This window comes from Rhinoderma darwinii, chromosome 4 (assembly GCF_050947455.1).
Source record: "Rhinoderma darwinii isolate aRhiDar2 chromosome 4, aRhiDar2.hap1, whole genome shotgun sequence".
NCBI classification, from domain to species: domain Eukaryota; kingdom Metazoa; phylum Chordata; class Amphibia; order Anura; family Rhinodermatidae; genus Rhinoderma; species Rhinoderma darwinii.
The window spans coordinates 3,111,606-3,255,784 of NC_134690.1; the positions used below are offsets into that span (position 1 = coordinate 3,111,606).

The window sequence follows — 144,179 nt, forward strand, 5'->3', positions numbered from 1 at the left end:
TGCATTTACAGTAAATTCACAATTGTAACTGTTGTGACCGCGGGGAATGTGGACCCACTGGGCTACTCCATCTAATGAAGTAACCACTGGCCAGACAAGTGTATAAAAGTCACTGGTCAATGGTACCTTGATGGCTGGCTTGTGCAAGATTAACGGAAGCTGGCTTGTACCGGATTATCGGAAGTTGGCTTGTACCGCATTCTCGGAAGCTGAACTCGTCACAGACACTGGAGTGCTCACGGAAACTGGAGTGGTCACGGACACTGGAGTCGTCACGAATACTGGACACAAGACAGGGGACTGGACATGGATACTGGATAGCCACAAATACAGGTTTCATGGAAATGGATACAGAACCTTCGCAGACTATCTCTGGGTTATCACTAACATTGCTCAGGCACTGGGCTAGTGGGCAGGGTTCCTTAAATAGTGCAGGGTGTCCAGGGATAGGATGGGGACACATTTACTGGTGCAAGCGCTGGTTCTTTAAGAACAAGCACCAGCGTTCACGCACTACAGGCTCAGTCCGGGGGGGGGGGGTCAGAGAGCAGAGCGCAGCGGCGTCCCTGGGAAGGGAGATGGAGGCGGAGTTTCACAATCCTGCGGTTGCGGCTGCCGGTAAGAGGGGTACATCACAGTAACAAGAGAACCTGCTAGTGAGCCTTTGACACAAATTGTCCTTCCTTGTCTGTTAGAGTGTTGTGAGATGAAGGATACATGTCTAGCAAGTGTGATTATAACTCCACTTTTAGGTGTCTAGTTACATTTTAGATGGCTTTACTGTAGAGCTATGTCAACTTTTCCTTTTTTGTGATATTCTAATACTTGTGATCCTTTAACTGGGAAGTTGATGACCCTCATGTTGTAAGTGGCTTTGTCTAGGGTGGTTATAATTTAGCAATCAGAGGATTATAAATCTGTATTAGTATAATTTTAGTACTTCAGAGGCGTAGGTGGGAAGGTATTTTGGTATGGAATAACCGAGAGGTAGTGGGTGTCTAATGCAGTGGTGTGTTAGACAAACGGGAAAGTCCTGATGTGCGAGGGAACTTGCCATAAACACATTTTGCATTGATTCAACTGAGTATCGAACTCGCTGCCACAGGGTGTCGTGATGGTTGATTCAATGAAAAAGTTCAGGAGGGTCTTAATGCCTTTCTTGAAAAATATAATATTACAGGTTATAAGTATAGATTCTGGAGATGGGACGTTGATCCAGAGATTTATTCTGATTACATTATTTGTAGTTGGGGAGGGGTTTTTCCCCTAATGAGGAAATTGGCTTCAAAGTCTTGTTTTTTTTTTTTGCTTTCCTCCGGATCAACACGGTAGGATATACAGTAGGTTGGACTTGATGGACCCATGTTAAAGTGATTAAAATGTGTTTAAGTGATTCCATTTTGTAAATTGGTTATGTGACTCCGTCTTAGATGACTTTTCAAACACAAAATGGATTCTTTCATACGTTACTTTAAAATAAGTAAATTCATGCTGGGATTGTCTGAACAAATGACAAGATTTTCTCTTTCTTATCTGGGTCTGCTAGGAGAATGTACATGACGGCCTTGGAACAAGGTTGTTAAGACAAAATCTTGTCTTGCTCATTATTTTCCGTGAGAAGCTCTCGTCTTGTAGTAATTTTCCATAAGATGCCTTTCTTGCCTGCGATTGATTAACCTCAAGACTATTCCCCTTTTGAAAGATATTAATTTACTGAGATTTTTGCAATAAATCCAGAGAAGTATATTTGAGTATACAAGCATGGTTTTTGTGTCTTCCTTCTCGCCAATATATCGATATAACCTATGATTTGGATCTGGATACGTTTTCTGGGTGAGTATCGGTTGGCATACCCATTTAAAACTTCTGTCTAATATATTTTCCCATGATTGGGTGAACAGTTTTTGGTGCCGAAACCCGGCAGATTAATCGTATGATAGCTGTCACTGGGAAGTCAGGCATTGCAGTCAGTCAGTGAAATATCAATCCGGACGGTAAGTAAGAAGCTTATTCTTACACAAACCTTTTCACTCATGTATTTACGGGGCTGGAATTAGCTGCCATGAAGTCACAATCTGCTGGATGCAGGAAAACGTATCCTGAGGTATGAGGTATGTTGAAAACTTCTTGTGTGATGAATGATTGCAGATGCGTATGTCTATCTTGAATTAAAGATAACCTTTCACATGCCCATACATATGCAGCTGAGTGCAGCATGTAATGGGCAGGGCTACACATACCCTGGGGCACTTTACATTATTTTTTCTACCTTCCTCCGTTATTTAGATATCGGTGACATTATATTTTCCGCCCGATATTTAAATAACCCCATGAGCCATCAATGGGGCGTGTAATGACAAGGGGGCATCTAACATGGCTGTGACACTGTCCAATCAGCTACAGACAGTATCACAGCAAGGGCTGGAGAGAGGAGAGTGTGTGCGCGTGCACGCTCTCACTCTTCAGCTCTCGGCAGACAGGGACAAGACTGATTTCTTGCGAGAGATCATACAGTCTTGTACTTGCCTGCTGAACTGGCAAGGGGGCGTGTAATGGCAAGGGGGCGTATCACTGCTGTGGACTGCGCAAGAGCTGGAGAGAGAAGAGCACGCACTCGCGCTCTCCTCTTCAGATATTGCACTGTCCGCAGCAGAGACACGCCCCCTTGCCAGTTCACAAGAGATCACAGTCTTGTCCTTGTCTGCCGAGAGCTGAAGAGTGAGAGCGTGTGCACGCATGCATGCTCTCCTCTCTCTAGTTCTTGCAGAGGCCGCAGCAGTGACACATCCCCTTTCCATTACACGCCCCTTGCCAGTTCGGCAGACAAGTGCAAGACTATGTGATCTCTCGCGAGAGATCAGACTTGTCCTTGTCTGCCGAGAGTTGAAGAGTGAGAGCGTGCGCGCACAGGCTCTCCTCTCTCCAGCTCTTGCTGTGATACTGTTCGTACCTGATTGGACAGTGTGAAAGCCATGTTACCTGCCCCCTTGCCATTACACGTATCATTGACAATTTAGGGGGTTATTTAAATATCGGGCGCCAAATATAACGGCACTGATATCTAAATAACGGAGGGGTAACTGCACATTTATGGGCAGGTCAAAGGTTCTCTTTAATGTTGAAGATGTGTAAATCTATCTTGCGTTGTCGGCATGAGTGGCATGAGTCAGTTCATTGTATAGATGACATGAGAGTATGTTGCCGGCAGTGTAAGTGTTAAAGTTGTGAGAGGTGAGAGGTGTTTTAACTTAATTGTGAAAGTTTTGAAGTTAAAAGATTGCAGCTTGGACAGTTAAAAAGAAAACTTGTGCTGATAAAGAAACCTAAATTCAGAGATCCGGTAGTGTGTCCATTGTGTGTAGTCCAACTCTGTGTGGGACGGTGAGGAGGCTGGATGCTGTGGGAACCCCGTGGTGTACAGCCAAAAAATTGTGACAAACAGGGCAGGAAAAGACGCTATAACAAACTGTGGAAAAATGTTCAAAAAGGCAGGCTGTGTGGATGTTGATAAATGGTTGTTTGTGGAGAGATGAACCAGGGATAGTGAATGACAGGAGTTAACTGGGAAAGCGGAGTACTTGGTTTAAAGTGGCAGAGCAAGTGAATCCTGGGTGCGTGCCTGTAAGGAATTAATGATGATGATAAATAATATGGATTATTATGGGGGGGGGGGGGTGATGTAATATATGTGCAGTGTGGAGTCTGTAAAGCAGACTGGTACAAGCTTATAAATTGAGCAGGTATTGCTTGGCTGACGGATTGATGACACCAGTGGCCGCAGTATAGCATTCCTAACAGTGGTACTGTGTAAAATTTGTGTATCTATTGAACTAATTAAATTGTTAGTTATTTGAGAGTGTGTAAAAAAAAGAACACTCAATTTAAGTACAAGGTGTAAATGTTTCTGGCTTTTTGGTGTGCCTTGTATGTGGGGTTAAATAATTAGAGTTAACTGTATCTACCCCTCTAGAAGGAATGTGAAATGTCTTCTCTTTATGCATACGCTGCTCTGTCTTAGTGTGCAGAGAGACAAAAGACAAATGACAAAATATGGACGGCTGGAATGTGTGGCGCTATGTATGAAATCTCCCTCTTTTGCATATTCATGTGTTATGATCTGACCTGACGTTGTAGTGTCTTGAAGAGTATTAAAATTAATAAAAATACAGATATTGAAAAATCTGACCCACCCCATGATTGTTTAAAGATTAATAAAGTGTGAGATATGGGGTCTTGAAACAAGTATGTATTAGAACAGCGGCTGTTACAGCACTCCCTCTTATGCCCCCTCTACTTGGCTCCAGAGCGTGAGAGGAAATTTTAATAAGGGTAGGGGCATTAAGGTTCTCCTCTGGTTCCCAAACCTCTCCTCAGGACCAAACCTCTCCTCAGGACCAAACCCTCTCCATTCCACTAAATAGAAAGACCTTCCTACTACTCGCTTATAGTCCAGGATCTCCTTCACCTCAAACACATCAGTTCGCTGGGAGCAGCTGCAGAACTAGGAGCTTTACTGTAGCAGTTCAGAACCACAGGTTTCAAGAGAGACACACATGAAAGGAGATAGGAATTCTGAGTGTAGGAGGCAGCCGAAGTTTATAGGAGATAGTGTTTATCTGTTGCAGAATCTCAAAAGGTCCTAGGAACCTGGGAGCAAACTTGTATGAGAGCAAATTCAAAAGAACATTCCTCGAGGAAAGCAAGACTTTGTTCCCAGGAAGAAACTGAGGTGGCTCTCTTCTTCGTGTATCAGCCTTTTGTTGCATGCGATCGACTGCCAGTAGAATAGAGTCTGTTTCTAAATGTGTAGAAAGTCAATGAGTCACCTGAGATGTAGCAGGCACAGGAGGAGGAACTCGTGGATGTTGGCCGTAGACGATGTAGAATGGTGTGGAAGCAGTAGACTTACTTGTGTGGTTGTTATAGGAGAATTCGGCCCATGGAAGAAGCTGTACCAAGTCGTCATGCTGCATGGAGATAAAGTGATGAAGATAATTCTCCAAAATTTGGTTAATCCTTTCAACTTGACCATTAGACTGAGGATGGTAGGCAGAGGAAAAGTCCAATCTCACATCCAGGAGTTTACATAGGGCTCTCCACAATTTATGTGAACTGGACCCCCCGATCAGACACGATATGCAAAGGCAAGCCATGCAGGTGGAAGATATGTAGAATGAAGAGGTTCACCAGACGAGAAGCAGAATGTAGGCCGGTTAGCGGGATAAAATGTGTCATCTTAGAGAACGGGTCCACCACCACCCAGACAGTATTGCATCCTGCTAAGGGAGGAAGATCTGTGATAAAGTCCATTGCAATATGCTGCCAGGGAGCGTTGGGCACCAGTAAAGGTTGGTGCAGACCGGCAGGTCTGGAATGGGCAACTTTATTAGCAGAACAGACAGTGCTGGAAGAGACATAGTCCACAATATATTTGGGCAGCGTGGGCCACCAGAAATGATGAGATATCAAGTTTTGTGTTTTACGGACACGAGCGTGCCCAGCTAGTTTGGAGCTTTGTCCCCTGCGAAGAATTCTCCTCCTGTCTGCCAGCCGCACAAAAGTCCTCCCCGGAGGGTTGTCTCTAATTTGCAGGGGATTAGCAGCAATAATACAGGACGGGTCTATGATACATTGAGGCATCTCCACAATGTCCTCCGTTTCAAATGACCTGGATAGGGCATCGGCCCTCACATTTTTGTCAGCGGGACGGAAGTGGAGCACACACTGGAAACGTGTGATTAACAGCGAACACCTGCCTTGACGGGGTTTAACCGTTGAACCGACTGGAGATAGGTGACATTCCTGTGGTCTGTGAATATTAGGATATGGTGAACTGCGTCCTCTAGCAGATGTCTACACCTCCAGAGCCAGCTTGATGGCCAGTAGCTCCCGATCCCCAATAGAGTAGTTGCTCTCTGCGGAAGAAAAAAGTCTTGAATAATAGCCACACACTACTGCCTTTCCCTTGAAGCTTCTCTGGAACAGAAGTGCACCTGCACCAACAGAGGAAGCGTCAACCTCCAAATAGAATTGTTGAGATACATCTGGAGGATGGAGGATCGAGGCTGAATGGAAGGCACTCTTGAAGCTATTAAATGCTGACTCTGCCTCCGGAGTCCACACCTTTGTGTTCCTACCCTTCTTGGTAAGGGTACAGATGGGAGCCGTCAGCGACGAGAAATTTGGTTTGAACTGCAGATATAATTTAGTGAATCCCAGAAAACGCTGTACGGACCACAGACCCTGAAGGCGTGGCCACTCCAAGACGGACTTCACTTTCTCAGGATCCATCTTGAGGCCTTGATCAGAGATGAGTTATTCCAGGAAGGGCAGAGAAATTGTCTCAATGGTCTCAAAAATTCATTTCTCCAGCTTGGCATACAGGTGATTCTACCTTAATCGTAACAGGACTTGACGGACATGCCTTTGATGTGTTGTCGGGGTCTGGAGAGAAGATATCATCTAAATAGACCACCACACAGACATAGAGGAAATCTCAGAAGACATCGTTAACAAATTCATGGAAGACCGCGGGAGCGTTACACAGACCAAAGGACATCACCAGGTATTCGTTGTGCCCGTCTTGTGTGTTGAATGCCGTCTTCCACTCATCACCCTGACGGATTCGGATCAAGTTGTAATCCCCAAGCAAGTCTAGCTTAGAGAAAATCATGGCTCCTCGTATACGGTCAAATAACTCGGGGATCAGTGGCAATGGATATTTATTCTTGATTGTGATCTTGTTGGGACCACGGTAGTCGATGCAGGATCGTATGCATCCGCCTTTCTTTCTAACAAAGACCAACCCTGCTCTGGCCAGGGAGGAGGATCTTTATATAAACCCCCTCCCAAGATTCTCCTTGACATAGGCCGACATGGACTTGGTCTTGGAAAGGGGAGAGGATGTACCCATGCATGGGAAGTTGAGGCGTCTGTGACAAGCTCAATTGGACAGTCGTAAGTCAGATGAGGAGGAAGCATTTCAGCCTAATTCTTGCTGAAGATGTCTGCAAACTGTGCATAGTGAGTAGTGACATTAATGAACTGAGAACTTTAATAGATCTTGAAGAACTACAAAATGAAAATGAATCCAGAGTAGCTCCAGTCACAGGCCCCTTCTCTTCTTTATGACCCAAGTCATATATGACACCACCTTTTTCTCAATACGGTCATATTGACATTTTTGTCAAAATGGTCAGTGCAGATCTACGGAATCTCAAATATTCTAAATCCAAAGTTCATGATAACCTTAGTAAGATGGAGCAGGCAGCTTTAGATGAACTCTGTAAAAATGAAGCTATTATCTTAAAACCATCCGATAAGGGGGGCAATATCGTGATTATAGACCGCGATGATTACATATGCATGGTCCATAGGCTTTTGGACGATATTTCTACCTTAACCGCTCTTGACCATAACCCCACTGACTGATTTTTGTCAGACTTACGTCCCCTTCTCATGGAGGCTAAATCGCAAAATCTAATTACTCAAGATGAGTTTAAACGGATGTTCAATCCCAATCCAACCTTGTCAACGTTTTATGCCCTGCCTAAAATTCACAAAACATCTCGTCCTATACCCGGTAGACCTATCGTCTCCGGTAATTAAAACCTTACACAAGGCATCAGTTTGTATGTTGATGAAGTACTTTCACCATTTGTTACAGCCCTGCCCTCTTATCTAAGGGACACAAAGGACACTGTCACCAGGATCCAGGAGATTTCTGTTACATCTACTACATTATTAGCTAGCATTAATGTTGAATCTTTATAGACAAACATTAGACACGATCTTGGTTTAATCGCTGTACAATATTTTTTAAGCACCATGGGGATTCAGTCCCAAGCACATAATAGATTTATCTTATCACTATTACAATTTTTGTTAACTCACAATTACTTTACTTTTGATGGCAAATTTTACCATCAAATAAAAGTCACCGGCATGGGCATAGTTTGTGCACCTAACTATGCCAACCGTTTTTTTAGGATGGTGGGAAGACACTTATGTTTTCACAGAACATTTATTTTGTTTTACATGTCACATTTTGTTTTGGGGAAGGTACATTGATGATATTTAAATTTTTTGGGATGGGGACAAGACACTTTTTTTTGGATTTTATGCAAATTCTCAACATCAATGCTGTAGGGATGAAATTCACCCACGAGATACATGAGAAAAATCAACTTTCTCGATTTAAAAATCTCCTTGGACCCTGGTGGCGGTGTTCATACACTGACCCTTAAGAAAGGCATTCCTATTGGGCAGTTTCTCAGAGCTAAAAGAAACTGCTCTGATGAGCCATCTTTTCAATCTGAGTGCAATAATCTGTATACCAAATTTCGGGCACGAGGGTATCCTAAAAATACATTGCACAGAGCATATGCCAGAGCTAGGGCTGTCACTAGAGGAGATTTACTCGGCTCATATTAGATGCATAGGGAATTTCTACGTTTGCTCCCCTCAAATTTCCAATATTTTGCGTAAACATTGGCCCATTCTTCAAGGTGACCCTGACCTTAAAGACACCATATCCGTCACCCCTAGTGTGACTTACCGTAGGGGTAAAAACCTGAAAGAATTCCTTGTGCATAGTCACTACTCTAAACCATCTAGTTTGAGAAGCACTTGGCTCCCTTTTCCTGTCAAGGTGTCCCATCCCTGTGGTAGATGCTCATTTTGTCCTTTAATGCCAACTACCAAGACATTTGTTAACCCCGTTGATGGCAAGTCCTATAGTATTAAACATTTTATTAACTGCCAAAGCAGTGGAGTAGTGTATGCGGCCAGATGTCCTTGTCCAAAGTTATATATAGGAAAAACCATACAGCAACTCAGAAGAAGGATTTCAAAACCTATCAGCACCATCAACAATAAAGAAGACACCACCCTATCCAGGCATATTATAGCTATACATGATGGGAATTCTAAAATTCTTCAATTCTGGGGTATTACCCAAATTAAACTGGGACCCAGAGCTGGTAATCTTGACAAAAAACTTTTAGAGGAAGAAGCTCGGTGGATCCACAGGCTAAGTTCTTTGACCCCTAATGGCCTAAATGAGGGCTTTACTTTTGTAGCCTTCCCATTGATAAAGGAGGCCTGCCCTAATTAATCTGATACACTCATTATTATGTTTTAATTTTAACCTGTGGTAAGACCCCTCCTATTCTTATTCGCCTATTATCACTACTCACTCATGATCCAATATACAATATATAGGTTATTATTATCTTACTATACAATTAATCAAGTACATTTTCTAACATACCTAGGCTTTAAATTTGTTTCCATGCCCATTTTTTCTCTATGGCCTCCTTTGTAGTAGTGAATGATCTCATTCACATATCATTATCACTATTATTATTAAGATTCTTTGCTTATTTTTCTGATTTACCTCCTTACATGCTGTAGCAATTAATTGGTGTCCAGGACTAACAGCATTATATACCCTTATATATAAGTGAATTACTGTGACAGTAATCCTTATCAGAATAGGTACCTCACTAATTACATGTCAGAATCCTTTTATGATTCTGACGATTCGTCTTGTACTAACAGCATTATGCATCTTGATAGAACACTTGACATTACTGCATCAGCAACTTTGTATTCGTATTAGGTACTCACCTTCTACATGCTCGAATCTCTCTCTAATTCCTCTAAGTGTCTAGACATGCGCAGTAATAACTTTTTGACACTTCTCTCCTTCGGGAGATACCTATGCGCAGAGTACGCATGTGCGTCATTTCCGCTTATGATAGGTGGATGTCTCCAGTCCTTCTGATTGGCTGGACGTCCTTTCTGTCTTAGAGATTAGGGGCTTGTGTCTGTCTAGCCCTATCTCTATTGGTCTCTTATGTATCCACGCCCACTGTCATGGCATCCCAAGGTTATAAGAAGGGCTGGCTGGTAACACGCCGCTGGTAGCCCCATTTGAACCCCTGAGGACGCTACGTTCGTAGAGAAACATGTCGGGGGGGGGGCTTCATTTCATGTTTTAATTGAATGCTCCATTGGCAGTTAGCTACACTCTCTATCTAAATCATACAACCACAGCGTTCTGCAGGCGCTGTTTCTATTTGATAGTACCGCACTGACCGAGTGCTTCATAGCAACATGTCATGCAAATTCCTCACTGTCAGTGAGCATTGGCTAACTTTTAAAGTGTGTGTTTTTTTGTTCTGTCTATTCAATAATATCTAATAAAAGTTATATTTTAGCTCACACTATTGCAGCCAGCCATAAATTAGGCCTTTTATTTTTGCTTAACAGCAAATTAGTTTTTTACATTTTTTTGTAGTGAGTAGGTAGTCCCGCAAATAACTGGAGCATAGGAGGCTGTACAGGACAGACCTGTGACAGGCAGCGGTGGAGACACCTGGAGCCACATTGGAGAACTTCTCTGGAATTCCAGTCAAGAACAGCGGCATGCAGACGGAGCCAATGCAGGCCCAGCAAAACAGAATTGATGGCTTTAGGCAGGACAAGGAAAGCAAGCAGTTCAGTGTGAAGAACTCCAACTTATAGAAAAATTGTCGAGGCAATAGGAACCCTTTTTTTTCCCAACTACTTACTAACTAATAGAATAGGATAGTTCAATAAATGAAATACCTTTATTAAATTAGGGACAAACAACATGAAAATTTAAAACTACAATGTTTACTGGCACATTCAATTTGCAGACATAAATCTGTCTATAGAACATGAGAGATTTAACCCAATGCAAAGTTGACACTGAGTATAACTGCTGGCTATAGTCAATTATATGAAGGATCAGCTCCAGTTAACATTGCACTAAAAAACTAGTATAGCTCTCTAGCTCCCCAAACATGTTTCACCACAAATGCAGTGTTCTCAGGGGTTAAGGGGCATATGCTCCTTTTTATAGTCCAGGGTGATCTGGGGATAATTGTTAATAGTTTGCATGTGCGCCCTTTAAGGCCGGGAACACCTTAGAGGACACTATAGAGCAGAGCGGCCGTGTGTGCTGGCGTCTCCTGGAAGGAATATGCTGGCGAGAAGCCTGAGGCCCTCGCTCGCGGCCATTGAGTGGTAAGTGAATGTGGCGGTCCGCAGCTGTTACACTAATGAAATGTGGATGGATAAGAAAGTACAGGCTGGACCCGGCAGAATGCCATAGGGGGAGGCCACCATGATCAGGGATGTAGGAAGGGAAGGAGTTAAGGAGTTAGGGGTGTGGTTAGGAGGGGGCGTATGTGAGTGGGGCGAGGTCAGGTTACTTAAGGGTAGGAGAGAGGAAGGACGCCGCCATCTTTAGTTAACAGCACAGGGAAGCTTGTGATCTTTAGTTAACAGCACAGGTAAGCTTGTAGCAGCACAGAGAAGCTTGTGATCTTCAGTTAACAGCACAGGGAAGCTTGCAGCAGCACAGGGAAGTTTGTCCAGTACTTTATAATGGATGCACTACTTACCCAGCTCCGTGTTTGGATCTGGGGCGCAGGCGGTGCTGTCCTCTCCTCCCCGGCGGCGGTCACGTCGCACGAGGCCTCCGGAGAGGTTGAGCCCGGAAGTGATGCCGCGAGCCAGGCGCAGGGTAAGGAGCCCCACGAGGGACCCTCCAGGCTGGGCCCCTCGCTCGGCTGCCGTGAGCAGGACGGCCCGGTCTGAGAGGAATCCTGGAAGCCGGCCTGGCTCAGCGGAGGTGGTAGGGCAGGCGCCCGTGCAGCTGGGACCTCCCTCTGCCTCCAGACGACGTGACCCAGGACTTGCGGTGGGCTGTGCTGGCGATGCTCTAGTCGGGCAGCCCACCTGTACCCAGGATGATGCAACCAATTCCAGGCGTGTGCCACGGTCGGTGGTGACACGGCGGGCAGGAGGGCGGCTACCTGCGGGCCGTGGGGTGGACGAGGCCCCCAACAGACGGGCGGAGAGGCCCAGTTCATCGGCGCAGGTCCAGAGCGCTCCATCAGAAGGTCGGGGATGTCATGCGTGCGGCGCTTGTCCTGGGCCGTCTGGGCAGGATGAAGTGGACGACTGGGAGTTCGGTGACCAAGAGGGACGTCTGGATGGATCCTTCGCCCCGGCTGGTGGGGACACAGCACCTGCGCAGCCCGGTGAGTCGCTGTCTCCTACTTTTTCATTGCCTGCTGTATTTCGGTCCCCGGGGGTAGGGGGTGGGGGTTCACTTTCGCCTACGGGATTGCCGGGGTGTAGCGTGGGGATTACAGGAAGTACGGGTGGTGGGGGTGAGATTCAGGAATTGTTGTGTTGTGTGCGTGACCTTTTGGCGCGATGCGGAGGGGGGGCGATAGGTTCCCCGTCCCCGGTTGCAGCTTGGGTGGGGCCGTCGGGGCCTGCAGTGGTGGATAGAACGCTATGTGGAGCTGGGGTGGTGGCTATGGAAGCGTGTGTGGCAGTGTCGGTGCAGACAGAAAAGGATGGGGCAGTGGATGAGGTGCGGTTGGATAATAAGGCGAAGGGCGAGGTCTATGTTTGTTTTGAGGGCCCATTGGGGGCGCATCTGAAACCGGAAGGGAAAAAATATGGAGGGATGAATATGTGGACATTTTTTCATTGTTGCCGTTGGAGAAGTTCAATTTAGATAAAGGGAAGTGGTTGGAAAGCAAGAAGGAGAAGGATAAAAAACGTCGGTATCGGTTGATTCCCCAAACTTTTGTTAATTGGTTGCAGGCGTTTGCGATTTTGGCAAGCGTAATTGGACAGAAGACGCCGGAACATTGTTCCGGCCTCTTCTGTTATATGGATGCTATCGGAGAGGCTCATCGAGTTTACAGCGGGCAGACGTGGCTGCGCTATGATGAGCAGTTCCGGCAGCGGAAGGCAGTGAGACCTTACATTAGGTGGGATAACAAAGACATAGGGTTATGGTTGCGGGTCATGGCTCCAGTGCGTTTTGGCCAGTCCTTTCAAGGGGGGTGGGGCCAGGGTGGCCGGCCCCTCATTGCCTTCTGGGGGGGAGCAGGGGTGGCAGGAGGAAAATCCGGGTTCTGCTGGCAGTTTAATGAGGGCCAGTGTAAATTCGGACCGGGTTGTAAGTTCAAACATAGCTGCTTCTCCTGCGGGGGGATCTCTCACTGAGCGGTTAAATGTTTTCGGAAGGGAAAAGGACGAGGGGCCGGGGGCGCTAGTCAAGGGCCGGACACCGGTGAGGTGGGAAGACATGGAGCCCTTTCTAAATAGGTACCCTGATAGGTCCAGGGCAAGATTGGTGTTGGATGGTTTTCGGGTTGGTTTCCGTATCCCTGCCTCTGCTCACAAGGTGCCGTTTACCTTGCGTAGTTTGCGTTCAGCGTTGCAGTATCCAGGGGTAGTAGGGGATAAGTTGCGGAAGGAGGTGGAGTTGGGGCGCATGGCAGGTCCGTTGGAGAGTTGCCCTTTACCGGATCTGGTGGTGTCACCGCTGGGGGTGGTGCCTAAGAAGGAGCCGAATAAGTTTAGGCTCATACATCATTTATCTTACCCGAGGGGGCGATCGGTTAATGATGGGATTTCTCCGGAACTTTGCTCGGTTGCTTACACGTCGTTTGATGCAGCGGTTGCGTGGGTGCGCCGCTACGGTGTGGGTGCATTAATGGCAACGGATATTGAGTCGGCCTTTCGCCTCCTCCCTGTGCATCCTGAGAGCATACGGCTGTTAGGATGTTATTGGGACGGGGCTTATTTTGTGGATCACTGCCTCCCTATGGAGTGTTCTATTTCCTGTGCCTATTTTGAGGCTTTTAGTTCTTTCCTGGAGTGGGTGGTTTGCGATGTTGCGGGGGTCTCGTCTGACATACATTACTTGGATGATTTCCTGTGTGTTGGTCCCGGCGGGTCTTCGGTTTGTGCTACATTGTTGAGCACGATGGAGTGGGTGGCAAGGAGGGTCGGTGTGCCTTTGGCCCAGGACAAAACGGAGGGACCTAGCTCCTGTCAGGTCTTTTTAGGAATCACCATTGATTCTTTGAGGATGGAGTGTCGGCTCCCGGAAGATAAATGGGTAGCGTTACGGGCTGAGGTGGACCGGGCTAGGCATTTGCGTAAGATCACGTTACGTGCATTACAGTCATTGTTGGGTAGGCTTAACTTGGCTTGCAGGATTATGCCCATGGGCCGGATTTTCAGCAGGCGGCTGTCGGGAGCAACGGCTGGGGGACAGCCCCTCATCATTTTATTCGTCTGACACAGGCGCTGAGGGCGGATTTGGCAGTTTGGTTTGAGTTTTTACATCGTTATAATGGGAGGTCCTTGATCATGGCCCCGGTGGTTGACAGCGTGGATTGGGAGCTGTTTACAGATGCTGCGGGGGGCGTGGGATTTGGGGCTTACTGCAGGTGTCAGTGGTGCGCGGCGCGGTGGCCTGAGGAATGGGCGGAGTTGGGTTTGGTGAAGAACCTGGCATTCCTAGAGCTGTTTCCCATAGTAGTGGCGGTGGAAATTTGGAATGAGAGGTTTCGGGACAGTAAGGTACGGTTCCATTGTGACAACTTGGGCGTGGTGGGGGCTATTAACAACGTGTCAGCGTCATCCCCCCCGGTCGTCCGGCTGTTGAGGCACTTGGTTTTACGTTGCTTGTCTTTGAACGCCTGGGTTGTGGCGGTTCATGTGCCAGGGATCAAAAATGACATCGCAGATTCTCTTTCTCGCTTGCAGTGGGAGCGTTTCAGGATGGTGGCTCCGGACGCGGAGGAGGACGGGATCGCTTGCCCAGAATGGGTGTGGGGGCTGGGTTACGAGCCGCAGGAGGTTTGATTCAGGTTTCGCTTGCTCAGGGTACTTGGGCTGCTTATGATTCGGCATGGCGGGAGGGGGAGAGTTGGTTGGCAGTTCTGGAGGGTGTAGTGACGGATGATGATCGGGTGGTGGCGTTGTTCGTTTTCTGGGGCAAGTCTCGGGGGCTGGTCAGTGTCCAAGGTAAATCGTTTTGTGGCAGCCCTGGTTTTTGGTTGTAACGTCCGGGGGTACACGGATGTTACAAAACGTTTTTGGGTTGGCCAGGCCCTGAGGGGGTACAGGAGAGGGAGGACGTTGCCGGATCGGCGGCGCCCAGTGTCTTTTATGTTGCTGGAACAGTTGTGGGGGGTGTTGTGTGACATTTGTTTTTCCAGCTACGAGGTGATCCTGTATAGGTTGGCGTTCTCGTGGGCATTTTTGGGGCCCTGAGGGTCGGGGAGCTGGTGGCTCCCAGCACAAGGAGACCTGGGGGGTTGAGAATGGAAGATGTGTTGGTAACGGATTGGAGCGTGTGCGGCTGTTGGGATTGGAGGAGGCTTTGTTCCCCCCCATTATTTTCGGATTGGGGCAGCGACAGAGGCGGTGGCATGGGGATTGGGTGAGGAAGTGGTAAAGCGGATAGGTCGATGCAATTCCCGCCGTTTCCAGCTGTATGTGCGCCCTCAGTTTATATGATAGTCCAGTCGTAATCCCTCCTTCTCTACACTCCCTCCTGCCCCCCTCGTCGCTTTTTCTCTCCTCCTCCATGTTTCGCTTGCATCCTTACTCGTTTTGTTAATCAGTGGTTTTCTTTTTCAGGACCCGCGGGCCGATTGGTGTGGATAGTCGGGCATTCCTACGTTCATTGGGGGGCGGATGTTCGTCCGGACGGGCGGCAGTTGGGTTTTCGGCGGGAAGATGTAGTCGTGCGGTGGCTGGGGAGTAGGGGGATGCTGTGGAGTCGGGTGTTGCCGGACGTGCATCGGTTTGCGCTGATGGACAGGGCCCCGGATGTCTTGGTGTTACATGTCGGGGGTAACGATTTGGGTAGTCGTCCTTTTCGTGAGTTGATCAGGGATATAAAATACGATCTACTCAGGTTATGGTCCGTTTTCCCGGGTATTAAGGTGGTGTGGTCAGAGATTGTCCCGCGGAAGGTTTGGCGGCATGCAAGATCGGTGCCGCGGTTAAATAAAGCCAGGGTTAAGGTTAATCGGGCAGTTTCGTGGTGAGAAACGGGGGGGTCTTCGTGCGTCATTATGACTTCGAGGATGGCCAGGATAATTATTGGCTAGGTGATGGTGTGTACCTGACGGCCGTGGGGATTGACCTGTGGACTCTGCGCCTGCAGGAAGGTATCGAAAGGGCCCTCTTGTTGGGTGGGGGCTCGCATACTTAAAGGTGTCTAAGTATGTTCGTGTGGCGGATTGGGGGTCCTTGGAGTTGGTGGTAAATTACTGTGGGGGGGATTCATAGGGGGTATGGTCCCTCCCCAATTTATTATGGTTGGTAGTCTGGTCAATTTGGGCTCCTGCTGGGTGGTGTCCCGAGGAGTGGTCAATTTGGGCTCCCGCTGGGTGGAGTCCCGGGGAGTGGTTGCGGTTGAGGTCAGCCAACTACAGGTATAACGGTGCCCCTGAGCCAGTAGGGTGACGGCTGGGAGTAAAATACTATGCAGGTGGGCTGTTTCGTGACAGACTTTTGTAGCTCCAAGGACTCCCCTTCCATTGTTATTATTATTTGTAAATTGTTGTTCTTGATGTTTGTTTGTAAATAAAATGGCTGCTGTGGCCAAATTTATCCAACCCAAGTGTCTGAGTCTTATTAGAGGGACAGGGGGTTTGGGATAAGGTATGGCCATTAATGGGGAAGGTGAGTAGGTGAAGCCACTTCCCCCCGGTAGGAGTGTACGCACTCTACAGTCCCCTGATCAAGGTAAACCGGTAGTACCCAAGGCTCTCTTGATGGCAGGTGCAATGATGGTGTGTGGCCTCACATGTGCCTCCAAGACTGCAAGGATCGATTTGGTAAGATTCAATTGGTAGGTCCCAGGATTTACAGCTGTTGCCAGTAAATTCTATTAGAGCTTTTTGATTTGCCTACAGAACAGTCCTGGCAGACCGGTGCCAACCTTATTATCATACCCGCCTCCCATGGAGAGACCTTCCAGAAAATACAAACTGTTTTCATTCAGCTACCTAAGATATTTGGATATGTGGATAAGGGTGTTAATTTGTTCTCAGAAAAAATTGTTTTCATATAAAATATATGGTATCTGTGAATATTTCTGTAGGTAGGAGCTGTTACAGGTAATCAGCTCAGAACAAGGTACAAATCCTGCTGAAAAGTGTTAGACCAAGTGCAAACCAAAATGTACCCAGTAGCTACACCGTTTCTTGATACCCTGTCCAAGGGAACAGAGATACGTTTTTTTTATAAAGGTGTTTGACTTAGTCCAATGGCTTGCCACTTTTGTTGCAAGTACTTAGAACAGTTTTTATAGAGAATGTAGATGTTGTTGTTATCACCACGTGAACATGGATTGTAACAATTTATTTAGCAAGTGCCATCAAATTTGAACTAAAATACTTAAAAATAATGGACTCTATCACTGAGACGCGGCAGGTGCAGCCTGAGCCAATACAACGCACATGAACTGACGGCAGTGTCACAATTCTAAGCAGCCGTGCAGACAAGCAACTTGCCGGAGGAAGAGGATTTAGATGTGGAGGGTTTGTGGCAGTCACAATAAAACTCCACTAATCCCCCTACGAGGGAACTCACCCCAGGCTCACATTATACGATGCTGTGTACAGCCCGGGGACGTACACTAACAGGTGATGGTGACTGACAGATGAGAGGGACCAAACCAAGTCCTGCTGACATCAGCAATTGTCAAAGTAAGGCAAAGGCCAAAGACCTGAATGAACCAGTCGACAACATCCAAGTGTTTTACAGCAGAAGATAAGTGACCAGGAGGAGGGTAATAATAAATCCCCCAGTGGACACCACTGTACAGTCTGATTCCACAACTGTGTGGGTTACACTAAGGGTGACAGTCAGTGAAGAACAGAAGACATAAGGCAGATGAAAATGTACAGGACTTGTCAATGCACTGATGGGATCCAAACCTGAGGGGGAAGTATTGAGATTGGTGATAGCATTATTTTATTAGTTGAGACCCTATTGTTTATATTGTTTGAGGTTTATAATTATAAAGTACTAGCAGAGTTACCTGGCTTTGCACGGGTCTATTTGTTTGTTGTTTGTGTGTTTGGTTAAAAACTTTGTTTCCTATTCATATGCCTCAGTCTGCTGGGGAGTTTCAGCCGCTCGCTGTTTGCTGTGACGTATATTGTCAGCCTGGAGACGGGCTTGGGTCTGTTGAGAGGTTTTGGCATATCGGACAGCAGCCATGTGCTTTGCTGCAGGAGTCTGTTGTCCAAGTTCAGGGTTCCTTTTTGGAAAGGGGTTCAATTTATGAGAGTGCTGAAATCCAGTATAGGTCCAGTGTAGTATACGTACAGTCCATTCATGGCGAGTAAAGAAATATGGCTGGATTGTTATGGAAACCCGGTGTAAAACAAAAATGACTGGGTTGTTATGGGAACCTGGTGTACAACTGTGTGTATGTCAGTGAGGCTAAGAATGAAAAACCTGCAAGCTTCTATTGGCTAATACGGGTCATGTGATATGATATGGAGGAGGACCCTTGATGTGGAAGCCAGTGGTGCCATATTTTCTTTTGTGAATATGTCAAGAACGGTAGAGCCTACAGAGCTGAAACCATTGGAAGCCTGTGACTTACTTATGTGCCAAATTTGGTGCAGATTGGTCCAGTCATTTGGCTGTGCATATAGAACATACAACAGAAAAAAGTACCCAGCGCTGCCCGGGTATAACGTGTCCGTCTGTCTGTTTGTGTATTTATTGGATTTGTTCCAGGGGTGCGCAGGAGGCCAATCCATGCCATTGTATTTTCTTGGTTTACAGGGAAATCGCTAGTAGCTGTCACGGTGCGTGGTGTGGACCCACTGGGCCATACCGCGTAGCGGAACAGCAGCTGGCCAAACAGGTACAATACAAATTCAATAGTCCAGGAAGGGTAATTGAGGCAATGTAGACAGTAGCGGTGATTCAGGCTGAAGATAAGGCTCCGGCAGTAGACAGACACCCGGCGGGGTGTGACGCAGTAGAGGCAGCGGAAGACACAATTCGACTTCAACGCTAGATGGCAAAAGCAGAAGCGGCAAAAGCGAAAGCCAGCTTCGCAGAACAGGAAATACAAATAAAGCAAGATAAAGCGCGCCTTGAACCAACTCTAGAGAAACTCACTGTTGAGAAAGAGACAGTGGCAGCCTTAACAGAAGCAGAATTTCTACAAACCGTAGAACTTCCAGAAATCGACAATCTTTGCGGCGTTCTCCAGCCGGAACTTGAACACCAAGATCCAGAACAGCGTACCTTACAATACGTCTATCAACATTCCAAGTTAGAATACGATACTGACTTCAAGCTTAACACAAAGGGTTTTAATAACAAGCCAAACCACCCTGATTATTCGGACCGCCAGAAAATCGACTATCAGTCTCCTTACTGCAAACAAGAGAATACAACTTCTCTTCAGAGCAGAAGATCAAAAACCCGCTCCAGCTAAGAGAGACGCCCTTCACTTCAGAACGGTACTACACAGGTTGTGCTAGACCAGAGACTCCCAACAGGTATGGTCGCACACCACACATGCACTCTGGCAACACACCAGTAGTCGGATCTAATGTTAATCAAGCCACAATGGACTTTGCCAGGTTCCTTGTTCGACGTGAGCTGGTCACCAAGGGACTTGTAAAGTTCAGCGATCGCGCTGAAAACTACAGAGCTTGGAGAAGCTTCCTTCCAAAATGCCACCAGAGACTTAGATCTATCATGTAGTGAGGAACTGGATCTCCTAGTAAAGTGGTTCGGAAGTGAGTCCGCCGAACACGCTAAAAGAATCAGAGACATCAATGTAAATTATCCAGATGTCGGTCTTAAAAAGGTCTGGGACAGACTTGAAGAGTGCTATAGTTCAGCTGAAGTCATAGAAAGTGCCTTATTCAAGAGAATCAAGGACTTTCCTAAAATAGCGAACAAAGGCTATACAAAGCTTAGGGTGTTAAGTGATCTGTTAATGGAGTTGTGTGTCGCAAAGGCAGAAGGGGATCTGGTAGGATTGACATTCCTTGACACTGCAAGAGGTGTAAACCCTATAGTTCAGAAGCTCCCATACAACCTTCAAGAGAAATGGGTTATGCATGGTTCTAGATATAAACAGACTTACAATGTACCATTTCCTCCATTTAATGTGTTTGTAGATTTTGTCTCTGACCAAGCTAAAATTAGAAATGATCCTAGCTTTGATTTCACGCTGTCATGTGCCGCCACCCCTGTTAGTAAACCTCGTAGAGCAATGGTGGAGATCCACAAAATTAACGTTTCCTCCACAGGTTCAGTCCATAAAGAGTTCAGATCCCTTCAAGGAGACAAACCCAAAGATTCGAGCAGACAGTGTCCCTTACACAGGAAGCCACATTCCCTACTTAAGTGCAGAGCCTTCAGGGAAAAGTCATTAGAGGACCGCAAGGCCTTCCTTAAGGAAAACAACATCTGCTTGAAATGCTGTTCTTCAACATCACACATCGCCAGAGATTGTGAGGTTCGTGCAAAAATTGTATTGAATGTGACAGCACAGAACATAACACAGCTCGACACCCTGGAGCATCATCGTGGACTTCGCCCCAAGACCACGAGCATAGTGGGGAGCTAAAGGACACAAGTACTGACACTCCAGCGGTTACTTCTAAATGCACAGAGGTTTGTAGAGGTCTCATAGGAGGAAGGTCCTGCTCAAAAATCTCCCTAGTGAGAATTTACCCAGCAGACGACTGGGACAAAGCCATCAAAGTATATGCTATTCTAGACGATCAAAGTAACAAGTTGTTAGCCAAGTCTGCCTTCTTTGATAGCTTTAACGTCAGAGGCCCTGGCACCTCCTACTCTCTAAAAACTTGTGCCGGTACTGTAGAGACAGCCGGAAGGAGGGCAAGCGGCTATGTAGTCGAGTCTTTAAATGGCCAAGTGTGTCTGCCCTTACAAACCATACTGGAGTGTAACCAAATTCCCGATAACAGGTCTGAGATAGTCTTGCTCCTCAGAAGAGATATTCTATGAGTCCACAAGGTTAGGAAACAAATCAATGCCCTCACAATGCTCCATATGCACAGAGACTCGACCTAGGATGGGTCGTCGTAGGAGAGGTCTGTTTGGGAGGTGTACACAAACCGACAATAGTCAACAGCATGCTTACCAGTACACTTGAGAATGGACGTCCATCTCTCCTCCAACCATGTGAAAATCACTTCTTCATAAAGGAACTGCCACACAGCACTTCATCATCAAGTACCCTTGTAGGCTCTGCCTACGATGACTACATCGGGGATGGCAACCAAGGTCATCTAGGGTGCACAGTTTTCCGCCAGACGAATGAGGACAATCGTATGGCGATGTCATTCGAAGATAGACTGTTCCTAGACATAATGGAGCAGGGAATGGTGCAGAACGAAATGATGAGCTGGGCTGCACCTCTACCATTTAGGCCTCAAAGACAATGCGAACATAACAGAGAACAAGTTTAGAAACGATTAGTCTCTCTCAGACACAGCCTGCGAAGAAAACCAGAGATGAGAAACAACTTCTTTACCTTCATGGAAAAGATATTCCAGAACGGACATGCGGAGTTAGCACCTATACTTCCAGACTCTGAAGAGTGCTGGTACCTGTCCCTGTTTGGAGTGTATCACCCGAAGAAACCAGGTCAGATCAGAGTAGTATTTGACTCAAGTGCCAAGTATGAAGGTGTCTCGTTGAATGACGTCCTGATGTCAGGCCCGGATCAAAACAACAAGCTCTTGGGAGTACCTCTACGCTTTCGCAAAGACTCTGTTGCATTCATGGCTATGGCTTATATCCAACAGATGTTCCATTGCTTCCTCGTCAAAAAAGAACACAGACAGGATGTCAATCCCTCTAAAGATGTTACAGAGTATCGAATGAAGGTACACATCTTCGGTAATAGTCCTTCCCCTGCAGTCGCCATCTATGGGCTGAGGCGTGCGGCTCAAGAGGTCGAAACGAAGTACGGAATGGATGTCAGACTCTTCGTAGAAAAGGATGGCTATGTGGACGACTGTTTGAAATCAATGCCCACAAAAGAAACCACAATCTGTCTTCTGAAGAGCGCCCAGGAGATGCTCGCTCTATCTAACCTGAGGTTACACAAGATCGCTTCTAACAGACAGAAATTGAGGGAAGCCTTTCCTTCTCATGACCACTCAAAAGACTTAAATGATTAGATCTAGGCATCGACTCCCCTCCCATGCATTGGTGCCTTGGCCTACTCTGGGACCTAAAAGCTGATACGTTCACCTTCCAGGCCAGCAGAGAAGAAAAACCCTTCACTCGCAGAGGAGTACTGTTGGCCATAAGCAGTTTATACGACCCACCGGGATTTGCGGCTCCTGAACCATCGAAGGTAAAGCTATGTTGAGAGACTTCACCAGGGAAGTGTCGAACTGGGATGCTCCTCTTCCCATGAAGGAAAGAGCCATGTGGACGGCTTGGAGAAATTCCCCCACAGCCTTATCTGATTTTCACATAGCATGCCGGTACGCTTCTGTACCAACTGCCACGGTTGAGACACAAAGACTTTGTATTTTCTGTGACGCTTCAGTCAAAGCAATTGCTGCTGTAGCTTACTTAAGGATGATAGATACCAGCGGACAATGCCACGTAGGGTTCGTCATGAGCAGAGCAAAATTAGCGCCACTCCTTGAACACACAATACCACGCCTAGAACTTTGCACCCCTGTGTTAGCAGTGGCGTTAGCCAAACTCATCACTACGGAAATGAACATGGAGATTAAAGACGCCGAGTTTTACACTGACAGCAAGATAGTACTAGGATACATCTGTAACTTAACTAGACGTTTCTATGTCTATGTAAGCAACAGAGTGCTAAGGATTAGAAGATCTACCTCTCCCGAACAATGGCATTACGTACCTACGCATCTCAACCCTGCAGACCAAGCAACCAGATCCATTGCCGCTAACCGTCTCAAAGACAAAATCTGGTTTACAGGCCCTACGTTCTTGTATAGACCGATGCCCAGCACAGCAGAAACCGCCATGTTTGAACTAGTGGACCCACATACAGATGTTGAGATACGCCCTCTGGTATCTGCGTTGCATACGGAGACTGTGGACAGCCACCTGCTATCTCATCGATTCAGCAGATTCTCTACTTGGAGATCACTTGTCCGTGCAATCACCTGCTTGACTCACATGGCTCGGTCATACAAGGCAACCTCGTCAGCAAATAAAAGGGACTGTAAAGGCTGGCATCGTTGTAAACATGTTTACATGGCTCTCGATCTGGAACAGTCAAAAAATTTAATCATCCGAGCTGTACAGCATGAAAACTATGTCAAGGAAATCGACTGCGTAATCAGTCAGAGACCCGTACCCAAAGACAGTGTTCTGAGGAAACTTGACCCAGTCATCGATGAAGATGGGCTTTTAAGAATAGGAGGACGCATTATGGAAGCCAAGGTAGATTTTGTAGAGAAACATCCCTTTATAGTTCCCGGACAGCATCATAAAACTACTCTGGTTGTGCAACATCACCATGAGCAAACAAGGAACCAGCCTCGTCTGTTCACAGAAGGAGACTTACGATCAGCTGGACTGTGGATAGCTGGAGCAAAGAGATGTGTGTGCAGATTCATCTTTAAATGTGTTACTTGTCGGAAATTTCGTGGTATGTCACAGACCCCAAAGATGGCGAATCTCCCGTATGATCGACTTAGCACAGATACACCCTTCTCCAATGTCGGCCTAGATGTGTTCGGTCCTTGGTTTGTGGTTGTCTGGCAAACCAGTGGAAGCCGTGCGAACGGGAAACGTTGGGCAGTTATGTTCACTTGTATGTCCATCAGAGCTGTCCACATAGAAGTAATCGAATCTATGGATACTTCATGCTTCATAAACGCTGTCCGCCGTTTCATTGCCATCAGAGGACCTGTCAAACATATTCGTTCTGACCGAGGCACAAACTTTGTTGGAGCAGCAAGGGAACTACAACTCTCTTCTAACTTGGACGCTAAAAACGTAGGAAGATACCTTAGTGGACAAGGATGTACTTGGACCTTCAACCCACCACACTCTTCACACATGGGAGGTGCTTGGGAGAATGATAGGCATCGCACGTAGAATCCTCTACTCAATCTTCTTACAAGTAGGATCTACAAAGCTGACTCACGAAAGCTTGACCACCTTTATGGCGGAAGTATCAGCCATCATAAATGCCAGACCCTTGAATCCGATTTCCAGTGATCATGATGACCCAACAGTTCTCACCCCCGCCACGCTGCTTACTCAGAAGACTGACACTATTTGCACGCCACCTGGAGAATTTAATGCTAAAGACCTCTACAGAAGTCGATGGTAGGCAAGTACAGAGTCTCACCAACACTTTCTGGGACAAGTGGAAAAAGCAATACATTCCCACTCTACAACCAAGGAGAAAGTGGCAAATCAGCAAGCCTCACCTCCAGCCTGGCGATGTGGTGCTAATGAAAGATTGCCAGTCACGAAGAAATGAGTGGCCGTTAGGTCTTATTACCAAGACATTCCCGAGTAATGACGGAAATATACGTAAGGTCGAAGTAAAAGTACTGTTTTCATCCAACGAACACAATAGTGATGTCGGCTGACGTCAAACGGGGAGTATTCTGGCCTCGCCAGCTAGTCCAGTTACTTACATAATAATACCTCTTTTTTTTGTGTATGATTACCAGTACAGATATTGCAATTGCCTGTTCTTGTACCCCATCTATATTATATTGTATGGTTATAGCACCATCTCCTGGTGGTTTAGTGTATGCCTAGATTGTCGTTTTCTATGTATTATGGGAAAGCTCCTGAGGCATTGTGGATTATTTCCTGTTTGTGTATGAGTAGCAGCCATTATGCCCATCAGTGTGAGGGGCCACTCTCCATTTCTACCTCAAGTTCAGTGCCAACAGCCTGTTCTAAGCATAGTCGGTAAGATCAATATCTATATGTTATATCCTGTGGTTCACTGTATGTTTTGCTGTATCAGATAGCACTTTGTCAGCTTGTATTATTACCTCATGTTATATTGTGTGTGTAGCAGATTATTTGTATCCTATGCACTGTACAGTTGATATATTCTGAATACTGCTGTTATTTCATCCTATAGTTTCACCCTTTCCTGTCTACCAGCAATAAAGAGAAAGATTACAGTTTCACAGCCTTTTTCTTAAGAAGACAGGGGGTTTAGCTACATATCAGATTACACACCGTGCTAACGTGTATAAGGACAGAATATCGGCCGTCAGAGGGTAAGTCAGAACGATGGGCCGGGGCCATAGACGTTACAGTAGCCCTATATACCCCGGCAGTTACACGCTCTTTATTTCAATTTTAACTTCCTAAATACCTAACAGCTGAACTGGTAGGAAATGGAGTCATAAGACTGTGACAGAGCCTGTAGATTTTACAACATTGACAGTTTTATTACCAGTTGGCCATAGACTATGGTTGGATCAAAATTGAAAACAGCATCATGCATGAAAGCCGCTCATTAGCACGCTGAACTTGACGTGCTCTATCAGCTTGCTTTCTGGGATGGGTTCTGCGCTTCTGAGAGCCAAATGTCTGATCTGCTGCTGAGAAAGCCTGAGTTTGCTGAGGAGTTTCAGCAGCTCGAGCAGCAGTATGACACATTTGATCAGCTTGCCGTAGGGCAAGAGGAGTCCCTGCAGCTAGCAATGCAGCTTTCCTCCTAGCCATCAGTAATCTGATTGGTTGCTATGGGTAACCACTCCCATGTACCTTCCCATCTAGGATTATCTTGTAAAGTGCACTACATGCTACTGCCAGATAAAAAACACCTTTACTATAAAAGCTAATGTCTTTATTCGCTTTAATAGTATTATATCGTGATCATGTGATAATAGCTGATAACAGAGAACAACAACAAGGTCGGTAGGAGCGGTGTAGTATTTATATATTGCTGATCCGAGTGACTACTTACCAGTGGTTTCCCTTAAACTATTCCTCATTTCCTTGTCCCTTTCCCAGTTCCCTTTGTTCCTCCCTCCTTCCTTGCATTATAATAGTTATCGCTCACTGGTTGGCACAGTACGACTTGTACTGAGCTCTAGCATTCGATATGATCTAATTCTATATATAGTTTAAGAGCGGTATAGTATATGAGCGGTGTAGTATATGAGCGGTGTAGTATATCAGCGGTGTAGTATAGGAGCGGTGTAGTATAGGAGCGGTGTAGTATATCAGCGGTGTAGTATAGGAGCGGTGTAGTATATGAGCGGTGTAGTATATGAGCGGTGTAGTATATGAGCGGTATAGTATATGAGCGGTGTAGTATAGGTGCAGTGTTAGTATAGGTGCGGTATAGTATAGGAGCGGTATAGTATAGGAGCGGTGTAGTTTTGTGGTTTAGTATAGGTGTAGGGTAATATAGGAGCAGTGTAGTATAGGAGCGGTGTAGTATAGGAGTGATGTAGTATATGAGCCGTGTAGTATAGGAGCGGTATAGTATAGGAGCGGTGTAGTATATCAGCGGTCAAGTATATGTGCGGTTTAGTATAGGTGTAGGGTAATATAGGAGCGGTGTAGTATAGGAGCGGTAAAGTATAGCTGCGGTATAGTATATGAGCCGTTTAGTATATAAGCGGTGTAGAATAGGAGCGGTGTAGTATATGAGCGGTGTAGTATATGAGCGGTGTAGTATAGGAGCAGTGTAGTATAGGAGCGGTGTAGTATAGAAGCGGTGTAGTATAGAAGCGGTGTAGTATAGGAGTGGTGTAGTATAGGAGCGGTGTAGTATAGGAGCGGTGTAGTATAGGAGCGGTGTAGTATAGGAGCGGTGTAGTATAGGAACGGTGTAGTATAGGAGCGGTGTAGTATAGGAGCGGTGTAGTATAGAAGCGGTGTAGTATAGGAGCGGTGTAGTTTTTAGCGGTGTAGTATATGAGCGGTGTACTATAGGAGCGGTGCAGTAAGTCAGCGGTGTAGTATATGAGCGGTGTAGTATATGAGCGCTGTAGTATATCAGTGGTGTAGAATATGAGCGGTGTAGTATGGGTGCAGGGTAATATAGGAGCGGTGTAGTATTGGAGCGGTGTAGTATTGGAGCGGTGTAGTATATGAGCGGTGTAGTATATGAGCGGTATAGTATATGAGCGGTGTAGTATAGGTGCAGTGTTAGTATAGGTGCGGTTTAGTATTTGAGCGGTGTAGTATAGGTGTGGTATAGTATATGAGCGGTGTAGTATATGAGCGGTGTAGTATATGAGCGGTGTAGTATAGGAGCGGTGTAGTATAGGAGCGGTGTAGTATAGGTGCGGTATAGTATATGAGCCGTTTAGTATATAAGCGGTGTAGTATAGGAGCGGTGTAGTATATGAGCGGTGTAGTATATGAGTGGTGTAGTATATGAGCGGTGTAGTATATGAGCGGAGTAGTATATCAGTGGTGTAGTATGTCAGTGGTGTAGTATATGAACGGTGTAGTATATGAGCGGTGTAGTATATGAGCGGAGTAGTATATCAGTGGTGTAGAATATGAGCGGTGTAGTATATGAGCGGTGTAGTATATGAGCGGAGTAGTATATCAGTGGTGTAGAATATGAGTGGTGTAGAATATGAGCGGTGTAGTATATGAGCGGAGTAGTATATCAGTGGTGTAGAATATGAGCGGTGTAGTATGGGTGCAGGGTAATATAGGAGCGGTGTAGTATTGGAGCGGTGTAGTATAGGAGCGGTGTAGTATATGAGCGGTGTAGTATATGAGCGGTGTAGTATATCAGTGGTGTAGTATATCAGCGGTGTAGAATAGGTGTAGGGTAATATAGTAGCAGTGTAGTATATGAGCGGTGTAGTATAGATGCAGTGTGGTATATGAGCGGTGTAGTATATGAGCGGTGTAGTATATGAGCGGTGTAGTATATGAGCGATGTAGTATAGGAGCGGTATAGTATATGAGCGGTGTAGTATAGGAGCGGTGTAGTATAGAAGCGGTGTAGTATATGAGCGGTGTAGTATATGAGCGGTGTAGTATATGAGCGGTGTAGTATATGAGCGGTGTAGTATAGGTGCGGTATAGTATATGAGCGGTGTAGTATAGGAGCGGTGTAGTATAGAAGCGGTGTAGTATATGAGCGGTGTAGTATATGAGTATTGTAGTATAGGAGCGGTGTAGTATAGGAGCGGTGTAGTATAGGAGCGGTGTAGTATAGGAGCGGTGTAGTATAGGAGCGGTGTAGTTTTTAGCGGTGTAGTGTATATAAGCGGTGTACTATAGGAGCAGTGTAGTATGTCAGCGGTGTATTATATGAACGGTGTAGTATATGAGCGGTGTAGTATATGAGCGGTGTAGTATATGAGCGGTGTAGTATAGGAGCGGTGTAGTATATGAGCGGTGTAGTATATGAGCGGAGTAGTATATGAACGGTGTAGTATATGAGCGGTGTAGTATATGAGCGGAGTAGTATATCAGTGGTGTAGTATGTCAGCGGTGTAGTATATGAACGGTGTAGTATATGAGCGGTGTAGTATATGAGCGGAGTAGTATATCAGTGGTGTAGAATATGAGCGGTGTAGTATATGAGCGGAGTAGTATATCAGTGGTGTAGAATATGAGCGGTGTAGTACGGGTGCAGGGTAATATAGGAGCGGTGTAGTATTGGAGCGGTGTAGAATAGGAGCAGTGTAGTATATGAGCGGTGTAGTATATGAGCGGTGTAGTATATGAGCGGTGTAGTATATGAGCGGTGTAGTATATCAGCTGTGTAGTATATGATCGGTGTAGTATGAGCGGTGTAGTATAGGAGCGGTGTAGTATTGGAGCGGTGTAGTATATCAGTGGTGTAGAATATGAGCAGTGTACTATATGAGCGGTGTAGTATATGAGCGGTGTAGTATATGAGCGGTGTAGTATATTAACGGTGTAGTATATGAGCGGTGTAGTATATGAGCGGTGTAGTATATCAGCAGTGTAGAATAGGTGTAGGGTAATATAGTAGCAGTGTAGTATAGGAGCGGTGTAGTATATATGCAGTGTGGTATATGAGCGGTGTGGTATATGAGCAGTGTAGTATATGAGCGGTGTAGTATATGAGCGGTGTAGTATATGAGCGGTGTAGTATATGAGCGGTGTAGTATATGAGCAGTGTAGTATAGGAGCGTTGTAGTATAGGAGCGTTGTAGTATAGGAGCGTTGTAGTATAGGAGCGGTGTAGTATAGGAGCGGTGTAGTATATATGCAGTGTGGTATATGAGCGGTGTGGTATATGAGCGGTGTAGTATATGAGCGGTGTAGTATATGAGCGGTGTAGTATATGAGCGGTGTAGTATATGAGCGGTGTAGTATATGAGCAGTGTAGTATAGGAGCGTTGTAGTATAGGAGCGTTGTAGTATAGGAGCGTTGTAGTATAGGAGCGGTGTAGTATAGGAGCGGTGTAGTATAGGAGCGGTGTAGTTTTTAGCGGTGTAGTATATGAGCGGTGTACTATAGGAGCGGTGTAGTATGTCAGCGGTGTATTATATGAGCGGTGTAGTATATGAGCGGTGTAATATATGAGCGGAGTAGTATATCAGTGGTGTAGAATATGAGCGGTGTAGTATGGGTGCAGGGTAATATAGGAGCGGTGTAGTATATGAGCGGTGTAGTATATGAGCGGTGTAGTATATGAGCGGTGTAGTATATGAGCGGTGTAGTATATGAGCGGTGTAGTATATGAGCGGTGTAGTATATCAGCTGTGTAGTATATGAGCGGTGTAGTATGAGCGGTGTAGTATAGGAGCGGTGTAGTATTGGAGCGGTGTAGTATAGGAGCGGTGCAGTATAGGAGAGGTGTAAAATATGAGCAGTGTACTATATGAGCGGTGTAGTATATGAGCGGTGTAGTATATGAGCGGTGTAGTATATTAACGGTGTAGTATATGAGCGGTGTAGTATAGGAGCGGTGTAGTATATGAGCGGTGTAGTATAGATGCAGTGTGGTATATGAGTGGTGTGGTATATGAGCGGTGTAGTATATGAGCGGTGTAGTATATGAGCGGTGTAGTATAGGAGCGGTGTATTATAGGAGCGGTGTAGTATATGAGCGGTGTAGTATAGGAGCGTTGTAGTATAGGAGCGTTGTAGTATAGGAGCGTTGTAGTATAGGAGCGGTGTAGTATAGGAGCGGTGTAGTTTTTAGCGGTGTAGTATATGAGCGGTGTAGTATATGAGCGGTGTAGTATATTAACGGTGAAGTATATGAGCGGTGTACTATAGGAGCGGTGTAGTATGTCAGCGGTGTAGTATATGAGCGGTGTAGTATATGAGCGGTGTAGTATATTAACGGTGAAGTATATGAGCGGTGTAGTATATGAGCGGTGTAGTATAGGAGCGGTGTAGTATGTCAGCGGTGTATTATATGAGCGGTGTAGTATATGAGCGGTGTAATATATGAGCGGAGTAGTATATCAGTGGTGTAGAATATGAGCGGTGTAGTATATGAACGGTGTAGTATAGGTGCAGGGTAATTTAGGAGCGGTGTAGTATTGGAGCGGTGTTGTATATAAGCGGTGTAGTATATGAGCGGTGTAGTATATGAGCGGTGTAGTATATGAGCGGTGTAGTATATGAGCGGTGTAGTATATGAGCGGTGTAGTATGGGTGCAGGGTAATATAGGAGCGGTGTAGTATTGGAGCGGTGTAGTATATTAACGGTGAAGTATATGAGCGGTGTAGTATATGAACGGTGTAGTATATCAGCAATGTATTATAGGAGCGGTGTAGTATATCAGCGGTGTAGTTTATGAGCGGTCTAGTATATGAGCGGTGTAGTATATCAGCGGTGTAGTATATGAGCGGTGTAGTATATGAGCGGTGTAGTATATGAGCGGTGTAGTATATGAGCGGTGTAGTATATGAGCGGTGTAGTATATGAGCGGTGTAGTATAGGAGCGGTGTAGTATATCGGCGGTGTAATATATCGGTGGTGTAGAATATGAGCGGTGTAGTATATGAGCGGTGTAGTATATGAGCGGTGTAGTATATGAGCGGTGTAGTATATGAGCGGTGTAGTATATGAGCGGTGTAGTATATTAACGGTGACGTATATGAACGGTGTAGTATATGAGCGGTGTAGTATATGAGCGGTGTAGTATATGAGCGGTGTAGTATATTAACGGTGTAGTATATCAGCTGTGTAGTATATGAACGGTGTAGTATATCAGCTGTGTAGTATATGAACGGTGTAGTATATCAGCAATGTATTATAGGAGCGGTGTAGTATATCAGCGGTGTAGTTTATGAGCGGTGTAGTATATGAGCGGAGTAGTATATCAGCGGTGTAGTATATCAGCCGTGTAGTATATGAGCGGTGTAATATAGGAGCGGTGTAGTTTATGAGCGGTGTAGTATATGAGCGGAGAAGTATATCAGCAGTGTAGTATAGGAGCATTGTAGTATAGGAGCGGTGTAGTATAAAAGCGGTGTAGTATAGGAGCGGTGTAGTATAGGAGCGTTGTAGTATATGTGCTGTGTAGTATAGGAGCGGTGTAGTATACTTGCGGTATAGTATATGTGCTGTGTAGTATAGGAGCAGTGTAGTATATAAACGGTGTAGTATAGGTGCGGTTTAGTATTTGAGCGGTGTAGTATAGGTGTGGTATAGTATATGAGCGGTGTAGTATATGAGCGGTGTAGTATAGGTGCGGTATAGTATATGAGCCGTTTAGTATATGAGCGGTGTAGAATATGAGCGGTGTAGTATATGAGCGGTGTAGTATATGAGCGGTGTAGTATATCAGCTGTGTAGTATATGTGTGGTGTAGTATATGAGCGGTGTAGTATATGAGCGGTGTAGTATATCAGTGGTGTAGTATATCAGCGGTGTAGAATAGGTGTAGGGTAATATAGTAGCAGTGTAGTATAGGAGCGGTGTAGTATATGAGCGGTGTAGTATAGGAGCGGTGTAGTATAGGAGCGGTGTAGTATAGGAGCGGTGTAGTATAGGAGCGGTGTAGTATAGGAGCGGTGTAGTATATGAGCGGTGTAGTATATGAGCGTTATAGTATATGAGCGGTGTAGTATAGGAGCGGTGTAGTATAGGAGCGGTGTAGTATAGGAGCGGTGTAGTATAGGAGCGGTGTAGTATAGGAGCGGTGTAGTTTTTAGCGGTGTATTATATGAGCGGTGTAGTATAGGAGCGGTGTAGTATATGAGCGGTAAAGTATAGGAGCGGTGAAGTATAGGAGCGGTGTAGTATAGGAGCGGTGTAGTATAGGAGCGGTGTAGTATAGGAACGGTGTCGTTTTTAGCGGTGTAGTATAGGAGCAGTGTAGTATATGAGCGGTGAAGTATAGGAGCGGTGAAGTATAGGAGCGGTGTAGTATAGGAGCGGTGTAGTATAGGAGCGGTGTAGTATAGGAGCGGTGTAGTTTTTAGCGGTGTAGTATATGAGCGGTGTAGTATAGGAGCGGTGTAGTATATGAGCGGTGAAGTATAGGAGCGGTGAAGTATAGGAGCGGTGTAGTATAGGAGCGGTGTAGTATAGGAGCGGTGTAGTATAGGAGCGGTGTCGTTTTTAGCGGTGTAGTATATGAGCGGTGTAGTATGTCAGCGGTGTATTATATGAGCGGTGAAGTATATGAGCGGTGTAGTATATGAGCGGTGTAGTATATGAGCGGTGTAGTACAGGAGCCGTGTAGTATAGGAGCGGTGTATTATAGGAGCGGTGTAGTATAGGAGCGGTGTAGTATATGAGCGGTGTAGTATAGGAGCGTTGTAGTATAGGAGCGGTGTAGTATAGGAGCGGTGTAGTATATCAGCGGTGTAGTATATCAGTGGTTTAGTATAGGTGTATGGTAATATAGGAGCGGTGTAGTATAGGAGCGGTGTAGTATATGAGCGGTGTAGTATATCAGCGGTTTAGTATAGGTGTATGGTAATATAGGAGCGGTGTAGTATAGGAGCGGTGTAGTATATGAGCGGTGTAGTATATCAGCGGTTTAGTATAGGTGTATGGTAATATAGGAGCAGTGTAGTATATGAGCGGTGTAGTATAGGAGCGGTGTAGTATATGAGCGGTGTAGTATATCAGTGGTGTAGTATATCAGCGGTGTAGAATAGGTGTAGGGTAATATAGTAGCAGTGTAGTATAGGAGCGGTGTAGTATATGAGCGGTGTAGTATAGGAGCGGTGTAGTATAGGAGCGGTGTAGTATAGGAGCGGTGTAGTATAGGAGCGGTGTAGTATAGGAGCGGTGTAGTATATGAGCGGTGTAGTATATGAGCGTTATAGTATATGAGCGGTGTAGTATAGGAGCGGTGTAGTATAGGAGCGGTGTAGTATAGGAGCGGTGTCGTTTTTAGCGGTGTAGTATATGAGCGGTGTAGTATGTCAGCGGTGTATTATATGAGCGGTGAAGTATATGAGCGGTGTAGTATATGAGCGGTGTAGTATATGAGCGGTGTAGTACAGGAGCCGTGTAGTATAGGAGCGGTGTAGTATAGGAGCGGTGTAGTATAGGAGCGGTGTAGTATATGAGCGGTGTAGTATAGGAGCGTTGTAGTATAGGAGCGGTGTAGTATAGGAGCGTTGTAGTATAGGAGCGGTGTAGTATAGGAGCGGTGTAGTATATCAGCGGTGTAGTATATCAGTGGTTTAGTATAGGTGTATGGTAATATAGGAGCGGTGTAGTATAGGAGCGGTGTAGTATATGAGCGGTGTAGTATATCAGCGGTTTAGTATAGGTGTATGGTAATATAGGAGCGGTGTAGTATAGGAGCGGTGTAGTATATGAGCGGTGTAGTATATCAGCGGTTTAGTATAGGTGTATGGTAATATAGGAGCAGTGTAGTATATGAGCGGTGTAGCATAGGAGCGGTGTAGTATAGGAGCGGTGTAGTATATGAGAGGTGTAGTATATGAGCGGTGTAGTATAGGAGCGGTGTAGTATAGGTGCTGTATAGTATATGAGCAGTTTAGTATATGAGCATTTCGTTTTAAGTAAGGGACTAACCTTCTCCCCAAGTAACCCCTTTGACTTCTTCACAGCACTAAAAGATTTACATCTATTCGCACGCAAACTGATTTTAAAAAAACTATATAGCAGGGGTGAAAGAGATCTGGGACTAAATAGCGATGTGCAGCGTGAAGCATTACTGGCCCTTGAGGAGTTATTACTTGAACAGAGCCCAGAACAAGGTACGTTCCCACGATCTATACTACCACGTTCAACGAGGTTTCCCCCTTTGGCGATCTGTCCACAAGTGGAGATTTTCACTAAATTGGTAGTAAATGACTTTAAACTCATTTCAACCAATAGACATTATGACAACCTAACAATCTCCCAACGGACTGCCTTGAAGGAATTACAGGCATATGACGATGTCGTATACAAGGCAGCAGATAAAGGGGGAAATATCGTTATCTGGCCCGTCACATTGTATGAAAAAGAGGTCTTTAGGCAGCTTAGAGATAAACAGACATACTCTAGGATGACATACAATCCAGTAGGGGCCTTTTCCTCTGAATTGGGACAGATCCTGAACTTGACCTTTGAAAAGGGAATAATCTCTAAAAAAAATCCTTGAAGGTTTAATTGTGACCTACCCCAAAATCCCGACTTTCTACTTGCTGCCGAAGGTTCACAAAAATCTGACAAATCCGCCCGGAAGACCGATTGTGTCGGGAATTGGAGGGCTTTGTGAACCGATCTGTAAGTTCATCGACTATTACTTGAAACCATTGGTCGAATGCCTACCCTCATATGTAAGGTATACCACAGACGTACTTACCCATCTGGACGGGATCACTTTAGAACCGAACATGATCCTGGTGACGGCGGATGTGGAGTCCCTCTACACTTCCATCAGACACGAGGATGGAATTGAAGCTGTCCGCCTCTTCCTGGGGATGAGCAACTGGGACAGCCAAACTTGTGACTTGATTGTGGATTTACTAAAGTACATCCTGACTCACAATCTCTTTGTGTTTAGGGATGTATTTTACTTACAGAAACAGGGCACTGCCATGGGGGCGGCGTGCGCACCGTCATATGCTAACCTGTTTCTCGGAGCTTGGGAGAGGCAGGTTTTGCATGGTGGCGGGGCCCACGCCGTGGACCATGTGCAGTGCTGGTTGCGGTATATTGACGATATACTATTCATCTTGCAGGGGACGGAGGAATTGCTTCTCGGTTTCATGCAGGAACTGAATGTCAATGACCGCAATATCAAATTGACGTACGTGGCCGATGCACACAAAGTCAACTTTTTGGACATATCCATCGAGGCAGACACCAACGGGATGCTGCAGATGGATGTGTTCAGAAAGGAGACATCTACTAACTCTTTACTACATGCCACATCGGCACACGTGCATTCCACTTTTAAGGCTGTCCCGGTTGGTCAGTTCCTTAGGATGAGGCGGATTTGCTCTTCAGATGCCAGCTTTGAGAGGCAAGCTAGGGATTTAAAATCACGATTCCAGGAAAGAGGGTATAGTAATAGATGTATCAAGAACGGCTACAGACGGGCTAAAAATATTGATAGGATGACACTTTTACACCCTGCTAAGACTGGGACTAAGGACAAGAACGTGGTTAGATTTATTTCAACTTTTAATAACCAATGGGAAACAATGCAGTCAATATTAAAGAAACATTGGCCGGTTCTGCAGACTGAACACGCCTTTTCGACCTCGCTGCCAAAAAAACGCCAGATGACGGCCAGGAGGTCTAAAAACCTTAAAGATATCCTCATCAAAAGTCACTATGTGCCCAAACAAATACACCTTTTCTCAACCAGAGGCCCTATCCAGGGCTGTTACCCATGCGGTGACTGTGTGGCCTGTGTAAATGTAGTTAGATCGACCACGTTCACATCTACAGGTGGCGAACGAACTTTTAAAATTCTGGACTACATATGATGTAATACTAGCTACGTGGTTTACTATGCCACATGTGGTTGTCCTAAAGTTTACGTTGGCCTGACCACCAGACAACTGAAAATTTGCATCAGAGAACACGTTAGGGACATAATAGCGGCAAGGGAAATTGAGGATCTAACATCACTCAAAACCATCCCCAAACACTTTAAGCTCTGGCACGGGGGAGACCCTAAGAGCTTTAAGGTTAGGGGGATTGACCGGGTACACTGTGGTGTCAGAGGTGGAGATGCGAAGACTATGTTGGCCCAAAAAGAATGCAGATGGATTTCAGTTCTGAACACCATGACGCCTATAGGTTTAAATGAAAACTTGAGCTTTGCAGCCTTCCTGTGATATTTCTACCGGTTTTTATTCTTTTAACTTTTTAATATGATATTAAAGTGCTTTCTGTCTTATTTTAGATTGTGCCTAGATCTGAATACCTATTAAAGTCCGGTATCTCTGTCCTATATATATGCCACCAACGTGAAGTCCGGGATGAATCATGGATAGAAAAAGCGATTACTCTATCTTTACTCTCCTTAGTATTATTACTATATATTTGTCATCACTAATGTAATTTATTATAATTTATATGCATATATGTACTTATATTATTGAGTCTTTTATTCTTGACACCATTGTTTTTTGTTATTTTTTACATTATTTTATTTTTCACTTTTTATTATGTATATATTTTTTATATGTGCTTTAATATGCACTCGTACACTTTCTTTATTGCATACTCTGTATTGCCTTATTCACTGTTTGTTTTTTATATAATGTAATTTGAGTTTTATGGTTATCATTTAATTTATGAAATTTATGATTGTACTTCATTATAATATTCACTGTACACAACAAAAATTCTGTTAGATTATTCAATGTATATGCATTTGCAATATGTATTTATTTAATTATTTATTTGTATTGCTGACCATGTATAATAACACTTTTTTATTACATTTGAATACAATTTATGAAATTTATATTTTAATCCTACTCACAACGCACTGTCTTGAGATTTAGCCATTCTTTTTCTATTCTTAACTTTATCCACTAGATGGCACTGTTTCAGACCGACCATAAGAGTGAGTAACTGTGAATGTATAATAGATCCATATAGAGAGTTGTAGTTGGGTTTTTTCTTATTAATTACCTTTCATATATATATACACTCACTGTTCTGCTGGGATAGTCGGGACAGGACATAACAATTAGATGGGGCGCCGATTCCTGCCCGTGGGCTGTCTTTCTGGCTCTGCGCCTGCACTGTCTCCCTGGTGACGCGTCCCGGGATTCGCGCATGCGCAGTAGGATAGTGACGTTCATCGGCAGTGCATCCCTGTGCGTCATCCCTGTGCGTCACCACTGTCACAGATTGGCATACAACGATTAAAGGACTGTGAAGACTACTATTTAAACTGGGCACAATCAAAATACCGGCACCCCTTGAGAAAGCTATAAGCGAAACGCGCGTCGGGGCGCACTTCCATACTCTGGGTCACACGATTCTCCTCAAAACATGGGTAAGTGCATTTGCTGGACTCATATGGACACTATGTTATTTTCCTAAGGACACTAGTCTCTTTAGGCAAACGCGGGTCTATGTACTTTTCAATATTACTCAGTCTGGTCTGTTGTACTTTCTGTATTTGCATCTTATTTATGTAGATGTACCCTGTGTAGGAGTAATTTCGAATATTAATAAAATCTATACACTCTAATGTAATTTAATATACTCTGTTCAATATAGGTACGTGTGACTTAGTCAAGGATCCAATTTTAGATTCTCTGTTCTTGTAATTTTATGTATTTGATGTTACTAATAAAGATGTGTAATTTTTTCATATGTGGATATATATGGACTCTTTTTCTCTAGTTTATTATATATTGTTAGAGTCTTTATCTCTAATTGTGTTCATGGGTGGTTGAGATTTATCTCCCACCTTTATACTTATGTCCTGTGAGACTTCGCGTCTAATAGTATATGAGCGGTGTAGAATAGGGGCGGTGTAGTATATGAGCGGTGTAGTATAGGAGCAGTGTAGTATATCAGCGGTGTAGTATATCAGCGGTGTAGTATATGAGCGGTGTAGTATATGAGCGGTGTAGTATATGAGCGGTGTAGTATATGAGCGGTGTAGTATATGAGCGATGTAGGATAGGAGTGGTGTAGTATAGGAGCGGTTTAGTATAGGAAAAGTGTAGTATATCTGCGGTGTAGTATATCAGCGGTGTAGTATAGGAGCGGTGTAGTATAGGAGCGGTGTAGTATAGGAGCGGTGTAGTATAGGAGCGGTGTAGTATAGGAGCGGTGTAGTATATCAGCGGTTTAGTATAGGTGTAGGGTAATATAGGAGCAGTGTAGTATAGGAGCGGTGTAGTATAGGAGCAATGTAGTATAGGAGCGGTGTAGTATAGGAGCGGTGTAGGATAGGAGCGCTGTAGGATAGGAGCGGTGTAGTATAGGAGTGGTGTAGTATAGGAGCGGTGTAGTATATGAGCGGTTTAGTATAGGTGTATGGTAATATAGGAGCAGTGTAGTATAGGAGCAGTGTAGTATAGGAGCGGTGTAGTATATGAGCGGTTTAGTATAGGTGTATGGTAATATAGGAGCAGTGTAGTATAGGAGCAGTGTAGTATATGAGCGGTGTAGTATAGGAGCGGTGTAGTATAGGAGAGGTGTAGTATAGGAGCGGTGTAGTATATGAGCGGTGTAGTATATGAGCGGTGTAGTATAGGAGCAGTGTAGTATAGGAGCGGTGTAGTATATGAGCGGTGTAGTATATCAGCGGTTTAGTATAGGTGAAGGGTAATATAGGAGCGGTGTAGTATAGGAGCGTGTAATATAGGAGCGGTGTAGTATATGAGTGGTGTAGTATATGAGCGGTGTAGTATAGGAGCGGTGTAATATAGGAGCAGTCTAGTATAGGAGCGGTGTAGTATAGGAGCGGTGTAGTATAGGAGCGGTGTAGTATAGGTGCGGTATAGTATATGAGCAGTGTAGTATAGGAGCAGTGTAGTATAGGAGAGGTGTAGTATAGGAGTGGTGTAGTATAGGAGAGGTGTAGTATAGGAGTGGTGTAGTATATGAGCGGTGTAGTATATGAGCGGTGTAGTATAGGAGCAGTGTAGTATAGGAGCGGTGTAGTATATGAGCGGTGTAGTATATCAGCGGTTTAGTATAGGTGTAGGGTAATATAGGAGCGGTGTAGTATAGGAGCGTGTAATATAGGAGCGGTGTAGTATAGGAGCGGTGTAGTATATGAGCGGTGTAGTATATGAGCGGTGTAGTATAGGTGCAGGGTAATATAGGAGCGGTGTAGTATTGGAGCGGTGTAGTATAGGAGAGGTGTAGTATATGAGCGGTGTAGTATATCAGCGGTCAAGTATATGAGCGGTTTAGTATAGGTGCAGGGTAATATAGGAGCGGTGTAGTATAGGAGCGGTGTAGTATATGAGCGGAGTAGTATAGGAGCAGCGTAGTATATCAGCGGTGTAGTATATCAGCGGTGTAGCATATCAGCGGTGTAGTATAGGAGCGGTGCAGTATAGGAGAGGTGTAGTATATGAGCGGTGTAGTATATGAGCGGTGTAGTATATGAGCGGTGTAGTATATGAGCGGTGTATTATAGGAGCGGTATAGTATAGTAGCGGTGTAGTATAGGAGCGGTGTAGTATATGAGCGGTGTAGTATAGTAGCGGTGTAGTATTGGAGCGGTGTAGTATATGAGCGGTGTAGTATATGAGCGGTGTATTATAGGAGCGGTGTAGTATAGTAGCGGTGTAGTATAGGAGCGGTGTAGTATATCAGCGGTCAAGTATATGAGCGGTTTAGTATAGGTGCAGGGTAATATAGGAGCGGTGTAGTATAGGAGCGGTATAGTATAGGAGCGGTGTAGTATATCAGCGGTCAAGTATATGAGTGGTTTAGTATAGGTGCAGGGTAATATAGGAGCGGTGTAGTATAGGAGCGGTATAGTATAGGAGCGGTGTAGTATAGGAGCGGTGTAGTATATCAGCGGTCAAGTATATGAGTGGTTTAGTATAGGTGTATGGTAATATAGGAGCGGTGTAGTATAGGAGCGGTGTAGTATAGGAGCGGTGTAGTATATGAGCGCCAATGGGAATTTTTTTTGGTTAGAGCCTAACCTTTAATGTGAGATTTATTTCTCTTTTTAGCAATTTAAGATAGTGATACAATTGTATCCATAAAGTTCGTTCACTAGCGCTTGCGCACTTTACATTGACATATGTAATAAGTTCAGATAGGACAAGGATGAGATTTAAATGGTTAATACCATCACACTCTAGTATTTATAATTTATTTTAGAATTTAGGTTTTTATTTATTTTTATATTTTTTTATATTTTTTCAAAAAATATTATGTTTCAATATTTTAGTTCCAAGTTGGGAGCGGTACCCTCCTTGTCACAAGGTGTGTGCCAGGAACTGATGCAACATGAGCAGCTGCTCTAGGAGTTCCTCTAGATGAATCTCTTGTATTTCAGCTACTGCTGCTATAGAGATGTCTGTGCAGCTCTCTTATTAGCAGATCAGCTGCTTTATCAAGCCCAGTGTGTGCCAGGAGCTGATACAGCTTCAGCTGCTGCTGCTGTGGATTCCACTGTGAGGATCTCGTGTTTAGCAACACACTAATCCTGCCTATCTGTAGTTATCTAGCCCCATAAGTAACTCTGCAGTAATTCATCAAAGGTTTGATCATAGAATCAGTGCATTGTCTACACAGACCTCTGGAATGCCAGAAGGTCTAATCTATTAACTCTGTGAGCCCCTGATGAATTACTGCAGAGTTACTTATGAGTTAGGCCTCATTCACACGGCAGGGTTTCCCGGCCGGGTGCCGGCCGTTCATAAATCGTCCGGCACCCGGCTGCATTAGAAATAATAGACCCCTAATGGGGCTATTCACACGACCGATTTTTTGACGGCCGGGAAAACCGCCCGTCAAAAAATAGGACATGCTCTATTTTCGCCCGGGTACCCGGCCGCCCGGCTCCCATAGAAGTCTATGGGGCCGGGTAATACATGGCCATCACCGGGATGAGTCCCGAGTGACGGCCGGGTTTTCCGGCTCTTGCGCTCTATCTCCTCCTCCTCACAGCGCAGAGTGCATGTGAGGAGGAGGAGTTGATGCCATTCTGACGAATGGCATCGCTGTACACGGTGTGGCAGGGCCGGGGTGTACAGCAGGTGGAAGGGAGCGCTGCGCTGGCTACCTTCTCCTGCTTGTTTTAAAAGCACCCTGGCTCGGCGACACCTTCGATGGCGCCGCTAGCAGCTGCTGCTGCTGCTACTACTGTAGCGACGCCACTATAGCAGAGCAGGGAGGTATCTCCCCGCTCTGCTATGTGCTAGCCGCACTTTAGCTCCTTGAAGGAGCGGAATCCCCGTGTGTTCGGGGATTCCGCTCCTGGACAGAGCGCTTGATGTCTCTGTCCATATCTGGGCAGTGACATCAGGGGAAACTCCTGAAGCGGAATCCCCGAACACATGGGGATTCCCCTTCAGGAGTTGCCGCTGATGTCACTGTCCGGATCTGCCCGGCCCGGCACGGATGCATAACTTTATGCAAACCGGCCGGGCAGAATGGCCGATTTTACCGGCCGGCACTCGGGCTCGGACGCGACCCGGTCGTGTGAATCCCGCCTAAGGAAAGGCGTAGGGCTAGATAACTACAGATAGGCAGGATTAGGGTATGTGCACACACACTAATTACGTCCGTAATTGACGGACGTATTTCGGCCGCAAGTCCCGGACCGAACACAGTGCAGGGAGCCGGGCTCCTAGCATCATAGTTATGTACGACGCTAGGAGTCCCTGCCTCTCTGCAGGACAACTGTCCCGTACTGTAATCATGTTTTCAGTACGGGACAGTAGTTCCATGGAGAGGCAGGGACTCCTAGCATCGTACATAAGTATGATGCTAGGAGCCCGGCTCCCTGCACTGTGTTCGGTCCACTACTTGCGGCCGAAATACGTCCGTCAATTACGGACGTAATTAGTGTGTGTGCACATACCCTTAGTGTGTTGCTAAACACGAGATCCTCACAGTGGAATCCACAGCAGCAGCAGCTGAAGCTGTATCAGCTCCTGGCACACACTGGGCTTGATAAAGCAGCTGATCTGCTAATAAGAGAGCTGCACAGAGATCTCTATAACAGCAGCAGCTGAAATACAAGAGATTCATCTAGAGGAACTCCTAGAGCAGCTGCTCATGTTGCATCAGTTCCTGGCACACACCTTCTGACAAGGAGGGTACCGCTCCCAACTTGGAACTAAAATATTTAAACATAATATTTTTTGAAAAAATATATAAAAATATAAAAATAAATAAAAACCAGGAAAATTCTAAAATAAATTATAAATACTAGAGTGTGATGGTATTAACCATTTAAATCTCATCCTTGTCCTATCTGAACTTATTACATATGTCAATGTAAAGTGCGCAAGCGCTAGTGAACGAACTTTATGGATACAATTGTATCACTATCTTAAATTGCTAAAAAGAGAAATAAATCTCACATTAAAGGTTAGGCTCTAACCCAAAAAATTCCCATTGGTATTCATCCAGTGAAACACATATATTACTCAAGGAAAAAACCACATATATTTACTATTGCACAGTGAATGGTGTAGTATATGAGCGGTGTAGTATATGAGCGGTGTAGTATATGAGCGGTGTAGTATATGAGCGGTGAAGTATTGGAGCAGGGTAATATAGGAGCGGTGTAGTATTGGAGCGGTGTAGTATATGAGCGGTGTAGCATATGAGCGGTGTAGTATATGAGCGGTGTAGTATAGGTGCAGGTTAATATAGTAGCAGTGTAGTATTGGAGCGGTGTAGTATATGAGCGGTGTAGCATATGAGCGGTGTAGTATATGAGCGGTGTAGTATATCAGCCGTGTAGTATATCAGCCGTGTAGTATATGAGCGGTGTAGTATATGAACGGTGTAGTATAGGTGCAGGGTAATATAGTAGCAGTGTAGTATTGGAGCGGTGTAGTATATGAGCGGTGTAGCATATGAGCGGTGTAGTATATGAGCGGTGTAGTATTGGAGCGGTGTAGTATATCAGCCGTGTAGTATATGAGCGGTGTAGTATATGAACGGTGTAGTATAGGTGCAGGGTAATATAGGAGCGGTGTAGTATTGGAGCGGTGTAGTATATGAGCGGTGTAGTATATGAGCGGTGTAGCATATGAGCGGTGTAGTATATGAGCGGTGTAGTATTGGAGCGGTGTAGTATCGGTGCAGGGTAATATAGGAGCGGTGTAGTATTGGAGCGGTGTAGTATATGAGCGGTGTAGTATTGGAGCGGTGTAGCATATGAGCGGTGTAGTATTGGAGCGGTGTAGTATATGAGCGGTGTAGTATATGAGCGGTGTATTATATGAGCGGTGTAGCATATGAGCGGTGTAGCATATGAGCGGTGTAGTATATGAGCGGTGTAGTATAGGTGCAGGGTAATATAGGAGCGGTGTAGTATTGGAGCGGTGTAGTATATGAGCGGTGTAGTATATGAGCGGTGTTGTATAGGTGCAGGGTAATATAGGAGCGGTGTAGTATTGGAGCGGTGTAGTATTGGAGCGGTGTAGTATATGAGCGGTGTAGTATATGAGCGGTGTAGTATATGAGCGGTGTAGTATTGGAGCGGTGTAGTATTGGAGCGGTGTAGTATATGAGCGGTGTATTATATGAGCGGTGTAGTATAGGTGCAGGGTAATATAGGAGCGGTGTAGTATATGAGCGGTGTAGTATATGAGCGGTGTAGTATATGAGCGGTGTAGTATATGAGCGGTGTAGTATATGAGCGGTGTAGTATATGAGCGGTGTAGTATAGGTGCAGGGTAATATAGGAGCGGTGATCAGTTCATTTTCTGCAAGTAACACGTCGAGTAAAGAGAAATAGCTGGGTTGTTATGGAAACCTGGTGTAAAACTGTGTGTATGTGAGTGAGGCTAAGAATGAAGGACCTGTGAGCTTCTATTGGCTGATACAGGTCATGTGAGGCGATATGGAGTAAGGTCCTTGAAGTGGAAGCAAGTGGTGTCATGTTTGCTTTGTGACTATATGGAGAAAGGTATGTCCTAGAAAGCTGACACCCGTCTAAACATTCAGAAGCGCGTGATTTACTTATGTGCCACATTTGGTGCAGATCGGTCCAGTCGTTCGGCCATTAATAAAGAACATACAACATTCATGTATAGAAAGACAAAGGAAGGTGGATCCAGCGCTGTTTAGTATTTAAAAAGGAATCCGTGTTCCCACTTTTATTGTATTAGAAAAAAAAATTAAAATATAAACAAACGCAGTAGCGAGATGGTTTCATGTAATATAGGTATTATATTGTATTATATATGAATATCAGCCATGAATAAGGACACTGATAGTGCTTGAAACGCGTAGGCTTCAACCTATATTACATGAAACCATCTCGCTGTATCTATGTGTGTGTGTGTGTGTGTGTGTGTGTGTGTGTGTGTGTGTGTGTGTGTGTGTGTGTGATGGTATATATATGTGTGTGTGTGTATATATATGTGTGTGTGTGATGGTATCTGTGTGTATGTGTATATGTGTGTGTGATGGTATCTGTGTGTATGTGTATATATGTGTGTGTGTGTGTGATGGTATCTGTGTGCATGTCTATAAATGTGTGTGTGTGTGTGTGTGTGTGTGTGTGTGTGTGTGTGTGTGTGTGATGGTTTATATGTGTATGTGTATATATGTGTGTGTGATGGTATCTGTGTGTATGTGTATATATGTGTGTGATGGTATCTGTGTGTATGTGTATATATGTGTGTGATGGTATCTGTGTGTATGTGTATATATGTGTGTGATGGTATCTGTGTGTATGTGTATATATGTGTGTGATGGTATCTGTGTGCATGTGTATATATGTGTGTGTGATGGTATCTGTGTGTATATATGTGTATGCGTGTATATATATGTGTGTGTGATGGTATCTGTGTGTATGTGTATATGTGTGTGTATATATGTGTGTGTGTGATGGTATCTGTGTGCATGTGTCTATATGTGTGTGATGGAATATATGTGCATGTGTATATATGTGTGTGTGTGTGTGTGTGTGTGTGTGTGGGTGTGTGTGTGTGATGGTATCTGTGTGAACGTGTATATATGTGTGTGATGGAATATATGTGTATGTGTATATATGTGTGTGATGGTATCTGTGTGTAGGTGTATATGTGTGTGTGATGGTATCTGTGTGTATGTGTGTATATATGTGTGTGTGTGATGGTATCTGTGCATGTGTATATATGTGTGTGATGGAATATATGTGTATGTGTGTATATATGTGTGTGTGTGATGGTATCTGTGCATGTGTATATATGTGTGTGATGGAATATATGTGCATGTGTATGTGTGTGTGTGTGTGTGTGTGTGTGTGTGTGTGTGTATGTGTATATATGTGTGTGATGGAATATATGTGTATGTGTGTATATGTGTGTGTGTGTGTGTGTGTGTGTGTGTGTGTGATGGTATCTGTGTGTGATGGTATCTGTGTGTATGTGTATATATGTGTGTGATGGAATATATGTGTATGTGTATATATGTGTGTGATTGTATCTGTGTGTAGGTGTATTTGTGTGTGTGTATGTGTATATATGTGTGTGATGGAATATATGTGTATGTGTGTATATATGTGTGTGTGTGTGTGTGTGTGTGTGATGGTATCTATGTGTATGTGTATATATGTGTGTGATGGAATATATGTGTATGTGTATATATGTGTGTGATGGTATCTGTGTGTAGGTGTATATGTGTGTGTGTGTGATGGTATCTGTACGTGTATATATGTGTGTGATGTTCATTGTGTGCGGATATTTGTGTGTGCAGTCATACCATTAAAATCACTGTGGTAATGAAGGGAAAAAGGGATGGGAGGAAACCTCCAGCTCACCAGCCTGATACTCCTGTGTTGATAATCGCCCGGATCATCCGCGACGGCACACGGCAGGTAATAGTAGAAAAAACAGAGAAGATCCAGTGATGTGTGGTATGAATCGGAAAAACTCAATTTCCACTTTATTCAGATGCAAGCAAACAACGCTTAGAAAAAACACCAGGAGAAATGACAAGGTGGTAAGTAATGGCAGTAAAAAAGCCTACGCGTTTCAAGCACTGGCTGTGCTCTTAATCATGGCTAGGTCAAGACCCGCTCCGGCCCTTCTGTCCACGGCAGGCCGACCCGCTTTTACAAAACCAACACTTGTTTCGTACAGCCGTCACCACCGCTGCCTCCCTGGGATCATACCATTCTCAGTCACCACCGCTGCCGCCCTGGGATCATACAATACTCAGTCACTACCGCTGCCTCCCTGGGATCATACAATACTCAGTCACCACCACTGCCGCCCTGGGATCATACAATACTCAGTCACCACCACTGCCTCCCTGGGATCATACAATACTCAGTCACCACCGCTGCCGCCCTGGGATCATACAATACTCAGTCACAACCGCTGCCGCCCTGGGATCATACAATACTCAGTCACCACCACTGCCTCCCTGGGATCATACAATACTCAGTCACCACCACTGCCTCCCTGGGATCATACAATACTCAGTCACCACCACTGCCTCCCTGGGATCATACAATACTCAGTCACCACCGCTGCCGCCCTGGGATCATACAATACTCAGTCACAACCGCTGCCTCCCTGGGATCATACAATACTCAGTCACCACCACTGCCGCCCTGGGATCATACAATACTCAGTCACTACCGCTGCCTCCCTGGGATCATACAATACTCAGTCACCACCACTGCCTCCCTGGGATCATACAATACTCAGTCACCGCCGTTGCCTCCCTGGGATCATACAATACTTAGTCACCACCACTGCCTCCCTGGGATCATACAATACTCAGTCACCCCCACTGCCTCCCTGGGATCATACATTACTCAGTCACCACTGCCTCCCTGGGATTATTCTGTGAAGGATCGCCACTATGTATATTTGTGTCCTTGCAAAAATTATTATTATTCTTACATAAAGCTTCTCAGTATATCATATTCTGCTATAATGCTATGTAGTATGATAAGATGGCACAAGATGGCGCCGGAGCATGAGACAACGCCCTGGAATGTGAAAATAGCAACATGAAGTTTTAACCCACAAACTTCTATAAACGTACTGAACAAATAAGAAAAGGGCATGTTTGAACAAGAACCAATTAGCACCTTGGAGGTGTCACAAGATTATATACTGATAATTGACGCCATTTTTGCTATATAAGTTTTGCATTGTTTTAAATAAAGTTGTTGTGCTCCTATCTCATCGAGAGAGGATATTCTACCTGAGCTCTGCTTCTGGTGTAATTCTTCCCGCGCAACTCGGTGAAAACCAGGCTGACTAACTGGGAACGAGGATCTAAAACTTCACAATACAATACTCAGTCACAACCACTGCCTCCCTGGGATCATACAATACTCAGTCACCACCGCTGCCTCCCTGGGATCATACAATACTCAGTCACCACCGCTGCCTCCCTGGGATCATACAATGCTCAGTCAGCCCCACTGCCTCCCGAGGATCATACAATACTCAATCACCACAGCTGCCTCCCTGGGATCATACAATACACAGTCACCACCACTGCCTCCCTGGGATCATACAATACTCAGTCACCCCCACTGCCTCCCGAGGATCATACAATACTCAATCACCACAGCTGCCTCCCTGGGATCATACAATACTCAGTTAACACAAAGTTTAATTACCGATAAAACATAACCAGCTTTAATAGATTATCCAATGCACAGAAAATACAGCAAACGAGCCAATACAATAAACCCGAGTGTTCCTCATTTAGTCCCCGTTACCCTTAACAAATTCTAGAGTTGTCTAGTTCCCACAGAAGCTGTATACAGTCCTATTTCACAGGATGCAAATAAAAAACATGAGTATCTACTTATCCGCAGTGCAAGACTTAGCCATGAGCCGCCTTCGTGTATTTCCCGGGTTTCCGCGTACTCCTGCAGAGCCGATCCATACTGTCGCTCTGATTATCAGGTGGATGCACAGGTTAAGATTGGCTTGCAGAGAAGATCCCTTCCCGGTCCCTATCTCCATTCCTCCGGCTGATGTATCTTCTGGACGAGATCACGAACCTAGACCAAACTCCAAGTCCCACACCAGCATTGTCCACTACTGCCTGGGGTCCCATATTTTTTTCCCCAGAGTACTGACCTAGCACACAGATCTTTCCAGAACTGGAGTCTGATAAGGGCATTAAATAGGTTGTCCAGTCCCAAAAAAAATCACAAACTGACTTGTAGCAAAAGTGGCAACCTACGACAATGCCAAGTGTAAAGTCACTGATCTCTACAGTCAGTCCTACTATTAGCAATGTCTGTCTATGGAGATGACATGACTGTGTGCTGGATTTTATGTACGTGCTAAGCAATGGTTGTGTCTCATACACCTGACCTCAATCATTAGGAGGGGGTGCACATACTTTTGGCCCTATAGTGTATAACTAGTGACTGTTATCTAGTGGTAATATAGACAGACATCAGACATCTTTATATTCCGGCTTCTGCTGACATTTCTGTTACAATCATCATTTCATCTGGAGATTCTTTCTACGAGGTTTCTCTGTGATGTATTTCTGCAGGTTTATCTATAAAAATAAACCTGCGCAGGTGGAGTCTTTTTTCTGGACACTAGACCAGGAATATCCGGCAGCGAGGTGACATCCCTGGGGGCCTCTCATGCAGCTCGGGACCCCAGTCTCCTGATGATCACTGATGAGGATGCTGTTTTCTACATCTCTTCTATATAATAATTGCTCTACAGAATCAGGAGAGGTGACATCCCTGGGGGCCTGTCATGTAGTTCGGGACTCCAGTCTCCTGATGATCACTGATGAGGATGCTGTTTTCTACATCTCTTCTATATAATAATTACTCTATAGAATCGGGGAAGGGGGGGGGCACTATAACAGTCACAACCGTCCTTACTGCATTGTAATAAAGTCTTAGCTGCACTGAGATACTGCCCGTACTGCCCGGGGTAATTAGGCTGCAATCACACATGCCGTTTTTGTGGCAGTTTTTGAGTCAGACATAGCAATGGAATGAACAGTAATGAAAAGTATGAGGCCAGAATCACACACACGGTTTTGATGCAGTTTTTGTGGCAGTTTTGAACCAAACAATATAGTGAACATAAAAGAAAGGAGCTGCATCAGAGTTTTCTTTATTCCTTCTGTTTCTTAAGGATCCACTTCTGGCTTTGGTTAAAAAAAAACTGAGCCTAAAACTGCAATAAAAAAACTGTGTGTGATCCTGGCCTAATACTGATAATGATCCCTATTACATGTTATTATTGTGTTCCTAGTCTATACTATTAGGAGTTATTACATATTCTTATAGATTTACTGCGGTGGTTTAACCCCTCACTTATTACTCAATGCCTCACTGTTGGGTTATATCACCGCGTCTTTCTGACTATTGAGTCTAATGCCTCTATACTGGTCTATCTATAGAGGGATGTGTCAATCTAATAAAGTCCATCATTTCCAGACCTCAGATCAGCCGGATTTTCATTGTTTGCCTTCTCTCTACACTTGATAAAACAATCTTGGCTTCCAACCTTGTATGAGCTTCATCAGCACAGTTGTGTTTTGTGGTTATAGATTTCATAGATAGTCTTTACTCTATACATTCCTATGGCATTAAACAGGCTCTGATAGATGAAGAATGACCTCATGTTCAGGGAACTGCAGGAAAAGAACTGAAGCTGGGAAAAAAATGATCCCAAATATTGTCCCGAGCCTTTTATGGGGTGAAGCTGAAGTGTTCTATCTAGCTGACATAAGTAAACCACGTGTTCTTTATGTAGGATCATCATTGAACATAAAACAATTGTCTCATCTGGTTCTTCCCTCCAGTAAATGTGTTCTTGAGTTCAGTTCTGGTCTCCATAGGATAATGTAGCATTTTGGGAAGAATATACACCCTAAAAGTCCAACACTAGAGGTTAATATGGCAAATATCTCCACAGCCACCATGTATTTCCCTTTGGTACTTAGATAAGCCGGGATCATGGCTATCCAGACACTGCAGAACACCAGCATGCTGAAGGTGATGTACTTGGCCTCATTAAAACTGTCCGGTAATCTCCGAGCTAAAAAAGCTGTAATAAAACTAACAGCCGCCAAGACCCCCATATAACCCAAGACAGAGTAGAACCAAATAACCGAGCCCTCATTACACTGCACAATGATCTTTCCCTGATAGGAGTGTATGTCCAGCTCCGGGAAGGGAGGTGCTAGAGTCAACCAACCCATACAGATCATTACTTGGATGGATGAGCAGAACAACACCAGAGAATTTGACCACTTGCTTCCAATCCAATGTTTCCAGGCACTGCCAGGCTTAGTGGCTCTGAAAGCGATGCACACCATGACGGTTTTGGCCAAGACACAAGAAACAGCTACTGAGAAGAGGACTCCAAATGAGACCTGACGTAGCAGGCAAGTGAGGTCCACTGGACGTCCAAGGAACAAGAAGACACAAAGGAAGCTCAGCATGATGGAGACCAGGAGAAGGAAGCTCAGGTTTCTGTTATTGGCTTTCACAATGGCCGTGTCTTGGTACAAAATAAAAGTCATAAGAATCATGACTGTAAGAAAACAAAAAATTGTAGAAACCAGACAAATAACCAGGACGATTGTGTCATCTGTGTAGGAGAGAAATTCCAGCAATCTAGGAACACAACGATCCTTCTTCTCATTGGGCCAGTCGAGGTTTGTACATTTCATGCAGCTTTCACTGTCTGGGAAATAGAAGAATAAAAAACATCAATACTACAGCATATTCAGTATCCAAAATGTGGTCAATATACCTTCCCTCCATAATGATCAGTGGAGAACACCTATTTCTAACGTCTTCATACCTGTCAAGTTGGAGATTTCTCCCGGGGAGCACTGGACACAATCATAGCAGCAGGAATAGATTCTGGACTTTGAGACTTTCCGGGTTCCTGGTAAACAATTCTCTGAACATTGAGATTTGGGGACCTAAGGAAAAGACAATCAGAACTTGTTGTTTGTTTGCAAGCTTCTAAATTGTCTAAGGTCCTTCTTTGATCCTGAGGATATAATACATTGATCTTCTGTGATCGAAAGATAAATAGTCTACTGCACATCCTACACTGACCCAGAGCAGCTTCCATCTCACCTTGTTCATGCTATTCTTCCATACGATGTCCTCTACGTTGATATTAAATGTAGAATAGTTTTGTATTCGGTTTGTAGATCCAACATATATTAATACAAGCGATCCGTTCTCTAAAATGAGCCAATTCACAATGGAATATTGTGCAGCGAAATCTCCATTTTCATAGAAGAGACGATTTCCATTAATATCTTTTTGGCTTCCCAGATAACGGTGAAGCTGTGAGAATGAAAGAAGGAAATGTGTCTTGTTATTTCCAGGAAACCATTCACATTCATGTTTAATGTCTTTTTCTACTGAAGTGCAAAGAGTCGCTGATAAACCAGAGGGGTACTGTACATGTCCCATAAGACTTACTGTAAAGTGACTGGACAATAAAGAAGCCACTGATTTGTCTATGTCCAAACAAGACTCGTCTCAGGGCATCAAGTCTTAACACATAAATAATAGGCTCTGATTGAGGGGAACAGATCACTTCCAAGTTTTGGAAAAGTTTTTGTTTTTCTCTTGGGATAAGAGTAAAATTGTCTTCTGTGTTTTGTACCTAATCAAATGGACAAACTTCTTCAATGCTGCTTCTTCTCTGTTCTTCATTGTGTTCAGTCAACATCCACATGTTCCTGTGCCAACTATTTCTAAAGTGCCTGCAGCCAATTCTTCATTCGGAAGTTTCCTACAAATATGGCGGCACACTAAGTCCACGATCTTTCAGGCAGTTGATCGCATTAAGACAGATGCCGATAGGAAGAGCAAAGTTCCTCCTCAGTTTCCTTCAGGAGTCAGGGTCTGGTTGTCCTCAAAAAATATTTGTCTGAAGATCACTTCACAGAAATTTGCTCCCAGATTCCTCGTTTCCTTCAAAGTTTTGCAACAAATTAAACCTGTGTCCTATAAGTTTTGGCTACCTCCAACCCTGAAAACTCCAAACTCGTTTCATGTGTCCCCCCTAAAGCCTGTGGTCCTGAACAGGTACAGAAAATCCCCTGGTTCTCCAGTTGCTCCATGCGGTTCTTCTGACATCTTTGAAGTAAAATAGATCCTGGACTACAAGAAGGTAGGAAGAAAGACCTTCTACTTAGTGGACTGGTCTAGGGTTTTGTCCTGAGGAGACGTCTTAGGAGCAATACACTAGTCTGGAGCTCTAGCCTGTAGTTATCATCTTGCACAGGCCTGCTTTCCCCTGGCTGACTTGAATTTGCCCACTTCTGACATTCCAGGTACTTTAGCATTACTGGCTCTCACAGACTCTGTTGATCAGCAGCTGCTCCATTATAACAGAGTGACCCTGTGGGTTCACATACCTGCAAGTCGTTGCACTGAGCTTTGTTCTGGTCTGTATATATGTACTGAACTTAATTATGGTGCTGTTTATATGTACTGAGTTTGGTTTTGCTGATGTATTTATGTACTGAGCATGGTTCTGGTGCTATAAATATCTGTGCTAAACTTTGTTCTTGTGCTGTATATATGTACTGAGCTTGGTTCTGGCCCTGTATGTATGTTCTGATATTGATTCTGGTGCTGTTTATATGTACTGTGCTTGGTTATGGTGCTATATTTATGTACTGAGCTGAGTTCTGGTGCTGTATTTATGTGTACTGAACTTGGTTCTGATGTTCTATTTTTTATATACTGAGCTTGGTTCTCTGTATATATGTACTGAGCTTAGTTCTGGTGTTGTATTTATGTACTGAGCTTGTTTCCCTTTATATATGTACTGAGCTTAGTGCTGGTGTTGTATTTATGTACTGAGCTTCGGTCTGGTGCTGTATATATGGTCTGAGCTTAGTTCTGGTGTTGTATTTATGTACTGAGCTTGGTTCTCTGTATATATGTACTGAGCTTGGTTCTCTGTATATATGTACTGAGCTTAGTTCTAGTGTGGTATTTATTTTTAAATCAAAAAGTTTTTTATTTAATCTGCAAATCATGCAAAAGCACATAACACAGCAATGAAATAGTTTACAGTTTAGAAAGTGGTTTACATACAATTGATTGACATTATAGTACATTTACATATGTTCACTGTGTTAATTATGTAAAAAAAAGCAATACGTCATCCTTGTATACTATTATACATTGAGCTTAAATACATCTTGTTAGATACTAGATGATAATACTTAACATGGATCTTTCAATACAATATCTATTTCCAGATCCTTTTCAGTATTTATTGGGTCTTTGTTCAAGGAATCAATCAAACCAAATAAGGTTCATTATAGTTTATACTGCTTATGCTTCTAGTATCACTGTGCGGAACAACTGAAATAAGTAACTAATCTGAACCGGTTTTGACTGTATTAACAGAAATATTAACATTAGGTAAGTATGCATTCAGGAACTATGATATGAGCCATATTCCCCATCTTTGGGTAAATTGTTCATATTTATGATTTATGATTTTGATTGGCCACCATTTTTTCATATATGTATGTGGTATTTACTTGGGCTATAACCTCTTGTATATGTGGTTGTGTGGTTTGTTTCCAATGTCTGGTAATTATAAGCTTTGTTGACATAAGAAGATGTGCTATAATATATCTGGAAGAGGAGTCGAAGGAACCCAGATCCAAGAATAATAAAGCCATTCTTGGTTTAAGGTGAAACTCTTTTTTCAGGAGGATAGAAATTATCCGTCTGGCTGCACTCCAGAGGGGTTGTATCTTCCTACATTCCCACAAAATATGATATAGAGATCCTTTGTATCCGCATAGTCTCCAGCAATTGTTTGAACAGGAAGGAAATATTTTATTTAATCTTGTGGGTGTGTAGTACCATCTCAGATATGTCTTGAAAGCCGCTTCTTGGTGTGTTACACATCTGAAGATTTGATATATATTGTTAAGTGCTGATTTCCATTCGATCTCAGACACAGTTACCTTCAGCTCCTCTTCCCATTTAACCATATAGTGGTTTTTAATCAAAAGAGATTTGTTCCCAATATCATTGTAGAAAAAGAATATTCCTCTTTTTAATTTAGTGATCATATTAAACGTCGAAACTATATCAGAGCTCTGGTTAGTGTTCATTGGTCTTTTTAGCTGTAAGAACCTTCTAATCCGTAAGAACTTAATATGATGGTTTTGAGGTATTTGATATTTTTCACTTATTTGTGAAAAATCCTGAGCTACGATATCAGCCACAGATTTGATATTGCTTAATTTCCACTTTTCTAAATCTATACCTGGAATATTATCTTCCAGAAAACCTAACGAGATCTGGTTGTATGGGCACACCATGTTGTTTTTTGATACTTTAATGTAATTTTGCCACACTTTATCTGAGGTTTGTATAGATATCAAATATGTTTTCTTTATTGGTAACTTCCATAGCAAGGATATCATTCTGGCCTTCAAGGAGCTGTATCCACTAATGTGTCTCTCTAGTTCCACCCAGCTTTTATCAGAGTTGTCATTCCACCAATGGCTAAATTGGTCTAGGATACATGCAGAGTAATAATCTCTCAGATTAGGGAGTCCTAGACCTCCTGCTTTCCTATGTAGTGTCATTATTTTGTATGCTGTACGAGATTTTTTCCCATTCCATATAAATTTTTGTAAGTGGCTATTAAGGACAGTAAAGAATGAGCTAGGAATTGGAATTGGTATTGTTCTAAAAAGATATAATAATTGCGGTAATAACATCATTTTAAAGGTAGCTATTCTCCCGAACCAAGATATTATAAATTTGGAATAGCACTGCAATTCTTTCGCTAATTTCATTAAAAGATGTGGGAAGTTCTGCTGATATAATTTTTTAGTAGGATATGTAAGTTTAATGCCCAAGTAGTTGAGTTCTAGAGGTTGCCAATCAAGATCATGCCTGGCCTTCAGATCAGAAAGAGTTTGTAACACGACATTTATTGGAAGGATTTGGGATTTGGATCTGTTAATCTTGTAGAAGGAGATATTACTAAAGGTGTTGAGCACTTCAAAAAGTCTATTCAAGGAGCTCTCCGGAAGGGTATTACATACAATAATGTCGTCTGCAAACAAGGTTATTTTATGTTCCTTTTTATTAATAATAATGCCTTGTATCTCCTTGTCAAGTCTGATAAATTCTGCCAACGGTTCAATGGATAGAATGAAAAATATCGGGGATTGGGGACACCCCTGCCTGGTACCATTAGTTATAGCAAATTCTTGTGACAGAGTATTGTTGGAGTAAACTTTAGCTGACGGTTGTGAATATAAGGCTTTAATTGCCGAGTAAATGTGGCCTTGAATGCCAAATTTTTCTAGTATAGAGAAAGCGTAGTTCCAATTTATCCTGTCGAACGCTGTCACAGCGTCAATTGTAAGAAAGGTCGATGGTATATTGTTATATTCGCAGTATTGCATCAGAGATATGACGCGTCGGGTATTATCTGGGGCTTGTCTGCCTGGAATGAAACCAGCCTGGTCATTCATTATCAGTGATGGGATAACTAATTTTAGCCTAGAGGCTAGTATTTTTGCATATATTTTGACATCTCCGTTCAGGAGAGAAATTGGCCTATAGTTAGAGGTCTGTTCAGTTGACTTCCCCGGTTTAGGGATGGTTATTATCAATGCCGACAACATTTCTTTTGGGAATGTTGCGGTAGTGGAGGCTTCTTGTAATACCGTAAGTAGTCTGGGTGCTAATATATGTATACATTTCTTGTAATAGTCATTCGAAAGACCATCAGGCCCAGGGGCTTTGTGCAACGGAATCGATTTAACCCCTTAAGGACGCAGCCTAGTTTTGGCCTTAAGGCTCAGAGCCCATTTTTCAAATCTGACATATTTCACTTTATGTGGTAATAACGTCGGAATGCTTAAACCTACCCAAGCGATTCTGAGATTGTTTTCTCGTGACACATTGGGCTTCATGTTCGTGGTAAAATTTGGTCGATATATTCAGTGTTTATTGGTGAAAAATTGCAAAATGTAGAGAAAATTTTGAAAAAATTGCATTTTTCAGAATTTAAATGCATCTGCTTGTAAAACAGACGGTTATACCACCCAAAATAGTTACTAGTTCACATTTCCCATATGTCTACTTTAGATTGGCATCGTTTTTTGAACATTTTTTTATTTTTCTTGGACGTTACAAGGCTTAGAACATAAACAGCAATTTCTCATATTTTTAAGAAAATTTCAAAAGCCTTTTTTTTAAGGTACCTCTTGAGTTCTGAAGTGGCTTTGTGGGGCCTATGTATTAGAAACCCTGATAAAACACCCCATTTTAAAAACTAGACCCCTCAAAGTATTCAAAACAGCAGTTAGAAAGTTTTTTAACCCTTCAGGCATTTCACAGGAATTAAAGCAAAGTGGAGGTGAAATTTGCAAATTTCATTTTTCTTGCTGAATTTCAATTTTATTCATTTTTTTTTCTGTAACACAGAAGGTTTTACCAGAGAAACACTACTAAATATGTATTGTCCAGATTCTGCAGTTTTTAGAAATGTCCCACATGTGGCCCTACTGCGCTCGTGGACTAAAACACAAGCCCTAGAAGCAAAGAAGCACCTAGTGGATTTTGAGTCCTCTTTTTTATTAGAATATATTTTAGGCAGCATGCCAGGTTTGAAGAGGTGTTGAGGTGTCAAAACAGTAGGAATCCCCCAATAGTGACCCCATTTTGGAAACTACACCCCTCAAGGAATTCATTTAGGGTTGTTGTTACCATTTTGACCGCACAGTTTTTTCACAGCACGTATTTGAATTGGGCTCTGAAATGAAAAAAATGTCATTTTTTCCAATAAAATGTCATTTGTGATCAAAATTTCTTATTTTCACAAGGAACAAAATACCCCATTTTGTTTCCCAATTTGTCCTTAGTGTGGCAATACCCCATTTGTGGTGATAAACTGCCATTTGGGCCCATGGGAGGGCTCAGAAGGAAAGGAGCGCTATATGTTTGTTGGAGTCCAGATTTTGTTGGATTGGTTTTCGGGTGCCATGTCGCATTTGCAGAGCCTCAGAGGTATCAAAGCAATGGAAACCCACCAAAAGTGACCCCATTTTGGAAACTACACCCCTCAAGGAATTCATTTATGGTTGTTGTTAGCATTTTGACCACACAGTTTTTTCACAGCACCTATTTCAATTGGGCTGTGACATTAAAAAAATGACATTTTTTCCAATAAGATGTAATTTTTTACCAAAATTTCTTATTTTCACAGGGAACAAAATACTCAATTTTGTTGCCCAATTTCTCCTGAGTGCATCAATACCCCATTTGTGGCAATAAACTGCCGTTTGGGCCCATGGGAGGCCTCAGAAGGGAAGGAGCGCTGTGTGTTCTTTGGAGTACAGATTTTGCTGGTTTGGTTTTCGGGTGCCATGTCGCATTTGCAGAGCCCCAGAGGTATCAAAGCAATGGAAACGCACCAGAAGTGACCCCATTTTGGAAACTACACCCCTCAAGGAATTCATTTATGGGTAATGTGACCATTTAGACTCCATAGTTTCTTCACAGAACTAATTTGAATTGGGCTGGGAATTAAAAAAATATATATTTTTTCCAATAATATGTCATTTTAGCTCAAAAATTCTTATTTTCACAAGAAATAAAATACTCCATTCTGTTGCCCAATTTGTCCTGAGTGCGGCAATACCCCATTTGTGGTGATAAACTGCCGTTTGGGCCCATGGGAGGGCTCAGAAGGAAAGGAGCGCTGTGTGTTCTTTGGAGTCCAGATTTTGCTGGATTGGTTTTCGGGTGCCATGTCGCATTTGCAGAGCCCCAGAGGTATCAAAGCAATAGAAACCAACCACAAATGACCCCATTTTGGAAACTACACCCCTCAAGGACTTCATTTATGGGTGTTGTGACCATTTTGACCCCATAGTTTTTTCACAGAACTTATTTGAATTGGGCTGGGAATGAAAACAAAATTATTTTTTTCAAATAATATGTAGTTTTGGCTGAAAATTTCTTATTTTCACAAGAAAAAAAATACCCCATTCTGTTGCGCAATTTGTCCTGAGTGCCGCAATACCCCATTTGTTGTGATAAACTGCCGTTTGGGCCCATAGGAGGGCTCAGAAGGAAAGGACCACCATTTGGCCTACTGGGGATTTTCTAGTGCGAAGTCATGTATGCAGAAGCCCCTGAGGTACCAGTACAGTTGAAACCCGCAAGAAGTGACCCCGTTTTAAAAACTACACCCTTAAGGCATTCATCTAGAGGTGTAGTGAGCATTTTGACCGGAGACCTACACCCCATACTGTAATGTGGGTTCTCCCGGGTATGGCAATACCCTACATGTGGCTGTTATCAGCTGCCTGGACACACAGCAGGGCCCAGAGGGGAAAGACGAGGGGGGATAAGCTGTGTGGAGTGCATCAGGGTAAGTAAAATTGGGGTAAATTATAAACCAAGGGATGTATGATAAATTTTAAAACACTTTCATACAGAGCTCTGGTTATTCGGGACACGTGTCACATTGATATATTATGTCATCCATTATCGCCCTCTTATAGCAGACTTTGCACCTCTTTTGACTTTTTCCCTTCTTGCCAGTTTGGGGAACTTCTCCTGGAAAGTGTTGCCCTGGTACGATGCGTGTGGGCTCGCTTCCAGAAGTACTGGGTGCCCCCCCTTCTTGGTCCCTAAAGATTAGGTTCTTGATAATCACCTCTTGAAATTCCAGGAAAGTTCCCGTCTGGCCTGCACATCGACGTAGCATGTACGCATTGTACAATGCCATCTGTATGATGTGCCCGGCCAGCTTCTTATACCACACCGCATGGCGCTGTAGGGCTTCAGGGCTTGATCTTACAAGTCCATCCCTCCCATGTACCTATTGTAGTCCAGGATGCAGTCTGGTTTGGGGGTGGCCTTTCCTTCATATAGCCTAAACCTGTAGGTATACCCTGATGCACTCTCACAGCTTATACATCTTCACGCCATACCTTGCCCTCTTACCCGGCAGGTACTCGCGGAATTGAACCCTCCCTTTAAAATGTACCAGGGACTCATCAATAGAAATACACTTCTCAGGGGTGTATGCTGGGGAAAACCGGGCACTGGAACGGTCTAATAGGGGTCTCCGTTTATACAAACGGTCAAAACTGGGGTCATCTCGGGGTGGGCACGGCTCATTATCAGTATAATGTAAGAAGCCAAGTATTGCCTCATTTATTTATTTTTTTAGGTTCCAGTTCAGTTCTGAAGTTGCTTTGAGGGGCCCATATATTAGAAACCCCTATCAAAAACCCCATTTTAGAAACTAGACCCCTCACAGTATCCACAACAGCATTTAGAAAGTTTATGAACCCTTTAGGTGTTTCACGGGAATTTAGAGCAAAGTAGAGGTGAAATTTACATTTTTTTTTTTGTCAGAAAATCCTCTTTATACCATTTTTTTTATAACACAAAAGGATTTATCAGAGAAACGCAACTCAATACTTATTGCCCAGATTCTGCAGTTTTGAGAAATATCCCACATGTGGCCCTAGTGCGGTAATGAACTGAAGCACCGGCCTCCGAAGCAAAGGAGCACCTAGTGGATTTTGAAGCATCTTTTTTATTAGGCACCATGTCCGGTTTGAAGAGGTCTTGTGGTGCCAAAACATTGGGAACCCCCCAAAACTGACCCCAATTTGGAAACTAGATCCCTTGAGGAATCCATTGTAGTTTTCTTGGGGTGCATGCGGCTTTTTGATCAGTTTTTATTCTATTTTTAGGTGGCGTGGTGACTAAAAAACAGCAATTGTACGATTGTTTTTTTTTTCGTTTTTTTTTACAGCGTTCACCGTGCGCTATAAATGACATATTCACTTTATTCTGCGGGGCGATACGATTACGGCGATACCAGATGTTTATAGTTTTTTTTTATGTCTTATGGCGTTTGCACAATAAAATACGTTTTGTAAACAATCATTCACTTTTTGTGTTACCTTATTCTAAGAGCCATAACGTTTTTATTTTTCAATCAATAAAGCCGTGCGAGGACTTATTTTTTGCGTAACGAACTGTAGTTTCGATCAGTACCATTTTTCGGTACATGCGACTTTTTGATCTCTTTTTATTCCATTTTTTGGGAGGTGAAGTGACCAAAGAATTGTGATTGTGGTTCGGTTTATTATTTATTTTTTTTACGGCGTTCACCGTGCGGGATAAATAATGAAATAATTTTGTAGTTCAGGCCGTTACGGACGCGGCGATACCAATTATGTATAGTTTATTTGTTTGTTTATATATTTTTATTAATAATAAAGGACTGATAAGGGAAAAAGGGGGATTTTTACTTTTAATACTTTTAAATCTTTTATTTTCTTATTTTTACACAACTTTTTTTAACTTTTTTTTTACTTTATTACTTTGTCCCACTAGGGGACTTGAGGGCAGGAGGCTCTGATCGCTATTCTAATACACTGCACTACATGCGTAGTGCAGTGTATTGGAGCTGTCAGCTACTCACTGACAGCAAGCATAGTGGGTCCTGACGTTGTCAGGACCCACTAGGCTTCCGTCTATGGCATCGCCGGACGCCATTGTTTGGTGTCCGGTTGCCATAGTCACCATCGCCGGCCGCTATCGCGTAGCAGGCCGGCGATGGCAGCTTAACCCCTAAAAAGCCACGATCTCTATAGAACGCGGCTTTTAAGGGGTTAATCAGCGGGGACACAGCGATCGGTCCCCGCTGTAGGAGCTGTGACAGCTGCTGAACAAGACAGCAGCGTCACAGCTCCTGTATGTGTCGGGAGGACGGCCGAAACGGCCGTTACTCCCGAGACGTACTATTATGGCATGGAGCGCGAACGATACAGCTGCCATGACGTAATAGTATGTCAAGGAGCGGGAAGGGGTTAATGGCCTTTGTGATTTCATTAAGCGATATTGGAGAGTTAAGAGATTGTAAAGAGTTCTCAGAAATTTTAGGTAGGTTTAACTGCTTAAGAAAATTGTCTATATGTAATTGTGTAGGTTGAATTGTCTCTTTATGGTCTTTAAGATTGTATAACCTTTGGTAATAATCTTTGAAGGCGTTGGAAATGCCTTTCGGGGACATTATCATTTTCCCGGTCTTAGGATGTATAATTTTTTGAATTCTAGTTTTTTGTGCTTGTTGTTTTGATTCTCCATGCTTTTTAGCCTCTCTCCAAAGGAGTGATCTTTTGAAAGGGGAGTTAATACCCCTAACATTCAATGATATTAAATTTATTCCCATTTTTGAGTGGGTGGTGTTTTGGGTTTAGAGATGTAAGGCCAGGCATGATCTTAAGGACAAAGACATGGTCCTGATATTTCTTTGAACGCATACTTTTACAGGTTTGTAGTACATTACAGTCATTATACAGGTAACTTCCGGTACAGGAACTTAACACCAAAACAACATTAACATGTAGTAAGATGACTCTCAAGTCATTCGGTATCTTTACATGAACCGATATGTGGGGGAAAATTTTAAGTGGAAACGTGTAACACCACATAGTACAGTATCATCATCATTTATTCAGAAAAGCATTAGATTACCAGTATGAAGTTAGGTCGGACCAATTCTTTGCCATTCTCCATCAATTCTTGCCGGTGATCTTCTAGGAGAATCCGTTGCAGGTGGTCCTGTAGAAATATTCCACATCTTCAGCAGGGATTGTCCTTCAGTGACTGTTTTGGCCATATGGACTGTGCCGTTGCGATTCACCAGTATTTTCGTTGGATAACCCCATCTGTATGGAATATTATTTTTCCTTAACATTTCCGTTAGCGGCGCCATTTCTCTTCTTGCTTGCAAGGTGGCAGCCGATAAATCTTGAAACATTTTAAGATGAGAGTATGGTGAGGGTAGAGGCTGATGCATTCGTGACGCATACATTAACTTTTCTTTCATCTGGAAGAAAGTAAATCTTGCTAGCACGTCACGCGGTACATTATCAGGTAAATTTTTAGGCTTTGGAACTCTGTGTGCACGATCAATGCTAAGTTCATATTCAATAGTGTCTGGTAGGATACTCTTGATGAATTGTTGAATGTAATCGCTCAAATTTAATCCGGCTACCGATTCCGGGTTCTGAGTCTATCAGTTTTGCTTGGATTTTACTAACTTTCTCTTCTATGTCTTTGTGTGAGTCGACGAGTTCATTATGTGCAGAGGCAAATGTCGCCATCTTGTTTTCTGTGTGCGAGACTCTTTCTCCTACTTCAGACAGTGATTTTTGGAAGGGCTGTATTATATTTGATATGTCGTTGCGCAGTGTGCTTCGGAGAGCTGACAACATCTCTTTAAGCATGTTTTCTGAGACCACTTTGTTTGAGGTGTGGAAACTTTCAAAGGCGTCTGTTGTATTATTAACAGTATTCAGAGATTTAGGATCATGGCTTACCTCAGAATCTTTGAGGTGATCGTCCATTTTCTGTTTCTGCTTAGCAGGGCTGGAGGACGGAGAGCTAGGTTCATTTCCTGATCTCTCCGGGCTTTGTATCCGGATCACTGCTGCATGATGTTTCAGCATCATAGGATCGTCTCGTCCTGGTATGCCTCGTGGGGGTGTTGGCGCCATTTTGGTAATGGAGTGCTTCACAGTATTCCTCATTTGTGCTGTTCGTAACCCTGTACGGGGTGTCTGCATGCCTTCCGACATCTCTCGCGTTGTTGGAACCCGTTCCTGCACGGTCTCCTCACCTGCGGTAAGTATCGTTGGGGGTTTATTTGTGGTTGACGGAACTGCACTTCGTGATCTCTCCTCGCCGCCATCTTCTGGAGCTATGGAGTTATCTTCTTCCATCGTGGATAAGTTCTGATCCGACTTTGTAGTCGACTGCTTAGGGAATCTCTTCCTGCCCATATAGAGTTTTGAAATCCCTATCATGGGAGTGATTTTTGTCGCTGACAGGTGCTTTTAGTAGCTAGTGACGAGTATCTTTAGCGGAGCTCTAGTCTCACGCGGCCATCAGCTTCCGCGGCCAAACCACGCCCCCTAGTGTGGTATTTATGTACTGAGCTTGATTCTCTGTATATATGTACTGAGCTTAGTTCTGGTGCTGTATGTATGTACTGAGCTTTGTTCTGGTGTTGTATATATGTATTGAGCTTGGTTCTGGATCTGTATATGTCAGAGCTTGGTTCTGGAGCCGTATATGTCAGAGCTTGTTTCTGGAGCTGTAATTATATAGGATACATTTCTTATAAAATTTCAGGGCAGATGGAATTGTTTTCAATTCATTGTATATTTAATGGAAAACTTGCAAGGTAGTTTTAACCCCTTGATCTGCCACCATGCTGTAGTACATGACCTTACAATATTTCCAAACATTCCCTTGTATGCTTTTTTCAGATAAAGCAAAATCTATAAAATCATCTTTTAAACGGTGCACACTATATGCTAATTACTCTTTAACCACTTGCATAGACTATAAACGTCTGGGCGGTCCGCAATTGACTCTGCAGGGATGTTTCAGAATGTCCTGCAGATCTATGCTTTTTCCGCTCTGTGGAGTCATTTAGCTGGGTGATACAGCTGCCTCTAAACAGCTGACATCACCGAGCTCTGCCCAGATTTCAATTAGTGTGGTTTCTGGGCATGTGATCATTGTGACATCCTGTCACTCTAATCACAGTACTATCCCCGTCGCCGTGCTTCCCCATAATCGCGTGCCACCTCTCGTGGCACCCTCCCCGCCCCCTCTCACAGCAGCACCATGCATCCCTCTCGCCACTATTGTGACACCCCCATTTTGCGACACCCACCCTGTAACTAGTCCCTCTCCTGGCAGGCTGTCAGGGAGGGAGAACAGTAATAGTATTGTCATGATCTAGGGGTATGTGGACCCACTAGGCCGCAGCACCATAACGGCGAGGCAGCTGGCCAAGTCACAGTCTATTCAAACGTCTATACAAGTTCATAGCACAAGGGTACCTGAGATAGTCCAGATGGTGGAAGGGGCTCTGGCACGAATGGGGCGAGACATGGCAGGTTGCGCCAGACACGGCGGATGGTATCAGGAGTTGTAGATGACCCCAGATGTGGTGTATACCAGCAGTTGTAGCAGGTTGCGCCAGACGTGGCGGATGATACCAGGAGTGGTCTATAACTGTAGGCGGCACAACAAAACTCCAATACTAAACAGGCTCGGGAACAAAACACAGCACGGATACAGGATACAGGTAGCAGGGGACGGGAACACTAGGAGCAGGATAACAATAACACTAATGGACCATTTACAATACAAACCTGGGAAAACGACAACAATGCTTAGGCAAGGAGTGGAAGGGCAGGGTCCTTTTTATAGTCCAGGATGGTCTGGGAAATAAGTAATTAAATATGCACGTGGTGGCCTTTGGAGGCCAGAAACCAACATGCGCGCCCCCTTGCGGACATCGCAGGACAGAGCAGCCAAATGCGCTGACTTCTCTGGGGAAGGAGATGTCGGCCACGGGAAGGAGATCTGCGGTTCAGCAGGTAAGGGCAGGCTGCAGTCCATGACCGCGGCCATTACAAGTAGTAATAAAACAGAGGTGCCATTACCTAACAGCGACCGAGGTCGCAAACACCGCATATCCATATCCACGGACAAAATCCGTGTCTGAAGAAGGTCGGATGTATAGACCAAAACGTTAAACCTATTTTTGAATTACTACTTTTCACTATATGTGAAATAAAATATCACTTATTGCATAATACCTTGGAGAGTTGAGTTCCCATTTTTTTAGACGATGGCGTGGAAGCCTACTAACGCACCCTTGAAACACGGAGTGCTGTGCTGTCTATCTATCTATCTATCTATCTATCTATCTATCTATCTATCTATCTATCTATCTATCTATCTATCTATCTATCTATCTTTCTATCTATCTGTAAAGGATCTGCCAGGCACAGCTTCGGAATTAACTCCCATAATTAATCAGTCAGCACCTGAATCTACATCCCTGAGACTGACTCCAGCTTCCACCACTCAGGCTGGCAGGCTTAGGAGTGGGAGAGCCTATCGCAACCTGGCCAGACTCAGCTAGCCCCCGCCCTCGGTCTATTTAAGCCTGCCCTTCCTGTCCCTCGGTGCTTGTGATTCTTTTTGTGTGGTTTCCTGGCCCAGCTACAGCTCCTTCTATTTTGATCCTGCTCCATACAGACCCTGGCTTACTGACTACTCTTCTGCTCTTCGTTTGGTACCTCGCACACTCCTGGCTTGACTCGGCTCGTTCACCACTCTGGTTGCTCACGGTGTTGCCGTGGGCAACTGCCCCTTTCCCTTGCTTGTATTCCCTTGTATGTTTGTCGTGTTTGTCGTGCACTTACTGAGCGCAGGGACCGCCGCCCAGTTGTACCCCGTCGCCTAGGGCGGGTCGTTGCAAGTAGGCAGGGACAGAGTGGCGGGTAGACTAGGGCTCACTTGTCCGTTTCCCTACCCCCCGTCATTACATAATCACAAGCCCATACATAGTCTACCCTGGTCCCTGACACCACTATGGACCCCCGTGAGACCCTGGCTCAGCAAATGCAGGGTCTCTCCCTACAGGTCCAGGCCCTGGCTCAGAGGGTCAACCAGCCTGATGCTACCTTGGTAGTTCCCCTCACCTCACCTCTTGAACCCCACCTCAAGTTGCCCGACCGGTTCTCAGGGGACCGGAGGGCTTTTCTCTCCTTTCGGGAGAGTTGTAGGCTTTACTTTCGTTTAAAGCCCCATTCCTCAGGTTCTGAGAGCCAGCGGGTGGGTATAATTATGTCCCGGCTCCAGGAAGGGCCCCAAGAGTGGGCCTTCTCCTTGGCTCCTGACGCCCCTGAACTTTCCTCCGTTGATTGTTTCTTTTCTGCTCTCTGACTTATTTATGACGAGACTGACAGGACTGCCTTTGCCGAGAGTCAGCTGGTGACCTTACCTCAGGGTAAGAGACCTGTTGAGGAGTATTGTTCTGACTTTAGGAAGTGGTGCGTAGCTTCTCGGTGGAATGACCCTGCCTTAAGGTGCCAGTTTAGGTTGGGTCTGTCGAATGCCCTGAAAGACCTGCTAGTTAGCTATCCGTCTTCTGACTCCCTAGACCAGGTTATGGCTTTAGCGGTACGACTTGACCGACGTCTCAGGGAACGACAACATGAACGTTTGTGTTTTCTCCTCCGACTCCCCCATGATGCCTCCCGAAGTTCCGTTGCTTCGTTCCTCCCCAAAAGACTCAGAGATACCTATGCAACTCGGGGCCTCCGTGTCCCCCCAACAACGTAGAGAATTATGCAGGAAGAATGGTCTCTGCTTCTACTGTGGGGATGACAAGCATCAAGTGAACAACTGTCCTAAGCGTAAGAATGCAGCCAGAGAACTTCCGCGCCTAAGTGATCATCGGGGAGGTCACTTGGGCGCACAGGTATTTCCCGTAAATAGGAAACGTACTAAGATCTTGCTTCCCTTTCAGGTCTCTTTTGGTGGTAGGTCTGCTACCGGCAGTGCCTTCGTGGATTCAGGGTCCTCTACTAATATCATGTCTGTGGAATTTGCTATGTCTCTTGCTATGCCTCTGATTGATTTGCCTAAACCTGTTCCGGTAGTGGGTATCGACTCCACTCCTCTTGCTAATGGTTATTTTACAGAGCATACCCCTGTTTTTGAACTCCTTGTTGGCTCCATGCATTTGGAGCAGTGCTCTGTACTGTTGATGCAGGGATTATCGTACGATTTGGTTCTAGGCCTTGCCTGGTTGCAGTTGCATAATCCCACGTTTGACTGGAATACTGAGGAGCTAACCAAATGTGGTAATGAATGTTTTACGTCATGTTTTTCTGTTAATTCTATTTCTCCCCCTGAGGAGGCGAACACGCTACCCGAGTTTGTTCAGGACTTCGCTGATGTTTTCTCTAAGGAGGCCTCCGAAGTGTTACCTCCTCATAGAGAATACGATTGCGCTATCGAATTGGTACCAGGAGCTAAGCTTCCTAAGGGTAGGATATTTAATCTTTCTTGTCCCGAACGTGAAGCCATGAGAGAGTATATCCAGGAATGCCTGGCCAAGGGTTACATTCGTCCCTCTACTTCTCCGGTAGGTGCTGGCTTCTTCTTCGTAGGGAAGAAGGATGGTGGTCTTAGGCCATGCATTGACTACCGTAGCCTGAATAAGGTCACGGTAAGGAACCAGTATCCCCTTCCTTTGATTCCTGATCTCTTCAATCAGGTTCAGGGGGCCCAATGGTTCTCTAAGTTGGATCTACGGGGGGCGTATAACCTTATCCGCATCAAAGAGGGGGATGAGTGGAAGACTGCGTTTAACACGCCTGAAGGCCATTTCGAATACCTTGTCATGCCCTTTGGGTTGTGTAATGCCCCTGCGGTCTTCCAGAATTTCATAAATGAGATTTTGAGAAATTACCTGGGGATATTTCTTGTAGTGTACCTTGATGACATACTGGTGTTTTCCAAAGACTGGTCCTCCCACATTGAGCATGTCAGGAAGGTGCTCCAGGTCCTTCGGGAAAACAAACTGTTTGCCAAAACCGAAAAATGTGTGTTTGGGGTACAGGAAATTCAATTTTTGGGTCAAATCCTCACTCCTCATGAATTCCGCATGGACCCCGCCAAGGTTCAGGCTGTGGCGGAATGGGTCCAACCTGCCTCCCTGAAGGCGTTACAGTGTTTTTTGGGGTTCGCTAATTATTACAGGAGATTTATTGCTAACTTCTCGGTCATCGCTAAGCCTCTTACGGACCTCACTCGCAAAGGAGCTGATCTCCTCCACTGGCCTCCTGAGGCTGTCCCGGCTTTTGAGGTCCTTAAGAGGTGCTTTATCTCGGCCCCGGTGCTGGTTCAGCCCAACCAAATGGAGCCATTTATCGTGGAAGTTGACGCATCTGAGGTGGGAGTGGGGGCTGTCTTCTCCCAGGGTACCAAGTCCCTCACCCATCTCCGCCCCTGTGCCTACTTCTCCAGGAAGTTTTCGCCAACTGAGAGTAACTATGATATTGGCAACCGCAAACTCTTAGCCATTAAATGGGCATTTGAAGAGTGGCGCCACTTCCTGGAGGGGGCTAGGCACCAGGTAACGGTCCTTACCGACCACAAGAATCTGGTTTTCCTAGAATCTGCCCGGAGGCTAAACCCGAGACAAGCTCGATGGGCGTTATTTTTTACTAGATTCAATTTTTTGGTTACCTATAGGGCTGGGTCTAAAAATATTAAGGCTGATACACTGTCGCGTAGCTTCATGGCCAGCCCTCCTTCGGAGGAAGATCCTGCTTGTATTTTGCCTCCAGGTATAATCATTTCCTCGATCGATTCTGATTTAGTTTCTGAAATTGCTGCTGATCAAGGTTCAGCTCCCGGGAACCTTCCTGAGAACAAGCTGTTTGTTCCCCTGCAATTCCGGCTAAGGGTACTTAGGGAAAATCATGACTCCGCACTATCTGGTCATCCAGGCATCCTGGGTACCAAACACCTCATTACTAGAAACTATTGGTGGCCTGGGTTGCCTAAAGACGTTAAGGCCTACGTCGCCGCTTGTGAGGTTTGTGCTAGGTCCAAGACTCCCAGGTCCCGACCAGCGGTCTTACTGCGTTCGTTGCCCATTCCCCAGAGACCTTGGACACATATCTCCATGGATTTTATCACCGATTTGCCTCCATCCCAAGGCAAGTCGGTGGTGTGGGTGGTAGTAGACCGCTTCAGTAAGATGTGCCACTTTGTGCCCCTCAAGAAACTACCCAACGCCAAGACGTTGGCTACCTTGTTTGTCAAACACATCCTGCGTCTCCATGGGTTCCCTGTCAATATTGTTTCGGACAGAGGGGTACAATTTGTTTCATTGTTTTGGAGAGCCTTCTGTATGAAGTTGGAGATTGATCTGTCCTTCTCCTCTGCCTTCCATCCTGAAACCAATGGCCAAACTGAGAGGACTAATCAATCTCTAGAACAATATTTAAGGTGTTTTGTCTCTGACTGTCAATATGATTGGGTCTCATTCATTCCCCTCGCCGAATTTTCCCTTAATAACCGGGTTAGTAACTCGTCAGGGGTCTCCCCCTTTTTCTGTAATTTTGGGTTTAATCCACGGTTCTCCTCCGTTTCACCTGGTAGTTCCAACAATCCCGAGGTAGAGGTCGTTCATCGGGAACTGTGCACAGTCTGGGCCCAGGTTCAGAAGAACCTAGAGGCGTCCCAGAGCGTACAAAAAACTCAGGCTGATAGAAAACGTTCTGCTAACCCCCTGTTTATGGTCGGGATCTGGTGTGGTTGTCGTCTAGGAACTTGCGTCTCAAGGTTCCGTCCAAGAAGTTTGCTCCCCGGTTTATTGGGCCGTATAAGGTCATTGAGGTCCTCTATCCTGTCTCCTTCCGGCTGGAGTTACCCCCGTCTTTTCGTATACACGACGTGTTTCATGCCTCCCTCCTTAAACGCTGCTCCCCGTCCTTGGCTCCCTCGAGGAGACCTCCTGTTCCCGTCCTCACCCCTGAGGGGGTGGAATTCGAGGTGGCCAAGATTGTGGACAGCAAGATGGTCCAAGGCTCCCTCCAGTACCTGGTCCATTGGAGAGGATACGGGCCCGAGGAGAGGACTTGGGTACCCGCCCGGGATGTTCACGCTGGGGTATTGGTCAGGAGGTTCCACCTGCGTTTCCCCAGTAAGCCAGGTCCACTTAGAAAGGGTCTGGTGGCCCCTCATAAAAGGGGGGGTACTGTAAAGGATCTGCCAGGCACAGCTTCGGCGTTAAATCCCATAATTAATCAGTCAGCACCTGAAACTACATCCCTGAGACTGACTCCAGCTTCCACCACTCAGGCTGGCAGGCTTAGGAGTGGGAGAGCCTATCGCAACCTGGCCAGACTCTGCTAGCTCCCGCCCTCGGTCTATTTAAGCCTGCCCTTCCTGTCCCTCGGTGCTTGTGATTCTTTTCGTGTGGTTTCCTGGCCCAGCTACAGCTCCTTCTATTTTGATCCTGCTCCATACAGACCCTGGCTTACTGACTACTCTTCTGCTCTTCGTTTGGTACCTCGCACACTCCTGGCTTGACTCGGCTCGTTCACCACTCTGGTTGCTCACGGTGTTGCCGTGGGCAACTTCCCCTTTCCCTTGCTTGTATTCCCTTGTATGTTTGTCGTGTTTGTTGTGCACTTACTGAGCGCAGGGACCGCCGCCCAGTTGTACCCCGTCGCCTAGGGCGGGTCGTTGCAAGTAGGCAGGGACAGAGTGGCGGGTAGACTAGGGCTCACTTGTCCGTTTCCCTACCCCCCGTCATTACACTATCCTTGATAAAGGTCCTACAGCAGGACGGAAATGTTGTCACTTGTGCTGGCTTAATAAACCACTATTTTTTTCATCATTACGGAGTGCTGTGGGACTTTCTTATATTTCTATGTATATTCCTTTGATCAGGATTACCGACCTGCACCCAAGACCATCTGGGAAGTGCATTTTGAGCACTGCTGCCTCTCTATTTTGTATATCTATCTATCTATCTATCTATCTATCTATCTATCTATCTATCTATCTATCTATCTATCTATCTCTTATTGATATATAATATAGTTATAGGCTGGGGCTACACGACACAGGTCCCATGGCCAAAAATTGATTTGTCCGGTAAAATTACCACGACTACATTCACTTTCATTACTTGCCATGCACAAAACGCAACATAGTGATCTTTGGCCGTGCGTCTCGTGTCGTGGCCAAAATTGCCATATAGCCCCAGCCTAAAACTATACTATATATCAATACATATGAGATACAAGATAGATAGATAGATAGATAGATAGATAGATAGATAGATAGATAGATAGATACAGTGAAGGAAATAAGTATTTGATCCCTTGCTGATTTTGTAAGTTTGCCCACTGTCAAAGTCATGAACAGTCTAGAATTTTTAGGCTAGATTAATTTTACCAGTGAGAGATAGATTATATAAAAAAAAAAAAGAAAATCACATTGTCAAAATGATATCTATTTATTTGCATTGTGCACAGAGAAATAAGTATTTGATCCCCTACCAACCATTAAGAGTTCAGCCTCCTCCAGACCAGTTACACACTCCAAATCAACTTGGTGCCTGCATTAAAGACAGCTCTTACATGGTCACCTGTATAAAAGACTCCTGTCCACAGACTCAATGAATCAGTCTGACTCTAACCTCTACAACATGGGCAAGACCAAAGAGCTTTCTAAGGATGTCAGGGACAAGATCATAGACCTGCACAAGGCTGGAATGGGCTACAAAACCATAAGTAAGAGAAGGAGACAACTGTTGGTGCAATAGTAAGAAAATGGAAGACATACAAAATGACTGTCAATCGACATCGATCTGGGGCTTCATGCAAAATCTCACCTCGTGGGGTATCCTTGATCCTGAGGTAGGTGAGAGCTCAGCCGAAAACTACACAGGGGGAACTTGTTAATGATCTCAAGGCAGCTGGGACCACAGTCACCAAGAAAACCATTGGTAACACATTACGCCGTAATGGATTGAAATCCTGCAGTGCCCGCAAGGTCCCCCCGCTCAAGAAGGCACATGTACAGGCCCATCTGAAGTTTGCAAATGAACATCTGAATGATTCTGAGAGTGATTGGGAGAAGGTGCTGTGGTCAGATTAGACTAAAATTGAGCTCTTTGGCATTAACTCAACTCGCCGTGTTTGGAGGAAAAGAAATGCTGCCTATGACCCAAAGAACACTGTCCCCACTGTCAAGCATGGAGGTGGAAACATTATGTTTTGGGGGTGTTTCTCTGCTAAGGGCACAGGACTACTTCACCGCATCAATGGGAGAATGGATGGAGCCATGTATCGTCAAATCCTGAGTGACAACCTCCTTCCCTCCACCAGGACATTAAAAATGGCTCGTGGCTGGGTCTTCCAGCATGACAATGACCCGAAACATACAGCCAAGGCAACAATGGAGTGGCTCAAAAAGAAGCACATTAAGGTCATGGAGTGGCCTAGCCAGTCTCCAGACCTTAAACCCATCATATGGAGGGAGCTGAAGATCCGAGTTGCCAAGCGACAGCCTCGAAATCTTAATGATTTACAGATGATCTGCAAAGAGGAGTGGGCCAAAATTCCATCTAACATGTGTGCAAACCTCATCATCAACTACCAAAAACGTCTGACTGCTGTGCTTGCCAACAAGGGTTTTGCCACCAAGTATTAAGTCTTGTTTGCCAAAGGGATCAAATACTTATTTCTCTGTGCACAATGCAAATAAATAGATATAATTTTGACAATGTGATTTTCTTTTTTTTTTTTTAATATATATAATCTATCTCTCACTGGTAAAATTAACCAAGCCTAAAAATTCTAGACTGTTCATGTCTTTGACAGTGGGCAAACTTACAAAATCAGCAAGGGATCAAATACTTATTTCCTTCACTGTAGATAGATGGATGGATGGATGGATAGATAGATAAATAGTGTAATGATGGGAGTAGGGAAACGGACAAGTGAGCCCTAATCTACCCGCCACTCTGTCCCTGCCTACTTGCAACGACCCTCCCTAGGCGACGGGGTACAACTGGGCGGCGGTCCCTACGCTCAGTAAGTGCACGAGACAAACAGACAAGGGAACACAAAGCTAAGGGAAATGGGGCAGTTGCCCACGGCAACACCGTGAGCAACAAGAGTGGTGAACGAGCCGAGTCAAACCAGGAGTGCACGAGGTACCAAACACAGAGCAGGAGAGTAGTCAGTAAGCCAGGGTCAGTATGAAGCAGGATCAAATAGTCAGAAGCTGTAGCTGGGCCAGGAAACCACACAAGAAGAATCACAAGCAAAGGAGGAACAGGAAAGGCAGGTATAAATAGACAGAGGGCGGGAGCTAGCTCCGTCTGGCCAGGCTGTGATAGGCTCTCCCACTCCTAAGCCTGCCATCCTGAGTGGTGGAAGATGGAGTCAGTCTCAGAGACATAGACTCAGGTGCAGACTCATTACCTATGGGCGTATACACAGAAGTTGTGCCTGACAGATCCTTTACAGATAGATAGATAGATAGATAGATAGATAGATAGATAGATAGATAGATAGATAGATAGATAGATAGATAGATAGATAGATAGATAGAGTCCAACGTCCAGCAGCACCAGCAACAGATATGGATGGGTGCGCGCTTCAGGGATTCCACCAAAGTTGCCAGATTAATCCATATGCGTATAAGAATAGGCAGCACTCCAATTCAAAGTGCAAAATATGTTTTTTTTTAAATTGCCCTTTTGCAACGTTTCCACTCTATTTCTGGAGCCTTTTTCAACCATAAATCAGCAGCCCCTGTAGATAGTGCCCCACATACAGCCCCCTAAAGATAGTGCATCACATATAGCCCCCTTTAAATAGTGCCCCACATATAGTCGTCCTGTAGATAGTGCTCCACATATAGCCCTCATATATAACCCCCATGTAAATAGTGCTCCACATATAGCCCCCACATACAGCCACCCATGTAGATAGTGCCCTATATACAGCCCGCAAAAGATAGTGCCCCACATATAGCCCCACTGCATATAGTGCCCCTTATATAGCCCCCCTGTATATAGTGCCCCACATATATCCCCCCCTGTAGATAGTGTTTCATATATAGCCCCTCATATAGCCCCCCTATAGATAGTGCTCCAGATAAAACCCCCACATATAGCCCCCCTATAGTGCTCCACATATACCCCCTCACACTTTTAACAGAAGAAAAAAACTTTACATAGTCATTCTGTCATTCTGCCCTGCCAATCAGCGCCTTTCAACGACACAAGCAGCGCTATAACAGCAATGTGCTGTTGAATGGCACTGATTGGCAGCGTGCCTTGCTTTGTCATTCAACGACGCAAGTGGCGTGATGACGTCATTGCGCCGCTTAAGTCATTGAAAGGTGCTGAATAGCATCCTGCCATTCAGAGCTAATGCATGTAATTGTATCTGAGTCCTATAGATGCAGGAGGGTGTGGTGGTCGGCTGGTTTCAGTGGTGCAACCTTCTTCTCAGACAGGCAACAGGGCGCCGCCTGATGCGAGATGCTCATCTCGCCTCATGGACGGTGCGGCCCTGCTCCAGACTCACCTTTCTATGCTTGATTTACATCCCCCTTGCTATTCTACATCACTACCAGTCTCTTCCAACTTTCTGAGATGCACCATTGCTTTGTACTCCTTGGGCACCCATCATGCATCGAGGTGTACTCTGCCAGGCCCCATCAATGCATTGTGCATACCATGGGAGTACAAGCTAACAGCGCATCCACAAGAGTTGGAGTAGGCTGCTAGAGACATAGGATGGCCAGGGGGATGTCAATCAAGATCTGGGGGGGCGCCATTTAAATTTTCAGGCAGCAGAAAAGCTAGAATTGGTCCTTATGCCCATGCACGTAGATAGCGCCACAGTGCCCCATGTAGATAGTGGCCTTTGTAGATACAGTAGATAGTGCCACAGTGTCCCCTGTAGGTAGTGCCGTGAACACACCTTTCCCAAAACCACGCCATCCTATCCTCCAGCGAGGCAGGACTCGTCTCTTCTATCTAGGCCTGCTCCAGCGGAACCAGGCAGGCAGCGAGAGATGCTATCACGCCTGTAATTCCCACGGTCGCTGATCGCCGGCATCCCTCACTTACCGGCAGCAGCGACCGAAGGACTCTTAGACTCCGCCAGCGTCTCCTTCTCTAGAGATGCCAGCATACACTGCTCTCTCTTCTGTCTGATGCATATTGGGTGAGAGTGCACGCCCATCCCTGGTCTTAAAGTGCCAGCGTGCACATCTGGAATATCCCCCCAAACCAATCCTATCACACCTGAGACCTTAAAAATAAATCTGGCCACTTCCTCATTGCCTGAGCAATGTTGTGTCTAACCCTGTGTTAGACACAACTGCATTATCCTGTATCCTATCCAGTGTCCATACCAAGTCCAGTGTCTGTGACGAGTTCAGTATCTGTGTCCAGTGTTTGTGCCAATTCCAGTGTCCGTGACAACTTCAGTATCCATGTCCGGTGTCTGTGCCAAATCCAGTGCCAGTGACAACTTCAGTGTTCATGCCATGTCCAGTGCCCGTGCCAACTTTTGTTTCCCTGTCTGTTCCAAGTCTAGTGTCCGTGAAGACTTCAGTATCCGTGTCAGGTGTCTGTACCAAATCCAGTGCCCGTGAAAACTTCAGTGTCTGTACCAAATCCAGTGCCCGTGACAACTTCAGTATACGTGTCCGTGCCAAGTCCAATGTCCGTGATAACTTCAGTATCCGTGTCTGTGCCAAGTCCAATGTCTATGAAGACTTCAGTATCTGTGTCAGGTGTCTGTACCTAATCCAGTGCCCGTGACAACTTCAGTATCCGTGTCTGTGCCAAGTCCAGTGTCCGTGAAGACTTCAGTATCCGTGTCCAGTGTCCGTGTCAAGTCCAGTGTCCATGACGATTCAATGTCCTGTATCTGAGACAAGTCTGATTATCCAGCACAAGCCAGCATTAGATAAACCCGCACAAGCCAGATATCCCAGTATTCTCGCCCTAGTGACTGTAATTGACATTTGTTTGACCAGCTGATACTCCGTTATGGCGGAGTGGCCCAGTGGTTCTACATTAACCACAGCCATGGAAGCACCACCTGCATCACTAGTAAAGCCGAATGCCGTGGCAGGGAACTGATTTCTCTCTTGCCTCGCCAGTGCTGTCAATTTTATCCTAAGGATGTGAATACAATTGAGTACAACAGCATGTAAGACCTTCTGGCCCTAGACCGGGAAGGGGGGTTTACTGGTAACTGAACACCCTCCCACCATCAGCTCTCCGTACCTGTCCTCTGACTTCTGTTACCTCGTCTCATCTAGTCTTACTGTGTTTTTTTTTTTGTTTATTTGTCCAACTACTTTTTTTAACAAATGTTCTATTTAAGCATTTCCCCATGTTTGTTTACATGACAATTATTTAATCCTGTATATAATTACCATTACTTCATTGCTGTTTATTATTATACTTTCTATTACTCTGGCATGGGTATTCCCTAATAAAATACTGACAAAGACATATCTCTTTTGTTGATATCTGTTTTTATTGTCCTATACTTGACAAACCTCTAATGAAAATAAAAATAAAAACAACTTTCTGAGACTAAGAAGTGGAATTCTGTTTTTCATTGCTCTCTTTTTAAGACACTTCAGGAAAATATTTTCCTGGGCCGCTATTTGCCTCCTCCAAAACCAGTGAATGTGCAAGGTGAAGAATATATTGTTGCTAACATCTTAGAATCCATAATTTATCAGAATAATAGAGATATCCTGTCTAGCCAGTGCCTGGATTGTCCAGAGGACATCCTGGAGGAAGGGGAGTACTGTCAGGATTTAAACCTAAAGACTCCTGTGTCCCAGACACTAGCTCTTCTCATTGAGCCACTGGTGCTGCTGGACAGCTCTGGTGCTGTATTTGGTGTCTAGCTTTTCTATGATTCCTGCTTCTCTAGATTCCATTGCCTTGATTGCCTAATTGGTCTCCCTATTGTGGCCCCTATAAAAGCCTGTGCCTTGCAGTACCTCCTTACTAGACTATTAAGCTTCCTGCTTGTGGTCTAGTTCCAAAAAGCCTTATGTTATTTCAAATTGCAATTTATCTGTGTACTAAACTTGGACTGTTTCCTGACCACGTCTCTGCCTCATGTAACAACCTATTGCTGTTTATATGTGTACAGAAGCTGGACTGTTACTTGATAACTCTAGTTGTTGGCAAACTCCTGCCTGATCATTTCAGCCACTGGACTCCGAATCTGCTAAAGTCCCTGACACTACCTGCAGGTTCCCCAATAAATGTAAAGCCAAAAGTACCACTGTTATTACCAGCCACAGGTACCCCTGTTTAACCAGCCATAGTTACCCCTACATTTACCAACCACAGTTCATACCACAATTCAAAATCACAGTTCAATATAATTACCAGCGAAAATTACCCCATACTTGCCAGACACAGTTCTCTATATAATTGCCAGCCGCATTTCCTCCCCCATAATATTCAGCCACTGTTCCCCCTATAATTGTCAGCCATGGTTCACCATCATAAATTCCAGTCATATATCCCCCTCAGTAAAGGCAGAAGAGTTTAGTAGTACAGGAAATACAGTCAATGAAAAACATCCCAGTTAACAAACAGTATTCTACTACCCACAACCTGATTTGGTGATGTTTTGTGGGGTTTAACTAGAGAAGAGGTGAGGAGAGTTAATGTTTGACTAGGGGGAGGGTTCAGGAGGGGTACGATCTGACTAGAGGAGGGATAAGGATAGGTAAAGTTTGACTAGACAAGGGGTTAGGAGGGGTGGGGTCTGACTAGAGGAGGGGTGAGCAGGTCTGGAATTTGGCTAGAAGAGAGGTTAGGAGAGTGGGGTCTGACTAGAGAAGGGGTGAGGAGGGGTGGTGTCTGACTAGAGAAGGGGTGAGAAGGGGTGAGAAGAGGTGTGAAGGGGTGGGGTCTGACTAAAGGAGGGGTGAGGAGGGGTGGAGTCTGACTAGAGGAGCGGTGAGGAGGGGTGGAGTCTGACTAGAGGAGCGGTGAGGAGGGGTGGTGTCTGTCTAGAGGACGGGTGAGGTGGGGTGGGGATCTGACTAGAGGAAACTTTTTGGCTGCTGGCTAGAGTTTTTTTTACTTGATTAACTACCCATGATCAGGGAAAAGTTAGTGGAGAACATTAGTCTTTATATGTTACTTTTTCCAACGTGTTGGTGTTTGTGCCAGCACCGAGCTCAAACTTACTTTGACCTCACCAGAATTGTGCTACATGCTGACACTTCTAATAAGACATGTTGTCCTCTTCCTCATCCAAGTTGCTAAAAATCTAAAATCCTAATACATGGTCAATAAACACCTCAAACATTGACTACATGGTGAAGGTATCAACACCAAAACCAAACCAAGAACATTGGGGTCTGTGCCCATCAATGTTCTTACTTTTCAAAACCATCTTATTGCAATTTGTTCTATCAAGTAATTACCCGTTGTCTGTATTTATGGAGAAGAGCGGTCTTATCATCAGATCGTCTGCCTGTAGACATGTGTAGATCATGTAGAGCTTGAGCCAATAAGTAAACAGCTTTATACACTCGGTCAGAGAGTCCATCGCCAATAAAGCTAAACAAATCTATTTTCAGTTGTGTCTCAGAACACTTATGAAGAGATATATTGTATAAGGATTGATGAATTTCATTCATTTGAGGATCTCTTGATAAACAGTGCAGAACAAACAACCATATATGAGCCAGTAACATATCTTCTGGATGACTTATGGTCTGGAAACTTTCATAGAAGCTTCTCATATCTGGTACAGGCAGTGGAGAAGGTTCAAGAGCCAAACTCCCATTAAATGCTTCTTTGTCATTCTCCATAAGAAATGTCAGTGAAGCAAAAGCCGGACCATAGACCAGAGTCTTATCATGGAGCACACTTTGTATATAATATAACCGATCTGCAAGCTGTTGAGAATATGTCCCACAGAGTATAATAACCTGGGCTGATGACTGTCTAATAATCTCAGAGTTACTTCTTTCAATATTATCTAGAAAATCTCGGTGCACATACTCTACTTTTATGGTGTAGGCCACACAGATTCCATCCATGGTCAGATATTGTGTCAAAAGCTGCATCTCTTCAGTACCACTCTCATCATCTGAAAATATGATTCCAACCCATGTCCATCTAAAGAACTGGATCATCTTAGATAACAGCAAGTAAAACATCTGGTCACTTTGTATTGTTCGGTAAAACGTTGGGTAAAGATTTCGATTGTTTAGAACAGAACTTCTAGCTCCGAAGCTGATCTACAGAAGATGGTGACACGTAAGAAATCAATAGAAGAAAAGTTATATGATGTCATCGGTACAACAGCTAAAATATGTTTAGAAAAGGTCAGAAGAGTGAACACAATTTATAGTAGGAAAAGGGTCTGGAACATAAGGACTGAACTAAGGAATATGGAATCCCGGGGGTACGGACAAAGACTAAGACTGTTCACATCTGCATTCAGATGGACCCCATTATAGGTCAATGTGGGTCCAGTAATATCCTTGGTGTAAAGAGACATATAGGTATATATATATAATCAATACCAGGATAAATCATGCCGGCCACAGGTAAGTCATTCCTCCTGGCAGTGATTATATAAATACCTTTTGGTCTCTTTACACCGAGGATCTTGTTCTAAACATTGAACCTCGTCTGATGGGCCACTAATATATAGACTGTGACTTGATATTTATGTGGCTGGGGCTGTGGTGGTCTTCATCTCAGATTGTTTCTAAGTATCTTATCTAACTCTTTGCATATAAAGTATTTGTAAGGGGGGGGGGGGTTCTCCAAATGTATGGATTCATAGAGATTGTTATTTTTGGACTATTTGGTCTGTGTGGTTTATGGTTTTTATGAGCTGAGATGTTTTTTGGTCTTACTTGTGAAGATATTTTTGAGTCTTGATTTTCATGTGATGCTCCGAATATACACAGTGTAGTCCCATTATTATGATCAGCAGCTAATATCCAGAGTAACCGGCGTGTGCAGCACGGACAGCAGCTAGACGGACTGGGAGGGATTCAATAAGGTGCTGGTCGGTGGTCTCAGGTATCTGGAGCCGCGCTGACGGCAGTACATCCCACATTAGCTGGAGGGTGCGGGCGGGGGGGGGGAGGGAATCCATAGTGCGAACAAGATGATAAAAGATACAGCCACCTTGTGATTGGTCAGTTATTACCATGTGATCGGGAGTAGTTACACAGCTCTTCTCTTTATGAATGAGCTCACTATACCCTCTTCTATTGGATGGATCACATCATGTGATTGGCTTTGGTTCCATAGATCCCCCTGTTTATGAATTAGTTCATCTTCGTTCCTTTCCGGATGGATCCTACCCCCCGATCCTCTTACTCTGGTATCGGGATATTTGTAGTTCTTTTTAGTGGCATTTACTTATAGAGGTCACCGCTTTGTACTATATGGATACATCATGTTTGTCATTTTGATAATATTTTGTACATTCATTTAGGGGATCTCTGAACATCAAATATGTTTCCTCTGCATATGTCGGTATTTTTTATATTATTTTATATTTATTTTTGTATATTGGATATGATGTAGTTATACCGCACCTGTTTAATAAGGGAAAATGCAATCACATTGACTTTTAGGTTGTTGTTTTTTAAATGGTTTAAAAGACATCTGTGATACCCGGGTCGCATGCCCCGGAAGAAGCCGATACAGTGAAACCCAGGGTTGGGCTGACTTGGCGTGCAACGTTTTTTTACTACAAATTATTTATAACTCTTGTTTGTGAATACAAATAAACCTTCCATTTTTACACTTTCCTGGCAGGATTACTCTATTGTTGTTGGCTGATTTGAAAAATCTTAAAGTAGCCCGGGACGGCTATAGAACTACTTATCTCAGCAGTTCTTACAAGTGTTCCTTCATGAATCTCCAGGACCTGATTTTACCAATCCCTTAGTATTGACCAGTCATTACAACATATAAGGGAATGCCACCTACTTGTGAGTATCCGTATAATGCCAGTATATGAGCCATGGACACAGTAGTCACTGAACTGTGATCTCCAATAAAACCAGCTACCTTCCTCTGCCCGGTACAGGAATAATTGGGGACGGTCGTTCTCGGTCCTGATAAAATCTGTAGGACACTTTTCACAGCTTTCTTGCTATCGGAGCACGAGTCGTATACGTGATATCCCTGAGAGATATTAGGTAAAATTGTCTGATCTCGGTTAATTTCCTCAATGGCGAAACGGAAGGTCAGAAGATACTTGTAATACAGAGGCGCGGGTCTGTGGAGATGATAGAACATGATATAAAAGGTGACTGTGATAGTGTAAAAGGTTCAATCACACACAGACCAGAGAAAAATAGATAGACACGGACTCTAATAACAGTATAGAAATCCTGATAGATCACAATGTGACCCGAAAGCTACCGGCTCCACTAAGTAACCAACCCCCATGACCAATGTGTGTCCAGGTGTAATGGCAGGGGGTAGGGAGACGGACAAGTGAGCCCTAATCTACCCGCCACTCTGTCCCTGCCTACTTGCAACGACCTGCCCTAGGCGACGGGGTACAACTGGGCGGCGGTCCCTGCGCTCAGTAAGTGCACGACAAACACGACAAACATACAAAGGAACACAAGCAAGGAAAAGGGGCCGTTGCCCACGGCAACACCGTGAGCAACCAGAGTGGTGAACGAGCCGAGTCAAGCCAGGAGTGTGTGAGGTACAAAACGAAAAGCAGAAGAGTAGTCGGTAAGCCAGGGTCTGTATGGAGCAGGATCAAAACTAGCAGGAGCTGTAGCTGGGCCAGGAAACCACAAGGAAAGAATCACAAGCACCGAGGGACAGGAAGTGCAGTCTTAAATAGACCGAGGGCGGGAGCTAGCTGAGTCTGGCCAGGTTACGATAGGCTCTCCCACTCCTAAGCCTGCCAGCCTGAATGGTGGAAGCTGGAGTCAGTCTCAGGGATGTATTCTCAGGTGCTGACTGATTAGTTCTGGGAGTTAACCCCGAAGTTGTGCCTGGCAGATCCTTTACAGTACCCCCCCTTTTATGAGGGGCCACCGGACCCTTTCTAAGTGGACCTGGCTTACTGGGGAAACGCAGGTGGAACCTCCTGACCAATACCCCAGCATGAACATCCCGGGCGGGTACCCAAGTCCTCTCCTCGGGCCCGTATCCTCTTCAATGGACCAGGTACTGGAGGGAGCCTTGGACCATCTTGCTGTCCACAATCCTGGCCACCTCGAATTCCACCCCCTCACGGGTGAGGATGGGAACAGGAGGTCTCCTCGAGGGAGCCAAGGATGGGGAGCAGCGTTTGAGGAGGGAGGCATGAAACACGTCGTGTATCCGAAAAGACGGGGGTAACTCCAGCCGGAAGGAGACAGGATTGAGGACCTCAATGACCTTATACGGCCCAATAAACCGGGGAGCAAACTTCTTGGACGGAACCTTGAGACGCAAGTTCCTAGACGACAACCACACCAGATCCCCGACCATAAACAGGGGGTTAGCAGAACGTTTTTTATCAGCCTGAGTTTTTTGTACGCTGTGGGACACCTCTAGGTTTTTCTGAACCTGGGCCCAGACTGTGCACAGTTCCCGATGAACGACCTCTACCTCGGGATTGTTGGAACTACCAGGTGAAACGGAGGAGAACCGTGGATTAAACCCAAAATTACAAAAAAAAGGAGAGACCCCTGACGAGTTACTGACCCGGTTATTAAGGGAAAATTCGGCGAGGGGAATGAAAGAGACCCAATCAAATTGACAGTCAGAGACAAAACACCTTAAAGGAACAATGTCATCACAATTTTTTTTTTCATATGTTAAAGATGTTAGTGCTTTATTAAAAACGTTTATATTTATTTGTGTGTTTGTGTTTTACTTTTTCTTATTTTTACACTTTTTCTTCCCTATGGGGGCTGCCATTTTTTGTTCCATTTCTGTATGTGTCGATTAACGACACATACAGACATGGAATACGGCAGCCACAGTCCCATAGGGACTGCGAACGGCTCCCGTCCCATCCACTTCTGTGTACGCCGTCTGTGTGGGAACTGCGCATGCGCCGCTCCCACACAGTCCAATTTGAAATTGGCGCCGTCCGGCGCCATTTTCCTGTGGACCGGAAGTCGCGGCCGGACAGTAATATTACTACTTCCGGTCGCGGCTTCCGGACTTGTGCACTTGGACCAGCGGCAGCAGACGGAGCGGACGGGCCGGAGGGAGCCGCGGCGGCAGGAGCAGGTAAGAGATTTCAATGTATGTTCGTGTTTGTGTACGTTTACTACTGTATGTAAACCTACTACACTGTGTGTTAGCTCAAAAAATGGCGACACACAGTGTAGAAGGTTAGACTGTTCAAACCCCTCGTTTATCCCGGCACTAGCCAGGATAAAGGAGGGGGGGATGCTGAGAGCTCACTAGAGCGAGGGCTTTTTACCCAATTTTGCAATGCTGCAATTTTGGGAATAGCTCCATCTAGTGACCAGCAATGGGAAATATTATAAATTAGAATTAATTTATAATATTTCCTGACTCGTGAAAAAAATAAAAAAAATGTGAACAATGTTTAATCACCTACACACTAAATGTTTAATTAAAAAAAACAAACATGTTTTTCTGGCAACACATTCCCTTTAAGTATTGTTCTAGAGATTGATTAGTCCTCTCCGTTTGGCCATTGGTTTCAGGATGGAAGGCAGAGGAGAAGGACAGATCAATCCCCAACTTCATACAGAAGGCTCTCAAAAACAATGAAACAAATTGTACCCCTCTGTCCGAAACAATATTGACCGGGACCCCATGGAGACGCAGGATGTGTTTGACAAACAAGGTAGCCAACGTTTTGGCGTTGGGTAGTTTCTTGAGGGGCACAAAGTGGCACATCTTACTGAAGCGGTCTACTACCACCCACACCACCGACTTGCCTTGGGATGGAGGCAAATCGGTGATAAAATCCATGGAGATATGTGTCCAAGGTCTCTGGGGAATGGGCAACGAACGCAGTAAGCCCGCTGGTCGGGACCTGGGAGTCTTGGACCTAGCACAAACCTCACAAGCGGCGACGTAGGCCTTAACGTCTTTAGGCAACCCAGGCCACCAATAATTTATGGTAATGAGGTGTTTGGTACCCAGGATGCCTGGATGGCCAGATAATGCGGAGTCATGATTTTCCCTAAGTACCCTTAGTCGGAATTGCAGGGGAACAAACAGCTTGTTCTCAGGAAGGTTCCCGGGAGCTGCACCTTGATCAGCAGCAATATCAGAGACTAAATCAGAATCGATCGAGGAAATGATTATACCTGGAGGCAAAATACAAGCAGGATCTTCCTCCGAAGGAGGGCTGGCCATGAAGCTACGCGACAGTGCATCAGCCTTAATATTTTTAGACCCAGCCCTATAGGTAACCAAAAATTGAATCTGGTAAAAAATAACGCCCATCGAGCTTGTCTCGGGTTTAGCCTCCGGGCAGATTCTAGGAAAACCAGATTCTTGTGGTCGGTAAGGACCGTTACCTGGTGCCTAGCCCCCTCCAGGAAGTGGCACCACTCTTCAAATGCCCATTTAATGGCTAAGAGTTTGCGGTTGCCAATATAATAGTTACTTTCAGTTGGCGAAAACTTCCTGGAGAAGTAGGCACAGGGGCGGAGATGGGTGAGGGACCTGGTACCCTGGGACAAGACAGCCCCCACTCCCACCTCAGATGCGTCAACTTCCACGATAAATGGCTCCATTTGGTTGGGCTGAACCAGCACCGGGGCCGAGACAAAGCACTTCTTAAGGACCTCAAAAGCCTGGACAGCCTCAGGAGGCCAGTGGAGGAGATCAGCACCTTTGCGAGTGAGGTCCGTAAGGGGCTTAGCGATGACCGAGAAGTTAGCAATAAATCTCCTGTAATAATTAGCGAACCCCAAAAAACACTGTAACGCCTTCAGGGAGGCAGGTTGGACCCATTCCGCCACAGCCTGAACCTTGGCGGGGTCCATGCGGAATTCATGAGGAGTGAGGATTTGACCCAAAAATTGAATCTTCTGTACCCCAAACACACATTTTTCGGTTTTGGCAAACAGTTTGTTTTCCCGAAGGACCTGGAGCACCTTCCTGACATGCTCAATGTGGGAGGACCAGTCCTTGGAAAACACCAGTATGTCATCAAGGTACACTACCAGAAAAATCCCCAGGTAATTTCTCAAAATCTCATTTATGAAATTCTGGAAGACCGCAGGGGCATTACACAACCCAAAGGGCATGACGAGGTATTCGAAATGGCCTTCTGGCGTGTTAAACACAGTCTTCCACTCATCCCCCTCTTTGATGCAAATAAGGTTATACGCCCCCCGTAGATCCAATTTAGAAAACCATTGGGCCCCCTGAACCTGATTAAAGAGATCAGGAATCAAAGGAAGGGGATACTGGTTCCTTACCGTGACCTTATTCAGGCTACGGTAGTCAATGCATGGCCTAAGACCACCATCCTTCTTCCCCACGAAGAAGAAGCCAGCAACTACCGGAGAAGAAGAGGGACGAATGTAACCCTTGGCCAGGGATTCCTGGATATACACTCTCATTGCACTGCCGGTAACAGACCTACCACCAAAAGAGACCTGAAAGGGAAGCAAGATCTTAGTACGTTTGATATTTACGGGAAATACCTGTGCGCCCAAGTGACCTCCCCGATGATCACTTAGACGCGGAAGTTCTCTGGCTGCAATCTTACGCTTAGGACAGTTGTTCACTTGATGCTTGTTGTCCCCACAGTAGAAGCAGAGACCATTCTTCCTGCGGAATTCTCTACGTTGTTGGGGAGACACGGAGGCCCCGAGTTGCATAGGTATCTCTGAATCTTTCGAGGAGGAACGAAGCAACGGAGCTTCGGGAGGCATCATGGGGTAGTCGGAGGAGAAAACACATAAACGTTCACGTTGTCGTTCCCTGAGACGTCGGTCAAGTCGTACCGCTAAAGCCATAACCTGGTCTAGGGAGTCAGAAGAGGGATAGCTAACTAGCAGGTCTTTCAGGGCATTCAACAGGCCCAACCTAAACTGGCACCTTAAGGCAGGGTCATTCCACCGAGAAGCTACGCACCACTTCCGAAAGTCAGAGCAATACTCCTCAACAGGTCTCTTACCCTGACTTAAGGTCACCAGCTGACTCTCGGCAAAGGCAGTCCAGTCAGTCTCGTCATAAATAAGTCAGAGAGCAGAAAATAAACAATCAACGGAGGAAAGTTCAGCGGCGTCAGGAGCCAAGGAGAAGGCCCACTCTTGGGGCCCTTCCTGGAGCCGGGACATAATTATACCCACCCGCTGGCTCTCAGAACCTGAGGAATGAGGCTTTAAACGAAAGTAAAGCCTACAACTCTCCCGAAAGGAGAGAAAAGCCCTCTGGTCCCCTGAGAACCGGTCGGGCAACTTGAGGTGGGGTTCAAGAGGTGCGGTGAGGGGAACTACCAGGGTAGCATCAGGCTGGTTGACCGTCTGAGCCAGGGCCTGGACCTGTAGGGAGATACCCTGCATTTGCTGAGCCAGGGTCTCACGGGGATCCATAGTGGTGTCAGGGACCAGGGGTAGACTAGGTATGGGCTTGTGATTATGTAATGGCAGGGGGTAGGGAGACGGACAAGTGAGCCCTAATCTACCCGCCACTCTGTCCCTGCCTACTTGCAACGACCCGCCCTCGGCGACGGGGTACAACTGGGCGGCGGTCCCTGCGCTCAGTAAGTGCACGACAAACATGACAAACATACAAAGGAACGCAAGCAAGGAAAAGGGGCCGTTGCCCACGGCAACACCGTGAGAAACCAGAGTGGTGAATGAGCCGAGTCAAGCCAGGAGTGTGCGAGGTACAAAACGAAAAGCAGAAGAGTAGTCGGTAAGCCAGGGTCTGTATGGAGCAGGATCAAAAATAGCAGGAGCTGTAGCTGGGCCAGGAAACCACAAGGAAAGAATCACAAGCACCAAGGGACAGGAAGTGCAGGCTTAAATAGACCGAGGGCGGGAGCTAGCTGAGTCTGGCCAGGTTACGATAGGCTCTCCCACTCCTAAGCCTGCCAGCCTGAATGGTGGAAGCAGGAGTCAGTCTCAGGGATGTATTCTCAGGTGCTGACTGATTAGATCTGGGAGTTAACCCCGAAGCTGTGCCTGGCAGATCCTTTACACCAGGAGTCAGTGAGACAGTCCCCAATACCTGGCACCTCCCAGAATACAACACGTGTCCTAATAGAAAGGATCAATCATAGATTGCTTGTGCCCGGACTCCAGTGCTGACCTACGACATGAAATTGGCACAAGAATGGAGAACTAGACTGGAGTAGAGAACAGTGGAGGACATTGGGGAGACAACCTGACACATTTGACTGAGACGTCCTGACGTCTGCTGTAAAGCAAATCTCTAGAACTGCAGCAGCTCAGACAAGATGGCCGCCCCATAACCATGTAAAGAAAACAAAAAAAATAACAATCAGAAAAATATACAGATTAGATATAAATTCTTCAATATAGATTCATAATTAGTAAATAAAAAATGATGCATCTCCTTTAGGATCAGGTTGGTATTGGAGGTGTGGCCAGAGTAATAATGGGTGGGGCCAGGCTGGCGCCTATGTCTGATACATTTGCTGTAGAGTGTGTTCCTCCTCTGGCTCTTTGGTTGGGGCTCCTCCATAGCAGCTAGTCATGATAGTGACCACCAGTGTAATAACAGGTGCCTCTAGCAGCGGCGGGGGGCTACTTCTACTCCTTAGCTGGTATCTGGGTTTGTCTGTCTGCTGTATCCTCCATAGCTGTGGTTCTGGGTAGTCCTGATGTTCCTCTCTGTTGTCACCTGCTGGTCCAGTCTTGTGTATATACAGGATTACATGTCTCCTGTTGTTGATGTGACATATATCCTGGCTCTGTAATCATGGCGTGTGTCGGAGGTTCTTTGCTTTCAGCGACCTACTTTGGTTTACGTTACATTCCATGATATTAAACAAGACTAATACATAAATGAAAAATAAATTGTCTACACACTTCCGTGCTCGTGTACCAGTCATAGTCAGGAAACACACCGTGCCCAGGCAAGTCCAATACAAGAAATACTGAACATCACACTGAACATTTTCTTAAAAAAGAAATTGTGGGTGTAAATGAATTTCCTGGAAAAACTTATGGTGACACTGATCGGTTACACTTAACGCTCGTTTGTTGGTTGATTGCCGTGCCGGCATCTTTTTGAAAAGGGGGTTGTATTCATGAGACAAAAAGAGAGGAAATTTTGTCTGTAATGAGCACTTGGATAATTTTGTCTAAACTTCTAATAATGAAATTACACACTTAAAAAATGGTGTTAGGTCTGTATCTGGGTGGTATAGAAATGGGTTAAATATATTATAATAACAACAGTATTAGAATATGCATACAAAGAGTGAAATATAACACAATGGAGCCGGGAATACGGAAAAGAGAGTACAAGTTTTATTTTTTTTTAAACCTTCTTTTTCATCGATAGGGGTAAAATATTGTCTACAGTTTATTCCTTCCCTTCCCTTTCTCCCATCCCTTCCTTTTTTCCAATCCCTTCCCTTTCTTCCTTCCCTTCCCTTTCTCCCATCGCTTCCCTTTCTACCATCCTTTCCATTTCTTCCATTCTTTCCCTTTCACCTATTGCTTCTCTTTCTTACATCCCAACCCTTTCTCTCATCCTTTCCTTTTCTCTCATCCATTCCCTTTTTGCCATTCCTTGGTTGATCTTGATGGACATGTCTTTTTTTTTTTTTACCGTACTATGTGACTCTGTAAGTCCACAGATGTCCCTCCAATAGTAAAATGAAGACAATGTACATTCTCACAGCTCAATGTTTGGCTTAACAAATGCAACATCCAGGGGGCGTAACTACGATGATGGCAGGTGCAGACGTGTCTTGCAGGAGCTCCGCCAAACCAGGCACCATCGGCTGCCATCCTCCCTCTCATTACCTTTGGAGATGATATCGCCAGCTGGATTGAGTTCCCCTCACCTTCGGGAACAAAAAGACCCCGGGTTGACACAAACCCGGGCTACTAAAGTGTTTTGCGGCCTAGTGAGGAGACCTGATCCACGGCCTCAATTCTTGCAGCGGCGGCCCGCCGATTCCCATCGATACTGGCCTGGCTTTCAAAGGTAGCGGCCACTGTGGTCTTCTCCCACAGCAGCTGCCAAACTCTGGGACGAATCGTAGTTCCAGAGCTCTTGTGGCCTGGTCCGAGGGCTGGAACCCCGGCCTCAATTCTTTCAGCGGCGGCCCGCCAATTCATTTCCATACAGGCCTGGCTACCAGAGCTAGCGGAGCCCGAGGTAGAGGGGCGACCTCACCTCTGTGTCCGGCTTCCACAGCAGCTACCACAATCCGGGACGAATCGGAGCTCCAGTGCTTTGCGGCCTGGTAAGAGGGCCGGATCCTCGGCCTCGATTTTAAACCGGCGGTCGGCAGGAACATACTGCAACGGACCCAACCTCTACTGGGGAGTGATTCAAAGGAGGCTGCAATACCATTCTGTTCCTACAAGGCCTGGAAGTCCTCAGCATACACTAGGAAGCCTCACCTGGAGCTGTGTCCCAGTGCAAGGGCCTTCATTCAGCCGCTTCTCCCCATCGACTCTACCCCTCTTGGGGTATGTGCAAATACCCCATCTGCTCAGATTCCCTCTGCCTGCTAGCGACACCCCAAAGGGACTTCCGCTTCTGCCCTTGGATGATATTGGCGGTCCTCCAACAGGCACTCCCTGTCAAACCCGGATCTCCCTATCTCTCTCGCCGCTCCCTGACTCGCAACACCTGAGTGACGTGCCTTGCCTTCTACATCTGCCCCTGGACGTTGCACGGCTCTCCTGCCACCTGGTAGCTGGACTACCCTCCCACAGATCCAGGCAACTGCACAGCTGTATAACTTTGCTTTCCAATACCTTCCTACTTGGATACATAGCTGTTCTTACTTCAACATACATGTCTAAACTTTATTAACAAATGTGATTGCAATGCAGACTTTTCATACCTGGCTCACTCTGACATATCTACAAAGCAATATGGTGAAAATTGGTCAAGCAAAACGCGGAGACCCTCCCTCTACCCTCAAACAGAAGAAATTCCTACCTGACATGGATAAATTCCTGAAAAGACACACACCCCAGCGATCTACACCTTCCACTAAAAAGACATGTGTGTCCACTGAACACTGCGACACTTCAGACGTTACGTAGAAGAAGAGGTGGCGTCTGACCCACCTTTAATGATCTTCATTTCTACTAAAGGCTTACAAAAGATTATTGAGAAAGCCCTTCAGCCCAGTGATGCGGGAACTTGCCGATATTAACCCCTTAAGGACGCAGCCTAGTTTTGGCCTTAAGGCTCGGAGCCCATTTTTCAAATCTGACATATTTCACTTTATGTGGTAATAACGTCGGAATGCTTAAACCTATCCAAGCGATTCTGAGATTGTTTTCTCGTGAGACATTGGGCTTTATGTTAGTGGTAAAATTTGGTCGATATATTCAGTGTTTATTTGTGAAAAATTGCAAAATTTAGAGAAAAATTTGAAAAAATAGAATTTCTCCGAATTTAAATGCATGTGCTTGTAAAACAAATGGTTATACCAGCCAAAATAGTTACTAGTTCACATTTCCCATATGTCTACTTTAGATCTGCATAGTTTTTAGAGCATTATTTTATTTTTATTGGACGTTACAAGGCTTAGAACATGAACAGCAATTTCTCATATTTTTAAGAAAATGTCAAAAGCCTTTTTTTTAAGGTACCTGTTCAAAACACCCCATTTTAAAAACTAGACCCCTCAAAGTATTCAAAACAGCATTTAGAAAGTTTTTTAACCCTTCAGGCATTTCACAGGAATTAAAGCAAAGTGGAGGTGAAATTTGCAAATTTCATTTTTCTTGCTGAATTTCAATTTTATTCTATTTTTTTTCTGTAACAAAGAAGGTTTTACCAGAGAAACACTACTAAATATGTATTGTCCAGATTCTGCAGTTTTTAGAAATATCCCACATGTGGCTCTACTGCGCTCCTGGAATAAAACACAAGCCCTATAAGCAAAGAAGCACCTAGTGCATTTTGGTGCTTCTTTTTTATTAGCATATATTTTAGGCAGCATGCCAGGTTTGGAGAGGTGTTGAGGTACAAAACTGACTCCATTTTGGAAACTGCACCCCTCAAGGAATTCATTTATGGTTATTGTTACCATTTTGACCCCGTAGTTTTTTCACAGCGCGTATTTGAATTGGGCTGTGAAATTAAAAGAATGACAATTTTTCCAATAAGATGTCATTTTTGATCAGAATTTCTTATTTTCACAGGGAACAAAATGCCCCATTTTGTTGCCCAATTTTTCCTGAGTGCGGCAATACCCCATTTGTGGTGATAAACTGCCGTTTGGGCCCATGGGAGGCCTCAGAAGGAAAGGAGCGCTGGAGTCCAGATTTTGCTGGATTGGTTTTCGGGTGCCATGTCGCATTTGCAGAGCCTCAGAGGTATCAAAGCAATGGAAACCCACCAAAAGTGACCCCATTTTGGAAATAAAACCCCTCAAGGAATTTATTTATGGGTGTTGTGACCATTTAGACTCCACAGTTTTTTCACAGAACTTATTTGAATTGGGCTGTGAATTTAAAAAAAAAACTTTTTTCCAATAAGATGTAGTTTTGGCTCAAAATGTCTTATTTTCACAACGAATAAAATACCCCATTTTGTTTCCAAATTTGTCCTGAGTGCGACAATACCCTATTTGTGGCGATAAACTGCCGTTTGGGCCCATGGGAGGTATTAGAAGGAAAGGAGCGCTATGTGTTCTTTGGAGCCCAGATTTTGCTGGATTGGTTTTCGGGTGCCATGTCGCATTTGCAGAGCCCCAAAGGTATCAAAGCAATGGAAACCCACCAGAAGTGACCCCATTTTGGAAACTAAACCCCTCAAGGAATTAATTTATGGGTGTTGTGACCATTTAGACTCCACAGTTTTTTCACAGAATTTATTTGAATTGGGCTGTGAATTCAAAAAAATTAAATTTTTTCCAATAAGAGGTAGTTTTGGCTCAAAATGTCTTATTTTGACAACGAATAAAATACCCCATTTTGTTGCCAAATTTGTTCTGAGTGCGGCAATACCCCATTTGTGGTGATAAACTGCCGTTTGGGCCCATGGGAGGCCTCAGAAGGAAAGGAGCGCTATGTGTTCTTTGGAGCCCAGATTTTGCTGGATTGGTTTTCGGGTGCCATGTTGCATTTACAGAGCCCCAGAGGTATCAAAGCAATGGAAACCCACCAGAAGTCACCCCATTTTGGAAATAAAACCCCTCAAAGAATTTATTTATGGGTGTTGTGACCATTTAGACCCCACAGTTTTTTCACAGAATTTATTTGAATTGGGCTGTGAATTAAAAAAAAATTTATTTTTTCCAATAAGAGGTAGTTTTGGCTCAAAATTTCTTATTTTCACAAGGAATAAAATACCGCATTTTGTTGCCCAATTTGTCCTGAGTGTGGCAATACCCTATTTGTGGTGATAAACTGCCGTTTGGGCCCATGGGAGGGCTCAGAAGGAAAGGACCACCATGTGGCCTACTGGGAATTTTCTGGTGCTAAGTCATGTGTGCAGAAGCCCCTGAGGTATCAGTGCAGTTGAAACCCCCGAGAAGTGACCCCGTTTTAAAAACGACACCCCTTAAGGAATTCATCTAGAGGTGTAGTGAGCATTTTGACCCCACAGGTATTGTGTAAAAGATAATGCGCAGCAGATGGTGCAGAGTGAGATTTGCAATTTTCTATATATATGCCATGTCAGTGTCCGATATATTGTGCCCAGCATGTGCCACCGGAGACATACACCCCATAAACTGTAATGTGGGCTCTCCCGGGTACGGCAATACCCTACATGTGGCTGTTATTAGCTGCCTGGGCACACGGCAGGGCTCAGAAGGAAAGGACCACCATTTGGCCTACTGGAGCTTTTCTGGTGCTAAGTCTTGTACGCAGAAGCCCCTAAGGTACCAGTACAGTTGAAACCCCCGAGAAGTGACCCTGTTTTAAAATCTACACCCCTTAAGGCATTCATCTAGAGGTGTAGTGAGCATTTTGACCCCACAGGTATTGTGTAAAAGATAATGTGCAGCAGTTGGTGCAGAGTGAAATTTGCAATTTTCTATACATATATGCCAATTCAGTGTCCGAAATATTGTGCCCAGCATGCGCCACCGGAGATATACACCTCATAAACTGTAATGTTGGTTCTCCTGGGTACGGCAATACCCTACATGTGGCTGTTATCAGCTTCCTGGGCACACAGCAGGGCTCAGAGGGGAAAGATGAGGAGGGGTAAGCTGTGCGAAGTGGATCAGAGCGAATAAAACTGGGGTAAATTAAAAATAAAGGGATGGATAATAAATTTTAAAACACTCTTTCATACAGAGCTCTGGTTTTTCGGGACACGTGTCACATTGATATATTGTGTCCTTCCTTATCCCCCTCTTATAGCAGACTCTGCACCTCTTTTGACTTTTTCCCTTCTTGCCAGTTTGGGGAAATTCTCCTAAAAAGTGTTGCCCTGGTACGATGCCTGTGGCCCCGCTTCCAGAGGTACTGTAAGGCTTCCAGGACTTGATCTGACAAGTCCACCCGTCCCATGTACCTATTGTAGTCCAGGATGCAGTCTGGTTTGGGGGTCCCTGTACTGGTACCTCGTACAGGTACATGGGTACTGGTGTGGCATCTCCCTGGTCTTGTACTTGACACACAATATGTTGCTGCTAGATTGTGCCCTGCTCTCACGCCTTCTGAGCTTTGCCCTGCAGAGTCTTAGGGAGGCCTCTCAGATTACTTCTAGCAGTGCCGCATGCCGCAGGACTTCTGGAAGCGAGGCAGTTGAAGAGTGGGACGCTGGTATAAAAATTATCCAGGTAGAGGTGGTAACCCTGGTCCAGCAGTGGGTGCACCAAATCCCACACAATTTTTGTATTAACTCCCAGTAAGGGGGGGGGGCATTCTGGGGGCTGAATACTGGTGTCCTTCCCTTTATATATCCTAAATTTGTAGGTATACCCTGATGCACTCTCGCACAGCTTATACATCTTCACGCCATACCTTGCCCTCCTACCCGGCAGGTACTGGCGGAATTGAAGCCTCCCTTTAAAATGTACCAGGGATTCATCTATAGAAATACACTTCTCGGGGGTGAATGCTGGGAAAACCGGGCACTGAAACGGTCTAATAGGGGTCTCCGTTTATACAAACGGTCAAAACTGGGGTCATCTTGGGGTGGGCACGGCTCATTATCAGTATAATGTAAGAAGCGAAGTATTGCCTAACTTATATTTTATTTTTTAATTTCCAGCTCAGTTCTGAAGTTGCTTTGAGGGGCCCATATATTAGACACCCTTATCAAACACCCCATTTCAGAAACTAGACCCCTCAAAGTATTCACAACAGCATTTAGGAAGTTTATTAACCCTTTAGGTGTTTCACAGGAATTTAGAGCAAAGTAGAGGTGACATTTAATTAATTTAATTTAATTTATTAGGCACCATGTTCGGTTTGAAGAGGTCTTGTGGTGCTAAAACAGTGGAAACCCCCCAAAAGTGACCCCTTTTTGGAAACTAGAGACCTTGAGGAATTCATTGTACTTTTCATGGGGTGCATGCGGCTTTTTGATCAGTTTTTATTCTAATTTTAGGTGGCGTGGCGGGGTTTTTTTTACAGCGTTCATCGCACGCTATAAATTACATATTCACTTTATTCTGCGGGGCGATACGATTACGGCGATACCAGATGTTTATAGTTTTATTTTATGTCTTATGGCATTTACACAATAAAATACGTTTTGTAACCAATCATTCACTTTTTGTGTTGCCTTATTCTAAGAGCCATAACTGTTTTATTTTTCCATCAATAAAGCCGTGCGAGGACTTATTTTTTGCGTAACGAACTGTAGTTTCGATCAGTACCATTTTTCGGTACATGCGACTTTTTGATCTCTTTTTATTCCATTTTTTGGGAGGTGAAGTGACCAAACAATTGTGATTGTGGTACGGTTTATTATTATTTTCTTTTACGGCGTTTACTGCGTGGGATAAATAATGACATGGTTTTGTAGTTCAGGCCGTTACGGACGCGGCAATACCAATTATGTATAGTTTATTTGTTTATATATTTTTATTAATAATAAAGGACTGATAAGGGAAAAAGGGGGATTTTTATGTAATGGCAGGAAGGAGGTGAAGGGAAAGTGAGCCCTAATCTACCCACCGCCCTGTCCCTGCCTACTTGCAACGACCCGCCCTAGGCGACGGGGTACAACTGGGCGGCGGTCCCTACGCTGTCTAAGTGCACGGGAGAACAAACAGGGAACACGCAAGGGAAGGGGCAGTTGCCCACGGAACGCCGCGAGGAAACTGAGCGGTGAATGAATAGTCAGGACCAGGATGAAGTGGAGTATACCAACGTGAGCACGGAGAAGGAAGCAAGCCAGGGGCAAAGCGAAGCAGGTTAAGCGGAACTGCAGCAAGGCAGAAGCACGGCAGAAGCAGGCTGGAGCAAGCAGCAGTGGGGCCAGGAATCCAGAAGAATTACAAGCACTGAGGAAGAGAACACGGCAGGTAATAAAGGACAGGGGGCGGAGCTAACTCCGACTGACCAGGCTGCGATAGGCTCTCCCACTCCTGAGCCTGCCACCCTGGTTGGTGGGAGACGGTGTCAGTCTAACAGGTCTGGCCTCAGGTGTGGATTGATTAATCCCAGGAGTATACCTAGACGTAGTACCTGGCAGATCCCTAACATTTTACTTTTATTACTTTTAAATCTTTTATTTTCTTATTTTTACACAACTTTTTTTTACTTTTTCACTTTTTTTACTTTGTCCCACTAGGGGACTTGAGGGCAGGAGGCTCTGATCGCTATTCTAATACACTGCACTACATACGTAGTGCAGTGTATTAGAGCTGTCAGCTGTTCGCTGACAGCAAGCATAGTGGGTCCTGACTTTGTCGGGACCCACTAGGCTTCCGTCGATGGCGTAGCCAGAGTCCATTGTTAGGATTCTGGGTGCCATAGTAGCCATCGCGGCCCGCTATCGTGTAGCAGGCTGGCGATGGCAGCTTAACCCCTAAGAAGCCGCGATCGCTATTGAACGCGGCTTCTAAGGGGTTAATCGGCGGGGACCACCGCGATCGGTCCCTGCACACTAAGCTGTGATAGCCTGCTGTCGGAAACAGCAGGTATCACAGCTCAGACACGCGCCGGGGAAAGATGGCGCCGTGTTTACTCAGGTCAGTACTATTACTGACCTGAGCGCGAACTATGTACTTAGCGCGACGTAATAGTACTGACCTGAGCGCGAAGGGGTTAAACAGGAAGTCCAACACATTGGAGCTAGGGTGGAGCTTCTTGAAGAAACCCAAACCACTCTTCTAACTCATGGCGATGCAACCTCTTCGGCTCTCATGGCGTGTCAGACTCACCTCAATTCTCGACACATCTATTTGGAAGATCAGGACAACAGGGGGCACAACAATCTCAGGATAAGGGGAATGCCTGAAAATGTCCCTCCGCATGAGACCTTGTCCATGACTAAGAAAATCCTGGACTTTGTCCTCAGCCCGGATTCACCCCCAGACCTACAAATTGAAAGTGCTCACAGGGCCCTCCGCCCACAACTAAAAGAAGGTGAACCACCAAGAGATATCGTATGCAAACTGCTGTCCTTCCCTTTTAAAGAAGCAGTACTTTGCACGGCAAGAGACATGATAGATCTTATATCTGAGGGACATAAACTGTCTTTTTTTCAGGATATTTCCCCGACCACACTGTCCAAATGAAGGTCGCTGAGAGTGGTCACAGAACTACTCCGGAACCTAAAAATACCATATAAGTGGCTCTTCCCTTTTGGCCTATCCTACCATTTCCAAGGTCAGCTGTTCATCGTCCGTTCGCCGGAAGATTTAGAGAAGGCTTGTCCTCCACTTGACCTCGACCACACCGCCATCCCATTTTGGCTACCATTTACACAGGTAGCTTCTCTTCCCTATCTGCCTAAATCTGATGTCTGGATGAAACCCAGATCCTGCCCACCCAAGAAGAGACTGGCAAACAATCCATCATGATAGACTTACTGCCCAGTCTATGAATGTCTTCTATTCGTATACATAATCTGTCTGTCTGCCTAAAGAGATATTGTCTTAACCTTCTTTTTTTTCTCAGGTTGTTTGAGATGTGTTTTCTTCCACTGCTTTGCTACATTCTGTCTTGAAACATAGACGTCTGAGTGCCGAGATGACACGAGTTCACGGATGCATATCCTTATACACTTGTTCACTCTTCTCCCCGCCACCTCACCTCTCCACCAGTCAGTTCTTAACTGACTGATACGGCACTGTAGATCAGTGCAAAGATTCTAACCTAAACATTTGGAAGTCGTTTTGTAATGACAGGGATAGGGAAACAGACAAGTGAGCCCTAATCTACCCGCCACTCAGTCCCTGCCTACTTGCAACGACCCGCCCTAGGCGACGGGGTACAACTGGGCGACAGTCCCAGACAAGGAAACGCAGAACAAGCTTGGTGTTTTAAGTGGCTTGTGAACTAAGTGGAGTTCTAAAACCGGAGTTGAAAAGAGGAGTTGAAGCCCCAGTAAGTATTCTTCTTTTCTTTTTCTTTGACAATTGTTCGCTGTTTTGGTGTAACTTGGATAATGGATAGCAAGATTGGAGGTTTTCTTCAGTGCACAGTTTGTCATATGTATACACGACTGGAGCCGGAGTTCCAGGGTGAATATCTCTGTGGCAGATGTGAGCATGTTGTTCACCTGGAAGCTCGCATTAGAGATCTGGAGGAGCAAAATGCAACACTGAGGAAGATAGACAATTTTGAGCGGAGCTTGCTGCTCACAGAGCATGCAGTTAGTGGGTTAGAACTAGAGGGTGAAGACATGGGTGAGCAGGATCAGGTAAGTAGCTGGGTTAATGTAGTTAGGGGCAGTAGAAAGGGGTCAAAGACAAGGAAGGCCGATCCGGTTTCTGGCATTCCAAGCAAAATTGCCTGGTTGGGTGATGATGCGAGGGTGTCAGTCTCAGAAAAGGCAGCCCTAGTGGATACTGATCTCCCTAACAGCCGGGAGAATAGCCAAGCTAGTAGTCGGCGGGATGGTAATGCAGGTAAGCCAAGACAATTGATAGTTGTAGGGGATTCTATAATCAGGAAGACGGATAGAATAATTTGTCGCCAAGACCGCCTCAACCGAATGGTTTGCTGTCTCCCTGGTGCCAGGGTTCGGCATGTGGTGGAACGGGTGGACAAATTGCTGGGAGGGGCTGGTGATGATCCAGCTGTTGTGGTCCATGTCGGTACCAATGACAGAATAAATGGTAGGTGGAGGAGCCTTAAGAATAATTTTAAAGAACTAGGCTACAAGCTGAAGGGAAGGACCTCCAAAGTAGTATTCTCAGGAATACTGCCTGTGCCATGCACATCACAGGAAAGACAGCGGGAGCTCAGGGAGTTAAATGCATGGCTTAAGTCTTGGTGTAGAGGAGAAGGATTTGGGTTCCTAGAGCACTGGGCTGACTTTTCATTGGGGTACAAACTGTATTCTGCAGATGATTTGCACCTAAATGGAAGGGGGTCCGCTGTGCTGGGGGAGAGAATTCTAGCTGGGGTGGCGGAGTGTTTAAACTAGGGCTGAGGAGGGAGGCCAATGTAGGAAATAAAGGGGTAGCCAGGTTAGAGAGGGGTCAGACTATATTGGTGGGGGGAGAAACAGACGGTGGGGAGAGGACTAGGCAACAAGATAAGGAGATCCTTTCGTTACAAAACAGCAGTGAAAATAAAAAGGCCCAAATGTCAAATAATCACATTTCTGATAGTGAAATTGAAACATTTAAAGGCAAGTTAAAGTGTATGTTCACAAATGCCAGAAGTCTAGCAAGCAAAATGGGGGAGCTGGAGGCCTTAATACTGGAAGAAGATATAGATATAGTTGGTGTTGCTGAAACATGGCTGGACTCTTCACATGACTGGGCTGTAAATCTACAGGGTTTTACACTGTTTCGGAAAGACAGGGCAAATAGGAAAGGTGGTGGTGTATGTCTGTATGTGAGAAATGATATGAAGGCGAGTGTGAAAGAGACAATAGTGGGTGAAGACTGTGAGGAGGTTGAAACCTTGTGGGTGGAACTAGAAAGGGAAGTAAACACTGAAAAAATTACTTTTGGTGTAATCTATAGACCCCCCAATATAACTGAGGAGATGGAAGGTCAGCTATATAAACAGATGGAGAGGGCTGCACAGGCGGGTACTGTAGTGATAATGGGAGATTTTAATTTCCGGGATATTAATTGGTGTCATGGTTCGGCTTCAACTGCAAAGGGGAGACATTTCCTCAACCTGTTGCAGGAAAATTTTATGGGCCAGTTTGTGGAAGACCCGACTAGAGGTGAAGCTCTGTTGGATCTGGTCATTTCTAATAATGCAGATCTTATTGGGAATGTCAATGTTCGTGAAAACCTCGGTAACAGTGATCACAATATAGTTACATTTTACCTATACTGTAAAAAACAAACGCAGGCTGGGAGGGCAAAAACATTTAATTTTAAGAAAGCCAATTTCCCCAGGATGAGGGCGGCAATTCAGGATATAGACTGGGAAGAACTAATGTCAAATAATGGGACAAATGATAAATGGGAGATTTTCAAATCTACATTGAGTTATTATAGTGCAAAATTTATTCCTACAGGTAACAAGTATAAACGACTAAAATTAAACCCCACATGGCTTACACCTTCTGTGAAAGGGGCAATACATGACAAAAAAAGGGCATTTAAAAAATACAAATCTGAGGGTACATCTGCAGCCTTTGTAAAATATAAAGAGCTTAATAAAATCTGTAAAAATGTAATAAAATCAGCAAAAATACAAAATGAAAGGCAGGTGGCCAAGGATAGTAAAACAAATCCCAAAAAATTCTTCAAGTATATAAATGCAAAAAAGCCAAGGTCTGAACATGTAGGACCCCTAGATAATGGTAATGGGGAGTTGGTCACAGGGGATCAAGAGAAGGCAGAGTTACTAAATGGGTTCTTCCGCTCTGTATATACAACAGAAGAAGGAGCAGCTGATGTAGCCGGTGCCAGTGCTGTTAATATATCAATTGATATACTGTTTTGTATGAATGTAGATATGGTCCAAGCTAAATTAAATAAAATAAATGTACACAAGGCCCCGGGACCAGATGGGTTACACCCTAGAGTTCTTAAAGAGCTTAGTTCAGTTATTTCTGTCCCCCTCTTCATAATATTTAGAGAGTCTCTCATGAGTGGTATAGTGCCAAGGGACTGGCACAGGGCAAATGTGGTGCCTATTTTCAAAAAGGGCACTAAGTCTTCGCCAGGTAATTATAGACCAGTAAGCTTAACATCAATTGTGGGGAAAATGTTTGAGGGGCTATTGAGGGACTATATACAGAATTATGTGATAATAAATAGTATTATAAGTGACAGCCAGCATGGTTTTACAAAGGACAGAAGCTGTCAAACCAACCTGATTTGTTTTTATGAAGAGGTAAGCAGAAGCCTAGACAGAGGGGCCGCTGTGGATATAGTGTTTTTGGACTTTGCAAAGGCATTTGACACTGTCCCTCATAGACATCTAATGGGTAAATTAAGGACTATAGGTTTAGAAAGTATAGTTTGTAATTGGATTGAGAATTGGCTCAAGGACCGTATCCAGAGAGTTGTGGTCAATGATTCCTACTCTGAATGGTCCCCAGTTATAAGTGGTGTACCCCAGGGTTCAGTGCTGGGACCACTATTATTCAACTTATTTATTAATGATATAGAGGATGGGATTAATAGCACTATTTCTATTTTTTCAGATGACACCAAGCTATGCAATATAGTTCAGACTATGGAAGATGTTTGTGAATTGCAAGCGGATTTAAACAAACTAAGTGTTTGGGCGTCCACTTGGCAAATGAAGTTTAATGTAGATAAATGTAAAGTTATGCATCTGGGTACGAAAAACCTGCAAGCATCATATGTCCTAGGGGGAGCTACACTGGGGGAGTCAATTGTTGAGAAGGATCTGGGTGTACTTGTAAATCATAAACTAAATTTCAGCATGCAGTGTCAATCAGCTGCTTCAAAGGCCAGCAAAATATTGTCGTGTATCAAAAGAGGCATGGACTCGCGGGACAGGGATGTAATATTACCACTTTACAAAGCATTAGTGAGGCCTCATCTAGAATATGCAGTTCAGTTCTGGGCTCCAGTTCATAGAAAGTTGGAAAAAATACAAAGAAGAGCAACAAAGCTAATAAGGGGCATGGAGAATCTAAGTTATGAGGAAAGATTAAAAAACTAAACCTATTTAGCCTTGAGAAAAGACGACTAAGGGGGGACATGATTAACTTATATAAATATATGAATGGCGCATACAAAAAATATGGTGAAATCCTGTTCCATGTAAAACCCCCTAAAAAAACAAGGGGGCACTCCCTCCGTCTGGAGAAAAAAAGGTTCAACCTGCAGAGGCGACAAGCCTTCTTTACTGTAAGAACTGTGAATCTATGGAATAGCCTACCGCAGGAGCTGGTCGCAGCAGGGACAGTAGATGGCTTTAAAAAAGGCTTCGATAAGTGCCCGGCCATTGAGCGCCTCTCCACGAATGAAGCGACTGGTACCTTTTGTACCAGTGACGCTTCCATCGATGAAAGGCGCTGACTGACTGGCAGGGAAAGTCATCCTGCCCAGCCAATCAGCGCCTTTCATAGACGCTGCGTTCAACCCCCAGGAGACCTGCGCAGAAGAGAGCAGGAAGAGAGCAGGTCTCCATGGCTGCCGGACGGCGTGGGAGCGGGAATAAGGTGAGTTTGAAATGTTTTTTATTTTTATTTTTTGTAATAGAAGTGCGTGGCTGTATCTGCGGGGGGGGGGACGACTTTGTCTACACGGGGGACTTTATCTACGGGGATGTTTATCTACAGGGGGACTATATCTACAGGGCTGGGCTATATACAGGGGGACTATATCTGCTGGGCTATATACAGGGGGAGTATATCTACAGGGGGGCTATATACAGGGGGACTATATCTACAGGGGGGCTATATACAGGGGGACTATATCTACAGGGGTGGGCTATATACAGGGGGACTATATCTGCTGGGCTATATACAGGGGGACTATATCTACAGGGGGACTATATCTACAGGGGGACTATATCTACAGGGGGGCTATATACAGGGGGACTATATCTACAGGGGGGCTATATACAGGGCTGGGCTATATACAGGGGGACTATATCTGCTGGCCTATATACAGGGGGACTATATCTACAGGGGGGCTATATACAGGGGGACTATATCTACATGGGGGCTATATACAGGGGGACTATATCTACAGGAGTGGGCTATATACAGGGGGACTATATCTGCTGGGCTATATACAGGGGGACTATATCTACAGGGGGACTATATCTACAGGGGGGCTATATACAGGGGGACTATATCTACAGGGGGGCTATATACAGGGCTGGGCTATATACAGGGGGACTATATCTGCTGGGCTATATACAGGGGGACTATATCTACAGGGGGGCTATATACAGGGGGACTATATCTACAGGGGGCTATATACAGGGGGATTATATCTACAGGGGGGCTATATACAGGGGGACTATATCTACAGGGGGGCTATATACTGGAGTGGGCTGTCTATAGAGCACCATATACAGGGGTGGGCTATATAGTATATAGCCCCCATTAGATATAGCCCACCACTGTATATGGTGCCCCATAGATAGCCCACCCCAGTATATATCCCCCCTGTAGATATAGTTGCCCTGTATATAGCCCAGCCCTGTAGATATAGCCCCCTGTAGATATATTCCCCCTGTATATAGCCCACCCCTGTATATAGCCCCCCTGTGTATAGCCCACCCCTGTAGATATAGCCCCCCTGTGTATATCCCAGCCCTGTGTATAGCCCAGCCATGTAGATATGGTCCCCCTGTAGATATGGTCCTCCTGTAGATATGGTCCCCCTGTAGATATGGTCCCCCTGTAGATATGGTCCCCCTGTAGATATAGCCCACCCCTGTATATAGTCCCCCTGTAGATATAGCCCACCCCTGTATATAGTATCCCACAAATAGCTCCCCCCTATAGTGCTCCACAGAAAGCCCACCCCTGTATATAGCCCCCTTGTACATATAGTCCACCCCTGTATATAGTGCTCCACAGATGTATATACTATATACAAGGGTGGGCTATCTGTGGAGCACTATATACAGGGGTGGACTATCTAGTGGAGCACTATATACAGGGGTGGACTATATGTCCAAGGGGGGGCTATATACAGGGGTGGGCTATCTGTGAAACACTATATACAGGGGTGGACTATATGTGGAGCACTATATACAGGCGTGGGCTATATCTTCAGGGGGGCTACATACATGGTTGGGCTATCTGTAGAGCTCTATATACAGGGGTGGGCTATATCTACAGGGGGCTATATACAGGGGTGGGCTATCTGTAGAGCACTATAGGGGGAGTTATTTGTGGGACACTATATACAGGGGTGGTCTATATGGGGGCACTATCTACAGGGGCTCTATGGCAGGCACTATCTACAGGGGGCTCTATGGCAGGCACTATCTACAGGGGGCACAGTGTGTGTGTGGGACACTGTGTATGGTGCTATTATAATTAGAGGTGCAGTGTATGGCGCTATTATATTTAGGGGCGTAGTGTGTGGTATAATGATAACTTTATATTTATTTATAGGTGCAGATATGTTGGAAAAGTGAGAAGCTGAAGACATGTGAGCGGCAAACTGCAGAAATGGGCTGTGACCGGGAGCAGTCATCATAGAGGTCTGGACCGGATGGAGAAAAAGAACTAGAATCTGAGACGTCACCGGTGAGTCACTTAATGTAAATGTTTATTCTGCCTCTAATCAGCACTGTAGTCACTGTATGATCTGCAGTGAGATATTGGGAGGTGTGATTATGATAGGATTTATTTTTTGTGAAACGGCATCTCCCAGCATATCCTTATCATTGTTCTGGCCATGCTGGGAGCTGTAGTTTTACGCCGTACACACCTATACGGCAGGGGTTGCACTAAATTGAGCTGTATTTGTGCTGGTGTTGTATATATGTACTGAGCTTGGTTCTGGTGTTGTGTATAGAACCATATTGCTTATGAAATGTACAAATAATTTTATGCTCGCGTTACATAAAAAGAAATGACACGTCGATTGGTAGAGAAAACAAACACGGTGAGGGGGAAGGAGATGTCGGGAAAGAGGTTGGGGGGTGGCGGCGCCAAACTGAATCTTTGCCCCGGGTGCTGGAGAACCTAGCTACGCCTCTGGATTAATACTACATTGTTTATGCTATCATGCTTCATACTATTTTCCATATAGACTGAATTTGTTTATGCAGACCATCTATATGCTCATGCCCTTGTTATACTTCATCCATGTACACATGCCCTCTGCATTTGATAGACGTTTTTAGTCATGCTTTGCATGACTCATCTTTTAATATTGTGAATGTTTCAATAAAGTTTATACATTTTTTCATCATTTATGTGTTGTGTTAATTGTACCCTTTATTCTATAGGTTGTATATTAGACATTGTGGGTCAATGCACCAAGGTTTACTTGGTTTCACTAGGGTCTTGCCCTATATGGTCAATAATAGCACTGTTTACACATACATACTGGCAAGACTATTTCCTGAATGTACCAATAGGTTCATATATCCATACAGTGCAAGATACAATCATGTCTAATACATATAGCAGCTTAGTAAAAAAGTTCAAATACAAACCAGGGGTGACCGTGTGCCCAATGCGCGTTTCGCTGTTGCTTCACCTTGTGGCATGCCTCTTCTAAAAAATAAGTGCCCTAGAGAATTCGTGGGGGGGGGGGGGGCTCCAAGATAATTATATTCCGTCCTTACTACATTGTAATAAAGTAACTATCCAAAGCTCCATTGCAAAGAATCAAGTCCAGATTTAGAATCAGTTTTAAAAAAAATCAGATTTAAAAAAAAAATAACAAAATCGTCCGTTATCTACTGGATTTGTTGTGAACCACTTATATAAATGAAGTCTAATAGATAAGGCCAGACATCATATAACGAATCTGCTGGGTTCCCATCGGGCATCGCCGCACTGGGTCCTGACAGTTTCCAGCATCAGGACGGTTGAGGACTCGTCAACAAAGAGCAGTAAGTAAATGGCCTGAGGTCTAATTTTCGGGTTCTGATATAGAGTCTGAATTAATTTTAAGGTCTGGGGTTTAATATACATTTTGGGGTCTAATCTTGTATCTGGATTAACTTTGGGGTCTAGTGTAGGGTCTACATTACCTTTGGGGTCTTGTCTGGAGTCTCGATTTCTTTTAGAGTCTGGTCTCTGATCTAAATTTATTTTAGGGTCTGGTCTGGGGTTTGGATTAATTTTGGGGTCTAGTCTAGGGTCTACATTTATTTAGGGGTCGGGTCTAAGGTCTAATTAAATTTTAAAGTCTGGTTTGGGGTTTGGATTAATTTTTGGGTCTGGTCTGAAATCTTTAAATATTTAAACCTTTTTATGTTCTACAGCTGTAGGAATGAGCGCCGCGTGTTATTATTGTATACAGGACCGTAATAAAGTATTATATATAAGGCCACACTGCATGAGGTCAATGTTATTTTATTTCATGATATAGACTGATACAATAAAGCTGATCTGTCCTCCTGGGTCTTGTAGTACTACAGTAACATTGCTTTTTAGTCTTGTACAACTATGAAATTATTACTATTGTGCATAGAAAGATGCAATAAGATTTCTTTCTCGTTACTCTCCTGGAGGTGCAGTGATGAGTTTGTCTCTGGTTCCCACATCTTCTCCTGATATACTCTGTTTAACATTAAAGATACTTGGAGGTGAAGCCACAATGTTGGGTTTTCTCGAGTGATCCCCCTTTAATAAAAATAGAACCGCAGACTAATAAATGTAGAAAAGGATTTTTACTGAACACAACTTATTTTACAGTGGCACAAAATCATCTGGTTACTTCTCACCAGGGTCATACTCTGGAAGGGACACCCATCGCTACTCTCCCATGACTCTCAGTAACCCAGCCTTTCCCAGGATTACCAATACCAGGCCACGTTCCAGACCTCCAGACCCACTGTAGCTTCCTTTCCAGACCCACCTACAGGAAACTCCTGATCCTCTCTACCAGGCCACTTACAGAACTCTCCAGGGTGTGAACACTCTACCGTTCATTGTCCCCTTCTGAGGGCTGACTATTTCCACCGCCATATCAGACTTTCCAACGCTACAGCGCCTAAAAATAGTCTGTCAGAACACCTTCTACCCCATGACTTCTGCCTTCTACTGCGCTTTACACCACAACAGTCCCTGTCTCAGTACCACACAGGCTTTGTTTACCCTCCGGCATCCACCTTTATTCGCAGCCTCCAGCTTTCTACTGCTCTGGACCAAGACAAGCCGCCTTGTTCACCAGATCCTCTGACTCAATACGCGCTCACTCCTTACTGAGCTCAGATCTCCTCTCTCCCTTTGGGTGAAAAAAATTCCCTTCCTTTTTTGTGCTCTTGTACTTTCCCCTCCTAACATTGTGGTGGTGCAGTGTATCACGTCCCCACGCTCTCTTCTGCCAGTACCAGACTCTTTCAGTGCCTATCAGCGCCTCACCTCTTCCCTCTCCTCACTTCATTCACCTGTCTCCTGATGACAGCACCGCCGGACTCAGCCCCGCAGAATATCACGGCCTGCACCAACCAGGACATGCACAGACTAGAAAAAAGACACAAAAACATATTACACCACACCTGGCATCCGGACAGCCTCCTACTTATAAAGGTATCCTATTTATAAAATAATACAGGCCTCAGACCATGGGCTGTAGATGGGTGTGAAGTGAATGGGGCAATTACTTCACCCTCCTTAGAAAGCAAATAATTCATTTATTACTGGGCTTTTGGGACTTCCTCAAGAACTTACAGTCTTGATATTGTGGACCACAAAGCCTTTTTATATACAGATATCAGAAGTGGCTTATCAAACAATCTACAGCCAAATGATCAGCTCCCTAGCCTTGACCTTGAGGTGAATCCCCACAATTCGTCTTCTCTAAGTTGAACCTATGAGCCATACAAACATGAACTGATTCTGTTCATAAGGATTGCTCAAGATGTTAACATCGGCCCTCACCTGGACAGAGAAAGAAAGAAACATCTCAGGACCTACAGAGAAAATGAGTTTGTTATAAAAATAGTGGCCTTTGTGGATCTTCCATGTTGGCTAAGCCAGTGTCATCAATCTGTGGAAGGTGTATACATGCTGGAACTGATCCACCAACAACAGCTAGTTGGGCGTTCCACTGACAGGCTGATGCCGGCTGGATGTGTACTGTTATTTATAGGCCAAAAATACCTGCAGAGACGGCTGGTGGTGACCTGTGGTAGACGACTGCTGCTTCATCCATGCCTCTTACTCAATACTGCCAGTTTAGCTTTCTCCTCCATGGTGTCCAGCGTTACTAGTCCCTGCACTGACAGTAGAAAGAGCCACAACTACACAAGCGTCATATATATTTTTATTTATAATGTTTATTTTACTTTTACATAATGTAATTACCATATACAATGCATTCATTACAAATTTCTACAAAAGGAAATATAAACCTTATTCCATCTCCCTCCTACCCCATGGATCGTAATGGAGAGAAAAAAAACCTAACATGGACAGCAGTGAAGGTCACGCATCTGAGGATTGTACTGACCCTCAAGTTTAAAACAACTCTCATAATTACAAATCTGTTTTCCAATTTAGGCCAAGATGCACAATTTATTATATGAGTGGACATCCATCAACCAGAAGCCTCGCCTGAAATCACAGTCTTGTGGCTCATTTCATGTGTAGAGTGTAAGGACACTTCAGACATGAGAGACAAATAAAAGGGTCAAACAGCACGACCATATTCATTAATATCCCTCAATTCTGGAACATGTGAAGATTATACCCATGAAATCAACATTGAGACATATCTCACACAACTAGAGATGCAGGCCAATACTATATCTATATATATAAAAAAAGAGAAAGAATAAGGTAGTCCGTGCACTCACATAAATCCAACTATTTGTGGTCAACACAAGAAGACATGTGAGTAGTCGGTAATAAATTGTGTCATCTCTCATCTGACAGAACCTCTAAATCGTGTTCCCAGTGTATCAAAGACTTATAATTATATTTAGAAGTGACATAAGAATTAATTATTTTATATGACACCCGCGTTCCCCCCTTTTGCAATTTGGAAGAAATTGGAAAGTGTAAGATAAGTGAAGATTGTTCTGAACTCGATAATAGAAGAAGCGGCACTTTGTAAGTTCTGTATCTAAAAACATCTGTGTTAGCTAAGAAAAATTCTCAAAAGAAAGTATCACCCCTCCGTTATATATCTGAAAAACAACGATCAGTCCTCTCTGTCCAGAATTCTGAAATCTCACTTTCCTGGAAGATGATAGTTATTCCATAAAGGAGAAATGGACAGAAGTGACTGATTGAAAATATCTGTTTCATTTCTTCCCAAACTCTTTAGAACATATTATATAAAGGATCATTTCAAAATGTTAATCCTCCCAAGACACCAGATTCCTAAACCTGAAATATGTTTTGTGGAAAGGTATAAAAAAATTAACTCCATCGTGGGGCGAGTGTTTAGGTAAATCTGCGGTAAGTTTCCAAATTATATGAATTTATTCACATGAATGTATAAAACAAACACAAGTACAACGCGTTTCATCCTCGTCCTGAGGTCTTCGTAAGGCATATATATAAAATCTCCTAAAATGAAGTTGTAAAGGATCTGCCAGGCACTACGTCTGTGGATACTCCCAGGATTAATCAATCGACACCTGAGGCCAGACCTCTTAGACTGACACCGGCTCCCACCAATCAGGGTGGCAGGCTCAGGAGTGGGAGAGCCTATCGCAGCCTGGTCAGTCGGAGTTAGCTCCGCCCCCTGTCCATTTATACCTGCCGTTCTCTCTTCCTCATTGCTTGTGATTCTTCTTGGTTTCCTGGCCCCACTGCTGCCTTGCTCCAGCCTGCTTCTGCCGTGCTTCAGCCTTGCTTCCCGCTTATCCTGCTCGCTCTGCCCCCGGCTTGCTTCCTGCTCCGTGCTCTGCGTTTGTATATTTCATTACATCCTGATCCTGACTGCTCGTTCACCACTCCGTTCCCTCACGGTGTTCCGTGGGCTACTGCCCCTTCCCTTGCTTGTTCCCTGTTTGTATCCCCTTGCACTTAGTCAGCGTAGGGACCGCCGCCAAGTTGTATCCCGTCGCCTAGGGCGGGTCGTTGCAAGTAGGCAGGGACAGGGCGGTGGGTAGATTAGGGCTCACTTGTTCCCTTCACCTCCTTCCGCCATTACATAATCACAAGCCCATACCTAGTCTACCATTTCTCCTACGCTGACGCTATAATGGACCCCCTTGAGACCCTGACCCAGCAGATGCAGGGCCTCTCCCTACAGGTCCAGGCCCTGGCTCAGAGGGTCAACCAGTCTGACGCTGCCATAGTAGTACCCCTCATCTCACCTCTAGAACCTGACCTCAAGTTACCTGACCGGTTCTCAGGGGACCGTAAGACTTTTCTCTCCTTCCGGGAGAGTTGCAGACTTTACTTCCGTCTAAAACCTCACTCCTCAGGTTCCGAGAACCAGCGGGTGGGAATCATTATATCCCGACTCCAGGAAGGGCCCCAAGAGTGGGCCTTCTCCTTGGCTCCTGACGCCCCTGAACTTTCCTCCGTTGATCGTTTTTTCTCTGCCCTCGGACTCATTTACGACGAGACTGACAGGACTGCCTTAGCCGAGAGTCAGCTGGTGACCTTACGTCAGGGTAGGAGACCTGTTGAGGAATACTGTTCTGATTTTAGAAAGTGGTGTGTAGCTTCTCGGTGGAACGACCCGGCCCTAAGGTGCCAGTTTAGGTTAGGATTATCTGACGCCCTGAAGGATCTGCTTGTTAGCTACCCCTCTTCTGACTCCCTAGACCAGGTTATGGCCCTAGCAGTACGACTTGACCGACGTCTCAGGGAACGTCAGCTTGAACGTTTCAGTGTTTTCCCCTCTGACTTCCCTGCGATCCCCCCCGAGGTCCCATCTCCTCGCTCTTCCACGGAAGACTCGGAGGTACCTATGCAACTCGGGGCCTCCATGTCCCCTCGACAACGTAGAGAGTTCCGCAGGAAGAATGGTCTCTGCTTCTATTGTGGGGATGACAAGCATCAACTGAACACCTGCCCAGGCGCAAGAATAAGCAGCCGGAAAACTTCCGCGCCCAAGTGATCATCGGGGAGGTCACTTGGGCGCACAGGTATTTCCCGTTAATATGAAACGCAATAAAATGTTGCTTCCCTTTCAGGTCTCGTTTGCTGGCCGGTCTGCCACTGGCAGTGCCTTCGTGGATTCTGGCTCATCTGCTAATATCATGTCTGTGGAATTTGCTATGTCTCTAAAAATGCCTTTTATTGATTTGCCTTATCCTGTCCACTCCTCTTGCTAATGGTTATTTTACTCAGCATACTCCTGTATTTGAACTCCTTGTTGGCTCCATGCATTTGGAGCAGTGCTCTGTACTGGTGATGCAGGGATTATCGTCCGATCTGGTATTAGGTCTTCCCTGGTTGCAGCTGCATAATCCCACGTTTGACTGGAATACTGGGGATCTCACCAAATGGGGTAGTGAATGCCTGACGTCATGTCTTTCGGTTAACTCTATTTCTCCCCGTGAGGAGGTAAACACGCTACCTGAGTTTGTTCAGGACTTCGCTGATGTTTTTTCTAAGGAGGCCTCCGAGGTGTTGCCCCCTCATAGAGATTACGATTGCGCCATCGATTTGGTACCAGGTGCTAAGCTTCCTAAGGGTAGGATATTTAATCTTTCATGTCCTGAACGTGAAGCCATGAGGGAGTATATCCAAGAATGCCTGGCCAAGGGTTTCATTCGCCCCTCGACTTCTCCTGTAGGTGCTGGCTTCTTCTTCGTGGGGAAGAAGGATGGTGGTCTTAGGCCGTGCATTGACTATCGGAACCTGAATATGGTCACAGTAAGGAACCAGTATCCCCTTCCTTTGATTCCGGATCTTTTTAATCAGGTTCAGGGGGCCCAATGGTTCTCTAAGTTCGATCTACGGGGGGTGTATAACCTTATCCGCATCAAAGAGGGGGATGAGTGGAAGACTGCGTTCAACATGCCCGAAGGTCATTTCGAATACCTGGTCATGCCCTTTGGGTTGTGTAATGCCCCTGCTGTCTTCCAGAATTTTATTAATGAAATTCTGAGAGATTACCTGGGAAATTTTCTTGTAGTGTACCTTGATGACATACTGGTGTTTTCCAAGGACTGGTCCTCCCACGTGGATCATGTCAGGAAGGTCCTCCAGGTCCTCCGGGAAAATAATCTGTTTGCGAAAACCGAAAAATGTGTTTTTTGGGGTACAGGAGATACCATTTTTGGGTCAAATCCTCACTCCTTATGAATTCCGCATGAACCCTGCCAAGGTTCAGGCTGTGGCGGAATGGGTCCAACCTGCCTCCCTGAAGGCGCTACAGTGTTTTTTGGGGTTCGCTAACTATTACAGGAGATTTATTGCCAACTTCTCGGTCGTCGCTAAGCCTCTTACGGACCTCACTCGCAAGGGTGCTGATGTCCTCCACTGGCCTCCTGAGGCCGTCCAGGCTTTTGAGACCCTCAAGAAGTGCTTTATCTCGGCCCCCGTGCTGGTTCAGCCCAACCAAAGGGAGCCATTTATTGTGGAGGTTGACGCGTCCGAGGTGGGAGTGGGGGCCGTCTTGTCCCAGGGTACCAGCTCCCTCACCCATCTCCGCCCCTGTGCTTACTTCTCTAGGAAGTTTTTTTCCCCACGGAGAGTAACTATGATATTGGCAACCGCAAACTTTTAGCCATTAAATGGGCTTTTGAAGAGTGGCATCACTTCCTGGAGGGGGCCAGACACCAGGTAACGGTCCTTACTGACCACAAGAATCTGGTTTTCCTAGAATCTGCCCGGAGGCTTAATCCTAGACAAGCTCGATGGGCGCTATTCTTTACCATATTTAACTTCTTGGTTACCTATAGGGCTGGGTCCAAAAATATTAAGGCTGATGCACTGTCACGTAGTTTCATGGCCAATCCTCCTTCTGAGAAGGATCCTGCTTGTATTTTACCCCCTGGTATAATCGTTTCTGCCACTGATTCTGATTTAGCCTCTGACATTGCGGCTGATCAAGGTTCAGCTCCCGGGAACCTCCCTGGGGACAAGCTGTTTGTCCCCCTGCAATACCGGCTAAGGGTACTCAGGGAAAACCGTGACATCTTGGGTACCAAACACCTCATTACCAGAAACTATTGGTGGCCTGGGTTGCCTAAGGGCGTTAGGGCTTACGTCGCCGCTTGTGAGGTTTATGCTAGGTCCAAGACCCCTAGGTCCCGACCTGCGGGCTTACTACGTTCTTTGCCCATTCCCCAGAGACCTTGGACCCATATCTCCATGGATTTTATCACCGATTTGCCTCCATTTTAGGGCAAGTCGGTGGTGTGGGTGGTAGTAGACCGCTTCAGCAAGATGTGCCACTTTGTGCCCCTTAAGAAACTACCTAACGCCAAGACGTTAGCTTCTTTGTTTGTTAAACACATTCTGCGTCTCCATGGGGCCCCAGTCAATATCGTTTCTGACAGAGGGGTACAATTTGTTTCCTTATTTTGGAGAGCTTTTTGTAAAAAGTTGGAGATTGATCTGTCCTTCTCCTCCGCCTCCCATCCCAAAACTAATGGCCAAACTGAAAGGACTAATCAATCCCTGGAACAATATTTAAGGTGTTTCATCTCTGACTGTCAATTTGATTGGGTCTCATTCCTTCCCCTCGCTGAATTTTCCCTGAATAACCGGGTCAGTAACTCGTCAGGGGTCTCCCCGTTTTTCTGTAATTTCGGGTTTAATCCACGGTTCTCCTCCGTTTCTCCTGGTTGTTCCAATAATCCCGAGGTAGAGGACGTTCATCGGGAACTGTGCACAGTCTGGGCCCAGGTTCAGAAGAACCTAGAGGCATCCCAGAGCGTACAAAAGATTCAGGCTGATAGAAGACGTTCTGCTAACCCCCGGTTTGTCGTCGGGGATCTGGTGTGGTTGTCGTCTAGGAACTTGCGCCTTAAGGTCCCGTCCAGGAAGTTTGCTCCCCGATTTATTGGGCCTTATAAGGTCATTGAAGTCCTCAACCCTGTATCCATCCATCTTGAGCTGCCCCCATCCTTTCGCATACACGACGTCTTTCATGCCTCCCTCCTTAAACGCTGCTCCCCGTCCTGGTCCCCCTCGAGGAAACCTCCTGTTCCCGTTCTCACCCCTGAAGGGGTGGAATTCGAGGTGGCCAAGATCGTGGACAGTAGGATGATCCAGGGCTCCCTCCAGTACCTGGTCCATTGGAGAGGATACGGGCCGGAGGAGAGGACTTGGTTACCTGCTCGAGATGTTCACGCTGGGGTATTGGTCAGGAGGTTCCACCTTCTCTTCCCCACTAAACCGGGTCCTCTTAGTAAGGGTCCGGTGGCACCTCATAAAAGGGGGAGTACTGTAAAGGATCTGCCAGGCACTACGTCTGTGGATACTCCCAGGATTAATCAATCGACACCTGAGGCCAGACCTCTTAGACTGACACCAATCAGGGTGGCAGGCTCAGGAGTGGGAGAGCCTATCGCGGCCTGGTCAGTCGGAGTTAGCTCCGCCCTTGTCCATTTATACCTGCCGTTTTCTCTTCCTCATTGCTTGTGATTCTTCTTGGTTTCCTGGCCCCACTGCTGCCTTGCTCCAGCCTGCTTCTGCCGTGCTTCAGCCTTGCTTCAGTTCCCGCTTATCCTGCTCCGCTCTGCCCCCGGCTTGCTTCCTGCTCCGTGCTCTGCGTTTGTATACTTCATTACATCCTGATCCTGACTGCTCGTTCACCACTCCGTTCCCTCACGGTGTTCCGTGGGCTACTGCCCCTTCCCTTGCTTGTTCCCTGTTTGTATCCCCTTGCACTTAGTCAGCGTAGGGACCGCCGCCAAGTTGTACCCCGTCGGCTAGGGCGGGTCGTTGCAAGTAGGCAGGGACAGGGCGGTGGGTAGGTTAGGGCTCACTTGTTCCCTTCACCTCCTTCCGCCATTACACAAGTCTTAATAAATACCCTGACTTGGTTGCTAACGCCCAGGTCAGATGTTAGGGGTAGAAGTACATTGTGGGTGTGTTTAAAATGTAGTTTCTGTTATACTATTTAACCCTTTCCCGACATGCGCCATATATATACGGCACTGTAGGGAAGGGGTTCCTGCAAATCTCAGTACCATTACTTTGCCGAGCGCACACCATCACCACCAGGTGTCAGCTGTGTATTACAGCTGACACACTCTGGTAACGGCCAGGACCGGAGCTATTCTCTGATCTGTCCGATTAATCCCTCAGATGCTCCGCTCAATAGAGAACGCAGCATCTGAGGGGCTTATACCTGACCGGCACTCCTGCAATCGCTGGGTTGCTATGGCAACTGGAGGCCAAAAAACGGTCTCCGTGTCTGCCAAATAATGACCTCCATGTCTACCTTGTACGGAAGCTGATAAGGACCCACTGCAGCGGGTCCTCATCGGCTTGCCGTCAGTGAATAACTGTCATCTGTAATACACTGCACTACGTATGTACTACGTGCAGTGTATTAGAATAGCAATCAGGGCTTCAGGCCTTCAATACCCTAGTGGGACAAATAAAAAAGTAAAAAACAGTTAATAAAAATGTTGTTAAAAAATAAAAAATATACGTTTCAAGTAATAAAAAAAAGCCAAACGGCCTTTATTCCCATAATAAGTATTTTATTATTGGAAAATGTTTTAAAAATATAAAAAACTATACACGTATCACCGCATTCTTAACGACCCAAACTATAAAACTATTATGTCATTTATCCCGCACGGTGAACACCATAAAAATAAAGAAAGAAAGATGCCAGAATCCCCATTTTAGGTCACATCTCCACGCAAAAAATGGAATAAAAAGTGATCAAAAAGTCCCATAAACTCCAAAATAATAACAATAAAAACGACAAACCGCTCCACAATGAATAATCCCTGACACCGCTTTGTACATGCAAAAATAAAAAAAGTTATGGGTCCTAGAATATGGCGACACAGAAAACAAGTGATTTTTTTAAAAAAAAATTATTGTGTAAAAGTTGCAATACATGAAAAAATTAAATGTATTTTGGTATTGACGTAATCATATCGACCTGCAGAATAAAGATAACATGTCATTTATGGTGAATGCCGAAAACCCCCCAAAAAAAACTATTCTAGAATTGCTTGTTTTTGGTCATGCCCTATTCCAAAAAAATTAAATAAAAAGTGATCAAAAAGTCGTATTTGTCCCAAAATGATACCAATAAAATCTACAGCTTGTCCCTCAAAAAACAAGCCGGCACACAGCTCCATCAACCGAAAAAAATAAATTATAGCACTAGAAATGCAGTGATGAAAATACATCCCGATGTGCAGGCAGGAGGGGGACATGCCTTTAGTTTCAGGGCCATAGTATTTAGGAACAAGGAAGGGGAGGGACATACATAGCACATCTGCTGGAAGCGAGGGCGCCCATGTTATACCAGCGCAAAACTCCCAGGAACATTTCCCAAACTACAAGTGATAAAAAGTCCCCAAAAAGGTGCAGAGTGTTACATAGGGGGATAAGAAAGAATAAACAGAGGGACACCGGCCTGTGCATAACGGATTGCTTCACAGCGTATCTATGGATAGTTCTATTATTTACCCCATTATTATACTCTCTTATTATGTCCTGATGTACTCCTCACATATTACATATACCCTGATGTACTCCTCACATATTACATATACCCTGATATACTCCTCACATATTACATATACCCTGATGTACTCCTCACATATTACATATACCCTGATGTACTCCTCACATATTACATATATCCCGATGTACTCCTCACATATTACATATACCCTGATGTAATCCTCACATATTACATATACCCTGATGTACTCCTCACATATTACATATATCCTGATGTACTCCTCACATATTACATATACCCTGATGTACTCTTCACATATTACATATATCCCGATGTACTCCTCACATATTACATATACCCTGATGTACTCCTCACATATTACATATATCCTGATGTACTCCTCACATATTACATATATCCTGATGTACTCCTCACATATTACATATATCCTGATGTACTCCTCACATATTACATATACCCTGATGTACTCTTCACATATTACATATATCCCGATGTACTCCTCACATATTACATATACCCTGATGTAATCCTCACATATTACATATACCCTGATGTACTCCTCACATATTACATATATCCTGATGTACTCCTCACATATTACATATACCCTGATGTACTCCTCACATATTACATATATCCCGATGTACTCCTCACATATTACATATACCCTGATGTACTCCTCACATATTACATATATCCTGATGTACTCCTCACATATTACATATACCCTGATGTACTCCTCACATATTACATATACCCTGATGTACTCCTCACATATTACATATACCCTGATGTACTCCTCACATATTACATATATCCTGATGTACTCCTCACATATTACATATACCCTGATGTACTCCTCACATATTACATATACCCTGATGTACTCCTCACATATTACATATACCCTGATGTACTCCTCACATATTACATATACCCTGATATACTCCTCACATATTACACATATCCTGATGTACTCCTCACATATTACATATACCCTGATGTAATCCTCACATATTACATATACCCTGATGTACTCCTCACATATTACATATACCCTGATGTACTCCTCACATATTACATATACCCTGATGTACTCCTCACATATTACATATATCCTGATGTACTCCTCACATATTACATATACCCTGATGTACTCCTCACATATTACATATACCCTGATGTACTCCTCACATATTACATATATCCTGATGTACTCCTCACATATTACATATACCCTGATGTACTCCACACATATTACATATACCCTGATGTACTCCTCACATATTACATATATCCTGATGTACTCCTCACATATTACATATACCCTGATGTACTCCTCACATATTACATATATCCTGATGTACATCTCACATATTAAATATATCCTGATGTACTCCTCACATATTACATATATCCTGATGTACTCCTCACAGATTACATATATCCTGATGTACATCTCACATATTACATATATCCTGATGTACTCCTCACATATTACATATATCCTGATGTACTCCTCACATATTACATATACACTGATGTACTCCTCACATATTACATATATCCTGATGTACTCCTCACATATTACATATATCCTGATGTGCTCCTCACATATTACATATACCCTGATGTACTACTCACATATTACATATACCCTGATGTACTCCTCACATATTACATATATCCTGATGTACTCCTCACATATTACATATACCCTGATGTGCTCCTCACATATTACATATATCCTGATGTACTCTTCACATATTACATATACCCTGATGTACTCCTCACATATTACATATACCCTCATGTACTCCTCACATATTACATATACCCTGATGTACTCCTCACATATTACATATATCCTGATGTACTCCTCACATATTACATATACCCTGATGTACTCCTCACATATACCCTGATGTACTCCTCACATATTACATATACCCTGATGTACTCCTCACATATTACATATACCATGATGTACTCCTCACATATTACATATATCCTGATGTACTCCTCACATATTACATATATCCTGATGTACTCCTCACATAACACATATACACTGATGTACGCCTCACATATTACATATACCCTGATGTACTCCTCACATATTACATATACACTGATGTACTCCTCACATATTACATATACCCTGATGTACTCCTCACATATTACATATATCCTGATGTACTCCTCACATATTACATATATCCTGATGTACTCCTCACATATTGTATATACCCTGATGTACTCCTCACATATTACATATACCCTGATGTACTCCTCACATATTACATATATCCTGATGTACTCCGCACATATTACATATATCCTGATGTACTCCTCACATATTACATATATCCTGATGTACTCCTCACATAACACATATACACTGATGTACGCCTCACATATTACATATATCCTGATGTACTCCTCACATATTACATATACCCTGATGTACTCCTCACATATTACATATACCCTGATGTACTCCTTACATATTACATATACCCTGATGTACTCCTCACATATTACATATATCCTGATGTACTCCTCACATATTACATATACTCTGATGTACTCCTCACATATTACATATATCCTGATGTACTCCTCACATATTACATATACCCTGATGTACTCCTCACATATTACATATACCCTGATGTACTCCTCACATATTACATATACCATGATGTAATCCTCACATATTACATATACCCTGATGTACTCCTCACATATTACATTTATCCTGATGTACTCCTCACATATTACATATACTCTGATGTACTCCTCACATATTACATATATCCTGATGTACTCTTCACATATTACATATACCCTGATGTACTCCTCACATATTACATATACCCTGATGTACTCCTCACATATTACATATACCCTGATGTACTCCTCACATATTACATATATCCTGATGTACTCCTCACATATTACATATACCCTGATGTACTCCTCACATATACCCTGATGTACTCCTCACATATTACATATACCCTGATGTACTCCTCACATATTACATATACCCTGATGTACTCCTCACATATTACATATATCCTGATGTACTCCTCACATATTACATATATCCTGATGTACTCCTCACATAACACATATACACTGATGTACGCCTCACATATTACATATACCCTGATGTACTCCTCACATATTACATATACACTGATGTACTCCTCACATATTACATATACCCTGATGTACTCCTCACATATTACATATATCCTGATGTACTCCTCACATATTACATATATCCTGATGTACTCCTCACATATTGTATATACCCTGATGTACTCCTCACATATTACATATACCCTGATGTACTCCTCACATATTACATATATCCTGATGTACTCCGCACATATTACATATATCCTGATGTACTCCTCACATATTACATATATCCTGATGTACTCCTCACATAACACATATACACTGATGTACGCCTCACATATTACATATATCCTGATGTACTCCTCACATATTACATATACCCTGATGTACTCCTTACATATTACATATACCCTGATGTACTCCTCACATATTACATATATCCTGATGTACTCCTCACATATTACATATACTCTGATGTACTCCTCACATATTACATATATCCTGATGTACTCCTCACATATTACATATACCCTGATGTACTCCTCACATATTACATATACCCTGATGTACTCCTCACATATTACATATACCATGATGTAATCCTCACATATTACATATACCCTGATGTACTCCTCACATATTACATTTATCCTGATGTACTCCTCACATATTACATATACTCTGATGTACTCCTCACATATTACATATATCCTGATGTACTCCTCACATATTACATATACTCTGATGTACTCCTCACATATTACATATACCCTGATGTACTCCTCACATATTACATATATCCTGATATACTCCTCACATATTACATATATCCTGATGTACTCCTCACATATTACATATACCCTGATGTTCTCCTCACATATTACATATACCCTGATGTACTCCTCACATATTACATATATCCTGATGTACCCCTCACATATTACATATACCCTGATGTACTCCTCACACATTACATATATCCTGATGTACTCCTTACATATTACATATATCCTGATATACTCCTCACATATTACATATATCCTGATGTACTCCTCACATATTACATATATCCTGATGTACTCCTCACATATTACATATATCCTGATGTACTCCGCACAGATTACATATATCCTGATATACTCCTCACATATTACATATATCCTGATGTACTCCGCACACATTACATATATCCTGATGTACTCCTTACATATTACATATATCCTGATATACTCCTCACATATTACATATATCCTGATGTACTCCTCACATATTACATATACCCTGATGTACTCCTTACATATTACATATATCCTGATGTACTCCTCACATATTACATATATCCTGATATACTCCTCACATATTACATATATCCTGATGTACTCCTCACATATTACATATACCCTGATGTTCTCCTCACATATTACATATACCCTGATGTACTCCTCACATATTACATATATCCTGATGTACCCCTCACATATTACATATACCCTGATGTACTCCTCACACATTACATATATCCTGATGTACTCCTCACATATTACATATACCCTGATATACTCCTCACATATTACATCTACCCTGATGTACTCCTCACATATTACATATATCCTGATGTACTCCTCACATATTACATATACCCTGATGTACTCCTCACATATTACATATACCCTGATGTACTCCTCACATATTACATATATCCTGATGTACTCCTCACATATTACATATACCCTGATGTACTCCTCACATATTACATATACCCTGATGTACTCCTCACATATTACATATACCCTGATGTACTCCTCACATATTACATATACCCTGATATACTCCTCACAGATTACATATACACTGATGTACTACTCACATATTACATATACCCTGATGTACTCCTCACATATTACATATACCCCGATGTACTCCTCACATATTACATATACCCTGATGTACTCCGCACAGTTTACATATACCCTGATGCACCCCTCACATATTACATATACCCTGATGTACTCCTCATATATTACATATACCCTGATGTACTCCTGACATATTACATATATCCTGATGTACTCCTCACATATTACATATATCCTGATATACTCCTCACATATTACATATACCCTGATGTACTCCTCACATATTACATATATCCTGATGTACTCCTCACATATTACATATACCCTGATGTACTCCTCACATATTACATATACCCTGATGTACTCCTCACATATTACATATACCCTGATGTACTCCTCACATATTACATATACCCTGATATACTCCTCACATATTACACATATCCTGATGTACTCCTCACATATTACATATACCCTGATGTAATCCTCACATATTACATATACCCTGATGTACTCCTCACATATTACATATACCCTGATGTACTCCTCACATATTACATATACCCTGATGTACTCCTCACATATTACATATATCCTGATGTACTCCTCACATATTACATATACCCTGATGTACTCCTCACATATTACATATACCCTGATGTACTCCTCACATATTACATATATCCTGATGTACTCCTCACATATTACATATACCCTGATGTACTCCTCACATATTACATATACCCTGATGTACTCCTCACATATTACATATATCCTGATGTACTCCTCACATATTACATATACCCTGATGTACTCCTCACATATTACATATATCCTGATGTACATCTCACATATTAAATATATCCTGATGTACTCCTCACATATTACATATATCCTGATGTACTCCTCACAGATTACATATATCCTGATGTACATCTCACATATTACATATATCCTGATGTACTCCTCACATATTACATATATCCTGATGTACTCCTCACATATTACATATACACTGATGTACTCCTCACATATTACATATATCCTGATGTACTCCTCACATATTACATATATCCTGATGTGCTCCTCACATATTACATATACCCTGATGTACTACTCACATATTACATATACCCTGATGTACTCCTCACATATTACATATATCCTGATGTACTCCTCACATATTACATATACCCTGATGTACTCCTCACATATTACATATACACTGATGTACTCCTCACATATTACATATATCCTGATGTACTCCTCACATATTACATATATCCTGATGTGCTCCTCACATATTACATATACCCTGATGTACTACTCACATATTACATATACCCTGATGTACTCCTCACATATTACATATATCCTGATGTACTCCTCACATATTACATATACCCTGATGTGCTCCTCACATATTACATATATCCTGATGTACTCTTCACATATTACATATACCCTGATGTACTCCTCACATATTACATATACCCTCATGTACTCCTCACATATTACATATACCCTGATGTACTCCTCACATATTACATATACCCTGATGTACTCCTCACATATACCCTGATGTACTCCTCACATATTACATATACCCTGATGTACTCCTCACATATTACATATACCATGATGTACTCCTCACATATTACATATATCCTGATGTACTCCTCACATATTACATATATCCTGATGTACTCCTCACATAACACATATACACTGATGTACGCCTCACATATTACATATACCCTGATGTACTCCTCACATATTACATATACACTGATGTACTCCTCACATATTACATATACCCTGATGTACTCCTCACATATTACATATATCCTGATGTACTCCTCACATATTACATATATCCTGATGTACTCCTCACATATTGTATATACCCTGATGTACTCCTCACATATTACATATACCCTGATGTACTCCTCACATATTACATATATCCTGATGTACTCCGCACATATTACATATATCCTGATGTACTCCTCACATATTACATATATCCTGATGTACTCCTCACATAACACATATACACTGATGTACGCCTCACATATTACATATATCCTGATGTACTCCTCACATATTACATATACCCTGATGTACTCCTCACATATTACATATACCCTGATGTACTCCTTACATATTACATATACCCTGATGTACTCCTCACATATTACATATATCCTGATGTACTCCTCACATATTACATATACTCTGATGTACTCCTCACATATTACATATATCCTGATGTACTCCTCACATATTACATATACCCTGATGTACTCCTCACATATTACATATACCCTGATGTACTCCTCACATATTACATATACCATGATGTAATCCTCACATATTACATATACCCTGATGTACTCCTCACATATTACATTTATCCTGATGTACTCCTCACATATTACATATACTCTGATGTACTCCTCACATATTACATATATCCTGATGTACTCTTCACATATTACATATACCCTGATGTACTCCTCACATATTACATATACCCTGATGTACTCCTCACATATTACATATACCCTGATGTACTCCTCACATATTACATATATCCTGATGTACTCCTCACATATTACATATACCCTGATGTACTCCTCACATATACCCTGATGTACTCCTCACATATTACATATACCCTGATGTACTCCTCACATATTACATATACCCTGATGTACTCCTCACATATTACATATATCCTGATGTACTCCTCACATATTACATATATCCTGATGTACTCCTCACATAACACATATACACTGATGTACGCCTCACATATTACATATACCCTGATGTACTCCTCACATATTACATATACACTGATGTACTCCTCACATATTACATATACCCTGATGTACTCCTCACATATTACATATATCCTGATGTACTCCTCACATATTACATATATCCTGATGTACTCCTCACATATTGTATATACCCTGATGTACTCCTCACATATTACATATACCCTGATGTACTCCTCACATATTACATATATCCTGATGTACTCCGCACATATTACATATATCCTGATGTACTCCTCACATATTACATATATCCTGATGTACTCCTCACATAACACATATACACTGATGTACGCCTCACATATTACATATATCCTGATGTACTCCTCACATATTACATATACCCTGATGTACTCCTTACATATTACATATACCCTGATGTACTCCTCACATATTACATATATCCTGATGTACTCCTCACATATTACATATACTCTGATGTACTCCTCACATATTACATATATCCTGATGTACTCCTCACATATTACATATACCCTGATGTACTCCTCACATATTACATATACCCTGATGTACTCCTCACATATTACATATACCATGATGTAATCCTCACATATTACATATACCCTGATGTACTCCTCACATATTACATTTATCCTGATGTACTCCTCACATATTACATATACTCTGATGTACTCCTCACATATTACATATATCCTGATGTACTCCTCACATATTACATATACTCTGATGTACTCCTCACATATTACATATACCCTGATGTACTCCTCACATATTACATATATCCTGATATACTCCTCACATATTACATATATCCTGATGTACTCCTCACATATTACATATACCCTGATGTTCTCCTCACATATTACATATACCCTGATGTACTCCTCACATATTACATATATCCTGATGTACCCCTCACATATTACATATACCCTGATGTACTCCTCACACATTACATATATCCTGATGTACTCCTTACATATTACATATATCCTGATATACTCCTCACATATTACATATATCCTGATGTACTCCTCACATATTACATATATCCTGATGTACTCCTCACATATTACATATATCCTGATGTACTCCGCACAGATTACATATATCCTGATATACTCCTCACATATTACATATATCCTGATGTACTCCGCACACATTACATATATCCTGATGTACTCCTTACATATTACATATATCCTGATATACTCCTCACATATTACATATATCCTGATGTACTCCTCACATATTACATATACCCTGATGTACTCCTTACATATTACATATATCCTGATGTACTCCTCACATATTACATATATCCTGATATACTCCTCACATATTACATATATCCTGATGTACTCCTCACATATTACATATACCCTGATGTTCTCCTCACATATTACATATACCCTGATGTACTCCTCACATATTACATATATCCTGATGTACCCCTCACATATTACATATACCCTGATGTACTCCTCACACATTACATATATCCTGATGTACTCCTCACATATTACATATACCCTGATATACTCCTCACATATTACATCTACCCTGATGTACTCCTCACATATTACATATATCCTGATGTACTCCTCACATATTACATATACCCTGATGTACTCCTCACATATTACATATACCCTGATGTACTCCTCACATATTACATATATCCTGATGTACTCCTCACATATTACATATACCCTGATGTACTCCTCACATATTACATATACCCTGATGTACTCCTCACATATTACATATACCCTGATGTACTCCTCACATATTACATATACCCTGATATACTCCTCACAGATTACATATACACTGATGTACTACTCACATATTACATATACCCTGATGTACTCCTCACATATTACATATACCCCGATGTACTCCTCACATATTACATATACCCTGATGTACTCCGCACAGTTTACATATACCCTGATGCACCCCTCACATATTACATATACCCTGATGTACTCCTCATATATTACATATACCCTGATGTACTCCTGACATATTACATATATCCTGATGTACTCCTCACATATTACATATATCCTGATATACTCCTCACATATTACATATACCCTGATGTACTCCTCACATATTACATATATCCTGATGTACTCCTCACATATTACATATATCCTGATGTACTCCTCACATATTACATATACCCTAATGTTACTCCTCACATATTACATATACCCTAATGTACTTCTCACATATTACATATATCCTGATGTACTCCTCACATATTACATATATCCTGATGTACTCCTCACATATTACATATACCCTGATGTACTCCTCACATATTACATATATCCTGATGTACTCCTCACATATTAACATATACCCTGATGTACTCCTCACATATTACATATATCCTGATGTACTCCTCACATATTACATATATCCTGATGTACTCCTCACATATTACATATACCCTGATGTACTCCTCACATATTACATATATCCTGATGTACTCCTCACATATTACATATACCCTGATGTACTCCTCACATATTACATATATCCTGATGTACATCTCACATATTAAATATATCCTGATGTACTCCTCACATATTACATATATCCTGATGTACTCCTCACAGATTACATATATCCTGATGTACATCTCACATATTACATATATCCTGATGTACTCCTCACATATTACATATATCCTGATGTACTCCTCACATATTACATATACACTGATGTACTCTCACATATTACATATATCCTGATGTACTCCTCACATATTACATATATCCTGATGTGCTCCTCACATATTACATATACCCTGATGTACTACTCACATATTACATATACCCTGATGTACTCCTCACATATTACATATATCCTGATGTACTCCTCACATATTACATATATCCTGATGTACTCCTCACATATTACATATACCCTGATGTGCTCCTCACATATTACATATATCCTGATGTACTCTTCACATATTACATATACCCTGATGTACTCCTCACATATTACATATACCCTGATGTACTCCTCACATATTACATATACCCTGATGTACTCCTCACATATTACATATATCCTGATGTACTCCTCACATATTACATATACCCTGATGTACTCCTCACATATACCCTGATGTACTCCTCACATATTACATATACCCTGATGTACTCCTCACATATTACATATATCCTGATGTACTCTTCACATATTACATATACCCTGATGTACTCCTCACATATTACATATACCCTGATGTACTCCTCACATATTACATATACCCTGATGTACTCCTCACATATTACATATATCCTGATGTACTCCTCACATATTACATATACCCTGATGTACTCCTCACATATACCCTGATGTACTCCTCACATATTACATATACCCTGATGTACTCCTCACATATTACATATATCCTGATGTACTCCTCACATATTACATATATCCTGATGTACTCCTCACATAACACATATACACTGATGTACGCCTCACATATTACATATACCCTGATGTACTCCTCACATATTACATATACACTGATGTACTCCTCACATATTACATATACCCTGATGTACTCCTCACATATTACATATATCCTGATGTACTCCTCACATATTACATATATCCTGATGTACTCCTCACATATTGTATATACCCTGATGTACTCCTCACATATTACATATACCCTGATGTACTCCTCACATATTACATATATCCTGATGTACTCCGCACATATTACATATATCCTGATGTACTCCTCACATATTACATATATCCTGATGTACTCCTCACATAACACATATACACTGATGTACGCCTCACATATTACATATATCCTGATGTACTCCTCACATATTACATATACCCTGATGTACTCCTCACATATTACATATACCCTGATGTACTCCTTACATATTACATATACCCTGATGTACTCCTCACATATTACATATATCCTGATGTACTCCTCACATATTACATATACTCTGATGTACTCCTCACATATTACATATATCCTGATGTACTCCTCACATATTACATATACCCTGATGTACTCCTCACATATTACATATACCCTGATGTACTCCTCACATATTACATATACCATGATGTAATCCTCACATATTACATATACCCTGATGTACTCCTCACATATTACATTTATCCTGATGTACTCCTCACATATTACATATACTCTGATGTACTCCTCACATATTACATATATCCTGATGTACTCCTTACATATTACATATACCCTGATGTACTCCTCACATATTACATATACCCTGATGTACTCCTCACATATTACATATACCCTGATGTACTCCTCACATATTACATATCCCCTGATGTTCTCCTCACATATTACATATACCCTGATGTACTCCTCACATATTACATATATCCTGATGTACCCCTCACATATTACATATACCCTGATGTACTCCTCACACATTACATATATCCTGATGTACTCCTTACATATTACATATATCCTGATATACTCCTCACATATTACATATATCCTGATGTACTCCTCACATATTACATATATCCTGATGTACTCCTCACATATTACATATATCCTGATGTACTCCGCACAGATTACATATATCCTGATATACTCCTCACATATTACATATATCCTGATGTACTCCGCACACATTACATATATCCTGATGTACTCCTTACATATTACATATATCCTGATATACTCCTCACATATTACATATATCCTGATGTACTCCTCACATATTACATATACCCTGATGTACTCCTCACATATTACATATATCCTGATGTACCCCTCACATATTACATATACCCTGATGTACTCCTCACACATTACATATATCCTGATGTACTCCTTACATATTACATATATCCTGATATACTCCTCACATATTACATATATCCTGATGTACTCCTCACATATTAAATATATCCTGATGTACTCCTCACATATTACATATATCCTGATGTACTCCTCACAGATTACATATATCCTGATGTACATCTCACATATTACATATATCCTGATGTACTCCTCACATATTACATATATCCTGATGTACTCCTCACATATTACATATACACTGATGTACTCCTCACATATTACATATATCCTGATGTACTCCTCACATATTACATATATCCTGATGTGCTCCTCACATATTACATATACCCTGATGTACTACTCACATATTACATATACCCTGATGTACTCCTCACATATTACATATATCCTGATGTACTCCTCACATATTACATATATCCTGATGTACTCCTCACATATTACATATACCCTGATGTGCTCCTCACATATTACATATATCCTGATGTACTCTTCACATATTACATATACCCTGATGTACTCCTCACATATTACATATACCCTGATGTACTCCTCACATATTACATATACCCTGATGTACTCCTCACATATTACATATATCCTGATGTACTCCTCACATATTACATATACCCTGATGTACTCCTCACATATACCCTGATGTACTCCTCACATATTACATATACCCTGATGTACTCCTCACATATTACATATACCATGATGTACTCCTCACATATTACATATATCCTGATGTACTCCTCACATATTACATATATCCTGATGTACTCCTCACATAACACATATACACTGATGTACGCCTCACATATTACATATACCCTGATGTACTCCTCACATATTACATATACACTGATGTACTCCTCACATATTACATATACCCTGATGTACTCCTCACATATTACATATATCCTGATGTACTCCTCACATATTACATATATCCTGATGTACTCCTCACATATTGTATATACCCTGATGTACTCCTCACATATTACATATACCCTGATGTACTCCTCACATATTACATATATCCTGATGTACTCCGCACATATTACATATATCCTGATGTACTCCTCACATATTACATATATCCTGATGTACTCCTCACATAACACATATACACTGATGTACTCCTCACATATTACATATATCCTGATGTACTCCTCACATATTACATATACCCTGATGTACTCCTCACATATTACATATACCCTGATGTACTCCTCACATATTACATATACCCTGATGTACTCCTTACATATTACATATACCCTGATGTACTCCTCACATATTACATATATCCTGATGTACTCCTCACATATTACATATACTCTGATGTACTCCTCACATATTACATATATCCTGATGTACTCCTCACATATTACATATACCCTGATGTACTCCTCACATATTACATATACCCTGATGTACTCCTCACATATTACATATACCATGATGTAATCCTCACATATTACATATACCCTGATGTACTCCTCACATATTACATTTATCCTGATGTACTCCTCACATATTACATATACTCTGATGTACTCCTCACATATTACATATATCCTGATGTACTCTTCACATATTACATATACCCTGATGTACTCCTCACATATTACATATACCCTGATGTACTCCTCACATATTACATATACCCTGATGTACTCCTCACATATTACATATATCCTGATGTACTCCTCACATATTACATATACCCTGATGTACTCCTCACATATACCCTGATGTACTCCTCACATATTACATATACCCTGATGTACTCCTCACATATTACATATACCCTGATGTACTCCTCACATATTACATATATCCTGATGTACTCCTCACATATTACATATATCCTGATGTACTCCTCACATAACACATATACACTGATGTACGCCTCACATATTACATATACCCTGATGTACTCCTCACATATTACATATACACTGATGTACTCCTCACATATTACATATACCCTGATGTACTCCTCACATATTACATATATCCTGATGTACTCCTCACATATTACATATATCCTGATGTACTCCTCACATATTGTATATACCCTGATGTACTCCTCACATATTACATATACCCTGATGTACTCCTCACATATTACATATATCCTGATGTACTCCGCACATATTACATATATCCTGATGTACTCCTCACATATTACATATATCCTGATGTACTCCTCACATAACACATATACACTGATGTACGCCTCACATATTACATATATCCTGATGTACTCCTCACATATTACATATACCCTGATGTACTCCTCACATATTACATATACCCTGATGTACTCCTTACATATTACATATACCCTGATGTACTCCTCACATATTACATATATCCTGATGTACTCCTCACATATTACATATACTCTGATGTACTCCTCACATATTACATATATCCTGATGTACTCCTCACATATTACATATACCCTGATGTACTCCTCACATATTACATATACCCTGATGTACTCCTCACATATTACATATACCATGATGTAATCCTCACATATTACATATACCCTGATGTACTCCTCACATATTACATTTATCCTGATGTACTCCTCACATATTACATATACTCTGATGTACTCCTCACATATTACATATATCCTGATGTACTCCTCACATATTACATATACTCTGATGTACTCCTCACATATTACATATACCCTGATGTACTCCTCACATATTACATATATCCTGATATACTCCTCACATATTACATATATCCTGATGTACTCCTCACATATTACATATACCCTGATGTTCTCCTCACATATTACATATACCCTGATGTACTCCTCACATATTACATATATCCTGATGTACCCCTCACATATTACATATACCCTGATGTACTCCTCACACATTACATATATCCTGATGTACTCCTTACATATTACATATATCCTGATATACTCCTCACATATTACATATATCCTGATGTACTCCTCACATATTACATATATCCTGATGTACTCCTCACATATTACATATATCCTGATGTACTCCGCACAGATTACATATATCCTGATATACTCCTCACATATTACATATATCCTGATGTACTCCGCACACATTACATATATCCTGATGTACTCCTTACATATTACATATATCCTGATATACTCCTCACATATTACATATATCCTGATGTACTCCTCACATATTACATATACCCTGATGTACTCCTTACATATTACATATATCCTGATGTACTCCTCACATATTACATATATCCTGATATACTCCTCACATATTACATATATCCTGATATACTCCTCACATATTACATATATCCTGATGTACTCCTCACATATTAAATATATCCTGATGTACTCCTCACATATTACATATATCCTGATGTACTCCTCACAGATTACATATATCCTGATGTACATCTCACATATTACATATATCCTGATGTACTCCTCACATATTACATATATCCTGATGTACTCCTCACATATTACATATACACTGATGTACTCCTCACATATTACATATATCCTGATGTACTCCTCACATATTACATATATCCTGATGTGCTCCTCACATATTACATATACCCTGATGTACTACTCACATATTACATATACCCTGATGTACTCCTCACATATTACATATATCCTGATGTACTCCTCACATATTACATATATCCTGATGTACTCCTCACATATTACATATACCCTGATGTGCTCCTCACATATTACATATATCCTGATGTACTCTTCACATATTACATATACCCTGATGTACTCCTCACATATTACATATACCCTGATGTACTCCTCACATATTACATATACCCTGATGTACTCCTCACATATTACATATATCCTGATGTACTCCTCACATATTACATATACCCTGATGTACTCCTCACATATACCCTGATGTACTCCTCACATATTACATATACCCTGATGTACTCCTCACATATTACATATACCCTGATGTACTCCTCACATATTACATATATCCTGATGTACTCCTCACATATTACATATATCCTGATGTACTCCTCACATAACACATATACACTGATGTACGCCTCACATATTACATATACCCTGATGTACTCCTCACATATTACATATACACTGATGTACTCCTCACATATTACATATACCCTGATGTGCTCCTCACATATTACATATACCCTGATGTACTCCTCACATATTACATATATCCTGATGTACTCCTCACATATTACATATACCCTGATGTACTCCTCACATATACCCTGATGTACTCCTCACATATTACATATACCCTGATGTACTCCTCACATATTACATATACCCTGATGTACTCCTCACATATTACATATATCCTGATGTACTCCTCACATATTACATATATCCTGATGTACTCCTCACATATTGTATATACCCTGATGTACTCCTCACATATTACATATACCCTGATGTACTCCTCACATATTACATATATCCTGATGTACTCCGCACATATTACATATATCCTGATGTACTCCTCACATATTACATATATCCTGATGTACTCCTCACATAACACATATACACTGATGTACGCCTCACATATTACATATATCCTGATGTACTCCTCACATATTACATATACCCTGATGTACTCCTCACATATTACATATACCCTGATGTACTCCTTACATATTACATATACCCTGATGTACTCCTCACATATTACATATATCCTGATGTACTCCTCACATATTACATATACTCTGATGTACTCCTCACATATTACATATATCCTGATGTACTCCTCACATATTACATATACCCTGATGTACTCCTCACATATTACATATACCCTGATGTACTCCTCACATATTACATATACCATGATGTAATCCTCACATATTACATATACCCTGATGTACTCCTCACATATTACATTTATCCTGATGTACTCCTCACATATTACATATACTCTGATGTACTCCTCACATATTACATATACCCTGATGTACTCCTCACATATTACATATACCATGATGTAATCCTCACATATTACATATACCCTGATGTACTCCTCACATATTACATTTATCCTGATGTACTCCTCACATATTACATATACTCTGATGTACTCCTCACATATTACATATATCCTGATGTACTCTTCACATATTACATATACCCTGATGTACTCCTCACATATTACATATACCCTGATGTACTCCTCACATATTACATATACCCTGATGTACTCCTCACATATTACATATATCCTGATGTACTCCTCACATATTACATATACCCTGATGTACTCCTCACATATACCCTGATGTACTCCTCACATATTACATATACCCTGATGTACTCCTCACATATTACATATACCCTGATGTACTCCTCACATATTACATATATCCTGATGTACTCCTCACATATTACATATATCCTGATGTACTCCTCACATAACACATATACACTGATGTACGCCTCACATATTACATATACCCTGATGTACTCCTCACATATTACATATACACTGATGTACTCCTCACATATTACATATACCCTGATGTACTCCTCACATATTACATATATCCTGATGTACTCCTCACATATTACATATATCCTGATGTACTCCTCACATATTGTATATACCCTGATGTACTCCTCACATATTACATATACCCTGATGTACTCCTCACATATTACATATATCCTGATGTACTCCGCACATATTACATATATCCTGATGTACTCCTCACATATTACATATATCCTGATGTACTCCTCACATAACACATATACACTGATGTACGCCTCACATATTACATATATCCTGATGTACTCCTCACATATTACATATACCCTGATGTACTCCTCACATATTACATATACCCTGATGTACTCCTTACATATTACATATACCCTGATGTACTCCTCACATATTACATATATCCTGATGTACTCCTCACATATTACATATACTCTGATGTACTCCTCACATATTACATATATCCTGATGTACTCCTCACATATTACATATACCCTGATGTACTCCTCACATATTACATATACCCTGATGTACTCCTCACATATTACATATACCATGATGTAATCCTCACATATTACATATACCCTGATGTACTCCTCACATATTACATTTATCCTGATGTACTCCTCACATATTACATATACTCTGATGTACTCCTCACATATTACATATATCCTGATGTACTCCTCACATATTACATATACTCTGATGTACTCCTCACATATTACATATACCCTGATGTACTCCTCACATATTACATATATCCTGATATACTCCTCACATATTACATATATCCTGATGTACTCCTCACATATTACATATACCCTGATGTTCTCCTCACATATTACATATACCCTGATGTACTCCTCACATATTACATATATCCTGATGTACCCCTCACATATTACATATACCCTGATGTACTCCTCACACATTACATATATCCTGATGTACTCCTTACATATTACATATATCCTGATATACTCCTCACATATTACATATATCCTGATGTACTCCTCACATATTACATATATCCTGATGTACTCCTCACATATTACATATATCCTGATGTACTCCGCACAGATTACATATATCCTGATATACTCCTCACATATTACATATATCCTGATGTACTCCGCACACATTACATATATCCTGATGTACTCCTTACATATTACATATATCCTGATATACTCCTCACATATTACATATATCCTGATGTACTCCTCACATATTACATATACCCTGATGTACTCCTTACATATTACATATATCCTGATGTACTCCTCACATATTACATATATCCTGATATACTCCTCACATATTACATATATCCTGATGTACTCCTCACATATTACATATACCCTGATGTTCTCCTCACATATTACATATACCCTGATGTACTCCTCACATATTACATATATCCTGATGTACCCCTCACATATTACATATACCCTGATGTACTCCTCACACATTACATATATCCTGATGTACTCCTTACATATTACATATATCCTGATATACTCCTCACATATTACATATATCCTGATGTACTCCTCACATATTAAATATATCCTGATGTACTCCTCACATATTACATATATCCTGATGTACTCCTCACAGATTACATATATCCTGATGTACATCTCACATATTACATATATCCTGATGTACTCCTCACATATTACATATATCCTGATGTACTCCTCACATATTACATATACACTGATGTACTCCTCACATATTACATATATCCTGATGTACTCCTCACATATTACATATATCCTGATGTGCTCCTCACATATTACATATACCCTGATGTACTACTCACATATTACATATACCCTGATGTACTCCTCACATATTACATATATCCTGATGTACTCCTCACATATTACATATATCCTGATGTACTCCTCACATATTACATATACCCTGATGTGCTCCTCACATATTACATATATCCTGATGTACTCTTCACATATTACATATACCCTGATGTACTCCTCACATATTACATATACCCTGATGTACTCCTCACATATTACATATACCCTGATGTACTCCTCACATATTACATATATCCTGATGTACTCCTCACATATTACATATACCCTGATGTACTCCTCACATATACCCTGATGTACTCCTCACATATTACATATACCCTGATGTACTCCTCACATATTACATATACCCTGATGTACTCCTCACATATTACATATATCCTGATGTACTCCTCACATATTACATATATCCTGATGTACTCCTCACATAACACATATACACTGATGTACGCCTCACATATTACATATACCCTGATGTACTCCTCACATATTACATATACACTGATGTACTCCTCACATATTACATATACCCTGATGTACTCCTCACATATTACATATATCCTGATGTACTCCTCACATATTACATATATCCTGATGTACTCCTCACATATTGTATATACCCTGATGTACTCCTCACATATTACATATACCCTGATGTACTCCTCACATATTACATATATCCTGATGTACTCCGCACATATTACATATATCCTGATGTACTCCTCACATATTACATATATCCTGATGTACTCCTCACATAACACATATACACTGATGTACGCCTCACATATTACATATATCCTGATGTACTCCTCACATATTACATATACCCTGATGTACTCCTCACATATTACATATACCCTGATGTACTCCTTACATATTACATATACCCTGATGTACTCCTCACATATTACATATATCCTGATGTACTCCTCACATATTACATATACTCTGATGTACTCCTCACATATTACATATATCCTGATGTACTCCTCACATATTACATATACCCTGATGTACTCCTCACATATTACATATACCCTGATGTACTCCTCACATATTACATATACCATGATGTAATCCTCACATATTACATATACCCTGATGTACTCCTCACATATTACATTTATCCTGATGTACTCCTCACATATTACATATACTCTGATGTACTCCTCACATATTACATATATCCTGATGTACTCCTTACATATTACATATACCCTGATGTACTCCTCACATATTACATATACCCTGATGTACTCCTCACATATTACATATACCCTGATGTACTCCTCACATATTACATATCCCCTGATGTTCTCCTCACATATTACATATACCCTGATGTACTCCTCACATATTACATATATCCTGATGTACCCCTCACATATTACATATACCCTGATGTACTCCTCACACATTACATATATCCTGATGTACTCCTTACATATTACATATATCCTGATATACTCCTCACATATTACATATATCCTGATGTACTCCTCACATATTACATATATCCTGATGTACTCCTCACATATTACATATATCCTGATGTACTCCGCACAGATTACATATATCCTGATATACTCCTCACATATTACATATATCCTGATGTACTCCGCACACATTACATATATCCTGATGTACTCCTTACATATTACATATATCCTGATATACTCCTCACATATTACATATATCCTGATGTACTCCTCACATATTACATATACCCTGATGTACTCCTCACATATTACATATATCCTGATGTACCCCTCACATATTACATATACCCTGATGTACTCCTCACACATTACATATATCCTGATGTACTCCTTACATATTACATATACCCTGATGTACTCCTCACATATTACATATACCCTGATGTACTCCTCACATATTACATATCCCCTGATGTTCTCCTCACATATTACATATACCCTGATGTACTCCTCACATATTACATATATCCTGATGTACCCCTCACATATTACATATACCCTGATGTACTCCTCACACATTACATATATCCTGATGTACTCCTTACATATTACATATATCCTGATATACTCCTCACATATTACATATATCCTGATGTACTCCTCACATATTACATATATCCTGATGTACTCCTCACATATTACATATATCCTGATGTACTCCGCACAGATTACATATATCCTGATATACTCCTCACATATTACATATATCCTGATGTACTCCGCACACATTACATATATCCTGATGTACTCCTTACATATTACATATATCCTGATATACTCCTCACATATTACATATATCCTGATGTACTCCTCACATATTACATATACCCTGATGTACTCCTCACATATTACATATATCCTGATGTACCCCTCACATATTACATATACCCTGATGTACTCCTCACACATTACATATATCCTGATGTACTCCTTACATATTACATATATCCTGATATACTCCTCACATATTACATATATCCTGATGTACTCCTCACATATTACATATATCCTGATGTACTCCTCACATATTACATATATCCTGATGTACTCCTCACATATTACATATATCCTGATTTACTCCGCACAGATTACATATATCCTGATATACTCCTCACATATTACATATATCCTGATGTACTCCGCACACATTACATATATCCTGATGTACTCCTTACATATTACATATATCCTGATGTAATCCTCACATATTACATATACCCTGATGTTCTCCTCACATATTACATATACCCTGATGTACTCCTCACATATTACGTATACCCTGATGTACTCCTCACATATTACATATATCCTGATGTACTCCTCACATATTACATATATCCTGATGTACTCCTCACATATTACATATACCCTGATGTTCTCCTCACATATTACATATACCCTGATGTACTCCTCACATATTACATATATCCTGATGTACCCCTCACATATTACATATACCCTGATGTACTCCTCACACATTACATATATCCTGATGTACTCCTTACATATTACATATATCCTGATATACTCCTCACATATTACATATATCCTGATGTACTCCTCACATATTACATATATCCTGATGTACTCCTCACATATTACATATATCCTGATGTACTCCGCACAGATTACATATATCCTGATATACTCCTCACATATTACATATATCCTGATGTACTCCGCACACATTACATATATCCTGATGTACTCCTTACATATTACATATATCCTGATATACTCCTCACATATTACATATATCCTGATGTACTCCTCACATATTACATATACCCTGATGTACTCCTTACATATTACATATATCCTGATGTACTCCTCACATATTACATATATCCTGATATACTCCTCACATATTACATATATCCTGATGTACTCCTCACATATTACATATACCCTGATGTTCTCCTCACATATTACATATACCCTGATGTACTCCTCACATATTACATATATCCTGATGTACCCCTCACATATTACATATACCCTGATGTACTCCTCACACATTACATATATCCTGATGTACTCCTTACATATTACATATATCCTGATATACTCCTCACATATTACATATATCCTGATGTACTCCTCACATATTACATATATCCTGATGTACTCCTCACATATTACATATATCCTGATGTACTCCGCACAGATTACATATATCCTGATATACTCCTCACATATTACATATATCCTGATGTACTCCGCACACATTACATATATCCTGATATACTCCTCACATATTACATATATCCTGATGTACTCCTCACATATTACATATATCCTGATGTACTCCTTACATATTACATATATCCTGATGTACTCCTCACATATTACATATATCCTGATGTACTCCTCACATATTACATATATACTGATGTACTCCTCACATATTACATATATCCTGATGTACTCCTCACATATTACATATACCCTGATGTACTCCTCACATATTACATATATCCTGATGTACTCCTCACATATTACATATACCCTGATGTACTCCTCACATATTACATATATCCTGATGTACTCCTCACATATTACATATATCCTGATGTACTCCTCACATATTACATATATCCTGATGTACTCCTCACATATTACATGTACCCTGATGTACTCCTCACATATTACATATACCCTGATGTACTCCTCACATATTACATATACCCTGATGTACTCCTCACATATTACATATATCCTGATGTACTCCTCACAGATTACATATACCCTTGTAAAGGATCTGCCAGACACAGCTTCTGTGTCAATGCCCGTGGTTACTCAGTCTGCACCTGATCCTAAGTCTGATAGAGTGACTCCTTCTTCCACCACTCAGGCTGGGAGGCTGAGGAGTGGGATAGCCTATCACAGCCTGGTCAGACGGAGCTAGCTCCCGCCCTCTGTTTATTTATACCTTCATTTCCTGCTTCTTCTTTGCCTGTGTTTCTGCTTTTTTACTGGCTCTGCTGCTGCTGCTTGTATTATTTGTCCTCTGCTTCATATTGACCCTGGCTTTACTGACTACTCTCTTGCGCTGCGTTTGGTACCTCGTACACTAGTGGTTTGACTCGGCTCGTTCACTACAATTGTAGCTCACGGTGTTGCCGTGGGCTTCTGCCCCTTTTCCCTTAACTTCTTTGTACCCTTGTCTGTCTTTCTGTCGTGCACATAGTTAGAGTAGGGACCATCACCCAGTTGTACGCCGTCGCCTAGGACGGGCCGTTGCAAGGAGGCAGGGACTGAGTGGCGGGTAGATTAGGGCTCACCTGTCTGTCTCCCTACCCCGTCATTCCACCCTGATGTACGCCTTACATATTACATATACCCTGATGTACGCCTCACAGATTTCATATATCCTGATGTACTCCTCACATATTACATATATCCTGATGTACTCCTCACATATTACATGTACCCTGATGTACTCCTCACATATTACATATATCCTGATGTACTCCTCACATATTACATATACCCTGATGTACTCCTCACATATTACCTATATCCTTATGTACTCCTCACATATTACATATATCCTGATGTACTCCTCACATATTACATGTACCCTGATGTACTCCTCACATATTACATATATCCTGATGTACTCCTCACATATTACATATACCCTGATGTACTCCTCACATATTACCTATATCCTGATGTACTCCTCACATATTACATATACCCTGATGTACTCCTCACATATTACATATATCCTGATGTACTCCTCACACATTACATATACCCTGATGTACTCCTCACATATTACATATATCCTGATGTACTCCTCACATATTACATATACCCTGATGTACTCCTCACATATTACATATACCCTGATGTACTCCTCACATATTACATATACACTGATGTACTCCTCACATATTACATATACCCTGATGTACTCCTCACATATTACATATATCCTGATGTACTCCTCACATATTACATATATCCTGATGTACTCCTCACATATTACATATACACTGATGTACTCCTCACATATTACATATACCCTGATTTACTCCTCACATATTACATATATCCTGATGTACTCCTCACATATTACATATACCCTGATGTACTCCTCACATATTACATATACCCTGATTTACTCCTCACATATTACATATATCCTGATGTACTCCTCACAGTTTACATATACCCTGATGTACTCCTCACATATTACATATACCCTGATGTACTCCTCACATATTACATATATCCTGATGTACTCCTCACATATTACATATACCCTGATGTACTCCTCACATATTACATATATCCTGATGTACTCCTCACATATTACATGTACCCTGATGTACTCCTCACATATTACATATATCCTGATGTACTCTTCACATATTACATATACCCTGATGTACTCCTCATATATTACATATACCCTGATGTACTCCTCACAGATTACATATACCCTGATGTACTCCTCACATATTACATATATCCTGATGTACTCCACACATATTACATATATCCTGATGTACTCCTGACATATTACATATACCCTGATGTACTCCTCACATATTACATATATCCTGATGTACTCCTCACATATTACATATATCCTGATGTACTCCTCACAGTTTACATATACCCTGATGTACTCCTCACATATTACATATACCCTGATGTACTCCTCACATATTACATATACCCTGATGTACTCCTCACATATTACATATATCCTGATGTACTCCTCACATATTACATATACCCTGATGTACTCCTCACATATTACATATATCCTGATGTACTCCTCACATATTACATGTACCCTGATGTACTCCTCACATATTACATATATCCTGATGTACTCTTCACATATTACATATACCCTGATGTACTCCTCATATATTACATATACCCTGATGTACTCCTCACAGATTACATATACCCTGATGTACTCCTCACACATTACATATATCCTGATGTACTCCTCACATATTACATATACCCTGATGTACTCCTCACATATTACATATACCCTGATGTACTCCTCACATATTACATATATCCTGATGTACTCCTCACATATTACATATACCCTGATGTACTCCTCACATATTACATATATCCTGATGTACTCCTCACATATTAAATATATCCTGCTGTACTCCTCACATATTACATATACCCTGATGTACTCCTCGCATATTACATATACCCTGATGTACTCCTCACATATTACATATACCCTGATGTACTCCTCACATATTACATATATCCTGATGTACTCCTCACATATTACATATACCCTGATGTACTCCTCACATATTACATATACCCTGATGTACTCCTCGCATATTACATATATGCTGATGTACTCCTCACATATTACATATACCCCTGATGTACTCCTCACATATTACATATATCCTGATGTACTCCTCACATATTACATATATCCTGATGTACTCCTCACATATTACATATACCCTGATGTACTCCTCGCATATTACATATACCCTGATGTACTCCTCGCATATTACATATACCCTGATGTACTCCTCACATATTAAATATACCCTGATGTACTCCTCGCATATTACATATATGCTGATGTACTCCTCACATATTACATATACCCCTGATGTACTCCTCACATATTACATATATCCTGATGTACTCCTCACATATTACATATATCCTGATGTACTCCTCACATATTACATATACCCTGATGTACTCCTCACATATTACATATACCCTGATGTACTCCTCACATATTACATATATCCTGATGTACTCCTCACATATTACATATACCCTGATGTACTCCTCACATATTACATATACCCTGATGTACTCCTCGCATATTACATATATGCTGATGTACTCCTCACATATTACATATACCCCTGATGTACTCCTCACATATTACATATATCCTGATGTACTCCTCACATATTACATATATCCTGATGTACTCCTCGCATATTACATATACCCTGATGTACTCCTCGCATATTACATATATGCTGATGTACTCCTCACATATTACATATACCCCTGATGTACTCCTCACATATTACATATATCCTGATGTACTCCTCACATATTACATATATCCTGATGTACTCCTCACATATTACATATACCCTGATGTACTCCTCACATATTACATATACCCTGATGTACTCCTCACATATTACATATACCCTGATGTACTCCTCACATATTACATATATCCTGATGTACTCCTCACATATTACATATACCCTGATGTACTCCTCACATATTACATATACCCTGATGTACTCCTCACACATTACATATATCCTGATGTACTCCTCACATATTACATATACCCTGATGTACTCCTCACATATTACATATACCCTGATGTACTCCTCACATATTACATATATCCTGATGTACTCCTCACATATTACATATACCCTGATGTACTCCTCACATATTACATATACCCTGATGTACTCCTCACATATTACATATATCCTGATGTACTCCTCACATATTACATATATCCTGATGTACTCCTCACATATTACATATACCCTGATGTACTCCTCACATATTACATATATCCTGATGTACTCCTCACATATTACATATACCCTGATGTACTCCTCACATATTACATATATCCTGATGTACTCCTCACATATTACATATACACTGATGTACTCCTCACATATTACATATACCCTGATGTACTCCTCACATATTACATATACCCTGATGTACTCCTCACATATTACATATATCCTGATGTACCCCTCACATATTACATATACCCTGATGTACTCCTCACATATTACATATATCCTGATGTACTCCTCACATATTACATATACCCTGATGTACTCCTCTCATATTACATATACCCTGATGTACTCCTCACATATTACATATACCCTGATGTACTCCTCACATATTACATATATCCTGATGTACTCCTCGCATATTACATATATGCTGATGTACTCCTCACATATTACAAGTACACGTGGTGTGCGGAGGTTCTTCAAACACCCTCATATCTCCCATTCCTGGAAGAAAGGCAGAAACCATCCTCTACAGGAGACTACCCACCGAGGAGCCCTCTCTTTCCAGAAGTTTGACATATTGGTTTTTAAAAAAGTGTTCACTAGGAACACTACTGTGTTGACCATACACAACCCCCCAAGTCTCCTCGTGCAATTTCTCACCTCTCTCTTAATTAGGTTCAGTTTGTTTCCCCATAACATCTGGAAAAACAGACCATAGATCCGAGTCCAGAGAGGTTCTGGCAAAATGCATA

General features: G+C 43.0%; 2 protein-coding genes across 3 annotated transcripts; one reads left to right on the forward strand and one right to left on the reverse strand.

The window, feature by feature from the left end:
- Positions 1 to 24,726: 24,726 nt before the first annotated feature.
- Positions 24,727 to 36,375, forward strand: LOC142760596 (uncharacterized). Of its 2 annotated transcripts, XR_012883323.1 has the most exons (4): positions 24,727 to 24,813; positions 24,992 to 25,133; positions 33,869 to 34,018; positions 36,166 to 36,375. XR_012883323.1 is itself a non-coding variant. In XM_075863786.1 (3 exons), the coding sequence occupies exon 3, from the start codon at positions 34,643 to 34,645 to the stop codon at positions 35,741 to 35,743; it is 1,101 nt and encodes a 366-aa protein (XP_075719901.1). In that variant the 5' UTR covers positions 24,727 to 24,813; positions 24,992 to 25,133; positions 33,869 to 34,642; the 3' UTR covers positions 35,744 to 36,375. The 2 variants fall into 2 exon arrangements, 1 of the variants encoding a protein (XP_075719901.1); XM_075863786.1 differs by having other exon boundaries at positions 33,869 to 36,375.
- Positions 36,376 to 49,667: 13,292 nt separating this feature from the next.
- Positions 49,668 to 106,865, reverse strand: LOC142759032 (uncharacterized). Its single transcript, XM_075860846.1, has 14 exons — positions 106,814 to 106,865; positions 106,539 to 106,623; positions 106,099 to 106,174; positions 105,210 to 105,331; positions 80,336 to 80,627; positions 77,797 to 78,618; positions 74,956 to 75,124; positions 74,444 to 74,587; positions 64,416 to 64,473; positions 61,995 to 62,727; positions 61,426 to 61,512; positions 50,980 to 51,195; positions 50,696 to 50,819; positions 49,668 to 50,575 (listed from the first exon to the last, which is right to left on the reverse strand). Exons 1-14 carry the CDS (start codon positions 106,863 to 106,865, stop codon positions 49,668 to 49,670), a joined length of 3,888 nt encoding a protein of 1,295 aa, XP_075716961.1.
- Between the last annotated feature and the right edge of the window lie 37,314 nt (positions 106,866 to 144,179).

What these genes read in the sequence shown, in the direction of transcription:
- LOC142760596 (XM_075863786.1), top strand. Translation starts at nt 34,643, where the DNA reads ATGATCCTGGTGACGGCGGATGTGGAGTCCCTCTACACTTCCATCAGA.
- LOC142759032 (XM_075860846.1), bottom strand. Translation starts at nt 106,865, where the DNA reads ATGGATGAAGCAGCAGTCGTCTACCACAGGTCACCACCAGCCGTCTCT. An exon ending in ATCACTGCACCTCCAGGAGA is followed by an intron (nt 80,628 to 105,209) that starts GTAACGAGAAAG and finishes TCATCTCCACAG; the next exon opens with ACCCGCGCCTCTGTATTACA. An exon ending in TTTCACGGGCACTGGATTTG is followed by an intron (nt 74,588 to 74,955) that starts GTACAGACACCT and finishes GGGATATTCCAG; the next exon opens with ATGTGCACGCTGGCACTTTA.